The following is a 139,429-nucleotide window of genomic DNA, read 5'->3' as shown; positions in this document are numbered from 1 at the left end:
AATTCACCAGGTTGCATCCCTGGACCTTCTCTCTGACCGCAGCTAGGAAGCGGCTTCACGTTCAGGGCCCTGTGTGCTGACACGGGCGCTGGGATAATCCTGGGTGGTCTCCCCATCTCCAGGTCCTGAACTTAGTCATATTGGTGCCATCCCTTTTGCCATGTCAAGCAACAAACTCACAGGCTCTGGGGGTTAGAACAATGACGTCTTTGGGAGGGCCATTGTTCTGCCTACCGCAGCGGGGAGGAAAGTGGGGTGGGTAGCAGCCGACCTCTGGCTTTTCCTTTGGGGGCAGCCCTTGCCCTCAGCAGTCCCTGGAGCCCGGGAGCAGAGTCGGAGACCTCCATGGTCTCCAAAGTCTCTTCTGGCTTTAACGACTGGGCTGCAGAGTTCCGGGACCCTGTCACCTCTCCATCTCTCCATTTTCCCAACTGCACACTGGGGATAGCAGGTCTGTCTCCCTGATGGGCCTGTGCTGAGGTTAGAGGAAACAACTGTGCCAAGCGCTCAGCCTGGTGCTGGGCACGTGTCAGTGTCCGGCAGGTTTCAGCTCTTGTCATTATTAGGGTCCCTTCCCATTCTAACGTCTGGCTCCATCAACCCAATTCGAAATGTATCCACAGCGGACGGGATGAGAAACTGATGTTCCTGGGTCATTTAGCCACCACACTGAAATTTTTTAAAAGTTTCATTTATTTTACCTCAAAAACAAAGCATATTTTTGTGCCTCTAGGATAAGAAACTTTTTTGTTCTTTTGAGTAACTGGGAAAAGTGGAGAATATGGTGGGTCCCAGTGAGAAGGAAGAGGCTGGGCGATGGCAGGGGTCTGCTCACCCCAGCAGGCATTGTGAATGCTCTGGTGTTTATTCTGGAACCTGTAAACAGGGCTGAGGGTGCGGCTGTGAGACAGTTTACGAAACACAAACACCTGGGAGGTTTACCAAGTATCAGGCTTGAACTTTATAGCTTCTGGAAGAAGCACTATATTCCACATGACAATAAAAAATCTGGTCCTCTAAAGGTACACGGCCCTCACGTCACTTACGAAGCAGCTAATCCACAGGAATGTTCGCGGGAGGGGCGGCTACCGACTCCTCACAGTGGCTTCTCTGAGGTGGGGCCAATGGGCGCAGATGCCACTAACTGTCAGTGTCCTTGTCCTCCCGGATTTAGTCATTCCACATCAGGGGTTCTACCTAAACTCGAAATGTGGAAAAAGCCTTGTGCACAAAGATGCTAATTGCAGCTTTATTCGTGATAGTCCTCATGGAAAGCTCCTTAAACTATCCGTGTTAGAAGAAAGCCTTAGTAAATCATGGCACATCCGAATGATGGAACAGGAGGCAGCCCGTGCTTACGAGGAGCTTCAACTAACACGAGAAACTGCTAGGAGCATGTTAACCGAAAGGATAAAGATGTGGATACACATTTGCGTATGCGGTCTGATCTCTGTGTTCTCGGGAAATATCTCACTAAGTTACTCGTGCTGCATCCCAGATGTTTGGAGAATGGAAAAGGACTCCCCCTGCTTCTTACTACTGTTTTCCTCTATTTTCCATCTTTACAGTGAATGGACAGTGACGAGTTTGACCCCCTGGGTGTGGAGTCAGACCACCTGCGTTTGCACCTGCTGCCGACAGACCTGCTCCTCACCTCTCTGAATCCCAGTGTTTTCGTCTGTCACGGGGAGCAGGACTCGTTCCCAGCTTGCAGGTTGGCTGTGCGCACTCAGGAGATAACCTTGTGACGGGCTTGACACAGCACTTTGTACACACTGGGTGCTCCAGAGATTCCAAGTGAGATTGGTATTTTCAGGTGACAAAACTAACTCCAACAAAAGTAAAAACTTTACGAGAGGAATAAACAGTCAGCTCTTCTACTTTTAGTTCACTTAAAGTCTTATCTCGAAGGATTATTTAACAGGCTTTCTTGCTTCTAGTCCTTAATCACCTATGGTATTTCAGGAAACAGCTAAATGGTCAGTAGCTAAGAGCTTTTTGAATGAGAATACTCAGTTCTTCTATTTGGAGAAAGATCTAAGACCTCGGCTTTCTCTTCATCGGTGCACAACGCCTGTTCTTCTGCTTTCTTTAAGAGTCCACTCCCATCCCTCAACACTTTGGGGAGGTCTTCATAGGTGCTCATCTGTGTCTCCACCAACCATGTATTGGTTTGGCTGCACATTAAGGAAAACTGACCCGAGCAGTGGAAACAAGTGTATTAACGATTTATTGCTGCATGACAAACTGCCACACACGTAGTGGCTTAAAAGCACATGCATTTATTGTTTCACAGTTTCCTTAGGTCAGGAGTCCAGGCATGGCTGAGCCGTGTCTCTGCTCAGGGCCTCACAAAGCTGCAATGAAGGTGTCGGCTGGGCTGCGTTCTCATCTGGAGGCTCGGCTGGGGAGGAATCTCCTTCCAGGTTCACTCAGGTTGTGGCAGAATGTTTCCTTGCAGCTGTAGGACTAGGGACCCTGGCTTCTTGCTGACTGGAGGCCACCCTCATCTCCTAAAGGCTGCCCCCCAGACCTTGGAAGCCCCCTTCCTGCAATTTGCAGGGGCCACCTGCAGTTCCTTGCCAGGTGGACTTTTCCACCAGGGCCGCTCACTGTGTTAAGTCAGCGAGGACAGTCTCCAGAGCAAGTCTGCTGACAAGGTGAAGACTTACACAACGTAATGCAATCACAGGGCTGACAGCCCCTCGTCTTTGCCATATTCTGTTGGTTAGAACAAAGTCACAGGTCCCATTCATCTTCAAGGGGAATGGCTCCCACAAAGACGTGCCCACCAGTAGATGGGAGTCATGGGGGCCACCACCAAGTCTGCCCACCACAACAAGGAGGGGGGTTGTTTTCTCATGGTAGTAAGAAGCCCCAGTGCCGGGCATATAACAGCATCTCAATCAGTGTGGACTCCTGTCTCCTTCACCCCTTTTCCTGCCTTGCCTGCCTCTGGGTTGACCACTCTGAGCACGACAGCCTCCCGAGGGCCAGCACCCTGACCCGTGGGGGTGCTGCAAGTGGAGCTGGAGGAAAGTGGACGAGAGAGGAAGGGAAGAGCCTGGAGGAGCCCCGCCCGGGCACTGACAATGGCAGCACCCTTGTTTGCTCTGGGAGGAGCAGCCTGGAAACTTTTTATGAGATTCCAGAAGCAGCAAGGTCATCCATTTTATGGCCATCCCACTTCGTTTGTAAATCCAGCCTTTGAATGAGAATGTTTGGGCTCCTTGACAAGAGCAAGGGTGATGCTGGCTCCTTTGGAAGAGGGGACAATAAAATAAATAAAAGGTCTTCCATTCCCCACGGCTGCAAGGCACTCCCTATAACTTTAGACTCTCCAACAAAGAACAGCCCTGTGTCGGTGGACCTTCAGAGAGCAGAGTTGCAGGCTGCCCCCAGGCCGGGTGGGTGGCCCTGGGATGTGCTTTGTCAGCTCGGGTGGAGCAGCGTGCATTGGCTGTCGTGCCAATGTCTGGGGATGAGCTCCCGGTCGGCCTGTGTGCCATGATAAAGTCAAGGCAGGTGAGGAGAGCCCCGTCCTCACCAGCCTCTCTGTGTTCTTGTATATAAGAACCAGCTCCTTCAGGGACTCCTGGGCCTCTGTCTCTCATTGCTCACCGGCCCGTGGCTGGCTTTTACTGCCATTGACTATTGACTCGGCTGGGCTCAGGAAACGGGCAGCCCCCGTTGTCTGGCCAGCTGCCAGGGCCAGCTCCAACTGCAGCTGGCCATGGGGACAGGGCCACCCTCTCTTTGGGTTTCTTCTCTTTGGGCCACAAGGCACGAAGGCAGAGCAGCCTGCGTGTCTGCTTGTGGGGACTTGGGGAGAGCATGGCGAGGGGAGGCAGAAAGTGGGAGAGAGGCGGGAAGACATTTTTCATAAAGGGACAAAATTCTCCTTTAAAAGTACAATTCCTGACACCGAACACACTTTTAATAAATATTTGTTGAATGAAGAAATGAGTGATTTTATTCATTTAACTAATATTTATTGAATGCCAGTTGCCTAAGGTCTGATGACACAATGCAAAACTTGATAAGATTCATATTCTGCCCGGGGACCCCTGGCAGCTCAGCGTCCGTCCCCAAGGCCAGCAAATTGAAGCGGTGTTCCCTGAAGACATGGGAAGGCTCTAGAGCAACGACTCCCCTGTTGAGGAATTTAGGGGATCCCCTCCATGGAATGGCAGGTCCCTGCCAGATCTCCCTAAGAGGAAGCCTGCTGGTTGGTTCCAGACTCGCCAGGGTACACAGAGCTCCCCTGGTGATTGCCTTCTTTGCAAACATGGACAATTAGGCTTCTCAAGACAGGTGAACAACATTTGCAACATAAATGAATGAATGGTATTTCCACTTACTAAATTCCTGGCCTGTGAAAGTCTTGCTTTGGGACTGTCAGAGTTGGGGGCTCCTTGGGAGCCAGAGAGCTCATTTGCCTGTGAGACTCACAGAGCCTGAAAGATTTCAAAGTCGGGTTTTTTACATTGTCTAGAAATACGCAGACAGGCTTGAAAGAGGAAGATGTTCCATCTACATCTTTAAACTTATGTCGCGTGACTGAACCACAATGCCTGAATCATGGGGTGAATTAATATGTTACATAAATCCTGCAATTAATCTTTGAATAGCATAATTATATTGCTTGTATTTTTGAGCATTAAAAGTGTAACTTTGTTAAATATAAGCATGCAAATTTTTAAGGTGTTTTGACATGTTTTTTTAATTTGCTGTGAACCTCAAGGACTAGAAATGGCCTGGACAGCTGACTCGTCTGGGGTGGAGTCTGAGCGTACCCTGAAGCATCCTTGTACATTTGAAGCTGTTTCCTGGATGATTCTCTCTCACCATGGCATGTGAGTTTTACTAGTTTATCACTCAGAAGTCCTCGTATGTGAGGCCATGAGAAACCTTCATGTTGGACAGAGCTAACAATTTGGGCAACTTCATCAGCCTGCTGAGGAGAAAGCATTGGCTGCCTGCAGTATTCTCTTGGAGCAATTTCTACATGGTAAGAGAAGTCCTAGGTAGTAAAGACATGGAATTAAAGCTGTATTAAAATGTAGGAAACGAGACATCTGGGGGGTCAGAGAGGTGGTGGGTGGAGTAACAGTGCCTATCAGAAGCCCTGGCTCTTTCCTGAAACTTCCTGCCCGTCTACGCTGAAGGCCATCACTAAAGATTTCCAAGTGGACTTTTGCAGGCTTCCCCTTCATTACTGCCGGTCAGTTACAATCCTACCCATTGTCAAGGTCCATCTGAATGCTCCATTTTCTGTGAAGTTCTGCTTGAATGCCCAGTTAGAAGTAAACACTCTTTTCCCCACGTGCTCATAGTGCCCTTAATTAGTTCTTTCAATCTCTCTGTCTTTCCTATCTGTCTATTTATCTCTCCCTATTTGTTTATTTAATCTGTGCTTCACTCTCTGCTGGGCACTAGTATTTGTACCATGCTTCATAGTTCACACAGTGACTTCATGTGCATTTTCTCATTTAATTCTCAGCAACTCAATGACACTAAGAATAGAGACACAGAGGCCCAGAAACATGAGGTTGTCAGTAGATTGGCTTCATAAATTGTGACTACAAATCAGACAAAATTGTGTGAGAGATCTAAAATTCAGAAGCCGGTGAATGCAGGATTCTGTTAAGAGTTAGACAGGAAAGACATTCACAAAGCTTTGGATTCTATTGCATTAAAAAGTCTCTGACATTAGATGCAAGAGACATGTAGCGACCTCAAGAGCCAAAGAAAAAGCATGATGTAATCAAGAGATCAGGCAGAGCTGGACCTGCGGACATCTGTGAGGCAGAATCAGGGGTGGTGTATGACTTGGGTCCTGGGATGTGACCAGGCCCCTTTTGAAGTTACAGAATCATTGACATAACCTCTAGTTCAGCATGTCACATCAAGGTTACCAAAATCTCTGATTGCTAGTAATTCCAAGAATGCTGGGTGGCAACTCCCCATACTTCTTGGAATGATTTAATGGTTTTCTTAGTTTTTGTAGAAAACACCGCCCAGGAAGCCTGGATTTCCAAATCTCGTGTCCAGCCACAAGGCTCTGCACGAGGGGACTTCAGGGATGATGGCAGTCTTTCTCACTGGGCAGGCATCTTTCATTTCCTGGAAATTTTAGATTATAAGTACATGTTTAAAATAATCAAAACTATAGTAGAAATACTTTTGTATCAAGAAAGAGACAGGCTCTATTTGATATTTCTATATACTTGTAATGTTAAAGAAGATTTGGCCTGTTAAAATGATCTTCTTATAATTCTAATTTAAAATGTATGATTGACAAATTAAAGTGTAAATTCATGTCAACAACATTTATAATCATAATTTATTAGATTAACTATTTGGGAACATTTGTTGCTCAGACAATTGATGTGCTTAAAATGAAAATTGAGGGGCCGGCCCGGTGGCTCAGCAGTTTGGTTTGCACGTTCCACTTCTCGGCGGCCCTGGGTTCGCTGGTTCGGATCCCAGGGTGCGGACGTGGCACCAGTTGGCAAGCCTTGCTGTGGTAGGCGTCTCACATATAAAGTAGAGGAAGATGGGCACGGATGTTAGCTCAGGGCCAGTCTTCCTTAGCAAAAAGAGGAGGATTAGCAGCAGATGTTAGCTCAGGGCTAATCTTCCTAAAAAAAAAAAAAAAAAGAAAATTGAATTTCTAAGTGAGCTTAAGCTATTCGAAGGAATTCAATTACCTAAGTTTGCAAATGTAACCAAGCATTGGTTAAAGTCCCTTCGGAAGTGACTAAAACAAGTGGTGGTGAAAATTTGCTCCACTTATAAACAGAAAAATAAGATCTGTAAGCAGAGTGTAACACTCAAGGAGAAAGTATATTTTTAAATGCGTGTTTTTAGTAAATCGAGTATTAACTTAAAAATCCAAGATAAACTGCTCGATAGTCTTTTTGGTTCATGAACTCACTTTCAGGGTCAAAATAAGCTCAGAGATGACGTGTCGGAGATCACAGGGCTAGTCAGTGGCAAACCCCAGCGAGGGTCCAGCTCCTGTATCTTTCCCTGGAACTCTGCGGCCCTTCGAGGCTGCATTTTTAGCACCTCTTTTACAGCACCTGTAGTATTTTGCCCTGGATTTGGGCTATTTATCTGTGTCTTATTTTGACTACTTGCCTCTCTCCAGCTGCCAACAGCGTCAGACATGGGGTGGAGGTGGGGGGACCTCAATAAATGTGTCGGGTTCAAATGGTTCTAGGTCATAAACAGCCCTGAGAAAGGGCGGCTGGTGTGTGGGTGCACGGAGAGTGCTCTCTCTCTCTGACGTGCTTTCGTTCCAGGGGGTCTGAGAGCAGCCCTGGACTCCAGAGGGCCAAGCTTTGATGAAGGGGAGGTAAACCAGCTCCCTGCTGTCTGCCTTATTTTAAGGTTTAATTCTATGGATATCCTTCAATGTCTTCCCACCGTTCAAGATAAAGAACAAAATCCTTCCTATGCTTCATGAGACCCGTCTAGCCCCTGCCCACCTCTCTGGACCCCAGCTCCCCTTGCTCTGAGTATGTGACCTTCATTAGTTCTGTGGACAAACCAGGGTCTTCCCCAGATGAAGTCAGGTCTCTACACAGGACACTGTTATGGCTCCCTGAACTTTTCCTTCACAGCACTTGCTAGAGGTTGTGATTATATATTTTTATTTGTAGTTATTTATTTAATATCTTCCTCCTGTGGAAAGCCTTTAGCTCTGTGCACTTTGCCTGTTTTGCTCACCATTGTGCTTGGTGCATAGAAGGGGCTTAATAAATGTAGGCTTTTATTGTTGTTATCTATTTATTTATTTTGTTGAGGAAGACTGGCCCTGAGCTAACATCTGTGCCAATCCTCTTCCATTTTATATGTGGGTTGCCACCACAGCATGGCCAACGAGTGGCGTAGGTCCACGCTCGGGGTTCCAAACCTGCAAACCTGGGCTGCTGAAGCAGAGTGTGCCGAACTTAACCACTATGCCACGGAGCTGGCCTCTTTCATAATTGTTATCATTAGTACCTAATAAATGTCTGTTGTTGGGATGAACGAATGAATGAATGAATGAAGATGGGAAGATCGACTTCATGGTGATCTTTTACACTGGCCTGATCTCCACTCAGCCGGGAGGATTCTAGATGAAATCTTAGCAGACAGATAGGGGACATGATGTCTGAGATTCCTTCCAGGCCAGTGAGCCTTTTGCTCCAGGAAGGCTGTTTGTCACTCTGCTTTAGCTGTTGCTTTTATCATTCTCATGGGGAGCTCTGTGTGTGTGTGTGTGACAGGGAGGGACAGACAAAGAGACAGAGAGAGACACACACAGAAAGAGAGAGAGACAGGCAGAGGGACAGAGACGGCTAGGGAGAGAAGGAGATTGTGCCAGCGTGCGGGGTGATGGGAAATGACCGAGGGAGGCCTCTATAAACGACCTTCGTCTCCCTTCTGGCCTCATTCAAGCAAGTGAGATCTTATTTGTCAGGGAGTAGGCCAACTGAAAGATGTCAGGCCCCTGAGCATCAGTGAGTTTTGCATTTCCAAATGATGGGTTTATGGTTAAACTCCAATAACTCAAAAGCACCATCCGTGAAGAATGCCAGTTTCAACTGGTAATTCTTGTTCTCCTTAATCCCTTCCCCCTTTACTTTTTAATCTATGCCTCAAAAATCAGTCCAACCACAGCCATGGGTGGCAGTTTGATGAAATTTTCTGATGACATGGACGTGCTTACCTATGATGGTGAACCCATCCTGAAAATCGTAGGGAAAGACACCAAAGAGCATGAGGCTGGAAAGGCAGACATGGTCTCTAACAAAAGGTTGTGGGGTTGCTGCTTTCTTCCTCAGGGAGGCTGGAGTAACACTGACCTCTAGCTGGATGGAGAGAGCGAGTCCAGCTGGGCCTTCTACTCTGGTTGTTGGATGTTGGCTGATCTGAAATTAAAAGAATATTTAGAAATCTTTTCTTCCCTAAAAATGTTTCCTATGTTGCGCCTGACTTCTCTTTTACTCCTCGAATAATAGTATCGCATTTGTCTAGTATTCGCGATGTGCTAGGCATCATGGGTTCCTTGATTAGCTCTGATTAGTCCACATGACCCTGTGAGGTGTGTGTTATTGCACCCATTTTCCTGGCAGGAAAACTGAGGCTCCGAGAGCTGTGCAACTCGTCCAGCACATCCAGTTCTGAGGTGGCTGCACCAGTCTTCTCAATTGGTTTTGTCAACCCCACAGGCTGTCCTCCTTGTCCTGACTCTGAGTCTGGCCGAGCCCCGGGGAGGGATTGGTGTCTGGGCCTCCCCCTCCCTCGCAGGGGCCCTCTCTTGGGGAAGGTCTCTCAATCACTGTGCTTATTTGTTCTGCGTCTACCTTACTAATTCCTGTTTATATTCAGAAGCCAGGCTGAGTCTCCTTCCAGATATGTCAGTGCCTGTAAAAGCAACCAGCTGTCTCCCAGACCCTTCACTGTCGCGCTGATAACATCTTCGGTTTTGCAGACGGAGAGCTCAGCTTTAAGCCGTGGGGTGGCTGGTTAGCAATGAATCAAGGAGCTACCCAATAATGACCGAAGATGGAATTTGACGACCCGGGGCGGGGGGGGAGGGGGTGGGTGGAAATGTCTGAGAAAGCATAATTCAGGTTTCTGTTTATCTTTCTCTGTGTGTTTTTAAGATGCTCTAGTTGAGATTTTTCTGGTTGATGAATGAGTTTCAAGCTAGTTCTGTTAAAATAGGATTGAGGTCAGGATGTAGGAAAAGAGTTTCGTTCTTGCTTTGATGAAATGATGAGCTGAACATGTGGGTGGTGAGATGGGCACAAGAAGAGGAGGAGTTCTGAAAAAAAAAAAGCAATAAAATTTCGGTTCCTTTAAAAGTGACTTTGCTGATGTAAAGGACTGTTATTGCTTAGGTAATGGGGTGTTCCGGCTTTCCAGGGTGGGGAGTCTTCGGGCACGTATCTGGGTTGTCCTGTTGACGTGGTGAAGACTTTTCAGTGGCTTGCAAGCTGTGAGACGTTACCCTAATGGCCTTTTCCTGGATTGCCTCATTCAGACGGAAGCTTCCACAGCAGTTTGACATGCTCCTACTAAGGTAGTGTTTACCTGACTTCACAGTATCTTACTTTTTTTTTTAAACTCTCATAGTTATACAACTAATTACAAATAATCACATGTTCTTTTAGACATTTCCTATGAATAAAACACTTCTTTTGTTTAAAAAATTTTGATTATAATATGCAGACTACATTTTTTTTGAGTGTTTTTTTTCAAGAAGCTTAGCCCTGACCTAACATCTGCTGCCAATCCTCCTCTTTTTTTGCTGAGGAAGACTGGCCCTGAGCTAACATCCATGCCTATCTTCCTCCACTTTATGTGTGGGATGCCTGCCACAGCATGGCTTGACAAGCAGTGCTTAGGTCCACACCCGGGATCCAAACTGGTGAACCCCAGGCCGCCAAAGCAGAACATGCAAACTTAGCCACTGTGCCACTGGGCCGGCCCCTGCAGACTACATTTTTTATTTATCAACATAACATTGCCATCTTTCCAAGGCTGTAGACCCTTCTATTTCACTTACCCTTCACAGTCCCATTTTTACTGAGTACACACTCTCTCCATCGCTGGGCTACAGGCTAGATCCCATTGCGTTCTGTTGTATGAATGAGCCATAATTTAGAAAATGAATCTTTCATTGTTGGGAATTTTGATATTTTTATAACATTTTGATATTATAAACATTGCTGTGATAAACTTGCTTGTATATAAGGTTATTTCCAATAATAAATTTTCAGAAGTGGAACTGTCAGGTCAAGAGCAAGAACTCCACTTCTGAAAATATATGTTTAAACTTCTCTTTTGAAAATTTGTACTAATTTACATTTTATCCATGAGTGTGCGTTTCCCCCACACTGTAGCCTACATGTGGTGATTTCTTGATTTACTACTATGTAGCTGACAAAGTCGGAGACTTTAAATACTGTCCAGGAATCTCAATTTAATAGATGCTCATAGACAATAAGTGTGAGTGAGGAGTTCTGCAAACTGGCAAGAATACAAACTCTCTTAGGAGCAGCCTTTGTCTGTTAAGAACCACTGTAGAGTGGGAGGGTTGGACATGGAAGAGCAGAGTGTGTCTGGAGAAATGGCGGCCAGCTGGTGCGTCTGGAGCCAAGCACATGATGGGAGCTGAGACAGAGAAGGGAGAAGTGTGGGGCTCTTGAACCCTCTCCAAGGAGCAGGGCTGTTGTGTTGGCTGTGGATAGACACGAAGGCGTTTGAGGAGGAGAATGTTATCAGTAGATCTGATTTTTTGAAAGTCATCCTCGTTCTCTCTCCTCCCAGCCTCTCTCCCTTTTATCACCCTGCTGCTGCCTCCCTTGGGAAGTGACAGGAGAGGGCTCAGCGAGTGTGTGGTGGTTGTGTCTGCAAGCACCATTTACTTCCTAAAACTAAAGCTTGGGGATTGAGAGGGTTTTTCTTGTGTTGGTGTTAGTGTGAAAAACAAGGGCAGCGGAAGCATAAGACAGAGGGCCGGGCAGAAATGCTGATGACCTCATAATGCCAAATTAACAGCATATTCTGTTTTTTTTGCTTTGGGATCCCCGAAAAATGGAAACTGATTTTGGAAAAAATTTACTAGTTTAGCTTTTTTTTTAAAGACACATTTTCCTATTTGCATTTCAAATTCATCAGTCTAAAAAAATGTTAGATGAACAATCATAGTCTGACCCTATGTTTCAGGAAATTAAATATTATGCATTGCATTCTGGTTAAAAATAAATCGACACGACCTCTCAGTTCTGCAAAGGATGTTATATTTGAAAATTTAACAAGTTAGAGATGTGGATATTAGATAGAGAAGGGGCAGATCAAAGGAAAGAAAGGAGGGTGAGAGGTGAAGGAGAAACAAGGGAAATTGAAAGCTTGAGCATGGCTTTTCAAGCCCTTTTTCTAGAGCAAAGGCTCTTTTTCCCCATCTTTCTGCATAAGCTGTTAGAAACAAAATGAAAATTCTGGCAACCTCATAATGCTGTTAAACCTGGTGTCTGTATCTTTGTATCCCCTTCTTTGGGATCACGTAGAAGGAACACGAGAGCCATGAAACTGTGGCCTCTGACGTGACACGTGACCAGAGCAGGCCCATCTGAAACCAGGAGCCTGGCTCCTGATCTTTCAGTTCACAGGCAGATCTCCTCCCAAGCTCTGGAGAGGGACCACAGACAATAACAGATGTGGATGTGCTCGGGAAGGAAAAAAGAAAACTCCTTACAAACACAAACTTTTTAAAAGATTGTTGTTCTCTTTGGATTAATTTAGTGTTACAAATTGAGAGACACACAAATTCAGTGAATCAGTTTCCCTTGTCTGGACAGAAACCTACTGATGGCATATCACATCTCTTTCACATTGTCACCAGTATGGAACGAATCCCAAAGTAGTACGTGTTGCACCAGGGGCCCTGTGCAGTTGACAACTGGTTTTCCTTAATTATCTCTGTTTCCAATTCTTCTGGAGCTACAGAACAGACTTGTTTTGTTTCACATGTGTGCATTTTCCCTGGAATAACTGAAACCACGTTTATCTGTGACTCTTTTGGTACAGATAATTTTTAATAATTGGTCTTATAATCTCTTACACATTGACCAGGGGTTTTGTTGACTCTCTTGTTTTAAAAATGAATACTAATAAAAACAGAAGTGATGTAATTATTATATCAAAGAATTTCTGATATGGGTAGCATTGTATTTGGTCAATGACCTATAGTCTGCTAGCATAAATCTCTCATTTGTAGAAATGGAAGGGTCATTTTTTGCCTTCTGTTATTTTGCAAGTAATTCATTTATACAGATTTCCAGTACAAGTTAATTAGGGAACTTGAAGGAGTATCCATCTGATTTTCTCTGGGATCCTGCTTTAGACGTTTGAATCCCTGTACTATCGCTCCTTAAAAATGTTCAATAAAATTTCCCAAAGAGACCTACCTCTCCCCCGCATTTTTATCTCCCACGCTGTAAAGATGTTGTTTTCTATGTGTAGCTGGAAACTCCCCAACTTTCTTTAAATCCTGCTAGGTTTGGATGGGCCCAGATGTTCTATGAGGCTAATCTAGTGAGGGAAAGAATGTTAGGGGACCCGGGGCCATCGGCTCAGCCTCCAGGGGAGCCATCATAGGTCTTATCTGAGATGAAGGAGATCGATGATCCTGTCCTGGATGGAATTATTGATGGAGCGCTTGAGTTGCCCAAGCTGACCCTTTGGCCTTCAAATCTGGTGTAACGTGGAAAACCTCTCCCAGAGCCATCCTTCTTCGTGGCAGTGTCAGGAACCCTCTGTTTGAATATCTGACTTGCTTGGAGCTCTACAAGAGAGACAAGGCTTCCTCTGAGAGAGGTGATGTTTACCATCAGCAGGATGGAAGACTGACGCAAAGTCCCAGCTTATCTAAGACCCAGGGGCCAGGCCTTGAGATAACAACGCACCGTTTTAAAAGCATTTATGTCGAGAAAGAGGAATTTTGCAAGGCGCCAAAGCCTAGCCGCTGTGGCATGAACAGGATAAGGCTCAAAATTGAGTTGAGAAGATGTGGCGTGAAGGTCCGTATGGGGCTAATATTAAGGGAGAAATAAAGGTAACAGAAATGGCGCCAGGCTGGGTAAGTAGAGTCTTCTCTCTGTGGACTTTGCCAACTCCCGTGGTCTCTCGGGCTGGCACCTCTTCTTCCAACTCTGTCAAAGGAGATAAGTCGTTTCCTTGGTTCTGATTCAATTCGATTGACTGAAATTGAAGTTGTGAGCAAGGAAGCTAAAACCCAGAAGGATATTTTACAACTAAGCCCTGCACGCCCTCCAGTGGTAGAAAACCAACAACTCAGGTGAGAATGCAGAACTCTCAATTTTTGCCTGAACTAGATTTTGTAAAGTATTAGATATTTTTTCTTTTGCTCTCAACTGGATACTTTGGGCTCTATACGGACTTTAGAAAATGCTGGAAAGTTGCGAAGGACTGTTATGTAATGTTACTAATATGTAGAATGGCAGAGCTGAAATTAATCATAAAAATCATGTATCCAGATTTTCTTTACACCTAAGAAATGAAAGTTCGGAGAGACGGAAGGACAGGGCTGATGCTGTGGCCTCTAGCTTCTGGCTCCCAGCTCAGTGACTGATCTACTCTGTGTCTCGTCTTCCCTGTAGCAGTGGTGTTTGAATGCTTGCTGTGGGTATGGCACGGCGCTCAGCTTTGTTGGGGGTAATAATAACACTTATCGATTACTGAGTCTTACTTTTCACAGAACACTGTTCTAAGTGCTTCACAATTATTTCTTATTCTCACAACAACCTTATAAGATAGGCTTGTCCTTATTTTGCAGGTGAAGAAACTGAGGCTCAAAGTGACATTAAGGGAATTACAAAAAGAAGTAAGTGATATGTCCCTGCCCTCAAGCCATTTATAGCCTAGTTGGAAAAAAAAAAGCTTGTTCATCTTTGCAGGAAGGAAACATACATCTGTAATTAACTGTGGCTGGTTTGTCTAGGACACAGAGTTTTGGAGCTAGGACACGAAGGCCTGAGAAAGGAAGTGGGTTTTCTAAGTGGACTTCTTGGCACTCAATCCAGCACTGAAGGTCCAGGGTGTCAGGAGGTCTTGCCTCACATAGTCCCTCCTATGGAGCAGCACCTGCCCCCTAGAGCGTTCTACCCAATAGTCACGTCTGGGCTCAGGAGGAAAACATGTTTGAATAATCAGTCATCTCTGCTATGGGTAAGGAATAGGGAGCAGTTATTTGCCATAATCGCTCCAAATGAACTAAATTCTACAAAGCTTAAACATTCTGCAGCGTGGTCTGCGGGCACAGAAGCAAGGGCATCACTTGGGAGCTTTAAGGAAGTGCAGAAACTCAGGCCCCATCCAGACCTACGGAATGAGGCTCTCCACTGGGCCGAAAGCCTGGGGTAACCGGTGTGCCCAGGGAAGTTAGCAAAGTGTTGTTGTCGAGCTTGTTTGGGTATAGCTGTGACATTTCAGAGGACAGGCCTGCGTTCTGCTGCATGGTTCAGTGATGGGCTTACTTTTCCTCTTTTTTCCCCTTTTACTGATTTTATTTTTAAAGCATCAAATAGTAAAATTGACTTGTTTTCCATGTACAATTCTATGGATTGTAACACACGTGTAGATTTTGAACCAACATCACGGTCAGGATGCAATTCAGTCGCCTCAAAAACTCTCTCGTGCTGTCTAGTAAAGTTCTGTGACTGCATAGAAAAATGGTTATTTCTCATATAAATGTTGAGAGTCTAAAGTATTCTAGGAATATATCAATATATTCATGTCTATGCTCTTTCAAGTATGATACCGTGTATGAGGTCCCTTCCCAGATACTCTCAACCTGATTTCTTGTGTTACATTGTCATTTGGTATTTGCTGTACTTTGTAAAATGCTTATTCATAGTCCCTTTATTAGGCTAACATTCCTTTCTTTTTCTTTTTTTAAAATAACACTTTTAAAGGATGGTTTTCCTTAACTGTCTTTGCAAATCATGGTTTGGATGGAACCCTTAAGTACACACCTGACCTATGCCACCAGACCTTACAAAATGGCACAAAACTCAACAATTTCTTAAAAAAAAATGTGTTTGGAAACAAAGAGCTCTGAAGGCTCCTAGTAAGGAGGAAACCAACAGCAAGACTCGTAAACCTCCCCCTGGAACGTAATCTTCGCCGTCCTCCTCCCTCTTTATGTCTGCACGTCAGCTTCCCGCCCATCCTCTGTTGGGATCGCCAGCCCTGGGGAGGGAAGGAGCCAGGTCAGGGGTTGCTACTATCATTTTGCAGACGAGGAAGGTGAAGACTGGACAGCGAGGGGCGCGGGGAAAGGTGGCCCAGCTGGCTGGACTGGGAGCCAGAATTAGAACGCAGACCTTTGGCGTGTTCACAAAGACTTCATTAGATCTGTCGTGTTCCAAAAGACAGGAACTTTCTCTTTAATGGTGAAAACCAAAGTTTCTTCTATTCATGGTAATCTCCTAAAACTTCACGAGTACTTTGACAGTGATTCTGCCCCGTCAAGTAATGTTTTTGACTCTGGTCACACAGAATATCCTGGTTTGAGGATACTATTCATTTGCCGTTACGATCACACAGACATTTTTGTTTCCAGAGAGTAAAACTATAAAGACTGAGGCCGTTTTCTAGTTCAATTTCTAGAGCTTTCCAAGGATGGAGTCTATTACGAAGCAGGACTTTTTAGAAAATGAGACAGTTTTCTCTTCTCCCTTGGGACTGCCGTGCGATCTGGTAGCTGTCTCTTTACTCCCTTCTGGTCACGTTATGGGGACGTCTTCCATCCCAGGAAATAAGTGAGATTTCAGCGGAAGTGGCCATAATTTTAGTTTCTGTCTTCAGGGACGCACTATTGCGTTTGATCTGAAACGTGCGTACATTTGTAATTTGGGAGCCGATGTTTTTGAAGTCACAGAAACTGAAGCTGAGCGCCCCTTTGAGCTTGGTTAGGGTTTACTGAATGGGAGAAGCCAGCGGTTAGCCCCCCTACATAAAACTTGCTTCCTATCCTCTCAGCCACTTTTTTACCTGTCCCCATGACACGCCCTGCACTGCCCCCCAGCTAAGAACAGTGCCCAGATGCTGGGGGGGCGGGTCTCCTGCAGAAGAGCCTGCCGCCACCCCACGTTGCAGACGTCTCTCCAGGGTGAGCAACAGGCCCAGAATTCATTAATTAATGAGGGGATGGAGGCTGTGAACACAGCCGTCAGCTGCTGGCTCCGCAGCCCTGCCTGCATACGGCAAGTGAAGAAACGTCGGGTGGTAACACAGCCTCATTGTCCGGAGCCTCCTTAACCGAACCTGACAGCGGATCCTGGGCGGCAGAGCCAACAGCAACACGCCAGTCTCTCCAGAAGTACCCAGAGGCAGGGCTGCTTTTTGCCAACCTGCTGAAGGGAGAGTCTTGGAGAAGAGTGGGGATCGAGCAGTGACCTATTTACAAAAGGGCGTTTTCCACTCACTGAACACTTAGGTCTTTAGTGATTTCCCAGGGCAGGCTTCGTGTGGACTTTTTTCCCAGCTGTCTGTTCGTGGGTACTTATCCTTCACCCCAAACTGGGCCGTGCAATTTTCTTTCTGGCCGAGAGGCATTCATTCCTTTAGCAGACAAAGTTGTTTGCTGTATGAGAATGATAGCACCTTATTGCCGGGGGCCAGAGGCTACAAAATATTTCCGTATCTGTCTTTTCCTAAGAACTCCTTTAAGCCTCATCATTTCCAGTTTATAGAGGAAGAAGCCGAGGTTCAGAGAGGCAAGGTCATATGAGAAGCCAAGGACAGGGCTAAAACTTGAATGGACTCTTCAGTCTTCACGCCCTGCATTCTTTCCTCTCCCTCCTAGAAGCCCCACCAGGCCTTCTGAGAGACACAGGAGCTCATGATGAAGCCTGACTGTTGGCTGGGACTGTTGGAATCCCTCAGCGTAGCTCTGGAACCAAGGCCCGGCCGTACTGACTAGCACTTCCTGCGCCAGTGTTTGGGCTAACACTCAAATCTCGTTGACAGTGTATTCCGGTCGCAGCAAAAGGAAACGCATGAGGCAGCTTGTTTGTAGTTAAAAATGAGAGGAAAACAAGTGCACTCACGGGCAGGCCAAAGATGATGGTTGCTTTGATGAGTTCCTTCCTGCTCCTGGCAAAGTGGTTTTTGTTCATGCTTCAGAAGGCCCGCAAGACGCCCATTGCCCTGGAATTTCTTTCTTTCTTTCTTTCATTTTTTTTTTTTTTTTAAAGATTGGCACCTGACCTAAGAACTGTTGCCAATCTTTTCTTTTTTCTTCTTTTTCTCCCCAAAGCCCCCCAGGACGCAGTTGTCTATTCTAGTTGTGAGTGTCTCTGGTTGTGGCATGTGGGACGCTGCTCAGCATGGCTTGATGAGCGGTTCCATGTCCACGCCCAGGATCCGAACGGGCAAGACCCTGGGCCACTGAAGCAGAGCACGCAAACTTAACCACTCGGCCACGGGGCTGGCCCTGCCCTGGAATTTCTAATACTGGGTTCTTTAACGATTCCACTCCACCAATAGATATTGGTCAAGCATGACATATACATGTGTGTGTGTGGATATAAAAATGTGTGTGTGGATATATATAAAATTGTTCTGTGAAAACAAATGATGTTCTACATATAACATATGTTATTATAGTAATTATATACATTATAAGCTACAATTCTTCTGGTCAGGTTTCTTGGGACATTATTGGGCTCCCAAGTTATGGTTTACTACTGTGAATCTGTCGTTTGTAAAGTGCAATGGCTGAGGCTGAGAGGTATCGGAAATGACTAACCAGGCTCCCTGCTTCTGAGTGGCTTCGAGTCTTCTGGGAAAGACTGACCTGTTGCAAACAACTTTTTGGAACACGAGGCAGAATGAAGTAAGTGCTAGAACGGAGTGAAGAATTAAGTGCTATGTGAGCCAGAGGCGGGAGGACTCACTCTGGCAGGGTTAACGGGAGACTTCAGGTGGAGGAGGGGTGTGTGGCGGGCCTCGAAGGACAGTAGGATTTGGATAGATGAAAGCTGGGGACAGGCATTCTGGGCTCAGGGCCCGGAGGAGCCTAGGCTGGGGTGTCTGCAATGTTCTCTTCACCAGGGGATGACTGTAGGGCAGGGGCCTTGGACTGTCTGGGAGCAGAGGAAAGGGGCCAGGCCTAAAGAAGGAAGGCCACAGAGGTGTAAGGAGTCCAGCTGGGACTTTTAATGGTTTTATGTCCAGGGACTGAGAAGGCCGAGATCTACCCTACCAGTCATTTCTCCTCCTCGTTGATTTCCCACTGGGAATAGAATCAAGGTATAGCAGCTAAATGGGAATGTAATTGGTCCTAGGAGTACCCAGTAACCCTCTCTGTGGAGTTCAGGGGAAAGCACTGACTTTAGCTTAAAGACTAAGTTGGGCTTTAAATCTCATACAAACTGGACTCTCAATCTGTCTGACCTGCTCAGTTATAGAGAGGGAGGCAGGGGCCAGGATGTTTAACACGCAGACGGAGACACGCTTGGCTGCCTGGATGTATGCTTTCAGCCACATGGAGAAGGTAAAGGGATAGACACCCTTGTACCTTTAACACACAGCAATCTGACCCCAGAGAAAAATGTGACATGAAACACATTCTAGAATTTTGATCAATCAGATGAGTAATTCCTCCTCCCTTGAATGGTAAGGGAGGGACTAGGAAGGGGTGGTAGAAGTTTGCATGGCGTGAGTAAGGGGTGGAAGCACCCCCTCGTCTACAGGCTGTCGTGGGAAGTGAGTGAGCCTCCCTGAACGCAAACGACGCAGATTTCAGTTGGCAGAAAAAAATGCCCAGCAAACAGGTCCTAGAGAACAGGCAGGAACCGGTCAAGTTGATGGAGTTTGTGAGGCAGAAGAAGGTAGTTGGTCAAAGGACCAAGAGATGGACAGGAAGTGAGGAACAGAGCCAGACCAGGAGGAGAAGGAAGGCTTGGTTCTGCCAATGAGGCGAATGGAAGCAGTCTCGTCCACCTGTCCTCAACTCATTGCCATCAAATCCCTGGTGGCTTTCAGGCAATGGTGACCACAAGCAGCCAACTTGGTGGCCCTGCCGTGGGGGTGCGAGGGACGGTGTCTGTGGGGTGGGAAGTGGGGATGGGTGGGAGGCCCTGTGGACCTCCTCTCTCCGGCTCTAAGAAGAGCAGTTCTGCTGTGTTGCATACTCTTGTGCCAAGTAAGATATTGTTTTCTTAAAGAGGGATTTCAACGTTTTGAAATGTTTGAAAACTAGTGGTATGGCAGAAAATATTAGATTGGAATTCAGCAAACAAGAGTTTTAGTCCCGATTCTGCTATTTCAACTATATGTCCTTCAACAACAATAAAAGCTATAGTATTGACCATGATGACAACTCACTGGCAGTGTAGTAAGCTGTGTATTAGACAGGTGTGCAAGAAGTGCTGTGAGGGCACGATTTCGTTCTCACAACTCTGTGAGATAGGCGTATCACACCCCTTTGACAGATGGGGAACATGACACGCAAAAAGGTAACTTGCTCAAGGCGATGCACAAGTGGTGTGAGAGCCAGACTTCAAAGCCAGGCCTGTCTGATGGCGAGGACTGTGATCCTACAGTACGCACTCTGCTGCTCTCGGTGACTTTCCCTCCCGCCTCTAAGAGAGGTGAGTAAAGATCCTTGTCTATCCTCACAGAGTGTGGTCAGGAATCAAATCCATGAATGTTGTGAAAAAACACTGTGAGCTAAACGTGCTTTAAAAAGGAGGCAATTATTCCCCTATTCAGAGTCTGGTACTTGTAAATGTTTGTTAAATGAATACACACTTAATTGGGAATGCAATTTATCCATCTCTCTATCCATCTATCTCAACATTTATTTCTTTCATCTTAATTGTGTGTGTAAGAGTTGTTCTAAGCCACAGAAAAACACTCTTCTAGAATATCTTTTAGCAGAAGAGCTTTCTCCCCAAATTTGGTTGGTTTTAGAGGATCTAAAATGCTTGGCCTTGGGGTACACTTCATGAAAGGAATCATCAAGAAGCTCCCTCTTATTAGGCACACTGTATGTTAGAGGTGATGTGCCTGTTAGTTCACTTAATCCTCAGGTGTGGGCATTATTGTTTTTGATTTACAGGTGAGAGAACTTAAGCTTTAAGAGGTTGCGCAATTCGCTCAAATTTGTCCAGCTCAAAGTGCAATCGTGAAGCCTGAAGATATTGGATGCCTTGGAAGAGGAATACAGCCTTGGAGGAACAGCCTGGGGATGGCGTACTATGACCTTTCACTCCTTCCTAAGCCAAGAAAAGAAAGTGGGTCCAACCGGCTGTTAGAAAACCTTCCCCAAAGGTTTGGATAAACTGAGTGGTTTCAGGCGCCCTGTGACCCTGCAGGCAGGCTGCAATGTGGCTGTCCCCGCCATGGGGAGAGAGTCTTGTTTTCCTCCCCAGCAGAGCTGGGCTGGGGTTTCTGATAGTGTTTGACTTAGCAAGTCTCCGCATGAGCCGCTGATCTGGTGTTGGAACAAAGCAGCAGGGAGGGAGGCCCCGCGTGGATGAGTCAGGCGGAGACGAGGCCTCGTTTCTTGTTGAACGCTGTCCCCCTCCAGCTATGTGCTTTTCCCCAACAGCCAAGCTTGGTCCGCACAAGTCTGGGCTGCCCTCTCCCCACCAAGGCAAACCCTGTCAATAGCAGGAGAGAAAAAAAGGCCACGACTACACGTGAGAAGCTGTGCTTTCAGGGGAGGATCAAGAGCCCTTCACCTCGCCCAACACTGTTTGCATTTTGTAGAACAAACACTGGAGTTTAAGTTACATCCTCGAATTCAATATTTGGCATGGGATAATAATCGCTGGTGACTTCTCCACGTGGTGTAAGTACCTGTTAATTGCTTTGAGATAAAGTGACAGTTCCCGTCAGAGGATTTTAAGCGTTCATTTGCACTACCCCACCCTTTTTTAACTAGCGAGGAAACTGAGGCTCAGAGAAGTTAGGTGATCTGCCCAGGATTATACAGCTACCTGCAGAGTGGGCCGTTAGAACCCACAGCTCCTAGGTCGTGTTAGAATGCCTTTTCAACTATACCGGCCTTAATTCTGATTTTGTTGGTGTCAATATCCATTGAAATAAAGCTGTTTGTCTTGACTCAGCTTGAAAACACATTCTTAAGAAGTGATCTGCTGGTAACCAATCACATTTACTATTGCTAAGCATTCTGACTCGACTTACCAGCTTCCCTAAGGTTGTGGGTGAGGCTGCAGCTTCTGGAGTCGGCTGGGCTTTGTACCTCAGCTGCACCACTTATTAGCTCTATTGTCTTAAGAAAGCTGAACTCTTCGCACCCAGCTTCCCTTTTCATAAAGTGGGGATACTAATGACACCCAGCTAACAGGGTTACTACTAGGATTAAGTGAGACAACTGCTACACAGAGGTCAGAGCTGCGCCGGGCACATGGAAAAGGCCCAGGCCACGTCAGGTGTTGCTACTACAACGTGGGACCTGAAGAAATTTTAGTTTTGGCTGTGTCACTAACTGGCCTCTTACTCTCTGCCTCAGTTTCCTTATCTGAAGAGAAATTTTTATGGCTTCACCATTTGAAACTGCATGCGTTTATTTATATGCTGTGCAATGGAGACCCTTTTTCATGTGTTCCTTTATTCATTGCTAAATGAATATGTATTGCAGGCCAGCTGGGCCGGGTACCAGGTGAGCAAGACAGGGCCGTTCCCTGTTTTCAAGGAGTTACAGCCTGTGGGGGACACAGAACAGTACCCAAGCGCTTGGAGTCGAGGATGGTCATTGTTACGAGATGAAGGTATAGGGGGCCGTGGGGGTAGAGCGCGGGGCGACTCACATAGTCTGAGGGGAGTGGGGAGGTTCAGGAAGACTTCTTGGAGGTGATGATTAAGCCGAAACCCAGAGGGTGGGTAGGAGTTAACCAGGCAAAGAGAGGGAAAAGTGTTCTAGGAAGGGAGAGCAGAACCCAAGAAAGTCCAGCGACTGGAGACAGCAGGAGGGTAAAGGAGAGCTCCCTCGTTTCCTCTCCTTTGAGACACCGTTCAAGACGAGTCCTTACTTTACTTGTCACCGAGGAAGAGAAAACGTTGGCAGTTATACTGGCAGAGGGTTTTTTTTTTTTTATCACTTAGGGTTTTAATACCTTTTGAAAGAGCATTTTTTATTCTTAATTGGATGTATTTTATATATATATACATATTTATAGCACTCTATCAAATATAGCAAAATATAAATGTGTGTGATATAATTTGCTTTCAGTACTTTTGAAAGTTTTAGGGTCAGATTCTTCTGAAAGGCATTTTTGGTTCAGAGGCATGGACGTTAAGCTATTCCACACAATGTGGTCAAGGGCATCAGTGACAGTGTTTGTAAAGAATCCCAGGGGAATCCCAGGGAAAGCTACTGTGGCTGGGCTGTCAGGCTGGGGTGTAAGTGTGTGGGACTAGCCTGCTCTGACTCCCACTTGGGTAATGTCGCTAAACACCCCTGATTCACCACCTCCCCCAGCACCTCCCACAACATTTGGTACCCAGGGGTTAAAAGGGTGGCCACTACTGTTTCTGGGATTTTCTTCCAGGCTAACACCCATCCTGACAGTTTTGAAGCTGGTGCTTTTCATGTTTGCAGACATAGGCAGGAGCAATCAACTAACGACTGTCGCCTGCTCTACAGTGATTTTCAGATGAGTCCCAATCTCAGGTGTGTTCTGATGTGAAGAAAAGTGCGTCTCCAAGGATGACGAGACATGGCTGAAGCAGAGAGGGGGTGTGTGTGTGTGTGTTGTAGGGAGCAGGGTGAGCTGGGCAAGGGGTAGCCTGTGGTCAGATCAACCATCTTAAGGTGTTTCAACTTTATCCTAAAAGTGTTAGTTAAGCTAATAAGGAGGTCAAGCAGAACAATGATAACCTTTGCAGCTGGGTGCAGAATAGAGGGGGTGGGAGCGAGATGAAACCCGGCAGATCCAGGGAAGAGGCAGGCCGTGGAGGAATCTCGCTCTGGGGTTTCGTAATAAAAAGAGCAATGATGATCCTCACCATCTCGGGAGCCCTTGGGGGGCTTCAGCCATAAAGATTGCTGATCCAGGGCGATCGGCTCTCCTCCAAGTCCCGGGAAAATGTGGCGTCCCAGGAGAGATCAAACAGACAGATGCCCAACGCTTCACCTTGAATGAAAACCCCAGATAACTGAAACTTTTCCCTTTAAGAGCTAAATTCTCTTTTGAATGAAAATCTCTTAATTCAATACAAATTTGGATGCCTTCTTACACTGGGGCCTATTAAATATAATATAACCTTTTTTTCTTTACTGAGCATGATTAAGAGAATCAATATTCTTTGAATGAATAACAACAAAAAAGGTCAACATTAATTAATGAACTGGGCGGCAAAGCAATGAGTTCCAAAAGGCTATTGAGTTGTATAAAACAATTTTTGCCTGTACTTTTTTTAAATGATAATACCTGATACTTGTTTCTCACACTGTGGTTTCCAAAGGATGTTTGTGCCCATGATCTCATTTGATCCTCTGAGTCAAGTCATGTTCTCCTGGAAGCAGATGCTAAGATGAAATGAAAAGTGCAAGCGATCTACTGAGGGACACGCCTGTGAGAAGTAGAGAGGAGAGGGGACAGGAGCAGGCAGGGAGAGCTCCAGGACAACGCAGGTGTGACAGCCACAGGAGGACAAGAGGAGGCAGGAGACAGGTGGGTGGAGCCTCACACTGCAGTGTGGTGTGAGCAAGTCTCCTCAGAGGAGAGTGCTCCTTAGAGGAATCCTGGTTCTAGGTCACTGGCTAGAAGCAGCCTGAGGAGGGTGCAGCCCTGGCACGGATGCTCTCGCAGATGCCCCGAATGTGGCAGCTGGAGGCTGCTGCCAACTCTACTCCTCAGGCAGTTTTTCCTTTTTAAGGGAGTTATTGGCCCTAACTGTCATGGCTGCTGCACCCTGTGAAGTAGGCAGAGCAGGTATTTGAAAGAAGTTTCAGATCATTAAAAATGTTCAGTGTGATAGTGGCAGGTTCCCAGGCTTCATGGCTGTCATGTGAAGTGGCAGACAGTCCTCAGAGATGGCCACCGCCTATTCCTTCTGTGGTTGGTCTGTCTGCTCATCACCCGGAGGTGACTCTCTGGCTCCTCCCCTTGGACCGGGCTGGCCCTGGGCCATGTGTGTTGAGAGAGGGCGGCTGAGGCCTTTCTCTGCAGGCTTTCAGGGGACAGGCTGCTTGCCCTCTCTTCTCTCTCAGAAGCCAGACGTCGTGTAAGTAGTTGGACCATAACCTCATTCCAATCATGAGCAAACGTCAGATAGAACCAGACTGAGAGACATTCTACAAAATAACTGACAGTACTTGTCAAAAGCGTCAAGATAGCAAAGGACAAGGCTGAGTGCCTCAGAAGATCTGGTCTCATGGAGTGTGGCCGCGTCATCATGATACTCTACCTTGTGTCACTTCTGCTTTTCCAAGGACTAAGTGGATGTGTCTCTTCACAGACCGTAAGTCACATGAGTAGCCTAGCTGCAAAGGATTCTGGGAAATGTCGTTTCCCCCTCTTTCCAGCAGTTATCATACAGGAAGGCACGGGAGAAGGGTTTTTGAGCAGGTGTTGGGTAAACCAACTTGCAGCATCGCCACGGGATGCTGTGTCACCCATTCTTCATTTGACACATGCAAACAGGAGACTGGTGTCATACCATGGTTGTCATTTTTTTCCATTTCTGCCCAGGTTGTGAAACTATTACTAAATACTAAACATGGTAGCAATAGTAAAATCTAGAACTATAATAACAATACTCATCATCACCATAAAACCCAGAACTAAAGGAATACATGTAATATAGTATTAATAACAAGCCAAGTAGTACAGCTATACTAAAATTCAAAATCATGGTAATAAGACTCAATGCTAATAAAGTTCGATACTAGAATAAAACAAAATTCATCATTATAATGGCGATCAGACAATGTTCCTTAGTCTTTGAAGTCACTCCTTTCCTCTTAGTGGTTACAAACTTGGGTTCTGGAATCAGAGTGCCTGGCCCTGCCCTGCCCTTCTGGCATCAGGCGAGTTATAAACACCGCAGTTCTCAGTTTCTCATTATGGTTGAAGCTAATCTCCCTCAGTGAGCCGTTGTGAGAATTGAATGAGAAAAAGCAGGGAAGTATCTTGCCCACAGTGAGCACCCGGTGAACGTTAGGGTATAGCCAGAGCGGAACTGGAGGATGTGGCAATAAATCTCATGCTCTGCATCCCCGCAGACGGGAAGCCTGCCTCTGAAGTCTGGCCTTCTATGACGGATTTCCTGAGATCTTCCTATTTACCTATTTCCTGCTGGGTCACCAGTCACTGCTCAGAGGGCTGTGGCATCCATCTCCAGTAAGTAGATCCCTACTTACAAACATGGAGTTTGGAATCTGCATTCTGTCACAGAGCCACGAGGGCCTTTCTGGATCTTTGACTTTAGGGATTAGCCTTCCCTGGAGCTTGGGGTTCTGCTGATAACCCTCACTGCCCTTCCTTGGTTGTGATTTTACAGAGACAGGGCTTAAGAGTCAGTCACAGTTGGACTTAAATATGATCTTCATCTTATTAGCTGTGTGACCTTAGGCAAATTATTCACCTCTCTGAAGCTTGGTTTCGCATGTGAAATGGCATTAATAATACTTTTTCAAAAGGTTGTTGTGAAAAGCAATGGAGGGTGGTGTCTGGCACAGCTCTGAGCACACAGCTGGGACTTTGTATCTGATAGTCCACTCGCTCTCCACTGTCTGCTCTCTGCTCTGCCCCACAGCACCATTATTCTGGGTTCTAATAATGTGTGCATTGGGAGGAGCTGGAGGCTGGACCTCGAATTTGTTCTGATCTGGATATTGTTGTGATTCTTACTTTTGTTCAAAAAAAAAAAAAAGAAATTTAGCTTGTTCCCTTGTGTATTTTTTCTCCTAGAAGTGGAACTCAGCTAAAATTCTGGAGTGGAGAGTTCAGGCGAGCTGGGTTCTGCTTGAGGGGTTGGCCGTGTCCCTCTGGTGAGCCCGCTGACACAGGTCTCTTGCGTGGGCAGACACTTCACTTACTCTTCTTAATAAGTCAATGACTGCATCTTCCTCGGGCCCTAAGAGACTGGTTACAACCTCTGAGACTCTATAGTGAGTCTCAGGGTGACTGTGTAATCTTAGTATAATCTCAATATAATTATCATCACAGGGCTGGCATTTATTATTTTGACTGTAGGGCAGAAACAGAGATTGTAGGGCATTAGATGTAGGTTGAAGTCCTAGGCTGTGGGACACTTCGAAAATTATATCAGAGCCTCTCGGTGGCCCCAAAGGCTCAGGAACTTCCTCAGCTCTTGGGTGGCTGGACAGGGTCCCATGGATGGTTTCTTATGGCCACTGGTACCTACAATGTGCTGTACAAATGCTGTCCTTTTCTATCTGTGCCCTGACATGGCAAGCCTTGGGTTCCTCTTCTGTAAAATATCGATAACAACAGTATCTACCCCATTGGGTGCTGTAAGGATTAAAATAATATTTACAAAGTGTTTAGACCAGGACTTGTTGCATAGTAAGTAATATAAGTAAGCAATTATTGTTGTTAAGGATGTTGTGTAATGATTTTCTATAAAAGGGGGGATTCATGAATATTTATATTCTGCTTTGGGTAATAATCTAATAGTACGCTATTTTCTTGCTCCAATTGTTCCGGCTTTGGCCACTGGGAGCTCTTTCGGGTTGACCCCGGTTTCCCTTGGGCACGCCTCTATTCTTTTGTTGTTTGAGCACTTCCTTACTGTCTGGGGCTGCAAGATTCTCCAGACTCGCTCTGTATTCTCCCTGGCCCAGCGCTGGAACCGGCCATTCACCAAGGAGCCCTGATTTCTTTTAATGAAGAATGGGGTTGGAAACCAAGGGTGAGCCAGGTGACCTGAGTGAGCCACTGAATTTGGTCCAACCACTTCTGCTGTTAAGTTAATGTGTTAGATGAGACAGACCTGAGTTCGTCAGGAATGCCCCATAGGGCAGGGTATAGACAGCAGTGTCAAGCCAGGCTCCCTCACAGAAAGAGTGCTTACTGGAGCTTGAGTGTGCGGGAAGGGCCGCCTGCTGCGGGGCCTGTGGGAGAAATTGAGCACGTGTTCCTCAACAGGGTGAGGGAAGAGGATTCTGTGTCATCACTGCATCCTAGTGATTCCTGATTTGCTCAATGTTGCTTTAAGTCTTTCATTCTGTTCCAACTCTCTACTGCTGTGCAAAAACATCCTCCAAAGCTTAGTGGTTTAAAAGGACAATGATTTTATTCTCTCTCGGTTTCTGTGTGTTAGTGATTTGGGGACAAGCTCTGCTGGATGGTTTCGGTCCACTGGCGGCTGCAGGGAGAGCTGTAGGGGTCTGTAGCAGCTGGGGACTGGCCAGGGGTCTCTCTTTCTTGTATTACTCCTTCACATGGTCACCGGGCTTCTCCACGTGGTCTCTTCATGGAAACTGGTTTGGCCTCTTCATGGCATGGCGGCCTCTGAGCCCTTGGACTGCTCACACGGTGACTAAGGGCCCCAGCACAGGAATTTCAGTGGACAAGGCAGAGGCACCCTCACCCTTTCTGACCTAGCTTGGGAATTTACTTCTACTACATTCTCCTGTGCGATGTGAGCCACAGACCACCTAGCTTCAAGGAGAGGGCACACAGAGCCACGTCTCAATGGGCGGAGTACCAACGTCACATTTTAAGAGGAGTCTGTGGCATGAAAGACATTGTGTTGGTCATCTTTGGGAAAAAAATTCTGCTGCACGATCACCACAGCTATGCTGCCAAGATTTCTAGCATTTGAAAATGTGCCATAAACTCACAAAAGCTGAAGGCTGCTGCCCTGAAAGCGACAGGTCTTCACCTGGTGTCTTTCTGTATCTCTCCCTCTCTTTTCATACTCCCCTGCCTGCTTAGAGCTCCTTTCCCACCCACCAGCATTCATCTGCTTCCCATGTCATGTTGTCTGATTCTCCCTTGATGGCCATAAAGATTCCCTTTAAAAATACTGTTTGCTTTTAGTGTGGCCGAAAGGAGACAGACCACATAAAGGAAGCATGTAGATGGAGAGAAAAGACCCAAATGAATAATGGAAAACAGGAGTGAGAATGAACAATGATGGGGAAAACAGTCAGTGTCATCGCATGATTGTGACAGCACACGGAGGGGACTGGAAAACACCTAAGAGTGGAAGCACGGAAATATTAAAACTGAGGAACCTGCACGGGTGCTAAGAATTGCCATAGGCCTACTTTTTCATGTAATATGAACTTAGAGATCAGGGAGGGGTTTTGGGGACATCCTTAAGACGTCAAAATTGTGTGTCATGTTTGATATAAATGGGAGAAGAAGGTCCATGGCACTTATCGGAACTGCAGAGGGGTACGTGGCCAGAGAAGCTTTAAAATTCTCTGACAAAGAACGTCAGCTGCTTGGATGGCGGACTTGGTCAAAGGCACATGCTGGCAGGAGCAGGGAGCCCTGGTGGCCTGAGCCACTCGTTCAGGGCTGTGAACTGGGTGTGTCCTGGTTGACGTCTGCCTCGTTTTGGCCGCGTTCTGCTCCCCAGTCCTGTCAGGCTCCATGCTGTCCCTCCCCTGCGAGTCTGCGCACCTGCTTTTGTCTCACTGTCCATTCATTTGTTCTCACTCATTCATTCACCCTCCTGTTGTTCTTCCAATGGGTACATTCTGTCCCCACCTTTAGCAATTGTTGTTGTCCACTCTATTCCACAACTGGGCTCTTTCTCGGCACCCCCAACCCAACACTCACACACTACACACTGCACACACACAGAGCTTGGTTCCTTCTGGTCATTGGAAGCCATTTTCCTTTTATGTGCACTGACATAAACTGGATAGGAGATCGCCACGAATGGAGAGGGCATGGCAAAATCTAGAGGCTAAGAAATCTGCAGTTCTTGGCGACAGAAGGACAGGGTTCAGTGGATTCAAGAGGGAGGGACCCTGCTGGCAGCAAGAGGAAACTCTGATTTTCTACTTTCATAAAGTTTGTGCAAGGAAATAGTGTTTGTAGCAATGGCTGTGGCATAATTTCCAGCACAAACCACTAGATGGAGGTCCTGCCTAAAGAACACTCTGGAAGCCTCCAGCCCTCCGGTCAGCAAGTTTTCCTCCTCTAGGTGAAAATGTGAATTGGGGGCACCAGGTGAAAGCCCTGTCTGTTCAGCGGGCTCGGTAATCTTGTCTTGTTGTGGAGCACACTCCCTCTCGAACGGCGTCGGCAATGGTCCTACTGGGGGATTGCCCCCAATATGGGTCACTTGGTGCCCACGGTTCATTCCACTTAGACAGCTATAGGAATGTTTACTCTTTTCCTGTGAATGCCAGATGGCCAGCTCTGTCTTTTATTCTCCATTTCATGAGCTTTAAGTGCTGCTTCTGCTGTGAAGAGTTCTTTGTTCCTTGAAAGGAAACCTTGCAAACACAGGTAATTCTCCCAGTATGGGATTTTGAGTGCAAGCAAGGCAGTAAATAACCTCAGACAAATCTGAAGGCAGCTAACCTTTCTTGCTGAGGGTTGAGTTGAGTTTTTCTGACTGATACCATTTACCCCATAGCTGGGGAACCTGGGACAGACTTTATTTTTATTGCAAGGATTACTAGAAGCAAGTGTACATTTATTCTGCAAATAAAACTCCATTAATTTAAACATACTGTAGATCGATTTAATGAGCTATAAACTCACAAATATTTGACATTTTCTCCAACAAAAAGCTTGCACACTTGAGATTTATAAGTGAACTGACACTTCATATGGTTTTCCTGTTTCTCTTTTGCGTGTAAGAAAGAAACACCTTCACATTTGACAAAGAGTGACTTGTTTTCTAGCTTAGCCAGATGAAGAATTAGGTGACACTAGTGTTACTTTTGGGAAATCTTGATACTGAGTAGTCTCTGAGTCCCTCCTTGCTAGGCTGGCCAAGGTCAAGGTGGCCGAAAGAAATTGGGAGCTGAAGATGTTTCTGTCCAGGGTCCTCGGTGCTCAGTGAGGGTCCCGGCTGCCGTCTACCCCCTTTCCCCTGCGCCTCTTGAGTCCATAGCAGGGCCATGTTTGTCCCTTTGCTGCTTACACCACCCTTGGCCAAGACTGAGAAGAGAACAACACAACGGGTGAACATCCTCACCAAGTAAAGACATCCAAGGTTTTCCTCCAGGAATCAGGATCGGTTATGGAAACTAGTTTGGTTGCTTTTGGGGGTTGTAACTGGAAGGTCATATACAAGAGCTGTTATGTTTTTGCTAGAAAGGAGAAAACTAGTATGGAAGGAGTGAAGAAGAGAGGAAGATGGAGAGGAGGATGGGGGAGAAAGCTAGAGACATGAGGAGGAGGAAGCGGAAAATAAGGAGATGGGCGTGGAGATCTGGGAGGAGGGGGAGGAAAGATGGAAGAGAAGAGGGAAACAGACACAGAGGGAGACTCAGGAGCAGAGATCATACCACCCTGAGGGAGGAATTGTATAACCACGGTTTCTAAAGCTCTGAGTCATGGTTCCTCCCTCCCAAGATCAGTCTGACTTCTTTTTTTTTTTTTTTTTAAAGATTTTATTTTTTCCTTTTTCTCCCCAAAGCCCCCTGGTACATAGTTTTGTATTCTTCGTTGTGGGTTCCTCTAGTTGTGGCATGTGGGACGCTGCCTCAGCGTGGTCTGAAGAGCAGTGCCATGTCCGCGCCCAGGATTCGAACCAACGAAACACTGGGCCGCCTGCAGCGGAGCGTGCGAACTTAACCACTCGGCCATGGGGCCAGCCCCCAGTCTGACTTCTTGCTTAGCTTCTGTGAGATACAGCTGGGTTCTTCTTGAGTCAGTTGAATCGATTTTGCTCCTTGGCATTTTTTAAGCCCTAAACTACAGGTGCTGGCCTTGATCCTTCGTCCCGAGCTGCACAGAGCCTCTCCCTTGAGTCACCCCCTCAGGCCTTGCCCATACTATTCTTCTCCTTTGCCCCCATCCTCATGACAAGTCTGATCTCTTTGTGGCCTGAAGGCTGTGAGGCAGTCATGTGGGAGAGTTAGATGCAATCCTCCGGCAGTATGTTACCTCCTTCCAAATAACTCTGCTTTAAGCCAGGTGCTGGCTGACACTTTCTGTAAAGGTCTGATAGTGAACATTTTTGGCTCTGCAGGCATATATCTCTGCTGCAACTACTCATCTCTGCCACCATCAAGGAATGAGTGTGGCTGGGCTCCAGTGAAATTTATTTCCAAAAACAGGGGATAGGATTTGGCCCCTGGCTGCAGCTTGCAGACCTCTACTCTAGGCTCGCAGGGGTAATTTATTTGCTTCTTTAGATATTTTTTCCCCACCCCTCAAAAGAAGATTTGCCTCACTCTGTGATAAGCAAATCGTGATTTGCCTCATGAGTGTGAACTCGTGACTCTTTACCTCATGCTGCAAGCTCTGGAGGATGTGGGTCCTGTGACAGGGTTAATTTTCCAGCTCCTCCATCTGTCCACTGACGTGGTCTCTGTCCCTAGTCCCACTGGGGACCCGATAGTCTGCAAATGCTTCTCTGCCTCCTTGCATGCCCCTAATATTGGTGTTTCCTTGAGTTCTGCCCTAGGCCACCTTCTCTTTCTTTTCACCATCTACTGACACATGGTCGATGTTCAGCAATACTTGTTGAATAAAGACAGGACAATAGGACCACCTTGTTTTTAGAATCTGAGGTTCTTGTTGCGTTTATAAAGGTGAGCAGCTATGGTGTGATGGAAATGGTGCTGGACCTGAAGTCTGGAGACCCAGGTTTTTATTCCCGTCCTCCTGCTCATCAGCTGTGTGACCCTGGACAAGGAGTCTAATTCTGAATCTCCAGTTCCTCACCTGTTGTGTGGGGACAGTAATCAGAGTTGTTCTGAGAATTAATGGGCGGACTGTTCCTACCATAGTCCCAACGAAGATTTTCTAGACTTTTCCTCTTCTCAAGAGTCCTTCCCTTCAGTTAAAACAGTATTGCTGTTTCTCGAACATTCCTCATGCTGTCTTGGGGTCCGTTGAAGTCTCAGTGCTCATACCCACATAGCTAAGCTTGAGTAGAACTGACTTTCTTCAAGGCACAAGGTGAGTACCGTGCCTCCGGGCTGAGCTCAAGCACTTCCCTCATCTTCAATCTTGGCTGATCAGAAACGCATGCTGTTATCTCAGGCCGAAGTCCATTTCTCCCAGACTATGATGGGTTCCCTTACCATAGACCAAACATCCTACAAAAATACTATAAATGATGGAAAATGTTTTAAAAGTTGGTTTTAAGGCGTTGGATTGTTACTAAGCAGCCAGGACTCAAGGAGCCAAGATCCCAGAGAGAAAGGAAAGTCACGGGGTAGCCCAGCATTCTCAATTGCCTTTCTCCTCGAGGTGTTCGCTGATCTCTGAGCGGCCAGGTGGAAAGGTAGAGAAGGTAAGAGAAAGGTGCATTTAGGAGGATGAGGAGAGAAGCAGAGCTGCTGGCAGTCTCACAGGGTTGGGGAAGTGGTAGCAAGTGGAAATCAGGGCCCGGTGAGGACTAACTACTCCAAATAAAAGACAAAATCACAGGAGGAACTGAGGAGGAACGCTCAGGAATATTTTGACTTAGGGAACAGTCTTTTGGTGGGGCTCCTAATTTTACTTGGGTATGTTTATATTCTGGTCCACAATGGAATGCAAGCAAGAAGGCCTACAATTCTGTAGCATCTAAATTTGGGGACACATTCAAAAGAATCCTAGAGACAACCTTCTTGATAGCTGTTGCCTAGAATCAAAAAGTGTGTTTTGGGGCATATTTGGGCTGAATTTTTATACATTTAATCCAAAAATTATAGAAAATGCAACGTCCTCTATTTAGCAGATTTTGCTTTGAGCTTTCTAGGAACTTTAGCACCTGTAGAGAACGTATTTTTAAATTAAATATGTAACGGCCTACTGAGGAGTGTCAATTAAAGGTGTCATCAGTTTATTAATCATAAAATGCAACTTTGAAGTTTGCAGACAATTTTATTAAAAAATCCAAAATAAGATTATAAAAACAAAGTGTTCAGAAGCATACCAGTGACACAGTAGGAGACGCAGGTGTATGTTCCAAGATATTCTGCTCAGTTATCTTTTACAGTTCATGTCATCAGTTTAATGAAGCTTTAAAAATTGTTTAACGTACACAGACATATGTCATTTTAACATTTTAAAATGAATTAAAAATAGTTTAAAAATTAATCTATTCTATAGATCCAGTAATACAATAAACCCAATTTGTTGACCAGTAAATTAAGTATTAAAAAATAATCAGACCCACTTTTCCCAAGAAGGCCCCCATAACAGTGAGGCTCAGAAGTGCTCTTTGTGCACTCTGAACCCCCAGCAGTGGCCACGGGGGAGCGCACAGTCCCTCATCCAAACGCTCCTGATTCTAACCATTGTGGACCTTACGTCTCCGCAGGAGGGCGTGGAAGCCCCTAGTTCTTGGAGAGACTGTGGTGGATTTGGTTCCCTTCCCTGAGAGCAGACTGCTAGTAATTCTTACTAACAGCTCAGAAGCGACCCACAGAACAGACTAACTGGCAGGTCCCTGGAGGAGAGAACACTCCCCTTTTTGCGCTTGACCCTGGGTTCTGCCTGCAGACGACATCCTACGCTCTCCAGGTATAGAACTTAGCCAACCAGAAAAGATAGAACACGATGTCACTTGACCAGAAAATAAAAAAGAATGTGAAAGCAATTAAAATTAGAGTAACGACAGGCAGGATAACACAATAAAATCAAATGGAATCCTGGTAAGACCCTCATAAGAACGAAGATAAAGCAGTGTAAACAGTAACAAAAAGATGAAGAAGACCAAGGACAATGGAAATACAGTAAAAGAGTGAAAACAAAAGGAATAAAAGATTCAAAGAATAAGTCAAGCTAAAAAGAGATGGAAGTCAGTACAGGTTTAGGTTTATAGAAACTAAATCAATCAAAGAGCGTGTGGGCTCGGCGGCATGTGGGCTCGGCGGCATGTGGGCTTCTCTGTCTCATGTGAGAACAGTCTTGGCTGTACTGGCCAAGCCAGACCTGTAAATTCTAGAGGCCTGGCAGGACTCTGTGGGAGGAGCTCCAGGGCAAAGGGCCCGCAGCACTGAGTGGTGAACGCCGGAGTGGGGCTTAAATCCATTAACAGAAACCTTGGCTATTTAGGTCACAGATCACGGTGCAGTCGATGGTTCCTTAGAAAATCATCTGGCCCAATCTCCTTCCTATAGATATGTGAACTGAGGCCTGTGTTGAAGAAACAGGTCTAATTCCAGTGATGGGGTGGAGAAGTGTTGCCATAGGGAATGTTTCTTGGCAACACCATCTGATGAGAAGGCCTATTCAGTTAATGATCCCGTGATGGGTGCCTTCCTAAGCAATCCTTTTTCTTGTTCCTGAAATTTTGGAATGGACACAAGTGAGTGTGATGGTGGTCAGTTAGCTTTCTTGGAATCTATTCCCTAGGCCGTCTAGTTTGATTGTATTGAGCTGAGCTGCACAACTGAGATGCATCCAAGAACAGTGGCTTCTCATCTGGGACCCCGGGAGCCCTGCTGGCCCTGGTGAGTCAAGGTTGACGCGGAGGCTGGGAGTTGGGGAGGATAGTCCTGCAGAACCCTTGGCTGGCTTTGGTGGAGCAGCTGGAGAAAACTCCCTAAGGGGGAAGAAAGATGAGAGCAGCCCGCGATCCCGGGCTGGCCCCAGCTTCGCTCAGCCTCTCAGGTGGTGCCTGGGGAATCTCTGCACAGCTGCCTTTGGAAAAGGAGCCCCAAGCCCGGAGCAGGTGGTGCGGGTCAACTCATCTACGGTAATACCCAAAGGGCCTGCAGCCTCTTCAGTCATGCCCCTTCTAGACTGAGGGGCTGTACTGGTTTTCTATCACTGCTGTCACAAATGACCACAAATCTGGCAGCTTAACACAACACAAATGTTCTACCTTACAGTTCTGGAGGTCAGAAGTCTGACATGAATCTTGTGGGGCTGAAATCAAGGTGTTGGCAGTTCCTTCCAGAGGCCCTAGGGGAGAATACATTTCTTGCTTTTTCTAGCTTCTAGGGACCACCTGCATTCCTTGGCTCCTGGCTCCTTTCTCCATCTTCCATTAACCTTAGGTATCTTCACATTCCCCCAGCTCTCTCCCTGCCCCCTTTCTTTCAGACATCTACTTCCTACTCTCACTCTCCCGCATCACTCTTATAAGGGCCTTTGTGATTATACTGGGCCCACTTGGAGATTCCAGGATAATCTCCCCATCTCAAAATCCTCAGCTTGGGGCTGGCCCCGTGGCCGAGTGGTTGAGTTCGCGTGCTCCGCTGCCGAAGGCCCAGTGTTTTGTTGGTTCGAATCCTGGGTGCGGACATGGCACTGCTCATCAAGTCATGCTGAGGTGGCGTCCCACATGCCACAACTAGAAGGACTCACAACGAAGAATATACAACTATGTACTGGGGGGCTTTGGGGAGAAAAAGGAAAAAAAATAAAAAATCTTTAAAAAAAAATCCTCAGCTTAATCACGTCTGCAAAGTCCCGTTTGCCATGTAAGATAGACGCACAGATTCAGGGGACTAAGATGTGGACCTCTTTAGGGGCTGTTACTGAGCCTGCCAGAGGAGCTTTTCATCCCTGGTCTTTCCCGTAGATGGCACAGAGTCCTTGCAGAATCACTCACCCTGGAGATGTCTCTTCTTCAGCTCCTGGTCCTTACCACTCTTGGGGTGAGAGCTGAAGGCAAGTGTTGCCTTGTGGCCTCATTAAATGATGAATGATCAAGCCAGCTGCTTTAGGGCTAGCTTGGGACTCCACTTTCTGTTGGAATTCTCAGCAGGTTAGGCCTCTGATTCCTTAGGAAGAAGGGAGCTGAAGGTTGGGTGTAAAGTTTACAGTACCAGACATATTTATCGAACAAATGTATACTCGGTACTTATTGGGTACTGAACACTAGGCTGGGCAGCAGAACCTCATTGGTGAATAAGACTGAGTGCTCTCAGATTTTATTGATTTTGCTTATTTACTGTCTTCTCATGTGATAGACTCTAAGCTATATTAGAGCATAGATTTTGTCTTATTTGTACTAAACCCTTATGCACACCTTTTCAGGGGTGTTGGTAAATTCTCAATAAATATTTGCTGAATTAGGGGAAGATATGATCTTTGACGTCAGTGAGCTTATAGTTTAATATACTGAACTAGGGTTTGGAAAATTCTGACCGTTGGGCCAAATCTGGCCCACACTTGTGCTTGTAAATAAAGTTTTATTGGAACACTCATACCCGTTTGTTTACATATTGCCTCCAGCTGTTTTATGCTACAGTGGCAGAGTTGAGTGGCTGTGACCAGACTGCATAGGTTGCAATTTGGGGCTAAAATATTTACTATCTGGACCTTTATAGAAAAAGTTTGCCATTCCCTGGACTGACAAATAAATGGTACCTGTATCGAGTATAAGAAGATCTATGATAGGAAATATACTATCGGATGCCTTAGGAGCACAGGAGAGAGGCAACTCTTTGGTTACTCTTGGAGCTTCCTATGCTCCCAAAGTCATGTCTCTAGAGAGGCCCCGTGTGGTATTAGCCACCTGTGCGCAATAGTTATCGTGGAGAACCCATGTTCCAGCCTTCATGGGCCCTGCAGCTTTGCTGCTCTCCAGGCTCCTGCAAGAATCTTGGTTGAGGCGGGAACTCTAGTGTCTGGGATCTGGATTCCCTGGGGAGGCCATTCTGCCTTCCCTTCCCAGGTCTCTCCACCTTCCTGCTGTACTGTTGAGGTGTAGGGCTTGGATCCCCGCTGTTTGTAAACTTCTCCCTTTTCCCCAGTGTCCTATGGTTGTTCCCTATGACCTCCTCACGTCTCTCTTTCCCTTACTTTCCAGGATGTCGAATAGAATCTCACATCTTCAAAAGATTTAGACATTTACAAAATACTTGGCCTTCTAATTTTCTCCCATCAGGATCCCTAAGACAAGAAACTACAAAGCTTGGTACCTGGTTTGGAGTAGGCATTAGGTGGCAACTGAAATAACAAACAAAAATGGATATTTTAGGAAATTATCTTGGCTTGTTTGCATTGCTAAGCAGTTTGGACTATATCCTGAAAGCAATCAATTTTAAATAAGAGAATGGTTTTAAGAAAGGGAGTGACAGTATTAGCAATCAGGATGGTATTCCATATTTATCAACTGGTATACGCAATGACCGCTCAGCTGTAAATGCAGTGACCACTCAGGCTTAAACAACTGTTGCGACAGAATGGGTACGTAACAGCTGATGATCAGCTGGATCTGTGCCTTGCAAGTTGGTCTAGCTGTTGAGGGCAGGAAAAATGGGAGGTGTCCCCATGAGATTAGCAGGAGGCTAGGAGGAGAGGATTACATTAGTAGAAAAGAGATGTGGGTCCTCTACTTGGAAAGTGACAGTGGGAGTGGAGGGGAGGGTACAGAATCTAACTCTATTTTAGATGTAGAATCAAAGGGATTAGGTGACTGGAGGCTGAGATTGAGGGGGAAACATGGATTGCTCCTAGGTTATGGGCTGGGGCAATGGGGCGGATGGTGGAGCTCTTCACTGAGTGAGGAGACAGCATGGAGAAGCGGGTGTAGAGTATGTGGGAAGACGTAGAACTCACTTGGCTGGGAGTTGAAACTTCTGCCCCACCTCTGGAGTCTCTTAATTGCTTAGTCAATGGCTTAGGCACCCCAGGAAGGAGAATTCCCCTTAGCAGGAACGGTGAACATCTCTGCATCCAGGAAACCACGCTGTGTTGTGCAAGCCCAGCTCAGGGGGCTTGGAAGGGTGCATATTGTGATGGGGACATAAATGTTTGCTAAGTCACTTTCTGCTAGCTTTTCTGTATGTAGATATCTGTTAAATTTCAAACCCGCTAGTCCGATCTCTCTCTCCTCTGTTTTAGGTCCAGATAGTTCTATGTGGCATTTAACATCACATAAAATCACAAAAAATCCTTTCCCATTCTCATTCTATCAAGAGTTAGGTTTTCTTTTCCTTTTTTTTTTTTTTTTTAAAGATTGGCAGGTAGGCTAACAACTGTTGCCAATCTTTTTTTTTTTCTGCTTTATCTCCCCAAACACCCCCTGTACACAGTTGTATATCTTAGTGGCAGGTCCTTCTAGTTGTGGGATGTGGGACGCTGCCTCAACACGGCCTGACGAGCGGTGCCATGTCCGTGCCCAGGATCTGAACCCTGGGCCACCGCAGTGGAGCGCACGAACTTAACCACTCGGCCACGGAGCCGGCCCCTAGGTTTTCTTCATTTTTTTCCTTCAAAATAAGTTTTATAAAACTCATAAATTACAGCTCATGCTGGTTCCATTTCCTGTGACTCTACAGAGAGAGATTTCCTGACAGGACAATACAGATAAGGCTGTGGCAAAATTGACATTGGGCCTATATTTTTCCCCAAATACCATGAAGAAGTCCTCTCCCGTAAGAATCTGACAATAGTACAAGGTCATTTTAGGTTATCAAATTATAATCTGCCATAGAAGCAGAGGGCAAAGTATAAAACGTGTTTCAAACGACTTCTCTCTTTCCTCCCTCTCCCGCCCCCTCTTGTCTCTCTCTTCCTCCCCCTGCTCCTCCTCCGTCTCCCTTGCCTCTTCCCCTCTTAGTAAGCACCAATGACCATACAGTAGCCTGAACACCCTTCCCTGCCTAGGATTCCCAAAATAGAAAGTAAGGGATAGGTTAAGGGACACATTTATAAAGACTCAAGTGATGGAAACAGTTCAACACTTTTCCAAATAAAATTTAGTTTCTGATTCAGTCCAAATTCTTTTTCCTTTAAGTGTTTGGATCCAACTTAGGATTTCTTCATATGGTAAAATAAAATATCAAACAGCAAAATCTGTCTGGTGATTTAACCATATTGGAGCCTGCTGTTTTTGTCTTTCCCTTAGATCCACAGAGGAGGACAGGTGTACTGAACATGTCCATGTGCTTTTAGAAACAGTCTTTTAAACATTTTTTAAAAATAATAAACAATTTTTTTAGAGCAGTTTTAGGTTCACAGCAAAATGGAGGAGAAAGTACAGAGAATTCCCATCTTCTCTCTTACGTGTGGATGACCTCCCACACCACAGGTACATTTGTCACAATCCATGAACCTGCATGGCCGCGTCATTCTCACCCAGAGTCCGCAGTTGACATTGGGGCTCACTCTTGGTGCTGCACATTCCACGGGTTTTGACGTGTATAATGACATGTGTCCACCACCATAGGACACCGAAAACTTTCACTGCCCTAAAAATCCTCTTCCAGAAACACCTTCACAGATTCACCCAGAAACACTGTATTGCCAGTTATCTGGCATCCTGCAGCCCAGTCAAGTGGACACATAAAATTAACCATTGCAACAATATTTGCTTGAAATATTTATATGTATTTTAGAGACGTTAAGAAAGGAAACTTGTTTTTTAATTTACTCTGCTTTTACTATTTTGGATGCTTTTTGCTCATTCTTGAAGACCTGTGTTTACTATGCCATCAAATCCGTTCCATCTGAAGAAATTTCTTTAGCATTTCTGTTAGTGTGGGTTGGCTGGTAATGGATTCTGTTAGTTTATTTTATATAAATATCTTTTTATAACTTTTGTTCCTTGAAGGATGCGTTCATTGGACATAGAATTCCGGGTTGACAGTTTTCTTTCAACAATTTAAAGATGCTGTTCTGTTTTTTGGTTCCATAATTTTTGGCGGGCAGTTCATGGTTATTTGAATCCCTTTCTCCTGCATGTATTAAGGGTACCTCTGATTGCTCTTGCTTTCTCTTTCTGTTTGGTGTCATCAGGTGACTATTCTATGCTGCTGTGTGGCTCTATTCCTATGTCACCTGTTCAGTGTTTGCTGAGTGTCTTGAATTGTGAATCAGTGTATATGTCATTCCCTATCTTTGGGAATTTTTCTTTAAGTAGTTTTTTCTTCTCCATTTTCTCATTTCTTCTTTTGGACTAAAATTACCCATATGCTAGACATTTTGAGATTTTTCCACAAGTTGCTGAGGTTCTGGGCATTTTTTCCCCAATCTTTTTCTCTTCGTCAGATTTGATAATTTCTACTGATTTAATTTAAAACTTACCAAATATTTCCTTTGTTATTTCCATTACGATCATAACCCCATTCAGTGAATTTTATTGCAGATGTTATGGGTTCTAAAATTTCAGTCTGGTTCATCTTTAATTTTCTGTTTCTCTGCTGAGACTTCCTCTCTTGTGATTTGTTAAAACACTTTCCTTTATCTCATGAGCATGGCAGCTTCTTTAAAGTCATTGTCGAATAATCTCCAAATCTGGGTCATTTTGGGGTTGACTTCTGATGTTTGTCTGTCCCCTGAGAATGGCTCACGATGTCTGGTTCTAGACATTTTGAATAATTTGGGGTTGTATCCTGCACATTGGGAATTTATGTGTCAGGACTCTGGGTACAGACAGTGTGGACATCTTTGTTCTAGCAGGCAACTAACTTGGTTAAACTCAACCTGGAGAGTCTGCCTTAACGTCAGTGGAAGTTTAACTCTCAGATTAGTTCTTTTAGTTTTAGGTGGGTCATTTGAGTATATCCAGAACACATAGTTCAAGGTTCTTACCTATGATTTGAGGACCCCCTCCTTTAGATTTCTCACATCTGAGATTGCCCCTTTCTTTCTGGTGACTGTGGCTCCTTAGGCTTCCCTGCTCAGTTCCTCAAGCAAGCAGGAAGGAGGGCTTTCTGGCAGAGGGTTAGCCACCCCACATCATATCATGACCGCAGCTTGACCTCAGGTCAAAGGAGCAAAAATGGAAAAATTCATCCTATTCCAGTCTCTTCTCCCAAGTTTTGATATCCTTCAAAATTTGTCTGTCTCATTCACTCTCCAGAGACCTCAGGTCATTTTCTTTTTTTCCTTCTCTGTTTTCCCCAGTGTTTATAGTCATGTGTTAGAGGATCATTTTGTTAGGGGCTTACTCCACCATCCAGAAATGTCTCCTCCCTCTATTTGGACTACATCCTGCTTTTAATTTCTTTCCTCATGTACTTACTAACTCCTGCAGCAGGATCTGGGAACACCAAGATGCACAAGGCAGAGGAGTTGAAATATGGACTTTGGGATAGGAAGACTGAGTTTGTATAGTGACTCTCCACCTTAGTCACCCAATGACCTTGGGCAAGATTTTAACATCTGTTTCTTCACCTGTCAAGGAATAATTGAATAATGTGGAATGCTAAGCAGTGCCCTTACATCAGAGTATTCAGTTTATGCTAGTTTCTCTCACTTTGCGTCGCTTCACTAACTGGAGATTTATATATCAGATAAATATAATGCAAAGTGAAATAGCTTTTAACAGAGGGTTATACAGAGGAAAAATGAAGAAGTACCATCTCTCACACATGGAAAGACATGGGAGAGCTTCCTAGAGGAGATGATGTCCAAGCTGGGCCCTAGAGGATGAGTAGGAAGGACAGGCTCAAAAGCACAGAGGTTCCAGAGCATACGATGTAGCTGGGAGACTGGAAATTCTCATAGGTACAGTGAAGAGGTCATAAGGTGGTAAGAGTAGAAAATGTGGCTTGGGTGTTTCATTTAGGATTTTGGACTTCATCTTGGATGTAATAAAGAACCATCAGAAAATTTTCAAATAGGGAATTGACATGACTCTTAATTAGGAAATAGGCTTTTGTCAGAGTGAGACCAGTAGGTGGTGAGATTGGAAGTAGGGAGATCAGTTAGAAATTTCTTGTAGTAGCAACAGCTACCCTACATTGATTATTAAGCATAGTGTATTAATATAATCATAAAGGATTTGTATTAATCTCAAGTATTATTTGTGTTACTCATAAGTATAAGACACTGGGCTAGTTTTCAAGCATAGTATCATTTGTTTCTTGCATTATATTTAAAATATAATCTCTAGAGGCCAATATGGCTATCTTAGACTCATTTTCCAAATGAGGAAGTTTAGGCTCAGAAAAGCTAAATAACTTGCCCAAGATCACACAGCCAATAACAAACCAGGGTAAAGAACTGAGTCAAGTTCTGCTTGACTCTAACGGATTAGGTGAGAAAAGACGAGGGCGTGAATTAGGACAGAAGCAGGATGAATCTTTCCTTTTTTGTTTTTTGAATGAGATCTGGTGTTTTTAGTCTCAGAATCATTCTTCCTTTCAGGTAGGCATCAATATGTATATGCATTATATATATATATATGCATGTACACTCACATACATGCATATATTGTTTACATATGTAGATGGTGGTCACGAGGCATCATCCATAGATATAATCATAACACAATTTTATTTTTGAGTCTTATGTGGGGAGCTCATTCTTCCTCCACCCTGGATGAAAACACATTTGGGTCTTATGCCTTCTCCAGCCACTTCAAGTCACAAAATATCATCTCAGTGCACTAAGGCCATGTCAAGTCCCAAGCAATAATAAAAGCATCTGGATGTGATTTAGGGTTGAGGCTTTGGCCCTATTTCATTTTGGCTTTGCTTCAGGAAAAGGGAAGTGATTGCTTCTCTTCCTCTTTCCTCCTCTGGAACTTCTGCTCATCCTCCTTCGTCCCACTGCCTGGCCTTTCCGACCACTCTGGCTAGCGTATATTGTTCCCACCTCTGCCTCACCATTGATATCAGTCTTTTAAAAGTTTATTCCGATCTGATAGATAAAAATATCTCATTGTTTTTAATTTATAATTTCCTGATCATGAGTGAGTTAGAGCATCTTCTCATATATTTATTGGCCAATCACATCTCTTCTTCGATGAGTTACCTATTTGTGTGTAGAAGTTTTGCATTTTTGTGAGGTCCAATCTTTCCTTTATCGTCTAGGTTTTATCTCTTGTCTAGGAAGGTCTTCCAAACTCCATGATTATAAAATACTTCCCTCGAGTTCTTATTATGTTTTTATATTTTGTGCATTTATCTTAACTCTGTAATCTATCTGGCGTTTATTTTTGCATATAGGGTGAGGTGGGGGGATCTAAATTTAATGCTTTCAAAATGAATGGCCAATAATTTTCAATGCTATTTATTGGAAAGAATATCTTTTCCTCAATGATATAAAATGTCACTTTTATCATGAATAAAACGATAGGTTTGCTTCTGGACTCTATCTTATACCACAAATGTCTTCTCTTCTTGAGCCAAAACCATGGTTTCTGTGACTACGACCTGGTTTGCTCTGACAGCTGCTAGGGTGGAAGTCCCTTCTTCTTCTTCTTCTACTTTCTGTCCAATTTCTTGGCTATTCTTGTGCATTTTAACTTTTACGTGAATTTTAGAATTAGCTTGTCATAGTTCATAAATGATCCAGCTGGAATTATGGTTCTAATTCCTTTTTAGTACGAATTAATTAATTGGAACAGGACTGATATTTTTATAACAATGAACTTTTCCCCCCAGGACCTGTTCCTGAACAAACTTCCAGCCACTAGTTCAATATTGATTGATGATTTTTATCTGAATCCGTTATTGCTACGGCAGTATTTTTTTAACTCCGTTATTCCTTCTATGTTATAAATTGGCATTCTACTGAAAGGTCGAGATTTCCATTCACTTCCATCTATTTATTTGTAGTGGTATGGACTCAAGAATTATTCTTTATGCAATCTGTTGCCATGGTTATTTATTCGATGCTCAAATTGCCCCATATTTGGTCAGTGGAGCCCCTTCAAGCTGGCTATTATGTCCTCTGACATGACTGTGCTTCTTAAGGCACATCTTTCTTTCTGGTACAAGATATTCTAGCTTAACCTGTACTTTCTCTCTGAATCTGTAATTGTCCTCTTTTGATGGCTCTGGAGTCAACCGCTTTTCCTAGAATCCCTAATTCCTTTTAGTGGATAATGGCATTCAACTGTAAGATGTCAGCAGCCAATACTCTTGGTAACTGGGTAAATGGATGCCTTTTTCCTGAAGGGGGATATTGATGGTGGTCCATAGTGTCCATTATATATAGTAGAGTATGTTACAATGTTCCTCTTTGTGTCTTGTGGGTTTTTTTTTTTGTCTTGAATACTATTTTGACAGATTGCTGCCCCATTTTATTTTGTTTCATATCTTCTTCATACATATTTTTTCATCCTTTCTGTATTTTTCCTTTGAAGTGTTTTTGATAAATAACATTGTTAGATTAAAAGAATCGTCTAAAATTCCCCTTTGAGAGTCTCTTTCTTTTAATTTGTGAGCTTAATCTCTTTATGTTTATTGTAATTGCAGTTATATTTGGACTTATTTTTGCCATTCTATTACTTTTTAAAAAATTTACTATATTGTCTTTTTGTTTCTTTTTAATTTGTTCTCCCTAATGATGAATTCCCTAATTCATTCTTAGCTGAATTCATCCTGCTTTTATCTCATATATTATGCTCTTTATTTCAACTACTGTGTTTTTCATATCTATTATTTTCACTAATTCCTTTTATATGAATTTTTATTATTGCCTCATTTTACTACTGTCTTCTCTTATCTCCTTAAATATACATTTTTGTGTTTATTTTCTATTATTGGCTCATCTTTTCTGGCTGGTTCTGTAGTGGCTGCCTTTCTTTTATTTATTTATTTTTCTTAAAGATTGGCACCTGAGCTAACATCCTTTGCCAATCTTCTTTTTTTTTTTTTCTTATTCTTCTCCCCAAAGCCCTCCAGTACATAGTTGTATATTCTAGTAGGTCCCTCTGGTTGTGCTGTGTGGGATGCTGCCTCAGCATGGCCTGGTGAGCTGTGCTAGGTCCATGCTAAGGATCCGACCCAGTGAAACCTTGGGCCGCTGAAGCAGAGTGTGTGAACTTAACCACTTGACCATGGGGCCAGCCTTCAGCTGCCTTTCTTTCCTTTCTTTTATAGTGACCATATCCTCAGGCAAACACATTGCCCTAGGGGATAACAATTACTCTGGAAATGAGTATTAATGAAGGGCCAAAGGCCAGGCCCTAATCTCTGTCCTCCTCAGTGAGTTTGAGGAGAGGACAAGAGTGAGGCCTTGCACCACAGCACCACTGAGGATCATTCTTGTTTACTGCCCCTCCGCTGGGTAGCTTCTCTTTTAACTCTTAGAAAAACTAGCACGGTGAGGAGGCAATTCCTATAGTTGTAACATTGCTAATCCTGGGAGTTTGGGGAGTAAAAATGTAGGATCTGGGCAGCTGTACCCATTTCCAACAGCTCTTCACCTTGTGAAGGCTTTTGAGCTGCCTTGGTTTTACCTGGCTGATTCCTGCTGCTCTTGATATTGCTGTTGATTTGGGTGCTAAAGAGACAGACCACGACTTCCCCAAGGTAGCAAGCCTGAGACAAGAGGAAAATTTGCAAGATTGTCGCCAGTTTACCTTCTTGCTGCTTTTCGGACCGTCCTCAGCCCCACGCTGCATTCACCCGTTTCCTATCCAGCTCTGTCAAGATGGTCATCCTTCTCTCCAGGGCTTCTCACATTTTCTGGATGGTTCTGAGAATCCATATTTCTCTCTTATGTCTGCGTTTTCATCAGGTTTGACATTTGGCAGGGAGCCAACAGCAGCCCTGCTGATTTTCTCTTCAGACAAAAACCTTGTAAAAAATTTCCCTACGCTCAAACGGCTGTAAGTTTTATTTTATGACTTCTAGGTTTTCAACGCAGGTTGTACATGCAGCCTCCTAGGTTTATTTTCAAGATTTTATTCTTTTTAAAAACTTCGAGTCACTAATCCATCTATAATTTATTTTTGTAGAAGATATAAGATTGGGATAAGGAGGTGTCTGTTTTTATTTTTCCATAAGGATAGCCAGTTGTGTCATCATTATTTAACAAACAATTCATCCTTTTACTTCAGAATTGAACATCTATTTTTGTCATAAAATAAATTCTTTCACACAGTAGGTTTTATTCCTGGGTTCTCTATTCCATTTCACTGATCTGTTTGGCTATTTTAGTACCAATACCATAAGAAATGGATTAATGTGGCTTTGTACGTAAGCTCTCTAATCATTAATGGCTCAGCTAAAGTTACTCTCAGGACAGTTTTGTCACCAGAGTCCAGGGTCACCTGCTGGCTATGGCTTCCTACTTTAATTGGAAATCCTTGCTGAATGACTTTGTTTTTCTGTGCCAAAATGTAGAAGGAAAAATTTTCCAAAAATCAGCATTTGATGTAAGGGTCATCAAGTTTGGTCAGATTATTAGATAAGTAAATCATCCCTTTTCCTGTTTTTCTTTTTAAATGCCACATTGTTTTTTAAAGTTAGTTTAAAAGGCTACTTAGTTAGTGGTTGCTGTTAAAGGAAAGCAAACAGTTCTTAGACCATCTTATTTAAGAGGTTTTCCAGGTGGATCCTGGTTCAGTTTCTTCAGCAGATAATTCCAGTATGATGGCGTCTGATGGGGGCGTCTTCAAACTTGAGATCAGGTCTTCCTTTTGTTCCTGGAAGAGAAGGCACATTATTCATCAATTGTATCCAAGAAAAAGTGCAGAACTTTCCAGATATCATTAACTGCTAGCTTTCATGGGGGTTTCATCTTAATTCTGGTTAAATCCAATATTTCAAAGATGCTGCCTAAAATTTGAAAGCAAGTTGTATAGGGGGAAAAACAGAAACCACTAACTAAGTTTTCTTTTCCTGTACATATTTATATTCATTGCATCCTTTTTCCCATCTGGCCGTGCCCCACCACTGTTCCAAGAATGAGGTCTTTCTATGTATGACTTAACTCAAAACAGCTAGGATTGCAATTTTGCCCAAGTGTATTAAAAAGGAAATGCTGTGATTTATGCCTTAGAATGGAGCCACATATTTATCTGCATTGCATCTTTTGTACCCTGCTTCCCCCCCACCAGTTGAAGAATTGGGTTTCTCTGTGTATGACTTAACCCAGAGCAGCTAAGTGGTAAGATCTGTAATTTTGCATAAATGTATTAAAAGGGAAACCTTCTGATTTATGTCTTCGAATGTATAATGGACACTAAGCAGCTGGGTCAGCACACTGATATTTCTTGGAGAGAAACCATAGCAATATTTAGGTTCATCAAGCATCATTGACAGTGATATTTTCCATATGGCTTTCGGAGAATGTAAAACTTAGCTCAGAGCCATTGCTTACATCATACATAAATAAGCCAAAAGCACCCCTTCTGCACTCCTTGTTAATGTTTTCTCATTTTATTGATTTCAGCAATTTGGGAACATTTATAACCAGTGTCTTCCTGGCCACATCATAGTATGACCTTTGGAAATGCCACTTTCTCGAATAATAAAATGAAGGGAAAAATTTCCTCTCTTCTACCTACCAAATGGGACATTTGGATAATTTTCAAGAGAAAAAGATCTGCTCCCAAAAGTGACACTTTGCTTGTTTATTCAGCAACTATTCATTGAGTATCTCTTGGATCCTGGGTGTGCTGTGTATTGTGAATATAGCAATGCTCAGGGAGAAAAACCCTGGCTAGTTAATTATGCAGAAACCCTTCTATTACAATTACGTAAATGCGTCCAAGGAAACGCTCAGTTTATAAGAAGAGTGTGTGCTGGGCAAGTGGCTGTGGAAGAAGTATGACATCCTGGGGCTGACGGATAGTAAGAAGACCCTCTCTGGGACGCCGCTTATTGCTGCTGGTGCACCAAAGGAGAAGAGAGAGCAATCTTTGAGCGAGGAGAGAGAAGCAAGCGCAGACAACATGTGGCTGTTAAGAGCCCAGAGACCTTTTCGTCAGGACGCAGTGCTTCCTTCGGACCACGTGGTCAGAACACCGTTTCTTAAAGTGTGGTCCGTGTACCATCTACCTCAGAGACCCTGGGATGCTTGTTAAATCTGAAGGTTCCCAGACTCAGATCCACTGAATCCCAATGCGGGTGCATCAGGAGTCAGCATTCTGAACTAGCTCCCTGGCAATTTTTACACACTCGATGATTTGAGGACTTTTGCACTGATTTAGATTCTCGTGTATGAGACCCTCAAGTGACCTCTGCGCCCTTTCGCTTTTGTCTCTGAATCAAGTCTGGGATTACTTCACAGGGAACATAAAGGAAAGTCACCAGTCAGGCATTTGGAAGCAGCGAGGAGCCAACCTCATTCTAGGTGAAATTGAAATCTTCACAGTGTGGAAAAGTGGAAAGAGAACTGAACTGGAAACCGTAACTTTTGTTTGAGTTTGGCTCTGTCACTCACTATGTATGGCCATGGAAAGTAATTTCTCCTCTCTCGTTGTTTGCTTGTTCATAAAATGATAGCATTTTCCAAACTTCAGTCAACAGAGTACCACCTTCAAAATTGCATCACCTGTGCTGTTAGAAATATTTTTCTTTTAATAATTACTTGAGTTTAATTTGAAAAGGAGCTTTATATCATTACTATAAATGGAGAACCAATCATCACTTACTATAATTAGAAAGTCATACCTGTAAAATATACAACAATTAAAAAATTTAGGGGGCTGGCCCCAAGGTGCAGTGGTTAAGTTTGCACACTGTGCTTCAGCAGCCCGGGGTTCACATGCTTGCATCCTGGGTGCAGACCTACACACTGCTCATCAAGCCGTGCTGCGGCAGGTCCCACATACAAAAAAATAGAGGAAGATTGGCACAGATGTTAGCTCAGGGACAATCTTCCTCAAGCAAAAAGAGGAAGATTGGCAACAGATGTTAGCTCAGGACCAATCTTCCTCAGCAAAAAATAATAAAAAAAAAATTTTAATTTAAAAAGTTTATCCCTGAAGCTCTAATTATCAACTGTTAATGTATGATACTGTTATCATATTTTGGGAAACAGCAAATTAGATGCTATTTAAGACCATTTTCTTTTTTATAGATCTAAGTATTTATTGGAGTATCATGCAAATGGTTATTTCATTATTTCTGGGAGGAAAAAAAAGTCCAAATTCATGAAGCAATTTCTGAAAAATCAACCTTGGGTATTGTTAGGCAAAAATTCCATAATAAAAGCTATGAAAAAACAATGACCTTTTTTTCTCAAAAAGAAGAAAGCATTTAATGCTACTCAAATCTTTAATTAAATGCTTATATCAGATATACAGTATTAAAACAAGAAATATTTTCCCTAATTATATCTGCTGCTTTCATCTGTTTCTTTTTTCAAATCATTAAAACTAGAACAGAATTAGAAAAAATGTTACAGTGTTAGCAGAAATGAAATTCCAAATCTATTTACAGTTTACTTATTGTGCATCATTTTTTCCTACTTTATTGAGACATAATTGACGTCTAACAATGTGTAACTTTAAGGTGTACAGTCTGTTGACTTGATATACTTACGCGTTGCAATATGACCACCAGCACGCAATAACTACCCGAGTGCTAGCCAACACCTCCATCACCTCACATAGTTACCATTTCTTTTTGTGGTGAGAACATTTAAGATCTAATCTCTTAGCAACTTTCGAGTACACAGTACAGTAATCTGTGCTATAAAAGATTACAGTTCTGGCAGAAATGAAATTCCAAATCTATTCACACTATACTGATGGTGCCTCATTTTTCCCAGCCTTACTGAGATATAATTGACAGAAGTGGGGTTGCTGGATCATATGATAGCCCTATTTTTAGTTTTTTGAGGAAACTCTATATTATTTTCCACAATGTGTGTACCAATTTACATTCCCACCAAAGGTGCACAAGGGTGCTCCTTTCTCCACATCCTCACCAACACTTATTTCGCGTCTTTTTGATGACAGCCGTTCTAACAGGTGTGAGGTGATGTCTCATTGTGGGTTTGATTTGCATTTCCCTGATGATTAGTGATGTCGAGCACCTTTTCACGTAGCTGTTGGCCACTCGTATGTCTTCTCTGTAAAATGTCTATTCAGTTCCTCTGCCAATATTTTAATTGGATTTTTCTGTTGTTTTTATTGAGTTGTATGAGTTCTTTATATATTTTTGATATTAGACCCTTATCAGATATATGGTTCAGAGCACCTAAATATATTAAGCAGATACTAACAGGTTTGAAGGGAGAAATAGACAACAATATGATATTGGTAGCGGACTTCAGTACCCTGCTTTCAGCAATGGTTAGATCATTCAGACAGAAATCAACAAGGAAACCTTGGGCTTGAACCATATTTTAGGCCAAATGGACCTAACAGACATATATAGAACATGCCAGCCAATGGCAGCAGAGTGCACATCCACATGGGGCCAGAAGTGTTTCAGTCACCGGTGGGTTCCACAGCCGGTACTGACGTCTGTCTGCCTATCACTCCACGCACAGCTGGGCAAGACTCCTGCTGGGTCCCTTGGTCTCCCGCGCTAGGTCTCACATCTCCCACAGAGGTGCTTCTGTTCATGAATGAATGCTGAAGGTTTGGTGTTGAAGGGGGTGACAAAACGAGGGATGTCTTCTACCCCCATGATGCTGACCCCGCTCCTTGTTGTGCTTTCTGTAGGTTTCTGGGTGCTGGGGTAACTCCAACACTCCTGTCATGTCTGACTCTCGTTCTGATTCTTGCTCAGTCTTTTCAAACTGTGTGTCTTGCCTTTTCATATGCCTTGTAATTTTTGGTGGAAAGGTGGACGTGATGTTTGAGGTAAAAGGAACTGAGGACAATGGGTCTTTCATAATGTAGTGGTAAGATGTGCTGGAAGGGAAGTGTTGCAGAGTCTTGTGATTAAGACTCAATCTTTTGGCAAGCCTGTGCCCCTGGACTGTGAACCTCACAGGTACTTCTTTCCCCACCCACTCAGGGGAGACGGGCTGGCTGGAAGGGTCTGCAGTTGGGTATTTCCCTCCCCCCAGGTAGGTTGGGCTCTGAGACAACGGAGCAGATTAGGCTCCAGTGAAACAGTTTCTCCTGAGGGCTGGCTTTGTCAGGAACAGAATAATCTGGTACATTTCAAAACAACTCCTCTTCCCCTCCCCCTGCTGGAAGAACAGGGGGTTTTCCTGTGATATTCACTCTGAGAACCTGGTAGAGCTCCTGGGGGTAAAACTCACAAAAGTGTGGGGCCCCCTAGGACTGGGCCCCCGGGAGTTGTTTTCTCTCGGGCTTGTCCACACTGAGCCTCCAGCAATTCGCCGATTATAGTTCGGTTTTGCTACCCTGCTTCTGGTTCCTGTGGAGGCTTCTGCTCTGGTGTGTTGTGATTCTCTGTGTCTGCTTTTCTGTCTCCACAATTTTGGGGGCAGCAGTTTGCCCTTTGACCTCACTTAACTGATGGATCTAAGAAGAGCTCTTGATTTTTTTCAGTTTGTTCAGGATTTACTCTTTGCCGGGATGGAGCGAGGACTTCGAAGCTCCTAACATGCTGCTCCAGAAACTGGCAGTTCCCTGCTGAAATGTTTTGAATAGGTGAATGGACTGATCTTGGTAGAGAATGGGAAAGCTTTTAAGGCAGAAATTGGGTATGTGCATGGATAAAATGTGTTATTCAAGTGGAAGAGGGGAAAAAAATGAGGCCCTGCCTGGCACAGAAATGGAGACTTTTCTAGATGACCGAGATCCTAGGGATGTGACCTGGTTTCATCAAGGATGTGAGATGGAGAGTACTCAGAGAAACAACCACCAGCTCTACTCATTTATTCCACAAACATTTAGACACTGAGGAGACACAAATGAAGACATCTCTGCCTACAGAGTTCACAGTCTATCTGACATTGTTGGTTGACCACTCTGCTTCTAGACTCATGGCCTTCATTTAGTTGTTCAAGGGCACCATATTGCCTACCACATCGGAGCCCTTTCTGTTTGCTCTGCCTGGCACACTCTCCCTGCTTGCACACCTCCTCACCTAGAAGCATCTCTCCTATTTAGAGCAGACACTGGTGGTTGCCTACATCATCTAATCTTCATCTTCATCCTAATGTTTTAGTTATTCACTTCTTTACACAGCCATGAGCACCAGCGATAGAGACCACCTCCCCAGCCTAAGGACAGATCCTAACTCATTTAAGTTAACCACAGAAATCTCATTTCCTTTTGCCAGTAATTAGTTTAGGAGAGTATATTGGACACGATTTTGGTTGAAGAGGCATGAGAGGAAGCCTAAAGAAGAAATTCCAGGACAAGTTTCTCTACTTCTAAGAAAGAGACATAGGAAAAGACAATCTCTCTCTTCCTCCCCAGGTAGCCATGTCTGGATGTGATGCCTGAAGCTTCTGCAGCCGTTTTACCAGCTTGAGGATGAAGCACATACATGAAGGAAGACAGAACAAGAGAGCTATGGAGAGGCAGCACTGGGGATATATGATATGAGGATCCTGCCTTATTCCTGGACCTCATGTTTTGTTAGATAAAAAATTTTCTTATTGTTAGATTCAGAGTTTCTGTTAATTTAGGCCAAAAGTATCGTCACTGTATATCATTATTCATCAAACAGTTCAAAAGTCACTTCCTCAGGGGAGCCTTCCTTGAGCCCCATTGCCCACAGATTAGACCCGTCCTCTTCTTTGATGCTCTTGCAGCCTCCTGGACTTTCCCTCTATGGCCCTTACCACAATTCATAATAATTTATTTCTGTGATTATCTGATCAACGCCTGATATTCCCACCAGCTCTGTGACGGCCCTTGTCTGTCTTGCTCTGCTGTATTCCTAGAGCACTGACTGTGTCTGGCACACAGTGGGTGCTCATGAATATTGCTAGAATGGGTAGATTAACACATAAACCTGTATGGACGGCTCCATGGGAGAGAGGGGAGAGGCTGCTCCAGCCTGACTGGGAGAATCAGGGGCGGTTTCACGTTTAGGGGAAACTTAAGCAGAAATTGTGCAAGAGGAAGAGGAGGAGTTTTCTAGGCATAAAAGGTGGTAGGGAAGAGTATTCAAGACAGCCAGAAGGACGTGTGCAGAGACCCAGGGGTGCTCCGGGCCGTGGAGTCCAACCAGATCACGTTCTCATTACGAGAACTTTCGGTTCAAATCTATTCTCAAAATGATATTGAACGTAAAGAGGTATTTTTGTTTGTAAAATGTCTCCTGTTTCTTTGCTTAAATTCATGAACAGAGAAATTACCCTCAGTGTCACTCGGTTTCTCCATGGAATTCCTTCTTTTGCATAAATTCTCTCTACCGATATTCGCTCACCTTTAGTAGTTGCCCAGGGGGAGAAATAGAGACCAACGAAGACACCTTGTGACATGTCGTTCTGGTGACCTGTGGAGTTATTCCACTTAAACAGCCAAGCAGCTCATATTCTCCAAGTCAAATCAGAGAAATGGAAGGGACAGTGAGAGTCCACACTGCCAAATAGGGGTAAATTCTAATCCAAGTTACATCAGATCTGTTATGAGTTTGGGGGAAAGTCAAATCTTTAGACTCTTATATCCAGGAAACCTAATCATCTTCAGTCGGCACTGGCTGCCGTGGCCCATAATATGTCATGTCCTATATAACACCTCAGAAATTGTTGAAACTGCATCCAAGCCTGCTGTCCCTCCCCTCCAGGACAGACATAATTTTTTAACTGAGAAGGAAACAGCCAGGCCACAGGGCGCTGGCTTGCAATGCTGTCCTCTAGGGACAAAATGCATATTTAAGGGGTCTAGCTGACTTTGAATCTAAGCCACTGCTGATTCTTTATGTTCAAAGTGTAACTGATTCCACAAACTAGGCCAATGTTTTAGCTTATCAGTATGCCATGAGGCTTGTGACCTTGGTCACAATCACTGAACGTCTCCAGAACAACACGTGATGACTTCATCCTCCAGCTATATACTTCCCACATGGATTCCTCTGATCCAGATCTCTTTCCTGAGCTGCATGTGTTCATATATCCAACTGCCAAATGGACGAACTCTGGGGCAATTCAAGTTCAGTCTGTTCAGAAATGAATTCATTTTCTTGCCGACCAGCTTGCTTCCTCTATTGTGGCTTCTCTCCTTGTACATGGAATCACCATCAATCCTTTCTCCTAACTAGAAACCCAGGAGACATCCTAGACGTCTCCCTCATTCTCTACACGTGTCAAGTCCTCTAGATTTAGCCTCTGAGTATCTCTCCATTTCCGCTCCCTCTCCCAGCTTTCTAATTCAATCCTTCTTAATTTCCCATCTGGCTTCCTGCAGTAAATACATTTACAACCTCGTAAGTGGATTTATGGCCTCTAGTCTTGCTCATTTACAATTCCCTCCACGACGTAGCCAGATGGATCTTTAAAAAATGAATATCTGATCAAGGCACTTTATTGCTTAAAAACCTTTAAATGGCTCCTCATTGCTCTCAGGATAACATATTGACTCTTTAGTGCAACATACATTTCAACGTTTCACGACTTGGCCCCCTTCTCTGCCTCCAGCTTCGCATAGCTCTTCTCACCCTAATCCGTCCTCTCCCTCTACAACTTCTGCTATTATAACTCATAAGCGTTAACGTCTATTGAGTGCTTGCCCTCAGCTAGGGACTATGCTAAATGCTATACCTCAATGTTTTCTAGACTTCTCTGATGATGCATATCACCTGGGATCCTTGCTAAAAATGCGATTCCTGGTCCTTATCCCAGATCCATTGAATCATAATCTTCAGGGAATGAGTCTGGGAAATTGTACTTAAAAAAAAGAAAAACCCACAGGGGCCAGCTCAATGGTGTAGTGGTTAAGGTCAGTGTGCTCCGCCTTGGCAGCCAGGAGTCCACGGTTTGAATCCTGGGCATGGACCCACAACACTCATCAAGACATGCTGTGGCAGGTGTCCCACATACAAAATAGAGGAAGATGGGCACAGATGTTAGCTCAGGGCCCATCTTCCTCACCAAAAAAAAAAAAAAAAAAGAGAGAGAAGAAGAAGAAACCCACAGAAACACCATAGTGATTCTTGTCATCTGAGAAGTTTGGGAAAACACTGCTTTGCATGAAGCTGCATTTAATCCTCATAAAAACTTAGTGAGATAAGAAGTGTTACTAGTCCCATTTATAGGTTGAAAAACTGAGGCTTAAGGGAAGAAGTTAATTTTCCAAAGACACATAGTTAACTAACTGTCATTATTGTGATTTGAACCTAGGCATGCAATCCCAGAACTTACACCACTGCGATGTTCTACTCTCTCTCACTGGTAAGTCAACACATGCGCTGGGTTTACTCTCAAGTCTCTTCTTCTGCCCTTTGACTTGGAAACTCATTTTCCCATCTTTGCCTGAAAAACTATGATTACTGCTCATTCAACTCAGACTGAAGCGTCCCCAGTCTGGCTTGGCTGCCATCCTTTGAACCATTCTGTTAACATAACACATCACCATCTCTATCCTCATCTGCTCCCCTACAAGACCATAAGCAGGCACATCTCAAGTCCTCTGTGTCCTTAGTCTAGCAGAGTGCCCGACATACACCAGGCACGTGATAAATATCTGCCGAATGAATGAAGGCATAGTAAGTCACTGTAGATTGGCAAGTGCCTGGGGTTTAGATGCCATGAATGGGTGGAGCTAGGGTCACTCCACCAATTTATTTGTTTATAGGTATTGAATGCTGCCTCTTAGGATCAGGCCATGATGCTATTGAACTCACCCGATTTCATTTGAGGACTGTCTTAGGAGAGATGGAGTTGAGAACTCAACCCACTCCTTCTGAAGTTCAAAGGAATCGAACATGTGACAGACTGCAGTCACCCCGCTCAAGACCAGGTGATAGGAAACCACAGTGAAGGCCCAGAATGTGGCAGTGTTGTAAGGGACAGTGGAGTCTGGTCTGGCGGTGTAGACTCAATCCCAGACTTCAGAGAATCAGGGGGTGTGCTGACATGGGCTTAAGGCACTCTTGATCCAGATTCCTAGTGTGCGCACACGGGTACACTGCAAGCCTGAAGCAAAAGTTAAACGTGGATGGAGGTAACGTTTCTCTTGGTCTGAAGGCAACAGGTAGAGCTCTGCGGTGGTGGCATGAGGAAGACCTTTAAAATAGGAGGCATGGTTAGGTCTCAAAACGGGACTGAAAATCTAGGTCCTACCTGGATTTCAGCAAATGATAATGCTGAGACTCCCCTTTCTGCCAGGGCTAGGGAAGGGGCTGAGCTCAACAAGAGCGGGACTTCCATGATTAGCAGTGACACCGGTGTTCCACCACTGGGGACAGTATGTTAGCCATAGAGGAAGCCAAGACCAGAAGGGGAAGCTGTCCAGAGGTCAGCAGACATCGTGTCTGTCTATGAATGTTGCATGCATCTTGGCCCTGCCTTTCCCAGTTGTTAGCTGAAGGCAAGGAATAAAGAAAAGTGATTCACGCACAGGCGTAAGGTCTGCTGCAGCCCTGAGGAGTCCTTAACTGGGGCAGGAGAAACTTAGGGAGACTAGATGTTTCTCCTAATTTGGCACACGTGGGTTTGGTGTCATAATTTATGTATTAAAGGGCATGTTGAGGTCACCAGGTTGTTGACGTCCGGAAATTGGGGTAATAGAATTCTACAATAAAAGTGACTAAACGGAACTTTGAAAATATGAAGGCTTTTCTCAAGCATGTTAGACAGTCACATATAGTCATGACAAATGGGACCATATAGGCAACAGAGCAGAAACGTGTTTTCTTTGAGACAAGTTTCATTTGAAATACCAGCCTTATTTGAAACAAAAGCTTTATTTTAAAAAAGGCTGTATTTGAAGAATGATTTTATTGATACACAACTATTCTCAGGCATTCTGAAGACTCTTAAACGGGCAAAAAAAAATCAGACCAGACGTGCAACAGAACAGAAGGGATGTTTCATCGAGAAAGGAGAGAGCACGCTACAGCATCTGACCAGTTGGCATTGCATATGATTATGAAGAAAAGAAAACTCTCGTGAGAAAGGTGACACGTTCAATGGTAAAGAAATTAATATGTGAATGAACAGATCATGGTCTGTGAAGACAAATAACATTGCCATATCTTATGGAATACACCTGCTGGAGTCTTACTGAAATTACAGACGGGGATTCAGTTTCTGTTCTGGACGCTCTGCCTTAAGATGCGAAGCCTTGACATTACCACATCCCAGTCGGCATAAGCTCCTTCTAGGTGGCGGGATATCTCAGTTCCAGCTTCGTAGCTCCTTCGGCCGTGAAGTAAGCGCCAGTTATCAAAAGTAATAACATCACCTAGACAAAAGGTTATTGCAATGTGAATAACCATGTGTTTAGACGAACAGAGCTAGAAAATGCAAAATGCAAAATATTACTGTCACTTGGTTCACATCAAGAAATAGTACGGCTACTTCTTGACACACAGCTGCGCCTGTACTCTTTCACACAAATAGACGCCCTTTCGGCGTTCAAACTACACGGCCTGGCAGGCTCCTGTAGACACTTTTATAATTCTTACTTAAAAAACTATATCTGTGTAAAACTTTTGAATTTTTCTTTGTGGTGTTATTTATCGCTTAATTAGGATTATCTCTTTCAAGTTAAGCAGCTTCAATAATTGTAAGGATAGTGACATTCTTGGTTTGTCTTCTATGTGCCTAGTATTTTAGGTACATTATTTCTAAGCCTCAAAAAGATCCTGAAAAGAGAGTATTAGCTCATCTTTTCATACAGGAGAAAAGTGAGTCTCTGAGAAGTTAAGGGATTTGCCCCGAGCCACACGGCCTTTAACTGGCGGCTCTTGGATTCCAGCTCAGATTCGTTCGGTATTTTTTTCTCATGGTATTTCCATTTTCCATGTTGCTGCTCTTACAACCAACCTTCTGTGACTGCATAGCAGTGGGTTTATCTGATTTCTAGTATTACTCTCTTATGCCAAAGATCAATTAAAAGATTATTCACCAGTGAAAAGAATCTTCCACTTGGCCAAATTAATGGCAGAAAGAAATTCTGCTTTTTACTATATCCATCAAAAACCTTGAGTGTGATGTCATTTTACCAAGTAGAGATAGTCCAGAAAAACACAATGCTTTCTGCTCCTTCATTTCAAGTAGCTGGAACCCTTCGCTCCTTTTTTTCAGGTAGTGCTGCCTCTGCCAGATCAGATAAGCTAAATGAGTAAACATTACTCATGCATTTTAGAGTGAGAGTCATGAGGATGATCTTATTTGTGTACCAGGAGAGAAGAATTAAGTACAAGCTTCAGTTTGCATTGATTGGCTATCAGGATAGAAAATATACGTCATCGGTCTTGATATCAGACGTGAGATTTCATTTGGCCTATAGCTTGTCTTTCGTGTATTTATTCTTTTGGTTGGAAGTTATCAAATTTTGGGGTGCTTAGGGTTTACCTAGGAGCTTTATAAATATGAATATTTTAAGTCTGGAGAGTCAAGAGAGGTGGGGGTCAGGAGTCTGCTATTTAAGCAAACTGGCTGCTCACCACAATCCTGCTGTAAGTGTTCCACATGCCACACTTGAAAAAAAACTGCTCTAGGCATTGCTCTAAATGGTTAAGGTTGAAGAAAATCCACCTTTTTAGTTGTTTGAGAAAATGTGTTCACTGACCTGGATTCATCTTGAAAGTAAACTTGAATTCCTTACAGTTCATGAGGTCAACAAACTCCTTCAGAGCAGCATAGAAAGGCTGAACTCTTTCAACAGGTACGTCGAATAGCGTGTCTCTAGTTGCATTATTGAAGTTGATGCGAACCACTTGACCTTTATCATCTAATCTATTTTTTTAAAGAGAAAAAGTTAAAATGTATAAGTCATGAAATATCTATTTACATTTGTAAGGGTCAATTCGTCTTAGAAGATGTTTATGAAATAGGGTATTAAAGAACCCAAACACACGTTCAGAAGACATTAAGGTTATCTGCGGTACGAGGTACTCATTTGTTTTTCATTCATTCATTTAGCAAATATTTTTTGAAATCTTTCTACATAAGTTAATTTAAAATAAATATTACCGAGAGATTCCAGTTAAAAACTTTCTTATGTTTAGGGAAATGAATGCATTCTTTGTTCTTTAAGACAGTAGCTTTCACATATTAAGATATTTTTATGTTACAAGTTTATAGGTCAATCACTTTACATGTTTCATCTATTGGGGCTTCAAATATGACTTTATTGGGTGTATGATTGAAAAGATAGATCTATTCTTTAAAAGTTTGAAATACACTGTTCTGATTTTAATCCTTGGTTTACAGATGGGGAAATCCAGACAGAGAAAAGAAGAATCTAGCCTGAGGTACATTCTTTGTATCTTTCTTTATAGTACATATCTTAGTATATAGGCTTCTAGAAGACCCACACGGTATCTCATTTAATGTTATATTCCCAACACTTAACACAGAGCCTGGACATAACAGGCAGTTAATAAATAGTCATTGCATATGCAACTATCTGTAGTTTTTTCAGTGTTTGTGAGCGTACCAAGGTCTTTTTAGTAAGTTGGAGATTCTAATATTGTTATATCTATATCCTTTCTTAGAATGTGGATCATAATCATGACAGTGTAAGATAATACTGCTTTCAATGTAAGAAAAGATATCATTATTTCTGAATTTAAGCTAGGCTGGCTATAATTAACAAGGCATGAACATCATCTAGACACAGAGGCAAAAGGAAGAGAATAGCTTATTGGAAAGGTGGACCTTCAGCCAGTCCTAAAGCATCACCCAGCTTTACCTTTTCTTTAGCTAGAAACAAGGGCGATAGATGAAAACTGAAGGTGGGCAAGGATGGTAGTGAAGTGCCTAGAATTACTCCTGGGCCAGCTCAGGAGGTGGTAACGTGAACCAACAGCTGACTGGGATCCAGGCCTGATGAGTCAAACCAAATGGACTGTCTCATGTGCCCGGGTTTGTTTGGTGATGCTGATTTGGGGTCTGGATCACACTTAGCTGACCAATCAACAGAGTGAACCATTATCAACTAGTCAGGGTACAGGAGGAAGGATGCTATTGCCTGTGGTGGCAAACTGTGGCTACCCCAGTCCCTTTGTGCTTTGTGCCTCAGGTTACTAGTCAATCCTCTGGGCCAACAGCAAGTGTACAGTAATCTAAGAATGGGCGATTAGCTGCAACTCTGCATATCTGATGGTGACTGAAAACCATCTGCTGAACCCACATAGGGAAAGGGAAGTGACAGAAAGGAACAGGTTTTCAGAAAGGCTCTTAGACTCTTAAAACCTGAATTTACACAGATTAATAAAAATACAAATATGACTGAACACGCAATGAAGTGCCCTCCCCTGTCACCCCACCCTCTCCGTGTAGGTTGTGGCTTTATGAACAAAGAATCAAGGAAAACGTCGGCCAGCAGAAGAGACTGTGGACCTCCAGGTTTGAGTGACATGAAGGACAAAGGACACAGTGCTTGGCCTTTCAATGGCCCTGTTAGAGTTCACACTGCTGGATTCAGACCCTTTCAGTTTCTGAGCCCATTTTGCCTTTTAATCTTATTTTCAGGATTCTAGCCCCACTGCTGCTGACCCACTTTCCTTCTTCTCTCCCTGTATTGTTTTCTGTGCATGTAGCAATGACACCTTTTGTGACACCCTGTGTGTTACAGACAAGGACGTCAGGACTTCTTGGGGGTCTTCCATCCCAGCCACTCAGGCAATCCATCTTGTTTTCCACTGACACCATAACTCCTTGATGGGAATGGTCATGCTAGTCATGGGCTCTCTTAGAGTCCACGTGTGTATCCTCACATATTAGTGAAAGGAACTTTGTGATTCATTAATTTAAGGGAAATCAGAATTGTGTGTCCCATGGTACATTGTATTAATCCTTTCCAAGAGTTCACAGATACAGACAAAAATAACCAATTTTCTGTGTGCGTGTACACATGGCACAGTCTGTCTCCTTTCACCTGGTGTTCACTTTCTAGCTCAGAAGACAAGACACAAATTCATTATTTAGCATTCTCAGCAATGACATGAGGTGAAATAGGAAGCAAATTTAGTTATGAGGTCTAGAGAAGACATTATTCTGAGGATTGAAGAATGTTAGAGGAGAGGAGTGGTTGGCATCTTGAAGATCAACCTAAAATGCAAAATTGAATCTTAGTAAGCAGGAAATTCTGTGTGCAACAACAGAACGAAAGGAAGGTCCCAATGCAGGATTGTATGCTGAGGAAGGGTAAAACGCCCCCAAAGATGAGGAAGAACTGGCTATATATTAGCTATCCACAAAGGACAAGCGTTTAAACATAAACCAGCAACATGGTGACCGCAAAGCAGCCAAAGCCAAACGTCATCAGTAATGCCAACAAAAGATCTCAAGGAAAGGACTATAGAACCACCTCCTACAATCAGGAGTGATGCTGTAAACACCCCTCGTTCGTCACATATGTCTCACTGAGCAATGTGAGCTGTGATGGGACTTGTTGAATTTGTTGGGAGAAGGTCGCTATGGTGTTGTCTACCACCACACATTTTATGAGGATCTTAAATCTTGCAAATTGATTATGTTCCCTCCTTTCTCTGGTCTTTAGAAACTCAGTGCTGAAATTAAACTCTGTCACCAGTAAATGTGTTGGACTTTATGGAAGTTAAAGCTGGCTAAAATTTATTCTGCTCATTCTGAGCCACACACAGTGGCAGGGGCATCCATATGTCCTCTCTATAATTCCCACTTCAACTGTGTGTGGTAGGCATTAATATTACTGCCTTTTTACCGGCTCCCTTTTGACCATGGCTTAGCAAGCGTACATCTCTTGAGCAAGGTCGCACTGCTAACGAGCAAGGAGTTGTCGTCACGTGATTGAACTTGTAACCGCTAGGATGCACTGTTAGAGCTTAATCTCACCATTTTATTATTTCTGTCCTACTTTCTTTCTTTCTTTTTTTATTGTACTGCGTTGTAACTCTGCCAGCAGCCTTCAAGATCTTTTTGTACAAGACAGGTGTAAACCTCTTATAAGAGCTAAAAAATTTAGCCACAAGGAAAATCAAATTAACTCAAACACTCAGGAGACTGAGGCCCTCGATTAACCAAAAACCCTCTTTGTGTCAGCTCCTGTTGTTAAAAATATATTTTTAAGTGGATTGATGTTAACCGCTTGATATTCTCTAGGGATTTCCATGAGACCTTGAAAATGGCCAAATTCTGAAATTTAACTACAAAAAAATACTAACACCAAGTCTTGGTTCAGATGATGGATTTTCTGTTAATTTCACTCAAGAGCTAATTTTGTTTTGCCTCTGTTCGCTAGCCTTGCAGAATTTACAATCATATTCTACCACAACAAAATTGCAATTTGTCATAGGGTTTTAAGGTAACTTTTTATTTTTGAGGAAAGTTAGCCCTGAGTTAACATCTGCTACCAGTCCTCCTCTTTTTGCTGAGGAAGATTGGCTCTGAGCTAACATCTGTGCCCATCTTCCTCTGTTTTATATGTTGGGTGCCACCAAAGCATGGCTTGTTAAGTGGTGTATAGGGGGCCCGGGATCCGAACCTGCAAACCCTGGGCCGCCACAGCGGAGTGTGCAAACTTAACTGCTGTGCCACTGGACCAGCCCCTAAGGTAATTTTTAAATAGTTAAAAGTGTCATGTTAAAACTTGAATCTCAAGAGTTATTTCTTCTCTTTCCCACCTTGATGACTGACCTCAGAGAATGTCTCAGGTTTATTCTGAACTAGAATTTATTTTTGATGTCTGTCTTTCTCTCACACCCCTCATCCAATATGTCAGGAAAGTATGCTATTTCTACCTGCAAAATATATCTAAAAACAGACCCTTCTCCACACTGCCACTGCCACCCCTTGACGGCTCATGTTCCGGCACCTCGTCCCAGCCTGCTGTCTTGCGTTAGCTTCTTTCCTTGCTCTTCTCTGCTCTATTCAGCACAGCAGCCAGAGTGACCCATTTAAAATGCACATAAATCTATATAAAAATAAATGTCTCTCCTTTGGTAAAAATCTTGCAGCAGCTGCCTATTTCACTGAGAGGGAAGGCCAACGTTCTTACTCATGAACTCCCCCAATTTCACTTCCTCTCTTAACACCCTGCTCCACGCTGGCCTCCTTGCTGCCCCTTGAGCATACCAGATATGTTCTCAGGGCCTTCTTAGGACCCTTGCTCCAGCTGTTTCTGGAAACTGCTTCTCTTCTGGGAAAACTCCTTCAGTCCTTTAGGTTTTTGCTCAAACATCACCTACTCAGTAAGGCTCTTCCTCCCCACACTATTTAGTGATGCAAGTCTTGTCTCTCTAACGCTTCGGCTCCACAGAGTTCCTGTATCCTGACCTACTTTTCCTTTTCTCTTTGCACTTAAAAAATGTTTCAGCAGTCACTGTAATTGAGTCATTTGTTTTAAAATTTCAAATTCTTCCCTCCCCAGTTAGACTGGAAATTACATGAGGGTAGGGGTCTTTGTTTTGTCCACTGATGTCACCCAACCACCAAGGAGAGTGGCTAGCCTCAATACATATTTGTGGAATGAATGAATGAAGGCCATATGTGGATATAAGAAAGCTGAATTAGTATGCTGGGGATTTGCTTATTTACTAAATGAGTTTGCTTTCATATCATTTGGCTATTTCTCCTAAAAGAAGAATACAATTTCAACCTAAAATTGAAAGCGCTCAAAAAATCTTTAACTGAGGACTGATTAACTAAACCACATCCTTTGTGGCTTTTGTATGTAATTGGAAAAATTATGATAAAATAATGTTAAATGACAAATGATACAACACAAAATGTTCTACGAAGGGAGGATATGATTTTTGTTGGCATCATTTTGGGGAGACGTCCCTGTTTCATCCTCAGCCCATTGGTTCAGATGAGGCTGACCTTGCTCCAGAGATGAACACGTGACCCAGCAATGGCCAATCAGAATTCTCTGACTTCCTTGCCATGCTGATGCTCCAAGGATAGACTTGGACACATCCTGGGCAGTGAGTTGTAGCTATTGAGAAACATATGTTTTTTGTGTGCTGTGATTATCAGCTCTACGGACAATAAAAACTTGGAGCTTCTACTGATTATCTTTGAAAATGAAGCCAAAACAGAGGATGGCAAAGCTAAGAGGTGAAGAAAAAGGAGATCAGTTTCAGATGACATTATTTAACTCTTGGATCAACCCAATTTGAGTTAGATTCTTTCACTTCTGGCTGAAAGGATTGTGACTGGCACAATCACACTGATTATAACTATGTAGAGCTTATATTTTAAAAATGAAGTGTAAATGAAGTCTTAGTTACTTCTCTTACATTAAGAACAGAGATTTCATGGAAGTTTGCTAAATAATTTTTTATGGCGAAAATGTTCTTTTTTCTCTTTCACTCTAAAACTGGATTAGACAGTTAATAAAAAGTAAACCTCTGGAGTCAATTAAAGCTTTCTGCTGTTTAAGTTAATGAAATTTTGCATCAACTGTTTTATTGCTATGAGAAATTTATAAATGGTACTTACTCTATAATTTTGTGTTTGGACTGTACAGAGAAATCGCAGTAATCCACTCCAATGTCAGTAAAGTCTACAAAGGTGGAGGACAAAATCTGGAACGCACGGGGATTCTGTTCCTTGAGCTTCCGGCACACGTTGAATCCATCTACGATTTCTGATTCCCCCCCCGTGGCTGTCTGTTTTATGCAGTGCAGAAGCTGAACCTATAAAAAGAAATAGAGGAATATGTTTTAAAATGGTATGCACTTACATTTTTTGACACTGTGTTCAAGAAAGATTCAGAAAGATAAAAGCACTAAAGTCAAGAAAGCTTTTTTATCTGTCTTTTTTGTGTCAGCAGAGAAAAGGATTGGGGAGAAAAGGTGGTTATAATCAATACTTTATCGTTCATACACTGTCACAGCTGAAGACAGGGCACAGGCACCAGAATGCCTGATGAACCAAAGGCACAGATCACAGAGCTGGAGGGAACGGGCACTTCATGCTGGCTTGACGGAGGAGGCGGGACTTAATCCGGGCAAAGGAAGATGGATAAGATTTTGGATATGTGGCACAGAATGGAGAGAGCAAATCAAGTGGCAGTGAGAAAGTGTGCAAAATGCACACTTCACTGGGTGTAGCAAAGTCTGGCTGCAGTAGAAGTTCACAATTGGGAATAGTAGATCCAGCTGGAAAGGTAATTTGGGACTTCATCAGGGAGAGCCTTGAATGTCAGCTGAAGGATATTAGACTTTGTGCACAGAGGGCAATCGCTAAAGGCTTTTGAATATGGAAGCCGTGTAGTCGAGACAGAGTTGAAGAACATTAATCCAGTGGTGTTACAGAGGATAACTTCTTTTAAAGGGGAGAACTAGTGACAGTGACTACCTGGGAGTCTAAAAGGACAGGTCATGTGTGCGGATAAGAAGGGAATGAGGTTGGACAGGCCTCTGACGGGGAATAAACCAAGAGACACTGGGAATGAGAAACCAAAAGGATAATAAGTATTAGTTATTTTTACTAAGATTTAGGGAAAAATGTTTAACAGTACTTCATTTTGAAAAGCAAAACATGGTAAAATTTAAAAAGCATTCTTTTGAATGGAGTTTATCTGTTCTCCTGGATTATGTGACTCCTTCCGGTAAGTCAGCACGGGTGGGTGATTTTGAAGAGCTGACTTTAGACCCTGGTTTTCTGCTTAGAACTAGCACTATTCAACTGTGAAGACTTCATTCCTACTGAGTGAAATAAAAATAAAAACCAATGTATGACAGTTCTTACAGAAAGGAAGAGGCAACTATGATCGAATAGCCAGTCTAGGATATCAGTGAGTGGGGAGACGATCCATTTAGCTTGGTCAGCTCTGTAGATGGTCGGGAACAGTGATGTCCATCAGAACTTTCTGCGATGAGGGAAATGTTCTATGCTGCCCAGCACAGTAGCCACCAGTCCCACATGGCCATTGTGCATTTCAAATGTGGTCAGTGTGACTGAGGAGCTGAATTTTAAATTGTACTTTATCTTAATTAATTTAAATTAAAAGTTAAATAATCATTTGTGGCTGGTGACTACTATGTTGATAGCGCAGGTCTAGAACACAAATCCTGCCTCCTTCCCTCCCAAACCGGACAAGTTTTCTCAACATTTTGAATCTTATGCCTACTTGCTCTCAGATTAGGACTGTGCCATGCACGTGTATTAATTCCTCACCACAGTCCTTAGATTGGATACTTTCATCTCCATTTTATAGATGAAGAAACTGAGACCCAGAGGTGAAAAAACTGGCTGGCTGGTAAGAACTCATCTAAAACATGGTAAGACTGATATTCAAACCTTGGTCTATTTGCCTCAAAATCCTCATAGAGCGCGCTCCTTTCCTCTTGGGGGAAGCCGGCTTACAGGGCTCTCACTGTCACTATGGCGTGGTGTGTGTACGCGCTTTGTAAACCTAAGCTTCCATTTCAGGGCGAGGATGCCTTGTTTTCTGATGTTAGCAGAGAACTAGTCTAAATTAATTATTCAGTCTTTAAATTGGTGCCAGTTTTTTTCAAGTTCAAAAAAATATGTGCATAAGCTGACCAAGTCATTGTAGAAAATCATCTCCCCGCCAGGGCAATGAAGGGTGAAGCAGCATGATTAAAAAGAAGATGAAACGAAGATGTCAACCTCGGATTTACCAAACTCCGAGAGGCAAAACAGTAGCATAACTTCGTCTGTGGGGGAATCAGAGTGGTCTCTGAACCCTTTTAGACTTTACCACAATGAAGTCACAGAATATTTCAAATACAAATCTTTAAAAGAGATAACTGATGTCTTTTACATATGGCCAAGGCCAAGTAACAATCTCCTTTTTTATATTTATGTTTTAATGTAATCTTATGAAAGCAAAAAAGATGATGGAGCCAGACAACACTTTCACCACTAATTCAAAAGGCAAATACACGTCTGATGTGTATAAAACCCAATTTTATTTCACATAAGTCATTCAGAGCAGAAAATATTTTCTTTCTAAATGTTACTTTATGGCAGCACGTGACTTCTGGCTCAGACAAAGACAGTGAGTGAAGCAACATCTGGGTTTCATTAAAGATGTGTCCCCTTACCCCTGTCCCACGTGATCCATATTGATCAGCCTGAACCCCCAACAGCTAACTCATTCTCCAGATCATTTCATCTGTGCTGAAAAGAACACTGCTTTATGCTCTTTGTTACAAAAAAGCTCAAACTTTGGTTCAAAAGTCCCTACATAATTCAGAATGGAAACTTGAACAATAGCACAAACAGGTGCCTACATTTTAATCATTCTTCTAGTAGAATCTAGACGTTTCAGGAATCATCTTTTATCTAAAAATCTCCTACCAGGTCATTTAGCCTTGCATGTTTCATTTGTGGATGGAGATCCGTACGACTTTGTGGAATTTCTTTACCTCTTTTTTTTTTTGACTCTTTACAGACTTACTATTCTAAAGAGCATTTTCAGTTATATTATTTATACATGGGATAGTATTTAGGTTTTAAATGAATTGTCACAGTAGTAATTTAATCAGTGTCCATAAATTGACACATATGCATAACTGCACGCATAGGTTAACAATGGGTACAGGAACCGAATTTGGAAGTGTTTCAGTGGTTGTCCTCATTAAGTCATGACGCTTATTTTCTTTTTTAAATTCAATTTATTTAAGTTTATTAAATTTATTAAAAGCAGAAACAACACAAAACAGTTCACCCATTTCTCCTACACTTTTACTCCCTGCTTCTGGCAACTACCAGTCTGTTCACTGTATCTATGAACTCGGTTTATTTATTTACTTATTTTCTAAATTCCACATATAAGAGAGATCTTAAGGCATTTGGCTTTCTCTGTCTGACTCATTTCATTTAGTACAATGCCCTCAAGGTCCATCCATGTTGTTGCAAATGGAAAAATTTCATTCTTCTTTATGGCTGAATAATATTCCACTGCGTATATATACCACTTTTTTTATCTGTTCATCCATCAACGGACACTTAGGTTGTTTCCATATCTTGGCTATTGTAAATAATGCTGCAATGAATGTGGAGGTGCGTATATCTTTCTGAGTTAGTGTTTTTGTTCTCTTTGAATAAATACCCAGAAGTGGAACTGCTGGATCATAAGGTGATTCTATTTTTAATTTTTTAAGGAAACTTCATACTGTTTTCCACAGTGACTGCACCAATTTACACTCCCACAACAGTGTGTTAGGGTTCCCTTTTCTCCACATCCTCATGAACACTTGTTATTTCTAGTCTTTTGGGTAATAGCCATTCTAACAGGTGTGAGGTGATGGCTCATGGTGGCTTTGACGTGCACCTCCCTGATGATTAGTGACGTAGAGCATCTTCTCATGTAGTGTTGGTCTTTGCCTCTTTATAGCTATCTGTTAAGTCTCTATTACATGCCAGGCACTGGGTTAAGTCTTGAAATATAGAGAAATATAAGATTCAGTACGGGTATTTAAAGAGTTTTTAACGTATGACAATGTCGATAAATAATCATCACCTTATATAAATTACAGTAATTAGAAAGCCCAACTGAAGACCAGTATGGTGAGGTAAAAAACTAGATGGAGGCCTGGTTTCAAGTTCCCTATTAATCGAATGTCACCCTGTTAAAGTATTTAACCTTGCTGTGTGTCATTTCCTCATCCAACATAAAAAGACATGATCACTCCTGTCTACCTTAAAGGAATGTTAAGAGAGATCAAATAAGTAATATAAATAAAAGTGCTTTGAAAGAATATAAAATGCTGTGAAAATGTCAAGCTTTGTACTATACTTCAGGAATATTTATGATGTCATTTAATCACTTTTCCATAGGCTTTCAATTTTAACTCAGAGCCAAGACCTAAACTCACAACAAACAGCAGATAATTTAAAAATTCAAACAGAATTTTTAGTTCCTAGTCTAATTTTTTAAGCTTTATTCCTTCTAACTTCTCCAACCCATCTTTGGCAGATGAACTGAGCTGATTAATTTGGCTTTTAATCCCCAGGGTTTTAGAAAATTTCTGGACCACGTTTGGAACAAATCACATTGTATGTCTCTTCCTCCCAATCCCCACCCAAAAAGGTGACTATAGGGGTCACTTCACTGTCATCATTTAGTCCAAAGAAATCATGTGGTATTTTACAATCAGCAACATAATTTAAAACATGCGGAGTCAAGTGCTAGACCAGCTCAGTTACCACTGGCGAGGACAGTGGGTAACCAGGAGGGCGCCGAGAAGACGTCCACATGATGGAAAAAACAGACTAATTTTGATTTGGGACTATTTCACCTGCATTAACTAGAGAACTGCTCAAAATTTACACTTCCGTTTACCTCTGAAGGTATAGATTTCTATGTGGCTTTTGATTTAGTCCCATTTAGCTCTAAAAATAGGAACAAAATATCTTTTCAAAGATAATTTCCTGACCATTTATTTCTTGGTTCAGCAAATGATTCTTTTGTAAAAATATGGCTGGTTTAGTAAAATGACAATTTTGTAATAATATGGTGGAAGGGGGTTCTCCCGAGAATTCTCCTGGAGGATTTGTGGCTCCATGATGAGCATTTCCCTCTTTGATGAGGAATCTGATGGATGGGAAAGTAGGTGGTTTCCAAAAACAGCCAAGGTTATCTGCTCCTTGCATTCCCACCCTTTGTAGCACACCTTGGCTGCTTTTCCCATAAAAGGTGGTGTTTACTTCCTTACCTTCTGAATCTGGGCTAAACTCATGACTTGCTTTGACCAATAAAACATGGCAGAAGGGGCATCGTTCTGATTACTAACCTAGGTCTCAAGAGGCCTTGTATGTTTTGGCTTGTTCTCTGGAAATTCTGCCAGCTGCTAGGTGCACAAGCCTGGGCTAGCCTGCTGGAGGATGACAGGTCAAGTGGAGCAGAAACAAGCCATCTTAGCTGAAGTCCACCTAGGTCAACCAGTCCCTAGCCAACTCAGCCCAGCTGAACACAGCACAAATGGTAAAAACACGTGCTAACAACACGGCTATGTGTGTACTTTTTAAGCCATTAAGTTGGGGAGTGGGTTTTTATGCAGACGGAGCTAGCTGATAGGAGTCAGAGTCATGTGATTTTGTGGGAAAAACCCTACATTGTGTTCCCTGGTTTCATTTTCTCTTTTAACTTTCACGGAAATGGTAAATGTGCAAAAAGACCTCAAGATGCCCTGCTATGGTAAAAATTTGTTTTGGCAAAGTAAAAAGTGCCAACAGTTATTTCTAGAAAGAAACAAAGAAATGTTTAGAAAGAAACCATGAAAATCTCTTCCTTGAGAATGTGAAGCTATTCAGGATTGAGGTGCAGACGTTTCTGTGTTCGGAGAAGGAAGATCTACATAAAATTCGCTAATGAAACATATAATCTTCTAGACTCAAAATACAGGAGGATATTGGTCCTTGGCCTGCCTTGTGGAAAATATGCTGAGGCTCACCTTACCCCAGGTGGATGATGGAGGGCTGGATAATCAGTGTGAAAGCTTAGCTTCCCCGTTGTGTAGGCCACATTGTTTGCGTCAATTTTGTCTTGCACTTGCCAAGTATGTCTGTAAAATACAAGAAACATATGTTTAAACGGGCTGTCACTAAGCCAGAGGAAACGTGTTAGAATAAACTTGATACAAGGGGGAAATGGAAATTTTTCATTTTATGAAATAGTTACCATAATGACTATGAGCCAGGAAGAGAGTTTGACCTTTCTTTGTCCAAAGTAACCATTTTCAGAATCAGCTATGCTCATTTCTCTTCTCTCCGAAAAAGAGTACATTTACACATTAGTTTATCCTACAGAGTTTATAAAGAGGTGTATATGGGATTGTAGTTTATGTTTTTTATTATTTTATTGTATTTTAAAAAAGTGATTTATTGGGGCTGGCCCCGTGGCCGAGTGGTTAAGTTCATGCTCTTTATTTTGGCGGCCCAGGGTTTTGCCAGTTCAAATCCTGGGTGCGGACATGGCACCGCTCATCAAGCCATGCTGAGGTGGCATCCCACGTGCCACAACCAGATGGGCCCACGACTAAAAACACACAACTATGTAGCAGGGAGCTTTGGGAGAAAAAGGAAAAATAAATTCTTTAAAAAAAAAGTGATTTATTAAGGTGAAATTCACATAAGATGAACCATTTTAAAGTGAATAATTCAGCGCTATTCAGTACATTCACAATGTTGGTAACCACTACCTCTATCTATTTAGTTTCAAAACATTTCCATCACTCCAAACTAAAACCTCAGCACGTGTGAGTCCTCTAACTTTGTTCTTCTTTTTCAGTATCGTTTTGGCTCTTTAGAGCCCTTTGCAATTTCACGTGAATTTGAGGATTGGCTTTTCCATTTCTACAAAAAGGCCGCTGGGATTTGGCATCGAATCTGTAGACCACTTTGGGTAGGAGTGACGTCTTAATATTAAGTCTGCCAATCCGTGAACACAGGATGTCCTTCTATTTATTAGGTCTTCTTTAATTTCTTTCAGCAGTGTTTTGTAGTTTTCATTTTACAAGTCTTCACCTCCTTGGTTAAATTTATTCCTCGGTATTTTATTCTTCTGGATGCTGTTATAAACGGAATTGTTTTCTTAATTTCCTTTTCAGATTGTTCATTGCTAGTATGTATAAATACACCTGACTTTTGTGTATTGATTTTGTATCCTGCAACTTTGCTGACTTCATTTATTAGCTCTAGTAGCTTTTTTGGTGCATTCTATGGGTTTTCTATACATAGAATCATGCCCTCTGTGAATAGAGAGAGATTTATTTTTTCCTTTCTTATTTGGACGCCTTTATTTCTATTTCTTGCCTAATTGCTCTGGCTGGAACTTCCAGTACAACGTTGAATAGCAGCAGTGAAAACCAGCATTCCTGTCTTCCTGATCTTAGGGGGAACTTCGTGAATTTTTTAATTACACTCTTGTAATTATTATTCAGAGGAAGAAATAAAACTTTAAGCTCATACATATGCCCCATCTCAGTCACAATTCCCTTCTTTCTTCTCCAAGGTGACCATGACCATGGCTTCTATATTTACCATGTTTTTGCATTTCTCTATCTTTTTACCACTGAATATGCAGCCTTAGACACTGCATTTAATCTTGCCCATTAAAAACAACTTATATCTTCTAAGTCTCTTAACCTACAAGTATCACCTCTAGACTGTTCGTCTTCTTAGAATTTATTTTTTGAAGAACTTAGGGAATTGGACTGTGGACTTCTTCACAGCCTGGACTTCGCCGATTGCATACTAGTGTGTAGTTCTACATGTTTTCTTGTCTTCTGTGTTTCTGGAAAATTGGCAGCTGAATTCAGAGGTTTGGACAAACTCTATTTTCTCTCTTTGGCAAAACTATAGATGACATTATGTTCTTTTATTACAAGACACAGAATGTCTAGATGTCTTTCTTTTTGTGATGTTTCTACACGTTCACGCTCAATGGCTAGATCCACTAATTCACTGGGGGTTCTGCATAGTGAAATGCCACATTAATAATTTGTTTTTTACTTATCCATTGGAATACTTTTAAAAAGATCCGCTTTCTGTCATCTACTATTTGGTTACCCCATATAATAGCTTACAGAGAGATGCTGAGATAAATGCTTGATCCTTTATTTACTATTTTGCAAAGCAAAGGATTAGTTTTCTACCACTCCAAGATGAATGATTAGTTTTTAGAGAAATAACATTATTGATGAAAATTATTAAAACTCAATATAGGTAATGGTTTCACAACATTGTCAATGTACTAAAGGTCACAGAACTGTACACTTGAAAATGGTGACTTTTATGTTATGTCAATCTTACTTCCATTACCAAAAAAAAAAAAAGCTTAGCTTAAAAGTTAGAAAAAGTTAATTAAAAAAGTACTAGGGATTCCTTGCAATGCTGTGGCAAGAAAAAATCTGTCACTCAGATTTTGTAAGGCTTTTCTCTCTGAGACAATGGGTAATTGGAAGGAAGCTGTGTTTCCTAATAAACCAAAGCTAGAGTGAAAAAATGTCACTAGATATGCATGTCATTTGATTGCTGTTACAATGTCTGTGTTTTAATTTATGTTCAAGTTCATCAGATCATTTTTCAATAATTATATATTGACCGCTGATTCTATTCCAGGCATTGTTTTAGCATTAGAGATACAGCAGAGAACGAACAAGACAAACACGTAGTTAGTGAGTCCAATCTCAGGCAGAGAGAAGTGCTGTAAGGGAAAGAAAGCGAGGGAACCGGTGAGGGCTTGGGGCCAGGAGAACACCCAGGCAGAGATGATGCCGTAGGAAGTGCTCTAGAAAGCTGGGATTTCTCATAGAAACCTGAATAAAATATAAATTTCTGGGAGATGTACTTTAGGCAGGGGAATTGAGGTGAAAAGGTAGGCTTTCTTCCCCATTCTCTGGGATGGAGGATGAAACTAGCTATTTCACTTTGTTTTTTGCACATTTAAATTTAGGATGGAAAGCCTGGTATGCATTTCACTAAAAGTTAAAGAGCCATCCATATGTGGCCATGAACTGGAAAGAGAGCCCGTGAAAGGAGAAGGGAAGCACATAAAGCTGCTGCAACTCATTTCAAGTATGAGTCAGGCCATCTATTATACTGCAGTGACTGTAGCCAAGAAATACATGTTCTCTATGAGGTTCATGTCACTCCATGGGCCATATATAATACAGATTCAGACAACTGTCAACATGAGCATTCCAAGAATAATCAACACGTAGGAAGGGATTTAAAGAGACAAAAAGTAATTTCATCAAGTTGTCGAATATATAATATCTTCTGACTAAGAAGATGGTGCTGTTGACACTGTCAGTAGGAAAAGACTGCATTTAGATTTTCTTTTCAGGAATGATGATGGTTTTTCATTGATCCCTGGACATTCTTTTTCCTGGTTCGTCCTCTGATCCAGGGTAAACTAACTGGGTTTTGCTGCAGCCAAGAGCTGGCTAAGATTCAAGGTGCAAGCTGTAGCTGGGGAACAGATCTTTTCTTTGTTTGACATTAACTGGCTTCTACAGGGATGTGGCCTGTGACTTGGCTTCATCAGAGCAGCTCTCTGACCCTCTGAGCTAGCTGGCAGGGGATGATAAACATTTTTTAGCCCTAAAGTGTCTTAGGCACGGTATGGGATATGCAGCCTAAAAGTCTATGCTTACACATCATGATAATCCAGGGAACGAGCTGGCCAATTTTAATCATAAAACATTCTCCTAATAGTTATAGCATAAGTCTGGAAAAATCCTAGAAATGTCATTTGGTTTACCATTCTATCTCCCTATAGAAAGGAATCACGCCAAGAAGGCTGCTGCTGATTCTCTATGACTCTAAGCTTTCAGCTATCCTTCTCAAGTCCAAATCTCAAATAAAATACAGCAGAAATAAATGCAAATGAGATCTGTTGGCCTCTGCAGAAACTATGTTTTGAAAGCCCACTTGTGGAGCCTTAGTGAGATGAGGAAGTATTTACACACACTTCTCATTAGAGACATATTCTAATGTTGTTCTAAGTAAGGCAGCAAGTCAAGCAGAGTATCGAGAACTGTCACGACTGAGCAGAGGTGCAGAACCAGATTCTTCTCGAACTGGAGAGGCTGGCTCAGCACAGCATCCTAATGCAATGGGATAGACTTGCTTGGTATCGTGCTAGGGCAGGTAATTGAAACTGTACAAATAATCCTGCTTTTGCCAAAGATGCTATTTTAAACAAACCTAAGTATTTCTACTGAGCTATTCATGTCCTTCTCAACATTTAACTGGCAATTTCTCTTATACACATATTTTTACTTATGGATTTTATCAAAAGCTCCTGTAGATTCAAATCCTCACTCGTAGAGAATATTTTATGGGTTCGGTTTGGATGCTAATTCACTAGATTCGCCCAAATCTAGATGGCCAGTCACAGATATTCATGATATTTCATGATATCAATAGCGTCTTGTGACAAATCTGAATCCATCAGTGTTTATGGAATGTTTAAATATTGTTTTTGCCAGATTTGTTCTTTATACTCTTGGTGATAGATTTTATGCTCTTTCAGTTAGTGGCTCACACTTGGAAAATCATGCTGGATTGATCTGTAATCTCTTTCTATTTTGAAGTTCTACTTTACGTAAAGACATTCCACAACTGCAGCCTGGATTTGTTATCTCCAGCAGCTACACTGTCTGATCTGCTGCAAACTCTCCTCATCAGATTACGGGAGAATGCCTGCTTTTGAATATCATTACTAGCCTTACTGGATCCAATATATGATGTGCTAGCTAAACTACACAAAAAATTTTATAGTTAACCTCCAAAAGAATATTATATTGAATACTATTTCTAACTATAGTTGTGACAACCTCCACATATGACTTCCCAGAGGCCATCACTCACCAGAGCTCCCGATACTTATTTTTCCATTATCACTTGTTAGACACACACAATGGGCCAGGAGCTGAGGATGCAGAGTGAACAGAATAGACATGTACTTGCACCTCGTGGAACTTACAGTCTATGGGGAAGGCAAAGCGGTGTGACTTATCTTCCAAAGCGAAAGTACGGGATGTTAGAGAAAAGAAGTGAAGCTTAAAAGGAGACCTGAAGATCGAGAAGGATTTACCTAGAAGGGTAAAGGTCACTGCAGGCGGAAGAATAGCACATGAGAAGGCCCAGTGGAGGGACAGAACATGGCCTATCAGAAGCCGTGAGAGAAGCCCAATCTGGGCTGGAGCAGGCGAGCTTGCTCTATGGCTAGTCTTGGCTTCCCTTCAAATTCTGGCTTCCCTTCAAATTCCTGCTTCACTTACTGTCCTCTAAAGCCTTGCAAAAATATCTCATCACATTAGGGAACTGAGTTAATACATATTCTTTATCTCATAGCATTTAACCCACTGCCAAAAACATTTGTTGAATGAAGACACGGACCTATAATAGTAAACTATGTTTGTTTCCTGATTTTTCTGTTAACTTGAGTCCTGGCCTAAGCTATACATTTTAGGTATATTTAAATCATGAATACTTTAGCTGTCAATCATTGTCATCTTATTTCCAGGGGAAGTGCTACAGTTATGTGCTGACAATGCCCGGCAAAATTGCTAGAATTGTGTTTTAAAAAGCCATTATCCTCTCAAGTCTACTAGAATTGTAGATACTCATTTACATTGCATTCATTCCCGAAAATGAAAAATTTCATACCATTTTTTGGTAAGAATTAATATCCCCAAACACAAACTAGAAAGACCAAAGTAATCGCACTGATATCTAGCATTGTTCTTACTCGGTCCACTACACTAATATGGAACCTCCATGAGACATAAGGGTATGAAGCAAACCAGGAGGATTCTGGGATGATGGTGGTGACACTGTTTTTAATCTCCCTGAATGCTCCCTGAACGACATCTAGAGTGCAAACCTAAAAACTCAGGGACTACATCTAATCAAAATTAGGTGACAAGATATGTCCGTGAACCCCCAAAATGAGTGACTATAGAGATAGACCTTCCAAAGCCATAACACGTGGTATCAGCAACTGTGCAGGAGGAAGCAGAGGGGAGCAAGTACGTGCCTGCTGGAGCTGGAAAGTTCCCAGATCACTAACAGATGCTCACTGGGAAGTGCGGTGGGGCAGTTGAGAAAGGCAGTTAAACCCGGGAGGGGATTTTCACATTCCTGTATGGCTGAGTACAAGAGGTCTATAGTAAGGGATTGGAATAGTTTGAGCCCTGTGGACTCTCAAAACTTACCAGACAAACTCCCTTCCATAATAAAGCTTCCTTCTGAGAAAAAGACTCCAAATTGAGCATGATAGGGACAAGGGAAAAAGAAGGTCTGGTTGAAAGTGAAGGAGAGGAAGCAGGAGGTCCTAGAATGTCACCAGCCATAGTTTTGAAACGCAGCATAAAACCATAAGTTACAAAAGGTTTCTGAATCATATCTCCTTTTAATAGTTAAGAAAAAAAATTTCACATAAAAATCTGCAACATAAAATGATTAAGGTTTAGTCTCATAAAGTTATTTTCAGAAAAAAAGAAAATGAATAGCAAAAGAACACACCCACAGACATTACATTCCAGAAGGATGTGGCCCCGAAAGATGAAGAATATTCTATCTTTTCAACTTCCAACTTCTCTTTCCTATTTTGAGCTACTTCTAATGAACCCAAAGACTTTAATTAAATGATACAATATATGAACGAATAACTTACATCAGAATAAGATACTCAAAAATTGGGTGATATATTCAGGAAAGAAAAGTCATTAAAAATGAAGATGAAACTAGAGAATGCAAGATTTCATAAGTGTTACAGATAATGCTTTTAGATAACTGGAAGATAAAAGGGAAAAATTTAAATATCAAAAAAATCAGGAAATAAGAAAGATTTGAGAGAAAGTCACAAATTAAGAGGATAGGCAAAGAAGATTTAATGTATGTATAATAGAAGTTATCAAAAGAAGAAACCCAGATTAAAGAACAGAACAAATACTAAAAGTGCCAATTAAAACATTTTTTTGAAATAAAAAAAAAATTTGAAAGTGTACAGTGAAAGACCAAACAACATACTCCCTGAAAAGTTGCCCCAGAATAACCAACACCAAGACAGCCTGTAAAATTCCTGGTCTTTAAAGACAAAAATCTTTGGCATCCAGGTAAAAGTACCAAATTACTTTAAGGAGAAAACAATTAGATTACCAATGGAACTATGTGACATATTAAAGATGCTGTGATCCAAGAATTTTATATTTAGCCAGCTGATTTTCAAGTACAAAAGTCTTAAACTGCTATCAACATGCAAAAATTCAGAGCATATTGTTCCCTTGAGTCCTTGCGGAGGAATTTACAGGAGAACAGGTTTCAGACAACCAAAATGAATAGATACATTGACACAGTGCTGGTGCTAAGTAGTAAACTTATATTTACTAATAGAACTAATTATAGGGGAGAAAAGAGGATATCAAAAAACTGAAAAGTTGGGAACCCAAACTGTAGTGCTAAGGGATACACACTTGTGGGATAATACTTTGAACCAGGAAAATAAGGTAGTGAATACCACGAAATTCTGGAGAGATGTTACACTGGGGAGGAAAGAGAGCTTTGTGATTGGTGGGATATGTGCATGGGTTCTGGAGTGGCTGGCAATGTTCCATTTCTTGACCTGGATGGTGATTAAGAGTGTTTGTCCTACAAGAACTCATTTTAGCTGCACATTTGTTTTGTGTGATTTCTCTGTATCTATGTTATATTTTACCATGAGAAGTGCTTTTTTTTCCATTTATTTTTAAATGTTAATAATACTCCCAATAATAAAAATAAAGGCAGGTAGTGATAGAAAGATGACAACTACTTCTAAAAACATAAAGAAAAAAGTTATAGCAATTTGTTCCAAACAAAGTCCCAAAGACTTTCACCATGCAAAACTAAGAATGCAGTGCATTACAAAATAATAATAATTTATGAGAATTCCCCATTAAACATGTTCAGTAGTTTTTTTGGGGTGGGAAGCCAAATTGTGCTTAATTTATTTCATCAGAACAGGAATTGGATGCTAGTTTAGATTTTTAATGTGAAAGATGAAAATATAAACATTATCTTCTCTTGTGGCAAGCTATCTGATTCTTTGTCAATTGTCATTTTCCCTTTGCATAAACAGTTGGTTATAATTTGAGCTTAATCAAGGGGGAGGTAATGAATATTCTGGTGCTGTCATTATAGTTGGGTTGGAGGAATTTCCATATAATCCTGTGAAATCAATTACTCCCTTGCGTCGGAGCTATAAATATGAGTATAAGCCATGTTTGACAAGAGCCGTCAAATGTTGACAACAGTCAATAGCTATGATGGCCTTAGGAACGATGGGGAAATGTCAGACAACAACACGCTGCCACAGTAGCATGGGGTGAAGGGAAGACTGCAGACTGTTGGGTCCAGTAAATCTGGGTTTGCAGCGTGATTCTTCTGCCTCAGTTTCTTTACCTTTAAATGGGGATAATGATTCTTATCAGAATTGTGAAGATTTGAGAGAATGACTATAAAGCCCTGAGTTCATACTTAGCACACAAAAGGTCTTGGATAGAGAACTATTTTCTCCCATCCTAATGATAACAGCTGCCTGTCCTGGCTCCACAGAGAGCAGCCGAGGAGACATTGGGGTCGGCGGGCTGGTGGAGAAGCAACAGACTTCTTAGGGTTTCATAAATTTCCTCAAGGGATTTCTAGAGGAGCATGAGACACAGAAATTATTTTTCCTTTCATTCACGAGATGACCTCAGACTCAAGTGGTTTTGTTGGCAGTAACTTTAATTACTGCGAAAGCTAATATTACAAAGGGAACCCCAGGGACTGGATGCTGGCTGATAACATAAGCCAGGGTTCATCATGGCCCAAAGAACATGGCTTGTTACTCTGCTCAGGAAACCCTAATACTCACAAGAATACACATTTTCAAGGTCCCCCCGCCCACCCTATCAAACACTATGGTCAGTCCTAAATCTAAAACAACTCATTAAGAAATCCCAGTGTGATGTTTTACAAAGTAGAATGGAATTACAACTAAATTCAGAACCCAGACAAGTTTTCTTTGTTTTCTTCCCAAGTCTGAATTGCTCCTAGGTTGATTTTTTTCATAAATCAGAAGCCATTTTTATTCAAGAAGTGCTGTGCGGTTTCTCAAGCAATTTCTTGGCCAGAAACTTCAACGAAACGGGTAAACTTGTTTTTCTTTCCCTGTTCAGTCCCCACACTTCACAAACATTTTCTGGTAACATGTATATCAAGCAAGTAGCTGTTTCAAAGTCAGATTTGGAGGCAGTGCTAATGGTAAAAGCAATTTCTAAGGGGCCAGATGCCAAGGAATAATAGTATTTTTCACTCATACACTCTCAATCTCTAATACAATCTAATGTGTGAAATGCTGCTGGGCTGGCTTACAGAAATGAGAGCCGAAATCCAGGGAATGCTGGAAAGAACATATACTTGCACTCCCCAGGGGCCATTTCAATATTCTTAATTCTTAACTGGCCTGGCTGGTGTATTTGACAAACAGCCCACTAGAAACGTTTTCTGTTTGACATTATTTTATTCATCCAATGAAGCCTGCAAGCAAGGCACTCAGGCAGATGCAAAACTGGGCAGTAGTAGTAGCATTTTACGTTTTTCCAGCAAATTTTCATCCAAAGACCTCAAAGGGCATGATGGGTACTAAAACACACCCATAGAAAGAGAGAAGGCAGTCCTCAGTAAAGAACCACAGAGATCTGGGAAATTACATGAAAATTCAGATCCACTTCTCACCTCCAAAGAGCTGGTGGTACAGCTGGGATTAAACTCTCTTCCCCTGTTGGTCCTGTGGGCAGCTCTCTGGGCAGGAGCGCAGTACAGACGCTCTGGGCACCGGGTTCTCAATTCTCTCCTAAACTCTTTGTAACGAAGAGTTCCACGCTATTTATCTAGATTTTTTCCACTACAATTTGTGGGCTTAGAAGCATTATTCAGCGATTATACAGCTTCCAATGCTTGTCTCCACAGGACAAAATTTGACTACCACCAAGATCCATACGTTTATTTTCTTTTAGCCCTTTTCCTCACTGTCTCTCACCATCTTTATTTTATTTTTGCTGTTACTGTTTCAGAAAAGTATATTTTTTTCATTTTCACCTCATTATTTTTATTAGTGTAATTCTTGCTACAGATATTAATGCAACTTGCTTGTGCCAGCAAATAAAATATTCTTAGAAAGAAGAAAACCTGAGCTTCTTGGCTCTAGTCTAGAAAGAAGGCAGTCTTGCCAGCTGAGGTTGAAATTTGTATTCTCTTCTGCTTGACTTTCTGATGAAGAAACATCACTCAGCGTTGCCCATGAGATTAATTTTCTAAGGAGTGATAAATGTTGATAATGCTGAGAGGATTTTTGATGTCTTGACCAAATGCAAGTTCCCAATATCTTAGCATATATTCTCTTTCATTAAAATTTCCTGGGGGATAACGGTGTGCTATGTGAGGCACTGGGCTAGTACTAAAGTCACCATCCTGGTTAGGCCACCATTTCTGCCTGCAAGGAGCTCGATAAGACGGTGGCAATGGCAATGAGATACGCATGCCTTATTTTCAAAGGTTATCCTGACTAGTAGGTACAAGCAGGATAACTAGTTAATACACAATGCTAGTGCTAAACATTAAAAAAAAATATGTCACTGAATTTTCCTGCCCCTCCTGACCTCTGAGTCACACACACACACACACACACACACACACAAATGAGCTCATATAAATAATAATCTCCTAGCCAGTTTATTTAGTTGTCCAACTAATCAGAAAAGGAATTCTCAGGGTATGGTTTTGCCTTTTTATGGAAGACCATCTGAATTTCTCAGTGTTGTCTTATAATTATGGTCTCAAAAGACCACGACCAGTAAATATTACCATGACCCAGCAACCAAACAGCGGTGCAGAGGTGGCCATTTTCTTTCATACTTCATGCATTACCAGCAAACGTAGAATCTTCTTCAGAAAATAGAAACTGCCTTACTAGACGTAATGAATATGTGGGAGAGGGGAGAATTTCCACCTCTCTTTCTGGATGGGCCATTCGGAATGCAACACTGGCTCCTTTGGGTGAGCAGTAAAATAGTTACGTGGCTGTGTTGTAATGCCTGGGCTTGGGGGTGAAGTGCTGGTGGTGATCTCACAGAGCAGAGGCTGGGAGGGGGCCCTCTTCCCCAGAGCTGCAGAGGCTGCCAGATCAAGGGAGGATGCAGCAGGGGTGGGGGTTGCCAGGGAGGAGGAAAGAGGTTAGCGGGTCAAGTGAGAAGGGCAGGAAAGGCCAAAACGCAGCCAAAAACAGAAGAGGCCCCGGGTTGGGTAGTCGGCAGGCAGACTAAAGCTGGGAGATGGAAAAGCAAGGGAGATGCATGCAGGAAAGAAGGAGCTGAGTACGCAGGGAGGGAAGTGACCCTGAACCACAACTGAGAAAGGGGCTCCCGTGGCTGTCCCGGATTGGCTCTCTCTGGTGGATAAAATGCCGTGGGTCTGAGCTGGATTTGCTTGAGGATGGGGAGGACGCACTGCATGGCACACGTAGTCTTAATTAAATATATATTGATTAAGGCCACACCTATTTGCACAATGGTAGCCTGTGTAAATTTTGAGCAGTCTGGCTTCATTTTCTCTGGCGGTCATATTGTTAGCTGGCTATGGCCCTCTCTTGACCATGCTGTCACTGTGTGGAGAGCATCACCCTTCAGTTATGCACTAACTTTTCACTACTGTTGGCATATACTGACTGTCATGTTCCCTCATTTCCAATACCAAAAGTCCAGTGTTACTTTTCGGTTTATTCCTTGGTTTTATGGAATTTTTATTGGTCCACACTATTTAGATGAAGTCAACCCAAGTATTTACACATTCGCCCATAGACAACAATCACCAAAGATAGTTCTCCGTAAAGTAGAAACCTAAATCTGGTTCAGGACAAAATGCCTAGCGGGCTGCCTCGCACAGAGCAGTGTTGAAGGAATGGTTGTTGCATAACTGAGTAAAACCACGATCCCACGGATAAAGACATTCTGTTTGATAGACAGCAACTGTATTTTCTTTCAGATTTGCTCTGTGGGGGGCATTCTTGAAAACATCCTAATGTGGTACAATAGTTGAAGACGGCAGTGTACAAGGTAGAATAAAGTTTACAAGGGCTATTTCCCACTGGGTTAATGATGTGATAAAATTCAGATAACTTCTTCAATAAACAAATGACGCAGAAAGACATTTTTATGGATTTTGTAGGGGGAGGGGTTCAGAGATATGAGATGAGGCTTTTGGCCACACTCTGTAAAAACTACGTCACTCCATACCAAAGGCTGAAATCCTCCCGGAAAGGTTGCCTTTTTACATACTGCTCTGCGTGCATATATCTTTGACAAAATTGACAATAGGAGTTTCATCAACTCTTACTCTTTTCTTCCAGAAAAGCTTTCACCAGCAAGGCATGATTGCATGAAAAAATATTGCCTAGATGAGGTACCAACAAAATAATGACAAGCATCTGAGAAAATACAGATGTGGAAAACGATGTGTACTTTTGTCCTCAAAGCTATTCCCATTTTGATTTAGTAGCTGAACATAATTTTATGATTATGAAATGCCCTAATGATTATTGCATTCATCTGCTGCTTTATAGTCCTTCAAAAACATCTAGGTGTGCATTTATTCATTGCACGCTTATTCCTTGCCTGCCATATACCAAGATTGCACAAAATGCTATAATCAACTGTTTTTGTTTATCTAACCAACTGTTTAACAGTGGAGATGACAGCCAAGAACCAAAAGTAGATACTATAATTCTCAATGTAGACCCATGCAATTCAAATTCTCCAAACGAATAACTTGTTTGAATGGAAAAGTGCTAGGTGGGGATTAGTTTCCCTTGGGAGGCATGTTTAAAGCAGCACCAAGCTATTATTCTTTTTGGCATCTAACTGAGCAAGAGCGGAAGCCAGGCTTCTTGAAAAATCTACACCGAAAGAAAAGTTTCCTTTTAACCTTCCCCGCTTTCCTTTCTCTACCCCTCTCCTGTTTTTGGCGGTCCCTCTTCCCCATTATTTATGGCCTTCATTTATTCATTCCACTCACTCACTCACCAACCAATTATTTTGAAACCAGAGCAAGGCACTTTGCCAGTGGAGAAACACAGATATGAACGAGAGGGACCCTGTTGAAGGCAGCTACTGGTTCTGCTGTGAAGATAAGTCGTGTCCAGGCGTTAGCACAGTACAAAGAGGTGCATGATAAATGCCATCCAGTGGACGGGACGGTGAGGTGTCAGAGGACGTAAGGCACCTGAGTTCTACACCAGTTGAGACCTGATGGCTCTTGAACTACCCCTTCCTCTCAACCAGAGCTGGGCAGCCTTCACTGCACACGGGAATCACCTGCAGAGTTTTTCGAAGTCAGTCCTGATACTCAGGCTAAATGCAAGTCTCTGGAGATGGGACCCGGATGCCAGTAACTTTTAGATTAGCTATTCCAGTGTGCAGGCTAGGTTGAGAAGCATTGTTCTAAATATCCCTTTTTCTTCTAAATTTCATGTTACCAAAATTTTAATATCACTTCTCCACGTTACTGTGGAAAGGAGCGGAAAAGGAAAATAACATCAGGGAAAAGATTCACTTTTCTCTTTCCTTAACAAACAAAAACGAAAAACTAAATAAACAGACAAATAAAAACAAAGCAACAACAGAAAAACTGTTCTCTTTTGGAAGTTCTTGAGGTAGGGAATTCAAAATTCCCAAGGGAAAGGAGAGATCTTGGCAGTCAGTGGTGGCAGCTGCAGTGGTTTAGCTGGAGAGACTCAGGGAAGAGCTGTGATCCTCTGAGGAAGGCGAGACCAGGCAGGTTAAACCTCCTGGTTAGATGCCGGGGTACCGGACAAAGGAAATGGAATAGGGGGAGGAGGAGGTCTGGTTTGTTTTGACAACAAACCTTTAGTATTTATTCCAATAAATTTCACAATATTAAATCAGTGGCCAAATTATTAAGCCTTTTAAGGACTTGACAAAACAAAACACAAGTCATAAATCAGGACAAAGATCTGACCCTTAATGTGATGGATGGGGATGGCAGTTGGGGAATTATAACAACAAGCCCCCAAATTTGGCCACTGTTACAAGTTGTGAAATGTGCTGGCATAGATACAAAAAGTCTGTTGTCAGCAAATAAAATGAAGTAAAATCATGTAGAAGAGATTTAGTTGAAGTTTCCTGTTCCCCCCCAGTGCCCGAAAGCATCTTCTCCGTGTTCCTCCTTCTGATCACTGAGAGCGAGGGGATGAGGAAGCCCATGGATGAGACAGACCCAGATTCCAGATTTTGCTACCTGTGGGAACTCGAGTTACAGCCAGTTCTCTGGGCTTCAGATTCCTTATCAGTGAATGGGGGGATAACATCTGTTTCAGAAAGTTGTGAAAATTAAATAAAGAACAAACAATACAGTTAAGGCTCTTAAGAATTTCAAGACTTTTCCTCATTTTTTCCTTTATGTATTGTTCCTGCTGTAATCTCGAAGGCAGTTTAAATTCTGGCAGACATAAGGGAGATAAAAATTTTGTACAACACAAATTTGCCAATGGGGAAAGTAAGTTCTTGGGGTGGGGTGGGGTGGGGGCTGGGTGGTCCGAGCCTAAACATGATGGGGTCTTCTGCCATGAATAAATTTGTTCAAATCATTGGGGGCAAGTGACTGGCCATTTTCGATCCTCTGTTTATCTAGACACAGGTCTTCCTCTGGATTAGGGGTGGCAAGCTCAGAGGCTAGTAGGGCCCTGCAGGCCTGAGGTGGGGGTGAGGGCGGGATCTGTGGAACACAGAGAATATTCTCTCTCTCTTCCAGGGGCAGCCTCTACTTACATCCAGCAGGCAGTTGGCATGAGGGATTTAGGGTCAATTGTTGCCAGATCTGATTTTTCAACAAAAGTGAGATCCATATTTGTCATAAAATCTTCCAGTTTTTAAGCGTTGTCGACTAATTCTATCTTCTTTCAGCATCAGGTGGGCCAAACAAAACACATCTGAATGTAGCCTGTGTGTCACAAGTTTGCAACCTTTGGATTTTGAAGGTCCTTTTCACCTCCAATGCCCTCTGCTCTATGAGCCTGAGAATAATTGTATCCATCTTGCATGAGAGGCCCACCTTGAGGACTAGAAATACAGTCATACCCTCTGCTTCCAAATAAGTGTTTCCTGTTGTTAATGTTTCATTATCCATAATTGATGTTACCCCCAGGCAACTCTTATGCAAACAGCCTCTTATTCCAAAGTTCAAATCAATTATATTTCCTGTTACTTGCTAAAGTGCACAGACTTTATTTTCTGCATGTTAGTTTTATCTTTTTTAAGGCAATTGGTGGCTGGTTTCAATTCCCCAGGGCCCAACTTCACTTTGCACCAACTCTTGGGAGGTAAATCTTTCATGAGCTTTAGCATTTGTAAAGCTGAGTATGTTATAAACGTCTTGGAGAAACACAATCTTCCATCCCATCTCTTATCAACTGAGTTGTGTAACCCCAAATTCATATGATGAAGCCCTAACCCTCAATGTGACTATATTTGGGGAAGGGGCCTTTAAGGAGGTAATTAAGGTTAAATGAAGTCATGAGGGTGGGGCCCTGATCCAATAGGACTGCTGTCCTTATAAGAAGAGGAAGGGATACCAGGAGCGTGGGTATGCAGAGGAGAGGCCCTGTGAGGGCACAGTGAGAAAGCGGCCATCTGCAAGCCAGGAAGAGCTCTCACCAGAAACCACACCTGCCAGCACCTTGATCTTGGACTTCTGGCCTTCAAAACTGTGGGGAAATGAATTTCAGTTGTCTAAGCCCCCCAGGCTACAGGATTCTGTTGTGGCAGCCCAAGCAGACTGATGCATCACCTAAAACTAGCCTGTCATCCTGTCATTTGTGTCTGATGCCTTTCAGCTTTTAGGCTCCTTAAAAATTCCAGTCATCCTCAGAGAAATCCCACTTTTAACTCATCTTCCCATCTGACTTCCTGCTCAAGATGTTAGAGAAATTTCTGTATCTCCAATCAAAGGAATCCCCCTTCTGGGAAGTAAATGCAACTGTGTAGATAATGACAAAATACAAACTATTTGGTGACTCACCCATAAAATGTGAGATAAAGGAAACCAATTCTTTTCCCAAGTTTTAGAATTTCTCCTCGCTTGTCAGCTGCTCCCGTGAGTCGCACTATGCCTACTTTCTTGAGGCTCGAGAGCCAGTTGTATGCATGCTCATCATTTCTTAAAACGTCTTCAAAATCCAGCGTCGGGAGCTGGAGCTCCGAGCCCCAGTGCTGACATTCTGGGAATTAAGGAAAAGAAGAAACCAGATGGAATGACATCGTTTTTACGTACAATGAGAACCTCAGAGATGGGACGAACTCATTGAAGCTGACCTTTGATTTATCACAGAATTTACTAAATTTCAGTCATATTGGAAATGCCCAAGTTACCAACATTTCTTCCCTGGAGCCAAAACAGTCTACTTCCTGCCTACACCTGAGCCTGACCTGCGACAGGTATTCACTGCATGATGTTTGTCGAGAGAATGTTGTTCAGCTTACAGATGGCTCTTGACCTGTGTATTCTTAGGGCTTCTCTCCCTTGACGCTGCTTAGAAATAACACCGAAACGCTGTGTATTTTAACAGCCAAGTTATATTGCTCAACTCCAAACAGATGGTAAAATCAGAATGGTGGACTAGATCAGCATATGCCTATTCCTGGGGATGGGGGGGTGTTTGTGGTGGTGGGTACAGCTCCTTCTTTCTCTTATTTCACCTCATAAGAAGCTTTCTCTGGGGTCAGATTGTTCTTTGGAATCAGCAAAAGCCGTCTATGGGGAAGAAAAGATGAAAGATGTGGTCCTGGGATGCATGGACCCTTTGGTGACAATGCCATGGGAGATAACGTCAGTGCCTTCCTCAGTTCTTGGATGCCTCATGACTAAATGCTCATAAAAATGTTTCCTTGAGAAAACAGAAAGGAAAACAAATGTAAAAAATAATTTGCTGCTAAGCCAGGCTCCCCCAAAGGAGGTGGAACACAGAGGAAATGTAATTTTGCCAAGGAAAATAACTCTGATATTAATAACTGCATTCAGGAAAGACCCAACTCTAGCTAACCCATTTCATTCCTTCATTTTTTGGGACAGAATTTGCCCTAGAAAGGCAACCCTTCCTAACAACTGACAGAGTGAGATCTTACGCTCCCCATACCATCCTGAGCGACGCCCCACTTTTCAAACCGGGGAATGTAACGTTATGGAAAACAACCCCAAAGCTGCCATTTAAGAATGAGGAATGGGTCGGGTTCCCCTGTAGTAGCTGTAGACTGGAAATCATTCCCTCTTGGGTGTCAACATGGCTGTTTCTGTAGAAGCAGGGATTCCTTAGGAGTCAGACAGGGGCTGTGGTGGTAAGAAGACCCGTGCAGGTGCTGGAACCCTCTTCCTGCTCTCTCACCAGCTGGTTGCATAAGGACACTCGCAGAGGTGAGTGGGGCTGCGTGGGAAGAGCTAATCAGACTACAAATGCACATATCGCCAAAGTTTCTGGGTGATTAAGCATAACAGCTTGCACAACGAGGCAAAATTTCCAAGGCCGAAATTGCAAACTGTCAATTAGGCCTCTGTAGTGGCTGCATTAATTCTTTCGGGCTAGGTGAATGTTCTTTAGTAGTGAATACATTCCACAAGCCCAAGTGATTTATTGTACCTTCTCAGGAAGTCAAGATTATATTCAGCCACTGGATCCTAATTTCTCATTTTAACTCTTCTCTCTCTGTGGGACTAATCAGAACTGAAAAAATCTATAGCCTCTCCTGCTCCTTTTTTTTTTTGGTGTTGCTTAGTAAGTGCTTGCTACGTTTGAGAGGACCTTAGAATTTAATGTTAAACAAGCCACCTTGGCAAAGGGAAGCAGTTCAGCACACCTTATGCCAGAGCAAATGGCTAAACAGTTAACAGACAATGAAGTGTGAAGGTTTTAGGTTAAAATTATAATTTTTTGGGGGGGCGGGAATGGTGTAAAATACTTGTTCTTGGTATTCCTTGATTATATCAGCTGTCCAAAAATTATTTGCTGGTTTATTTTTTCAACAAGCCTAATATTTTACCATGTCGCAAGTCACTGTGATAGGCAGTAGATTTTAAGGAGCTCGCAGTCTATGGCAGAATTGGCCTTGGGTGCTGACAGCTAAAACACAGTCTGATAGATGCCAGAGTTGAAGTCCATTCAGGATACTATGAGGTATCAGATCTTCTATTCTTTTTCTAATGCCCCTCTGAGACATGAGCTACTCTTTCTCTTGCATGGTGGTTATCCAGGTCTGCCCCTCATGTCTCGACTATTTCTTGCCAAATCAAGCTGGATTGGTTTCATGTGAAAGAGCCTCTTTTCTGCGAGGCAAGCCACCCGGCTGTGTTTTCAATATTGCGTGATGTGGTTCGCCTTGCCACTCCCGTTTGTCACTCCCGTTTGCTCTTTGCATTTGAAGTCTCCAGATTGTAGTACTTGATACTGATCAAAAAGGTCTGCATAAAGAAGGTGGTAAAGGTCACACAGATTGTTTATTGGCTGCCTAACTAGAAAAATCATTTGGCTTCTAGTTAGGAGAAAAATTTTCTGGGCAAAATATCAGCGTTAAGATCATAACTAACAAATCACTATCTCCTCTTTTCAAAGCTTACACCTCAGTAGACTACATCCAGAAACAAAAAACACTGAAAACAATTTTAAGCTTATTGAGCCCCAAGTGAAAATTACAGGCCCAAAGAGAATCAGAGGTGGATGTGATATTAGAGACTCACCTGGCATTTTCACATCGGCTTCAGGATTTCCCATCTCCTTCAGTTCTTATTATTGAATAAAAAACTTGTCTAAACCACAGCTGGGGATTCTCCCAGGTCTTAGGCACTGTGGTGATCTGGCCAAGGCCATGTTTTTTTTTTTTTTAAGGATTGGCACCTGGGCTAACAACTGATGCCAATCTTTTTTTTTTTTTCTGCTTTATCTCCCCAACCCCGCCCCTGTACACAGTTGCATATCTTAGTTGCAGGTCCTTCTAGTTGTGGGATGTGGGACGCCACCTCAACGTGGCCTGACGAGCGGTGCCATGTCCGCACCCAGGATCCGGACCCTGGGCCGCCGCAGCGGAGCGCGCGAACTTAACCACTCGGCCACAGAGCCGCAAGGCCGTGTTTTTATTGCTGTGTAGACTGTTAGATGGATTGGCTGTTGTCTACATGCCCATCTGTAGCAAATGTTGTCTTTATTACAAAGATTAAGTAACTCACTGATGAACCTTTGTTATAATATTTAGAAGAAAAATCTTATATCCTATTGAGGGCAAACCAGCCTGGAGAAATAGTATGCTCTAGACCACAATATTGTCAAACTGAACTTTCTGAGACGATGGAAATACTCTGTGTCTGCGAGTCCAGTACCATAGCTGCTAGCAACATGCGGCTGCTGAGACTCGGGGCGTGGCCAGCGGAACTGACGAACTAAATGTTTTACTTCATTTAATTTTAACTCATTTTGACTTAAATTTAAATAGCCACACATAACTAGTAGTGTATGAAACAGGACACGAATAAAGAACACGGAGGCAGAGAGGCCTGGGTGTGAATCGCTGTCCTGCCTCTTACCAGCTAGTTTCTTGGTCTCCTCTCTGAGCCTTCCTCTCTTAATTTGTAAAATAGGTGCAATTATGTTCACCTTGCAGGTTATTTGTTGACCATGCAAGGAGATTATGCGAGGAGCTAGTATACTGCTTGCAGACAGTAGACCAGTAATAATATAGCAACAGCTAATATTTGCTGACACTTTCTAGGTGTCAGGCACAGTGCTAGGTGCTTTCCATATATTGTTTCTTTTAAGGGCCACAATAAACATGTGTGACAGATGCCTCCAGGGTTCCCGTATCATCGAGAAGGGAACAGAGACCCGAGGCATGCAGCTCACGGTTTGCTGAGCTGGTTCATCACATCTCGGCCACTGATTCCAAAGTCTGTAATTTTAACAACTACACATACAATAAACATTTGAGGCCTTGAAATACTGCTGTTACATGCATTTTTACGTCCTATGTCTGAAATGCCTGTAGTATTCTGTCCCTTATACAGGAAATCTACCAGATAAAAGAGAAGGCAGGGCAAGTTACAATTAGGAACACGCTGTCTGAACTCGTTCAAGATAAGCGTTGGCTCGGCGTCAGGACTGTAAATGTAGGAGAAACATTACGACGAAGTTTCAGTGCACAGCACTACAGCAACACGGCTGTTCGCCTTTTGTGAAATGAACCAAGGCTTAAAAATTAAAATGGCTAGTTTCTCTTCTTTAATCTATGGCAGGACATTTCAGTGATCCACGACCGTTTGGTTTTACTTAAGGCCATTGTCACTTTCCAGAGAGTTTTGGTGACTGTGTGGCAGGGAAATAAAATAAATAGAGGTTGAAAAAACATTTTCAGAAGATGTAAATGTTTGAAAACTTTGAGTTTGTATTTTGACTACTTTGTGGATTCAAGAAAGATCTACTTAGGGCACACACTACATACATGTATATTTATAGCATGTTCTAGTGAATTTTTCTTTCTACGTGAGTCATCTTCCCACTATAGAATAACACACATACCTCTTTGTTTGAAAAACAGAATGAGCTATATTCTTTCAATAAATACGTTACTCTTTACATGTGTACAATTAACCATTTTCACACAGAGTCTCCAGTATATCTCAGGCTGTCCATATTATAGACCGCATAGTCTATACTATAAATAATCTCAAATTTACAGGATTTTACTATCAGAGGGTGGTTACAATGCCTTTTAAGTTCTGCAGAGTTTACAATTTTCCAACTACAGCTCTCCTTTTGGTGTGCCCTAGCAGGAGCTTTGCAAAAATCAGTGATCAAGGGCACAGCCCATCACAGAAACTGTGTCCTAACGTGAGCCACTCACACACTTGGTTACGCCAAGTGTGACTTTCAGAGTTGTGACTGACCAGTTTCCAACTTCAGCATAACATCCCGAATATAAAATACTCTAATTTTCAGGGAGAAATAAACGACATTTCAATAAGTCCCCAGTAAAATCATTCTACGATATCTGCACAGAAACTTTAACAGTGGAAAAGTAATTTAAAAGCATTTTCCCAGTCTCTTCCAGCGGCAAAACATAACTACCGGGGGCCCAAAAGAAAACACATTTGACCAGAGTAAATCATTTGTCAGGTGAATACATTAAAAGAAAATTTAAATCTCACACTTGGGTCTGGATACATAAACAGTATGGAAAATGACGGAATATTTAAGGCATGAACCACCCTTTCTAATTTAACTTACGGCCTTACTAATAAATACTTCCTTGAACATGTGCTTCACACATCATAAAATTTATGAACAGGCTACATGCTGGCTTTCAAGGAACCATTTGTACAAGGTTTCCTTTTCAGGGTTAAGCATCACATTCCTGGATCCTGAGATGTATTTCAAAAAAGGAAAAGACACAAAGAAGCTCTTTAGTGAAGGATTGGTGAGTGCAATGTTGCAGTCATCAATGTTGCAATGTGTTATTTCAATAGTGTAGGACTTCTGTCCACCTGCACTGAACTCTGCTGTTGGCTCTGAAATAGCAATGGGAGGTGCTGAGGACTGGCCAGTCTCTTACTATCTTTTCATGTAAACGCCTGCAGGGGCCCAGCCAAAACCAAAATCTGAACCCTAGCAAAGGAGAGGCACTTGGGGAGAAATAAGGCCTTGATGGCCTCCTCTGCGCTAAGGGGACCTGCTCTCTTGGATATTCCTTTACTTCTTGTCTAGTGAACTCAACATGTCTTTCAAGATTCTGGTCACTTGTCCTCTCTTAGACTGAGATCTTCCCGAAGCTGACCCTGAGATGAGAGGATTTGAACAGAAGCAGTTTCTGAAGGAGGCGCCCCTGGAAGCAATCACAGGAGTGGGGGACGAAAGCCTCTGGGAGGCGTTTTAATGAACCGGTGACTGACTGCTTTTGGCAGCAGGGGCTCAGCACAGGCAGCGCTGTAGACTATACTTCAGAGTTGTCCCACCCAGGGGCAAGGAAGCTGAGATGCATAGGCCGCCCACGCCCCCCTTGGTGGTTGAGGGCTGCTTCTCTGGGTGTTCCACCCTGTGTGTTGGCCAAGTGTGCTCCCTCAGGGAGAGAACGTCCTCCAGCGGCGTGGCAGTCTTGCAATAGGAAGCTGCTGGCACATATGGGAGGATGGCTGAGGGGCTCTGGTGGGGCACCGACAGCCTCTGCAATGCCTTCCTTCAGGATCTGCGAGAGTGGGTTAGACGGCTGTCCTCTGGTCCCCCAGCACCCGTACACACCTCAGTCACAGTGATCAGTCACATTATGTGAAATGATCTTTCTCTTATTCAACACATACTTGTTGAAAGCCTTGCTATGCAAAAGAGATCACATTAGTAAAGAAAAATAGATGTGATGACTGCCCTCATGAAGGAAAAAAGTGAATAAACAGGGAGCAAACAAATAAATACACAAAAGTAAACATTGTAGCAAGTGCTATGGGGGTAACAAATGGGGTGTATTGACCAACAATTACTGGGAGTGGCATGGGGAACCTATTTAGACGTGGCAGTTAAGAAAGGTCTAGCTGAAGAGATGCTATTTAAGCCAAATCCTGAGGGAAGAGAGAAGCCAGTCATGCAAAGGGCAGGGAGAAGGGTGTCCAGGTGGGAGGGACAGTAGCAAGAGGGGGATCTCTTATTTGTTGGAGAAACTCAAAGTCACCCAGGCTCAAAGCCATGAGGCAAAGAGCAGGTGTAGCAGATGAAGCGGAAAAGTAAGCTACAGAGGGTCAGCAGGGCCTGCTCTCTCTCTTCCACTGGACTGAAGTTCCTTGCAAACCATGGAAATCGTGTCAATTATCTTTATTTCCTCACCAACACTGCCCCCTTTCTCTTCCTTTCCCCAGTATATAGCCCAGGGTTGACATCAGTAGATTTTCAGAAAACTAATGTGTTCTGTTTCCTAAACAAATCTTTGCTTACTTCCTAATGACTAGAGACTAGGAGCAACCCCTGGAACAAGAGATTGTGTCTGAGCATACTTTGTATTCTGAAAGATGGAAAAATCCATAAAACCTTTTCTCTTAAAGTGATAATCCCACCAAACCCAAAAGGTCTCCCTGAGAATGTGTAAAAGATGTTTTTAAACAAGTTTAAGTTGCTTGAAAAGAAGGAAACACACTTTCATTTTGGACTGCTAGGTACCGGGTATATTCTATATGCTCAGCCCCATGACGAGAGTGAAGATCTGTAGAGTTGGAGAAAATAAGAACACATGAAATGGTGAAGCGGAACTAAATGGCGGTGTGTGATGAATATTGAAAAAATAAGAGTTAACATTTATTGGGCACTTATGATTCCAGGCACTCTTCTGAGCACTTTATAGGGATTAATTCATGTAATCCTCACGACAACCCCATAACAGAGGTTCTATTATTGTTTCCATTTTATAGATGAGGAGACAGGCACAAGGGTCTCAGATAATTTGTGCAACATCACAGCTAATACATGTCACAGCTGGGACACCCACTAAAACAACTTGACTCCAGATTTTCAGAAAAAACATTGTATGTTGAAGGAAAACAAGCACCAAAGGATGTCAGGAAGGGAGATGATTATCTTAGACTTCCTTAGAGTTGGCAGGGCAAACAGAAGATTCAGTTTTCCCTCTGTCCTTGCTGTGACTCTCCCAGGTGACACCCTTGAAAAGTTTATAGAACACCCTCTTCATCACTCTCAACTACCCGGCACACATCTCCCTGTGAAGCAGCCCCTACTGTTTAAGAGGCTTCTTTCCTAAGTCCAGGACCAGGTGGCTTCTCTGGAGAATTCTACCAAACATTCAAAGAAGATTTAACACCCATCGTCCTCAAACTATTCCAAAAAATTTAAGAAGACAGAATGCTTCCTAACTCATTCTATGAGGCCAACATTACCCTGATACCAATACCAGGCAAGAACAGCACAAAGAAAGAAAATTACAGTCTAATATCGCTGATGAACACAGATACAAAAATCCTCAACAAAATACTAGCAAACAAAATACAGTAAAATATTAAAAGGATCATACATCATGATCAAGTGGGATTTATTCCAGGGACACAGGGATGGTTTAACAGCCACAAATCAATGTAATACATCAGATTAACAAAATGAGCAATAAAAATCACATGATCGTCTCAACAGATGCAGAGAAAGCATTTGACAAGATCCAATATCCATTTATGATAAAAACTCTAAATAAAATGGGCATAGAAGGAAAGCACCTCAACATAATAAAGACCATATTTGACAAACCCACAGCCAACGTCATACTCAATGGTGAAAAAATGAAAGCCATTCCTCTGAGAACAGGAAGAACAAAAGGGCGCCCACTCTCACCACTCCTACTCAACATAGTACTGGAGGTTTTGGCCAGAGCAATTAGGCAAGAAAAAGAAATAAAAGGAATCCAAATTGGAAAGGAAGAAATGAAACTCTTGCTGTTTCCAGATGACATGATTCTATATATAGAAACCTCAAAAGAATCCATCAGAAAACTATTAGAAATAATCAACAACTATAGCAAAGTTGCAGGGTACAAAATCAACGTACAAAAATCAGTTGCATTTTTATACACTAACAATGAACTAGGAGAAGGAGAAGTCAAGAATACAAATTTACAATCGCAATAAAAAGAGTAAAATACGTAGGAATAAACCTAACCAAAGAGGTGAAATAACTGTACACTGAAAACTCTAAGACATTATTGAAAGAAATTGCAGAAGACACAAAGAAAGAGCAAGATATTCCATGCTCATGGGTAGGAAGAATCAAGATAGATAAAATGTCCACACTACCTAAAGCAATCTACAGATTCAGTGCGATCCCAATCAGAATCCCAATGACATTCTTCACAGCAATAGGACAAAGAATCCTAAAATTTATGTGGAACAACAAAAGACCTCAAATAGCCAAAACAATCCTGAGAAAAAAGAACAAAGCTGGAGACATCACAATCCTTGACTTCAAAATATACTACAAGACTGTAGTAATCAAAATAGCATGGTACCGGCAGAAAAACAGACACACAGATCAATGGAACAGAAGTGAAAGCCCAGAAAGAAAACTACAAACAAAACAAAAAGACAACCCACCAAGTGGGAGAAAATATTTGCGAATCATATACCTGACTAGGGGTTAATTTCCAAAATATGTAAAGAACTCACACAACTCAACAACAAAAAAACAACCCAATCAAAAAATGGGGAGAGGATATGAACAGACATTTTTCCAAAGAAGATACCCAGATGGCCAACAGGCACATGAAAAGATGTTCAACATCACTAATTATTAAGGAGATGCAAATCAAAACTGCAATGAGATACCACCTTACACAGGTCACAATGGCTATAATTACCAAGACAAAAAATAACAAACATTGGAGAGGATGTGGAGAAAAGGGAAGCCTCACGCACTGCTAGTGGGAATGCAAACTGTTGCAGCCACCATGGAAAACAGCATAGAGATTTCTCAAAAAATTAAAAATAGAAATACCATATGATCTAGCTATCCCACTACTGGGTATTTACCCAAAGAACTTGAAATCAATAATCCAAAGAGATTTATGCACCTCAATGTTCACTACAGCATTATTCATAATAGTGAAGATGTGGAAGAAACCCAAGTGCCCTTCTACAGATGAATGGATAAAGAAGACGTGGTATATATATATATATATATATACATAATGGAATACTACTCACTCATAAAAAAGACAAAATCGTCCTATTTGCAACAACATGGATGGTCCTTGAAGGTATGATATTAGGTGAAATAAGCCAGACAGAGAAAGAGAAATACATGATTTCACTCACATGTGGAAGATAAACACATGGATAAAGAGAACGGATCATTGGTTACCAGAAGGGAAGTGGGCTGGAGGTGGGTGAAAGGGGGAAAAGGGCACATATGTACATTGAGAGATAAAAATTAGACTATTGGTGGTGAGCGCAATGCAGTCTATACAGAAACATAAATAATAACATACACCCAAAATTACACAATGTTATAAACCAATATGATCTCAATAAAATAATTGAAAAAAAAAAAGAGGGTTATATCTTAACCCTCCAGTTGTCACAAGCTTCTTCCTTATGCTGAGGCACAATCGACCTTTGTTACCTTTCTTTTAGGCCCAATTCTGTGCTCCAGAATCACACAGAATGTGGCAGTCTTGGAGACATGTGTAAAGACAGCTACTGTCCTAAGTTTTTCTTTCCAAGGCTGAATAGCCTCTTTCCTGCCCGTATTTTCTCAAGCCCTGCGCTGCCCTCTCTGCTCTCCTTCGGATGATGTGTTGAATTTGCTGATGCCCCAGAACAGCACTGGTGTCTTAATCAGACATAACGCTACAGGTGTGGTCTGGCCCACGCCTGCACGGTGGGTTTGCTACTACATTTTTATTCATGCAGCCCAAATCTAATTAATCTTTTTTGGCAGTCTCAACTCTGTTGACTCATATTAACTTTTCAGTCAACTGAAACGTGTAAGAATTGCCTGTCAGCCAAGCCTTCATTTCCGAAGCCGGTTCACTGAGACCGTATTAAGCACATATAGAGGTGAGGATGCAGGTCCAATTTGATAGGGACATTGTGTCAAAGTTAATAACTCGAGGTGTGAAGGTGACAGGTCTGGATTCACAACTGAATTCTGATACTTCCCCCCGCATGACCTTCAGAAAGTAGTACATTCTCTCAGCTGGGTTTCTTCATCTGGAAAATACAGGATGGAAACAACCTGCAGGCTTGTTGTGAAATTTAGATGAGATGATATCTGTCAAGAACTTAATGCGGCGCACCTGATTAAACCAGCACTTGAACCAGAGCAGCTGAGCGTGGCTGGAGGCAAACACAGCGTGACGAGCACCTTGTTGCACGCCCGCTAATCGCCAGTTAACTCCCACACTCCCCTTGCTGACTGGGTCTCACGCTCTGTCCTCAAACCTCCCACAGCTCCTTCTCCTACTCGTGCTCAGCTGACCACCTTGTTTCTTATTTCAGTGAAAAAATAGAAGGACTCAGAAGAGAACTGCCATACACTCCCACCACCGCACCTCCCAGCCTGCCTGTGTCCGTGTCCTTATCACCACTGACGTAGTGTAGATACATTTCTAACTTTATTGATCTCTTTCTCCACCAAAACATAAACTCCTCCGGGACACACTCTTTCTCTGTTTTGTTCAGCACTGTATCCCCAGCACTTAGAACAGTGCCTGGCACACAGCAGACACTCAGTAAGTATTTGCTGAATAAATTCATAGTGCATGGCGTATGCCCGGTAGATGATATCTGTTACTAATGTAGGTTATTTTCCTAGATTCCAACCGTTTAGCGGGGAAGACAGTCAAATACACAGAGACTGACTATTCAGGGCAGTAATTGCAGTGAGACAGAGAAAGGAGCCCACACAAATTGCTGTGACCACATAGGAGAGGGGAAGAATGAGAGAATGCTGTTTACTAGAGCAGATGCTCTTCAGTCAAACCTTGGCTCTGTTACTTCTTGTCTCTTTGATTTTGGACTGGTTACTTAATTCTATCAGCCTCACTTTCCTCATGTGTAAAATGGTTATAATAATAAATAGTGCTGCCTTTGTGATGTTGTTGCTAGGATTAAACAGAGCAATAAATATTCAGCACTGAGCTCAGTGCCTGGCAGAAAGCAATGCTTTAAAAAACATGAGGAAGGAAGGTTGGCGAAGGAGCAGCAGAGGAGCTGGAGGAGGAAGAGGCCAGTGCAGACAGAGAGCTGCTGGTGGACGTGTGAGATGTGGAGGGATTCTGGGTTGTTTTGATAACAGACACATGCCAGAAATTTCTCCCCACACTGGATGTGTAGTATGAGAGATAAAGAGGAGTTAAGGATGATCCTGCTGCCGGAGAGATGGACTTGCCATCGGCTAAGATGGGAAAGTGTGTGAAGCAGGACATCTAAGACCGTCCGCCTCCATCAGAGGGTTCATCTTTACTCTCCGGTTTTCCTCATTTTTCTTATTGCTTCAAGTAAATCATTTTATAAATCCTCTTTTAGGTTGTCCATTATACATTTTGCTTGATAATTTATTGTGGGCTAGAAACTTCCATCATGCCCTATTGAACTCAGAGCTCAGAGACTTCTTCCTCCTTGCAGGAGCACACTGATTTATTGCCCTTCTTGGGATTATCTGCTTTTATGTGGTCATGAGATTGGACCTCTCTGGGCTCTGGAGTGTTTTTCATCCAAGTGTCTAGCTTGTACCTGGAATCTAACATAGTGCTGGTGGCTGGTATTTTCACCTGTCGTGATCCTTAACTAACAAACTAAGAGGGAGGCCACTTGCACCCCGCTTTGCTGATCACCTCAGCTTCAGCAAGCATTTCTAAGTCACTGATTAGAATTCGCTTCATAGTTGACCAGGCTTGTCACTGCCTTCCTTAATTTTATTTAAAGGAAACCAGCTGCGAGGCAGGTAAAATTTTGGCCCAGACTTCAAACCAATGTCTGAATGACTAAAATCCTGTTCATGGCAGTAATTCACCTCTGTGCAACTCTCGTGTTTTCAGTCAGGAATATCACATGATTATTCTCCGTGTGAGGGGAGCTCGAGCATAAGCCAGGCTGTCGTCTCTTTCCTTCTGTCCTCACCACGTGCTCTTCACTGTGCCTCTGCTCCCATGTTCATGGCTCTCTAAATAGCAGGAAAAGGGAGAGGGGCAGGATCTGACAGGCTTTGAGCACCCCCAGAGGGCCAGGCACTGTGCTAAGCGTGGCGCTTACATTTTTCCATTTCTTCTTCCCCAAAGCTGAGAGGCACTGCCTCCTTTACATATGGAAAAAGTCAGGCTCAGATCATTTATGAAAAAGAGCCAGGTTCACAGAGCAGAGTCAAAGCCAGCTCTCCTTTCACAACACGATGCTGTGTCACAGGCGAGGAGCTTTCCGGACAGGCCGCACTCCTCCACTTTCTCTCCCAGCAAATTCCAACAAAATTTTTTTGCAAAAATGTATATGCATCCATCGTCATATCACAGTGTTACTAGTGAATTATGTCTATTTCCTGGGCTTACTTTCTTCCTTGTCTGTATTTTGTAGCTTGGCTTAGACAGAAATATAACTATAGGGTGGAATTATTGGTAAAGGGCTGCACTGGGATGTGAGTTGGACCTTGCAGGATGGATAGGAGAAGTTTGGCCAGACAGAGAGAATAGAATAAGTGATCTAAGAAAAGGCAGAGCTTGGACGAAAGTAGGAATCCGCCTGCTTGTGGAGGGGGCCCCAGACTGTGGGATGAGTGGGAAGCCCAGTGAAGACTTGGGCCATTGTCACTGTGCAGAGAGACACCAGAGCAAGGGGCAAGAGAGATGATGGTGAGCATCAGGAAGATTACCCCACAGAGTGTGCAAGCTGTGCGTGAACCGAGGCCATGCTATTTCAGCACTCTAGACGTGAGATGGTAAAAGGCTCCAACTAGGTTGTTGGCAAGAGGGACAACCTGTGCAATCTCTTCCCCCATAACCTGTCGAATACTGGTCTTCTCTGGGCAAACAGGCAAGGCACACGGAAGCTTGACAGCCAGTGGGAGACGAGGAGGAGGATTTCACTAATGGGACTCACTCTGCATATCTTTTTAAACTGACGTACTGTTTAAGAAGGTCAAGAAGCCGCTCAGAGCTGTTCTCTATATTTATTTACAACTACTCTCAAGGAGACCTTGTGAAATGAAGTGAGTTAATACGTCATGTGCGACATTGCTCTTCATCCAACATGGTCCTACTCAGGAAGGTAAGCAGATACTATCTTTATCGTGCACATAAAGAATTTGGGGGCATAGAAGGGTTATGTAAGTTACTCAAATCACAGACTTAGCAAAGCTTAGGGCCAAGAGCACTCTTACTTTCAGTGCTATACTGCTCTTCTGATTAAGAGAGAAGTTACAGATTGAGAAAAACACAGAATTTCAAGAAAAAGAATATATCAAGTTAGAGAATTCCTTGAATGGGGTAGAGTTTAAACATTATTTATGGAATTTGCTCAGCTGGAAATAAGGCAAATCAACAGAATGTATAAATAACAAAATCAAAATTTGTTTAAAAATAAATTTTTTTTTCTACAGGCTTATAAAAATTGTTTTTAATTAAAAATCATCAATGTTTTCCATGAGCCTATTTGAAAGTTTGGGACTGGAATTTAAAAGGAGAAATTTAAGTATGATGAAGACATTTACATGCCCAAAACTAAAGCTGTGTAGTTCTATGTTCGGCCATCTTGAAGAAGCCAAGCGGAACCAGAAGTGAAAAGTAATAATTTTTTAATCAGTTGTCCTCTTTTTTTGGCTGGTGAATCCCCTGATGTGTAGGCACTAACAAAAATCGCAGGCTAAATTTATAACTTATATGTAGGTTTGGTAAAAATGAAGCCAGCATATACAGCAATCCAACCTTACTTTTTGAAATGGCCACACTTTGGAATTTTCTAAATTTATAAATTCTAAATTTGCAGTCCAACTGCCAATGTTATAAAACTCACTCCTGGGCTGCAAGAAAAATAAGCCTAGTCTGTTAGAAATGGAAGTTTTTCACTCATTGAAGGAAGCTCTTTCTGCTTTTACCCCATTTGAAAAAAAAATAGAAAAGAAATAAATTTACTTTAGTGTAACTACAGAAAATTACTTTCCAAGAGTAAAACAAGTGAGTATATTTTCCCTAATTTTCGATGTGGCAAGTACACTGAAAAAAATATGAAAAGGCTACAATAATTCTTTTTTGAAGTAGATTTGCTTTAGGTTCTCAAAAATATACTCAGATTTTTTCAAGGCCTTTAAAGACACCAGCTTTTCAAAGTTCTGTTTAGCACTATCATTAGATGATGCTCTGTTACTTTGTTTGATGAAGTTGTTAAGTAATACAAATGATTTTTAAAAAAGAATATAATTAATGTCTCTTACCTAAGAGTTTTTTTAAAGTAACAGATGTAGTATACAGTCTTTTAAAAAAAATTTCTATAATGTATCCAGTCGTAAATTAGACTTATCTTTAATATTTTTCTTTGAGTATGTGGTTATAAGTTTACCAAGTACAATGCAGAAATTGAGTGGGGTAATAAATGATATGTAATTCAGAAAAGAGTAAGACACATCAGAAGACATCAACATGGCACAGAAGAAAAATGAAGCAAAAAACACATTCATAAACTCACAGGCATTTAAGATACCTGCATTCATTTCATAGAAACCCTAAAGACATTTCTCTGAAAGCGAACAGGTCCGTTTCACATACGATAGGCAAAACAGAACAGAGGCTTGCTTCTGAAACACATGGAGACTGTGAGCTTTTCTCCCACCTGTGCATCAGAGTGGGAGCCTGGCTGAGCTCAGGGAAGGAATCTTTACTGTGTGTTTCCTGGGAAGGGAAAACATTTGGGTACATGATGTGGCAGCTTGACTGCCCTGCCCCAGCTGTTTCGACGGAGCTGTTCTGAAGCCATTTGACCTGGCAGCCCTGATACAGCTGGGACGTTCTAAGGCAGCATGAAAAAAACAACAAACTCCCGGCCCAATTTATAATGACCAATTAATCAGTGAAACAAACCCCCTCACTCCATCCCTGACCTGCACTGCAGACTCCCACCTCTGGGAGTTCAAGAATGGGTGAGGGATGGGGCAAGGCTTAGCGACAGGGGTGAAATATCGCGTGGGAGTTAGGCATATTGACTGTGTACATTACTTGCTAATTAAAAAAAAAAAACAGTAATTTTTGCTTTTTGACAAATCTCTGTAAAAACGGCCTCTGTGCCAAACTGGTTCTGTTCTGTGCCCCATAACAAAATCTTCATCTTCAAGTAAACATATGGCCCTCTGCAAGAAAAGGGGAGCTCTATTTTTTCTTGCCATGTGTAGGATACAGAGACTTAGCTGGCCCTGACAGTCACTGGGTCACAAGAGTTTTCGCTCCCTCTTGTGATATGTTCCTTTTGAAACAAAGGAGGGGGTATAGCCATGGACGGAAGTGTGGTATATCTGATTAGCAGACGTGAAGACTTGCTCTGCTATAAGGGGGGCATATCGAAGTGAGAGGAGATGTTCTTTTCTGACTGTGTGATGTTCTCAGTCCCTGGATTGTTGAGAAAACTGAGCTGACTGCTTCCATGGAAAAAAGGTTTTCTTCAAATTACAACCTTTTAAACCTCAATTTGCAATAACAAATATTACTAAAGTCAGAGAATAATATACAAATATGTCAGTACCAATTCAAAGAGAGAGAGAGGAAGACAAGCATCCATTCTGATATTGAGTGTTAATAAAAAGAACAATATTTAGGTTCACATATATAGGATCATATTGTGTACTGATTTTTCTCCCATTTTTCTCCTATTAATTATATTATGGAAATTTTGCACCTTGAAGTTAGTCACAAAAATGAGTGTATAATTATATCAATTTCACATCAAATGGAAGTTAAAATACAATTCCATTAAAAAATCTTTATATTTCCAATGTTTTATTAAAGTCTTCGATTTTTATCTTTATGTTGGAAATGTTCACATGCTAGTCTTTAACAGTCGAGTTTTAGGTTGGTAGATATTAGAGAACAGGGCTAGTAACTTTGTGTCCTACAGATCAATATACATTTCTCTTGAAGACAACTTCTACCCCCATCTTCTTTGCTACTTCCCTAGTTTAAGCTCTTAGTGTCTGTTGCAGGACCATTTCTAGGCTACGCTATGGTCACCCTGCTCCCAGCCACTCTCCACGCCAGCCAGTCCATCCAACACAGATGACCATGACCAAGACCTTTCCACAACACAGAGCCAATCACTTCACTCTCTTTTGTAAAATAAATACAAACCAAGAACCAAAGGGGTGCACTGGAGGAGGGGAGAATGCAATAAGAGAAAAACGAAACTAAGGAGACATTCACACATTTGTAGGCATTTGAGAAATTATACGCATTTGTTCAAAATCAGAAAGACACACTTTGAAAATGTAAAATGCATTCTAAAAAAAATAAAGCAATCTTCTTAAATGCATAATGATCTTGCACTCATTCCCCTGGCCTTAGAGCCTCAGCCTGGGAACTATGGGCAGGACCATCCCTGAGCTCCATGTAAGGGAAGCTTCCTGGCCTGAGCGCGTAGGCCTGAGCCTCTGAGTGGGGCACGTCAGCCACTTCCCGGTTTGTCCCCCTCCTTCTTCTCTGTTGCCTAGCCATTTTAACCTCACCAGTGTTAAACCACCTGCAGCTTCCCAAAGCCCCCTGCTATTTTAGACTGCTATGACTTTCTACCAGCGTTTCTCTCTGTCAAGAGTTTCCTTACTTTCTATCTTTGCCTGACAAACTGATTCTTCAAAACCCAGCTCAAGCATTACCTCCCTTCTAAGGACCATTTCCTTGTTTCCTCAGACTCCTTCCTCCACGTTATAATTAACCTTCTAGGCAGGCTTTAATAGACTTAAACTAATGTAGTGTGCTTATTTGTTTTCATGGCTAATGTCCCGTCCTAGACTTGATAAATCCTTGAGGACAGAATCCATGTCTTTCTTTTTTTTTAAAGATTTTATTTTTTTCCCTTTTTCTCCCCAAAGCCCCCCCGGTACATAGTTGTGTATTCTTCGTTGTGGGTCCTTCTAGTTGTGGCACGTGGGACGCTGCCTCAGCGTGGCTTGATGAGCAGTGCCATGTCCGCGCCCAGGACTCGAACCGACGAAACACTGGGCCGCCTGCAGTGGAGCGCTCGAACTTAACCACTCGGCCACGGGGCCAGCCCCATCTATGTCTTTCTTTAACTTGGTATTTTCTTACAGTTTCCAGCACAAAATGGGTGCTCACTATATGTGCAACTGAATAGAAATTTATGAGGGAATGATTAATGCCCATGTCTTCCTTCCAGCTGTGACCATCCTGTGACAAGAGTTTTTTCTGGTTGATTACCCTTTGTCCTTTCATTTCTGAGTTCAACATCTGGTGCCAAGCAAAGATCCAGGGAAAGTGGCCTGCATCTTGACATCAGGCTTTAAAAGGCTTTCCTTTCTCTCAGGAAAGAGCAGATGAGGAAGCATTGCCACTGAGGACTAAAAACAAAATCCTTTCACAAATGTAACTGAGCTTGTTTACATATCCTGGAGAATAAATGTTTGAAAATATGCAATGGCAGTGAAAGAAGGTATCAAATTCCACAGGCAAACAGCCAGAGAAACAATATTCCAAAAGTGGCCCATTAATCTCTTCTTTAACCCACCAACTGCACAGCTTGAGAATATATTTTAAAAATCTGATCTTGTTTTAAACCACTAAAATATTTTCCAGCGTCTAAATAGCAGCCAGTTCTCCTCATGTTATTCATGCTTGCAGCCTGGGAGTGTGACCAGTTTTTTCCACTACTTAACTGAGTGTAGTATCATTTCCATTTTGCTACTGCCTGATAGTACTGAGAAACGTAAGCTATAAAACTGTGCTCGTCAAGAAATGTTAATGGAGAGAGGTGGCCATATCCTTTTACAATGCTTAAAAGCTTAAGCTGTAATACTAAAAACCTGGTTTTTATTCCCTGAAATAATGAAAAGAAGAAATTGAAGGAAATTAAAGTAAAATCCAACAGGATTACAAAATTAGAGCAGAGTTAAGGAAAAATATTTTGAGGACCAGGAGAAATCTAAAATAAATAAAAAATACATTTGTGATACTGCTCTATGACCCAGACAATTGCCACTCAGCCACATAATTGGAGACTCCTTTAAGAATCTAGCAATGCGCTCACTGGGGGAAGGCAGGGAAAACATCTCCCCTGGATACCCACCTGGATCCCGCCAGTTAGCTGGCGAGATAAAGAGGAAAATGGATTCCAGTGGTTTAGACAGAAAGCACTGGGGCAAAACCGTGTCAGCTATCAGAATGGTGAGAGTAAGAGAATGGTTCTTGGCGAGACTGACCTATGCTTGGACAGGAAGGGGACAATATCATATTCTATTGACAGCTGTAGGACACACTGAACCTGTGTGGTTCAAGCTGATTAAACAGTAACATCTCCACACCCAGTAAACTGCTGTATGTCTAGCATTTAAAACGGTGGAGAGTTACTACACATGTTTGAGAATTTCAGATTTGAAAGAAGCAAGGCAAATCTCTATCTTGGTGTATGACCCAGAATTCCCAGGAGAGGTTTTACAAAATTCAACAAGGCTGGTCAGTTGCTCAAATGGACAGTGGTCCAGTATGTCTGGTTCAGGGAAACTTGCCTTGTTAGTGTGATTGTAGAAGTCAGGATTCGAGCAAATAAGTAAGAACCGTCATGTTTTTTAGAATCTACATTTGACCCAGCTAATCTTATGTTACAAATCTTCAAACTGCACAGGGAGAGAATTAATACTTTCCACTTCTCCCCAGCACCTCTGCTTGAGCTCTGTTATCGTGTGTCTCCTAAAGGTGATATTTAAAAAATAACTTTCTACTTCTATTGAGTAGTCATTTTTATTTTGTCTCTCAGCTCAAGAATTAAACTCTTCTTTTCCCGCTGAATCCATGTATTGCAGATTTTATGAACATTTTAGAGGTCTCTGGTTCCCTAGAGATTCATATAAACTCTCCCCAAGCAAATGTGCTTGTGTGCACACACACACACGCACACACACACTCATGCACTCTCAATGCTGTGTATATCATTTCATGGGGTTCAGGGATCACATAATTTTATCTGTGGATACCAGGTTAGGAATTCCTGCCTATTGATTCGGTGTTGTTCTGGGCTTAGATAAAATCATTAAGAAGGGCCAGTCTGCCTCTGGTTCAACCTAATTTTTGCAGTGAACGCTTATGGAGTATCTGCCAAGTGCCAGGTTTCATTTCAGAGGACAAGGATATATGTTTGATGGGCTTATTTCTTTCTCTCTCTTTAGAATGTCTAGAACTGCTCTGTATTTCTTTTCATCTCCACTCAAATGATCGGTCCTGGTAAATCATTAAACATTACACATAAATTACAATATTTTAACCAAAGCACAAGGGTTTGAATTTGCTTCTGAGCAAATTTCTTACCATATGTTTTAAAAGACATTGAAGACCATAACTGCAAAGTTACCTGGCAAAAACAATTCTCTTTGGAGATTTTCTCTGGCTTGCCGGGAAAAGCATCTTTTCTTCAGCCAATCAGCTTCAAATTCACTGTAATGCTCATTTGGCCACGTGATATGCACCTTATAATACAGAAAGTGAATATCATCCGTATGCATATTATACTTTCACACTTCAGTTCTCGACCGTTGCTGCTTCTGAATGTGGTTTAAAATAATCAGGGAATCCAATTAGCCCCTGCGTTTGTTTCCCCCCTTATGTACACACAGGTGTCGAATAACTTTTTGGACAAGAAGGAAACTGAAAGCCAAGAGGATCCATCTGAGGTCTGAGGCCCCTTATATTTCACACAAGAAAGAAAATCTGACTAGATCTGAAATTCCTATTCTAGGTCCTTAAAACCTGATGTCCCCATACTTTCTGTGATGACTTGGAGTTAGCCATCAATTAAGACTCCTGACAGGAGTATCAGAAATAGTAATGATGATGATAAGGCGGATAATAATAATAAAAACAACACCATTTTGAGTGTATACTGCATAACAAGCCCTAAAAACATGACTGATTTAGTCCTCACACAGCTCTGGGGAGAAGGCACACCTAATGCTCACACTTTGCAGGTGAGGAATGGAGGAGTGAATACCTCTTCCTGGGGCACACAGCCTGCAAGCAGTCCCTGGGCGTAAAGTCCTCAAGTTGAGACAAAGACAAGAGTGGGGAGAGGATGGCCTTGCTCTTCTGATAACTACCCTAGCAAATTCAGAAGAAAGTAACACAGGGCAGAGGGCACATCTGGTTGTGGTTTTGAGAGTCACACTTTTTGAGGGCTCGCCGTCCGCCAGGCACCATGTTAAACCACGTTGTACCCACAGGATCTCGCTGACTCCTCACATCATCCCTTTGAACAAGTTCTGTTAGTAGTTCTACTTGACAGATGAGTGAACGGAGGCCCAGAGCATTCCTTTTATTATAGAAATAGTTTGATGGTGTCTCCAGGGCTGCCACTCAGTGAAGGAATGTTGAACAACACTGTATATTTTATTAAAAATAGTGGTAATAATAATAAAAATAGTAATAATAATAGCAGAAGTGTCCATCTACTGAGCATGCTTACTTTGCACCAAGTACTATATACACATGGTTATGTATACAATCAAATGAAAAATCATCATTATTTAAGTTATTGGACACCAGCCCCTATATTTGACTTTGGAGAGGAGGGAGAGATTCTTTAGAGAGCCTTACCTTTTTTCTGTCAAACTTCAAGGCTTTGATACCAATATTCACATCCAGAGCTTCCACGAGAAGCTTGCGCGCTTTCGCAGAGTCCAGGTAGCAGTCCGGGCACTGGCAGTTGTCTCTCAGCCACACGGCGGGGTAGAGAGACTCCCCGCCATCGTCCCAGAGGACTTGCATCAGGTGAGCCCCGTCCAGCACCTCTGCCTTCTGGATGGCACAGTGCATGTTTCTGGTCCTCGCAGGTAAATCTTGTCCGCTACCTGCCACGACAAGCCAGTGTTAAGAGAGTCTTAGGCAGACGGGCCTGACCTTGACCTCTCAGAGTGGGAACCATTCACTTGGACTCTGGCCTCTGCTATTTGCTGAGCGGCCACTTTGCGTCTGATTTATCAGCGCGGGGACCTTTGCTCTGGGGAGAGTATTTCCAAGGCTGTAAACAGCAACACAGCGACTGAGAGTCAATAAGAAATGTGCTGCATCAGGCTCCAGACCCATGGAATTCCTCGTCTTTCTCAAAGAAAGTTTAGATAATAAGTTCAGACCGATGACAGAAGCACTTCCATAATCATGCTTGGGTGAAAGCTCTGGAATTTCTTAAGGGAGAAAAATGCTCCACAATTGGAAGTCTGACAATCGCACCTGTGCTGTTTTAGCTGGGGCCGGATTGCGCATGCGTGTTGAGAAGAAAGGGCTCCCCTCCCACAGTGGCCCTGTTCCGACGCGGGGATGCTAACGCGGTTTGCTCGGTTCAGAGGTCCTGCGGTCCCGGGCACTGCGCTCTGCTGGTCCGCCCTGCGCCGCTTCACTGCGCAGCACACCTGCTCCGCGCGGCATAACCGTACCTGCGCTCCGAAGGGAACCCGGCCGGCTCCTCCTCCCAGCTTTTCCGTTTTCATAGAGTGCCTTGATATTTCAGTTAGCTTACTCTAAGCCTTTCCTGAGTGCTTTTATGAACTTCACTTTACTTGCGAATAGGTGACTTTTTATTAAGAAATCCACGAAATGTGAGGACATGCTATATTTATAGGACAGGAGATCAAGTGTAAGAGAGGCCCCAAAGTGTTGGGACCAGGCACCTCGGTGTGGATTCCGATTCCACTAATGGCTGTCAGTTTGACCTTCAGAAATCGTGTCAAGGTTGTAAATCTTACTTTCTTCCTATATTATTTTCCAGGGCTCTGAACTTATATGGAAGAAGCAGAACTTCTTAACTTCTTCCATAAGATGATCAGCTCATAATTAATAGAAGGTGACATGTGACAACGGAAACAAGACCTCATTGTGTTGGGGTGAAGGGGAGGCAGGCATGCATGCACGTGCACGCCCCCCCCCCCCCCCCCCCCACACACACACGCACAGTGACTGCTGACAAATTCCTTCTTGGTACCCGGCCCCGCGATCAATGTGCAGGGTTCAGTGACGAGCAAGACGAAACAGCTCCCCATCTTTCTTGAACTTACAGATGGGAAGACTTTATACTTCGCTACAGTAACTTGAAAAAATACTTTACACAACATTAAACAGCTTTTCGGTGATTGTTTTGCATAAACTTGCTCAAATCATTAGCTTGGATGATTGGAGTCAGGGTGTGAAGCCGAGTTAAGACAAAAAAGACGGCTTTCTCCTTTTAGCTCAACCACACTAGAGGTATCTACTGATGAAAGGAGAAATACAATTCCCTGGGCCTCATGCTTATTTCTATTTGGGAACTCCTATCCTTTTTAAAAATAATTTATATAGCAATGGGGGAGCGCTATTACCTAAAAAATATCACCCAAAATGTCATTTTGTTCAAAGCTGGGGTTCAGCTCCAGGATGCAAGTAGGCGCCCTCGGGCAGGGCGCAGGTCAGGCTGTCTGCGAGGGGGACGCTCAGCCCTCCTGATAGGAGAGGGGCAGCTGCCCGGGTTTCTCCGATCGTAGTTTCAAAGGACAGTCATGGGTGTGGTACGTGGGGGATGATATAACCAGGTCCCTAAATAGCATATGATGCACAAGGCCTAAGAGGAGAAAGGCAGCACATTTTTATCTCAGTCAGAGGTTGGCAAGCATTTTCTGTAAAAGGGCAGGTTGTACCTATTTTAGGCTTTGCAAGCTACACACAGGCCCTGTCACATACTCTTGTTTTATTTTTTTTAACCTTATAAGAATGTAAAAACTATCCTCACCTTCTGGCTCCACGAAAGCAGGCTATGAGCCATGCCTAGTCCCTCGGCAGTAGCTTGCCTGTCCTGGATCAAGTTGTCTAAGGCATGCTGTGTGACAGTGGAACACAATCATACCTAAATACAGAAGAGTGGTCTCCTATTCCTCCACATGTGTGAGCTTATCGCTGAAACACATGCTAAGGAGCTTCTGTGCCTGCTGCCCTGGAGGCCACAGAGATCATGATGAAGTTCCAGACCTCAGCAAAAGCGAGGTAATTGTGAAAGTGAACCAAGAATAAGGCTGGGCACAAACTGCCTTGGTAGCTGCCCGAGAGACTCCAGGGACCGCCTTAGAGAAGATGGCTATTTGAAGAAGTCTTAAAGGATGTGATCAATGCTGCTGAGTGCATATCTATCCATCTTATTTTCCTTCCTCGCTAATACAACATTGACTTCTTCAGAGCAATCACGTGACTAGTAAACAGCTATATCTCCCAGCTTTACTTGTAGCTGAGATTAGGATGTGATATAATTCTGGTGAGTGAAATATATTTGGAAGTTGCTGGATGGGGAAATTTTTGAAAAGGAGATAGTCTTAGCTGCCACATGATATTTTGCCTTTTCTTTTCTGCCTGCTTGGTAAAGTAGAGGTGGTCCTGGTGATGGAGCAGTCATTTTGCAACCATGAGGCAACAAGCAGAAGGATAAACTCTAAAAGAAGCCAGGCCTCCCCGTGGTTCCATGAAATCACACTGCCAGTATTGGACAGTTGTGTCGGGACGTTTTTACATGAGAAGAGTAAGCCCCTTATCTAAACCTCTATTTGCCAGCTCATCTGGATACAGACAGGTTGGATCACAAGAAGAAGAGGTTGTGAAAGGTCATTCCAAGGAGAGGGGGCAAAATGAGCCAAGTAACTAAGCTTTGAATGCATGGAGTTTGAATGATAGAAAATATTTGGTTTGGCTGGAGCAAAAGGCTATGGGGGAGAAGACTGAGAGAGAAATTAAAAGGCATGTTGAGACCAGATCGGGAGCACCCTGCATAGCAAGATAAGGAGTTAGACTTTGCTTTGTTATAAATGGGATACTTTTAATTTTTATTTTATGAAGGAGATTAAAAAGAAAGATGATACTGACAGTGTGTATGGGCTATGGGAAGCAGGTAAAAGGACTACAATTAGAGACACTGTTTGGAGTTTTTTGTAGCAATCTAGTTGAGAAGAACAGTGGGAGTGGAAGTGTAGAGGGAAAGGTGGGAGGATGGGGTGAGTGAGCAATGCTGCAAAGACGGATCTGAAATGTCCCTCAGTTTGTGTCCTCATGAGAAATTTCTGTTACCTTCGGCTCCTTTGTTAAAGCCAGTTTTGTGAAAGAGAATGCCTTTGCTCCCTGTTTTTACAGAAAACCAATTATTTTATGAGATTGCTTAAAAAGAGCAATTACTATAATCTATTAAAAATGGTCAGGAAATGCCATTCGGAATGCAGTTGCTCATGTGAAGCCCCCTGTGGGAATGTGGACGTGTTCCCCAGGCGTGCAGTTCAACCAAGTTTTCTTCTTAGTACGAGGCTATGCTTTTTCAGTGGGTGGCAGGCAGACATAGGAATCAGGAAGATTCTGGTGTTATAGCAAATAAGTATCAGTGTGGATGATGGACAGCCCACAGGCAAAACAGAAGCGGAAAAAATTATATACACTGTATCCCATTTTGTTTATCTTGTTATTCTTGCTGGTACTTGACTTGATCTATTTATAAACTGATGCATTATTCACTTGCCAAAACTACTTGCCAAGAATCACAGGCAAAAGATGCCTCAAAATATCAACACACACTAAATAGACATATGAAGCTCGAAAGCTTGTCTTTGTTATGCTGAGAACACATCTACCTTTTAAAATACATTTCACATATTGGTCCTGGCCTGATTTTTCAAATCAATACGGGATGATTTATCCCACAGTGCTAGTCCTTCGCTCATTGTGGACATAATCCTGTGTCCCCTTCGTTCTCTCTCTGCCCTAAGTCTGCTCAGTGTTCTGACTGCTCTTCCTAAGATGTGAGCTCTGGATACTGCACATTTCAGAACACATGGTTACCTTCCAGTTTACAAGTAACTTTCAAAATGTGGGCTCGGAATTATACAAGATACCATAGATATAATATTTCTGGGATTAAAAAAACAGAAAAATGAGCACCTTATATGAGGGAAGAGTAAAGAATATCTAGAAGGTTTTTGATTTTCAATTTTCTTTTTTTACCTTGAGAGTTTGGAAGAATAGTCGTACCTACTTGTGGGATCTTATGAAATAGCAACTGGTCTGGTTCTAAAATCAGAACATTGGTCTTAATTACATTGATGGTAAGGTTACAGTAATAGAAATAATAGTAGAAGAGGTAGTGATAGTAAGAGCTTACATCTACCTAATGCCTTCTTCATGCCACTCACTGTTCTAACTGCCTCAGACACAGTGACTCACTGAATCTTCATTATAACCCAATGAAAAATCTACTGCAATTACCCAAACAAGCAGCAGAAGAAAGAGGCTAGGGAAGGTCAGCATACAGATGATAGGAGGATCCATCTTAAGTTCTGCAAGGGAGCAGGACAATGAAGAAAAAAGAAATCCTTCTCATTTATTTTTATCATCAAATTCCGTATGTGTAGATGTATATTCTAAACTCAACTCATTTTCAATAATGTGTTCTTTAACGGGGTTGAAACTGTTTTGGTTGAGAGAAGTTTTATAAATCTTGATATTTGATGCATTGATTCTTAATTGATCAAACAACTGATACATTGTTTGATGGGTGCGTTTCCACCACTGTAAACACTGTTCCTGTACTTCACGATGGCGCTGTGCCTATGTCCCACTTTCTGTTGAAGTGGCCACACCTACGGACGTCTACACCAACAAACACTAATTACCTTCCAACCTGCCATTTTAAGCTTTCCATCTCTCTCTTTTTTTCCCTTCCTCTACCTTGCAGATTTGAACTGAAGATGGAAAAGTACGTTTCCAGCTATTAAGGCAACCCAACTCCTGTTCCCAACCTGCCTGGCCAAATGGATATCTTGAGGAAGGTGTTCCAAGACAGGTGGTGATGTCAGGACCTGGCCCATGGGAGGCTGCCCCAGGCCGCTGAGAGAGTGTGGAAGAACTGGAAAGCCTGGGTGCTGCTGAAGTTAAACTGTCTGGGTGTCTATGAGGGAAGCTGGCGGCTTGTTTCTACTCTTCACAATCCCTTTCTCAGCTTTATGACAAATGTGAATGGAATCCAAACCAAACCACGGAGAAACAGGATAAGAGCTTCCCTCTTCAACTTTTCTTGGTTTATTTAAAGCTCTATTGGGGCAAATGTGATAAAAATTACAAAAGAAAAATATCAAGGATCATTAGTATTTGAAAGCAAATTCTTTCTGAAAATTTATAGGCTTGTACATGAGTGTGATTTGTTAAATGTGTTTTCCGATTTAGCCCGCCTGACTGGTTAAAATTGAGTCCTGTTGAAGTGTCATAGCCATTCCGTTATTTGATAAACTATAGTGCTTCTCTGAAAAAAAGAAAAAAAGAAAAAGAAAAAATAAATACTCCTGGCCATCTATATGTACACACATTGTCAGTGGGAACTTTTTGCTTAATTAAAAAGCACATGTAAATGAAAATGTTTATTTACTTTACACTAATTATTTGGCTTCTCCTTAGTCACAAGTATAACTTAGTTTATGAAATATCAGATTGCTTTTGGTGGGAGGGGGTAGTTTTGCCTGTCCTGAAAAGCAGACCCTGGATTCGGGGGAATTCCTGTCTAATGGGATCAATTTCTTTTAATTTAATCCTGTGACTTGATGTGTGTGTGTCTGTGTGTGTGTGTGTGTTTCCTTCCTAGGTCACTCACCGTCCTTCTCCCCCTCGGAGTTATGGAAGTTTGCGTAGAACTCCTGTTTGGCACAACTAAATCGTTTGTTTTAGAATTATTCTGCTTCAGTGGTGAATGTAGTTTGGTTTTTGTCTTTTTAAAAATTTTATACATTCAAGTTTTGTCAGCTGGTTTCTTCAGCACTGTTTGGAAAATCAAGAAAGTTGCTCTGAAAGTTAAGTTTACGCATTGATCTTGGAAATGAGAAGAACTCAGAACTAGAACTCTCAGAGCTAGGCAGAAATGAACTGCAATATCCCTGGGTTCAGTGCACTCACCTGGTGTGCAAGGAAAATGGAAGCTGCAAGATGGTGGAGTGACCTGGCCAAAGCCCACACTGCTGGGTAGTGGGGGAGGCTGCCCCAAACCTATGTCTGCCAGTTCAGTGCACACATATAAAGTGAATATTTTCTAGTTCTAACAAAAGAGAGTACAAAAATTCCTCAAATGCTAATTACAATAAATTTGAATTATAGGTTTTGGGTGACATTCTTAGAAATTTGATGTAGAGACTTCATAGTTACTATATATTAAAATTGATAGAGATTAATACTATACACCTGAGAAGGCTTAGTCATCTACTGGATTACTCATCCTTCAAAATGAAAGGCTGTCATTTCTTAACTCTTTTTTGTAATGGAAGACAAGAATAGAGTGGACTTATGTTATAAAACAGCAGCACCTGTTGATTTCTGTCTTCTTTTCCTAGGTAAGCCATCAGATCTGCCTCATACAGCAGGATTCTCTACTGCGTTTGACCTCTTGCTTCTAGGTGGCAGGATGAGAAAATAATCAAAATGCAAGAAACATGCAAATTTTGTAGTATGTGTGCGAGGTCTATGTATAAAACCACTTATTTGGCACTTGTGATGTCCTAGCCACTCTGCTCGTGCTTTCTATTGTGCTAATTATATTTAATCTTCCAGAAAACCCTATGAGACTGATGCCATCACTTCCATTTTCCAGATTATCTTGAGCCTGGAGAGGTGAAGTAACTGACTTGAAAGCAGAGAAAACAGGCATCTTGTCCAGAATATAGTACTACGTCCTGAGAATCTACGGCTGAATAATTTTCTATGCAATAATTTCAGTTTACCAAAAATGTGCTATTAAAATAGCAGCTAAATCTCAAGATTGTTGGTAGTTAGTTGACTTCACCATCTGACGTTTCATCGTCGGAGGGAGAGGACAAGAAGAAGTTTTCCAGACATTACACCATAAGGGCTTAAAAAAATTACTATTCTTTTCTATTTCAACTTTTAAATCATAAAGCTCAATTAATTTCCACTTGGTATGGTAGGGTTGGCCAGACTGTATTTGTAGTGTCTCAACTTTAATATCGTTTGAATACATACGCACTCTACTCATTACCCTTGCAACCCAAGGATCTTCAACTTAGAGGTTTTTCTTTTTTTTTTTAACTTGATTTAATAAGGGGCTGTGCTACTTAATAATTCATGAATATATTCTCATGTGAACAATGAATTCTATAAAACCATTTAAAAAACAGTCTAATCTCTTGAATAGTTTCCCCATCCTGTCTGCTATCTCGTTTAAAGTATCACATTTTGTCAAATACTTTCTTCCTAAATTATAAAAGGGAAAACTTGACTTCACTCCGATGGAATTGCCACATTCAGATTGGAACTCAAATGATCAAGGCATTTGTTTACTGAGGTGAGGCAGAGTACTGGGCCTAGATTTTAAGATTTCTAAATCTTCGAACCAGAACTTATATTCATCATGAGAAATCCTACATTTTTAACAAAATCAATTCAAAACACCTGTCATATCTCTTCCTGCGCTACATTCAGGGAGCAGAACAATTAAAGGGTGTGCATGGCCTTAACGGACCAGTATTCTGGTCAGTTCTGAAGGAGCCTGGTCCTTTCAGTTTGGGGCTAAACCAAGGGCCAGGGTGTATTGGATTGGGTTGTGGATTATTCAGGGAATATTTCCAGAAGCCAGCCAGAACCCTCCTCCCCCACCACCCAGGCTGCTTCTTAGACAATATCCTCTCTGTCTTCCCTGTATGCTTTCTGGATCAGCTTAGGGACTACCAAGTAATTTGACTACTAGACTAAGCCAAACATAATTGGGGAAGGGAAGCTGCCAAGAAGGAATCAGATCCACTGCATTCCAAAATCAGGCCTATTCCACAAGCCTGATGGGCCAACCCCTTCGCAGCCCACATGGCTGTAAGACACATGTGCCTGGGTTTCCAATTGGATGCTCCCACCACCCCAATCCAGAGACTGGAATCCACAAGCTCGTCAAATAAGGGAAAGTTGAGATCCGTCATACCTGTTCTCAGATGTGCTTTAGGCGCCGAACCACGCAAAATAGACCAAGGAAAGAAAATGGCTTTGATCCTAAATGTCCTTTGGGGAGGCAGCCTCCTGGTGCCCGTCACATCCCAGATCCATCTGCCCCCGTTTCCCTAAGTAGTGCTAGTACTTGGAAGCCTTTCTTTCTGCTCCTGGCAGCTCTGCTGCAGCCCTGCCCCCAGACACAGCTGAGGTTTGCAAATGAGGAAGGATGTCCCAATCTGAAGGTGTAGCCACTCCTGAAGGGAGCTTGGAGGTTAAAAAAAAAGAAGAAAGAAAGTAAAGAAAAGTAAAGAGCTTTTATGGCCCAGAGGAGAAGCAGTTAGGAAGAGAAAAAACTTTTAAGTACTACAAGTGCCTGGAGCCACGAAACCCCATGACTCTGCAAAGCTTTACCTTAGTGCAGACTCTTTCCTGGTAGAAGGAGCAGCAGTTCTGCTTGTCTCCTCTCCTGTCCCTGAGCCAGCAGCAGCAGCAGAAGCAAGGGCAGGGGCTCTCCCTCTCCCGTCCCACTGTTCACAGCCACAGCTCTTTTACTGCAAAACTCACTTGGAGAAAACGCATTGAGATGAGCGTTTAACAGGCATGACCTACTGGCTCCCACCGGAGCAGAGCTGAGGTGGTAACTTCTTGCCCGTAGAATATTCTGTATGAGCCTCTTTGGCAGGAGCTTGCCTAGTTGTCAGGGGCTGGTAGGAAGGTTGGGATGGGGCCCCTGGGTGCGATGCCCTCCTTTCTCTGCAGCTTTGGCCGGAGTGAACGGAAGCTGCGAGAGAGTATGGGGCTTTTCTGAAGGCATCGGCTTGCCCAGTCACTTGACCCACAACACACAGCCCTCAGGGTGACAAAAGGGAAAGGCCAGGGTGGGCCGTGTGCCAGGGCCCGGGAGCCTGGCTGCCGGGCATTCCCCCGGGGAGTGCCCAGTGCAGGGGCAGGGCTGGTGCATGAGTCTCGAATCCTCATTCCTAACAGGGTCCAGATCCTCCTAAAAGAAAGTCTGCGGGTGGCAACTAAAACCCAGGAAAGAAACTCATGGGCCCCCTGGCCTCCTCCCACCCACACCAGCCTTCCCAGGAAGACACTGAAGTGGCCTCTGCCTGCAGCTTGTTGGTTCTTGTCCCCAGGACTCTCACAGCTGTGAGGCTCTGAGGTTGGAGCAGAGGAGCTAAGGCAGAGAGAGAGATGCAAGACAGTTCTTGCCTGGACAGCTCCCCCTTCCAGACCTGCAGCGGGCCCACCCTCCGTGAGGCCCGTCAGCTCCTTTCAAGGTTAAGTTTAAACCACATCCCTTCACCTGTGGTCCCCTCCTCTATCTTCCACCTTCCTCCCCCCAAGTCCCCAGGTCAAATTACTGACACCCAGCATCCAGTGACAATAACAGCCGGTTTTGTTTCCCATGCGTGGGGACGGGTGTGTGTATGCAGGATGCCCTCATAAATGTTTCAGGCATTTTAAACCCCCAGTAACTGGGGTTATAGGTATGCCAGAAGCAGTCAGTTATTTCTATTTAAGACATTCAGAGAACATAGCAGCAGTACACTCAACTAATTTTTATTTCACACTTTGTGCTTTAGTAACAATTACTGGAACACCTTAGGCAAATTCCGCTCCAATTTCAAGAAAGTTGTTGAAAACAATGTATTGCATGTATGTGGTTTCTAATAGAAGAGTGAAACAAAACAAAACAAGAACAACAAACAAAGCTGTCAATAGTTGAAGCTTAAAAACCTGCACATAAAGAATTGATTCCCACATTGAAAACAAACAAGCAGCAGACACACAAATCCTGCTCTTGACTGTAAGTAGCCTCTTGAAGACTCTGGGCTCTCTGCCATCCGTTAACCCTTCCCAGGCTTTGGTGTGCTATGGCACTCTGCCTCTCAGGGCACTGTCCTGGAAGCAGCAAATGACAGTGATATTCTGGACTCCAGGTGCAGCCAAGGAGACCATCGAGGTTCGTGAACCACAGAAGGCATCGGTACCAGAGCCAGAAAAGTTGATGCCCTGACCATGTGTTTCTTTTTTTGGATTAAAAAAAAGTTTATTCTTAAAATTAATTCCGTGTTAAGTAAAGCTGATGTGTTAGACATTAGAAACACATTGAAACTCAGCTTTCATTTTAAAAAGAAATAAATGATGCCCTCTTTCGTGGTGAACATGCACTCATGAAAGATGCCCTGGATTACCCGAGAGACTTCTTCAGTGTGGTCCAGGCAGCAGATCTGATGAAGACCGAGCAAGATCTCGCTCTAAGGCGTGAAGTTGGGTGGCGTTTCCAGAGGAGGGTGCCACTGGAGCCTGGTGACTCCAGGGACAGTCTATTTATATAGTATGTTTAGCATATGGTGATGCTCAGGGGGTCGTCCTGGGCTTAAGAATGTATTTAGATGGAAGGATTATTTACCTTCAGTGAAATCTAGTACCTATGGAAAGATCTGCTGCTTACACCATTTCCTATTTTGAAGAAGGAAAAATAGTAGGATTTACAAACGACAGTCGATAGATAGTTGTACTCTTTTTGTTTAGATTTTGGTAATTTCACAAAGGTTTATAGAATACACAGAAAAGTGTTTTAATGATGTTAAAAAGACTACAATTTATATATACCACTATATTAAGAAGAAAACCAAAATGGCCCATAATCCCTCTGCTCTCTTATTATTGTGAAAAATATAGAAAGATATTAAATGAAAAGTAAGTCTTTCTCCTCCCTCTTTTGAATTCTTTTTCCCAAAGGTAATTACTGTTAGTAATTTTTGGGGGCCTAAACTGAAGTATTTACTAGATATATGTGCAATCCAGTGGTGTGTTGGTATGCACTGAACAACAAGCTCTCTGTGCCCACGTGTTTCAAATTCTCAGGTAAATAATGAAAGTGCCATTATTACCCATGGTGGCTGGACCCGTGAGCAAAGGGCAAGCCTGGTCCAGAATTTGCAAAAGCATTCAGTGGGTATAGAAAGAGCACCTGTCTTGAGTGGGAAGCTGGCCTGAGTCCTTCCCATAGCAAACACTGTGACAATAAAGAAATATGAGTAATCACTTTGCTAACAAAAATCAGTAGCCAAGCTCTGAATTTTTAGTCATTTGGTCTCCAAGAACTTAGTCATTTCTGAGTAAATAATAAGCTGTCAATAAATGGTAATTATTAATATTACTTTACTTGGGCTGAAAAGAGAGGTGGTAATATAGCCAATTTTACCTTGAAAATAATTTGTTTCAAACATTTAATATTTAAACTATTATGTCTCTTCTTGGTGGAACATGCACTCCCTGAGGGCTCTGGAGCTTCTGCGTTCTGGGCCTTTCTTAGAACAAGCAGTAGAGGCCCCCACCCTGAGCCCTGCATTTTAGGGGCTCCACTCTGGCCATCTGCCATCTGTACCACCCCATGGGTGATTTATCTATGGGACCAAGGCACCCCCCGGAGCCTGCACCATCCCTCCATTCTGGATGATGCTCCACGAGCCCAGACCCTGAAATTTCAGACCTGCAAAGACTTGTATCTGCTTCTAGGGTGTGTGCATGTCCTCTTCCCTTCCTCCAAGACACTGAGGTTGTACTGCATCCCTGGTTTGTACAACCCTAGGCCCAAGAGGTGGTCCAGGGGCAGCTCTACATGTGTGTGTGATGTGTAGATATGTGAAGCTTAGAGGTGTCTTCTGGACTGTTCACGGGTCTCCCTCCCAGTGCAGGATGAAGCATGGATGGCATGAGAAGTGGAGAGAGCTGTGGACCTCAGGCTACAGGCTGGGGGCTGCAGTCCAGGGACTGGTTCTCCCTTCCCTGCTGAATTCTGGCGTGGAACAACAAGGAATCTGGGAATTCTAAATTCAGACTTGCCTTCTAGGTCATCGTGAAATATATTTTTCAAGGTTGGGGGATAGAACATATTTTATTCAACAGTCTGGTTGTTATAAGCAGTGGTGTGCTAGTAAATGTTTAACAAGAGGCTCTCTGAAAAAACAACAACAACTGTCCAATTTATAGCTTTTGCCGTTTGCTGTGGTGTGAACGCTCCTGCTGTGGGTAAATTTCAAGCTACTAGTGCAACATTAGTGATTGTGAATTTGGGCAGAGATGCATATGCTTGGCTTTCCTGAGCTGACAACAGCTGGATCCAGCACACTGCTGTTTATAATTTTAAATCTTTAGATGTGATATAGGGGCCTCAATTTATACTCTCATTCTTGGCCCCCTCTAATGTTAATGATGTACATAGAAAAGTGCATAGAAAAGTGCTGGTATGTAATAGACCCTTAATAATACTTCTTGAATAAAAGGCCCTATTTGTTGCATGACTTTAGGCAAGCGATTCATCTAGAAATTAATCTGTACTTTATGGAGTTCTTGACCAAATGATACAGTTCATGTGAAAGCTAGAGCACAGTTCTTGGCGTCTTATATACAATCAATAAATGTTGTTGAAAGAATGGATAACAGACAGTCAATAAATTTTAGCATCTTTTTTATTATCATATTTGGGAAAAATTCAAGTTCTTAGTTTAAGCCATTCTTAGGTATTTGTACTTTTCTGCAGTTGTCTCCAGGTCAAGACAAATGCCCATTTCTTTTAACATTTTTCCTGGAGGACCCTTGGTGATAGACATCTCATTTTTGTTCAGTTCCCAAGGGAACAGTGCTCACACAATGTTACTCCTTTTAGAAAGTCTGGTAAAATTCCATTTGGCTGCAAATCTGTTATCTGAGCCTAGGAGAGGAAAGGCTGCGTTTCATGCTCCAACTTTGGTTTCAGCTGTATTTTATATCCTGGGAGAGTGGAGACAAAAAGGGCTTTGAATTAATACTTGCTATTTAGCCATTCCATATGTTGCCCTCAGTGAGGAATGCATTGAGTTTTCAAGAAGAACACGTGAGAGATAAGGAAGTATAAAAATTCAGCCGTGGCATTCTCCTTCTCATTTGCTTGGCTAATTGAATAAAGCTTAGTGATGAGTGATCATTTCTACTTGAGATAGTTGTCACCCACAAACATATTCCATTGGTTGCTAATTGATACACTTAGTTATTTATAGGCACTGTTTTTTCTCAGTAATTTCTAATAGCAGTTATGTTACTTCTCATGAGGATGTGTTCTTCCTCCCAAAGTATTTCAATGTTGTTACCTTGTGCTCAGTGAGCCACTTTTTCCCTCCTCAATATTTTTTCAGCACTTAGATAGAAATTTTTTTTCTTCAAAGTGCTTTAAATAGCTTTTTGTTTTACCTATCAATTCCTATGAAAAAGTTGTGTAGTTGAGATCCGTTTCTATAAACTCAAAGCTCTAGGAAAGAAATCTCTTGTAAAGATAGCAAAGATCTTGCCTGAGAATCTTCCTTTATACTATGAAAAGACAGTTCTTCCTCTAAAAGAGCCCCAAAAGGAGTAACCTGTGATCAGATCACTAAAGTGTTGAAAACTCACCTGAACAGGCTGCTGGGTGAAAACAGAGATTCACCAATCCGGACATAAACTTAATGCCAGAGCTCAGGAAAATCAGCAGTAAATGTGGAAGTAGAAGTAGAAGTTTGGAAGAGACTTAGACCTCTTCTGATCCAACCACCGTATTTCATAGATGGTGAGTCTGCAACACTTCCAGACTGAAGGGAACCAAATGTCATCCAAGGACACCCTAGAGATTTTTATTTTTATACTGGTGAGAATGGGTTGGCTTCTGGCGCATAAATAAATGACTGCAGAAGCTCAGTGGCTTAAGACAACTGAGGGGTATTTCTCACACACATGACTGCCCATCATGTATGTGCAGTGGGGTCTACTCCATGAGCTCAGGGATCAAGACTGATGAAGTCTCTACTACCTGGAACATCACTCTAGGGGAGGAAGACATTTCCTCTACCCTCTCTGGATTCTTCTGGCTGGAGAACGAATTAAATTCACATGAGACAGAATAACAGGAGCAAATTAAACAAAGCTTTATAACATGTATACATGGGAGAGGCCCAGGCAACCTCAGCAACTTGCCAAAATGGCTGAAGCCACCACCTTAAATATCCTCCTCAGCTAAAGACAAAGGAGGATGTTGGCGGTGGGGGGAGTCAGTTACAGGAGGTTATCAGAGAAGTACAGTAAAAAAGATGCAGATTTAAGTCCTTGCCTTTGGCATTGATAAGAGTTTCTAGAGATAAGGTCATCCCCCCTTCTTCCTGGTACAGAGAGGGAGACACCTTTACAGATGGAGATTTCCTTTACAGTGTAAATGTCTCTTAACAAAGGGCAAGCAAATTCCACCGCTCAGAGTTGCCTTCCTGTCTGCAGTTTATTAAAAGTAACCAACCCCAAACAATCCTCATGCCAAAGAGGCATATCTTGGGGTGGCCAATTTCAGGCCCCCACATCACCAAATGCTGTGGTGCAGGGAAAGCAAGCATGGCTAATCATGCCTGGAATTTAAAGATCCCATCTTGAAGTGTCACATATCACTTCCACTCATTTCCTTAGTCAAGCCAGTCAATGTCATGGGCCTCTTCAAGGAGTAGGGAACTGCACTCCAACCATGTTACTGACAGGAGGGAACTGGAATATTTTTGAACGGTCCCAATGTCTGCAGATTCTCATCACTCCTGCAGTCATTCACAATGTTCAATGTGTGAATTCACAGATATAGAGAGTTAATATGAATATACTAAGGCACAATAAGACCTTAAAAAATAAGATGTTTTGAGAATGGAATTCTAGAGAATGCAATATTCTAGAAAATTATCATGGAATTGAGTGACTGAAAAGTTTCGTCCGTATTTCATCTGGCTGAATTAGTAAGACCCAAGCAGTTACAGGATGAATAATGTTCAGATATCTGAGGAAAGAATCAGCCAGAAGGTGAAGAAACATTAAAAACCAGGAGTTAGAAGAGGAAAGCTGACAGCATCTCTCCAGCTCCAAGGATTTGTCAGGCAGATGGACGCGTTCACGTCTGAGAACACACACCCAGTGATGTTTCAGAACCACAAATAGTTCCCCTTGCTCACCAAGCCGTTTTTACATCAAACTTGGCTTCCATGGATTTTTTTTCTTAGAGAGAAAGACTGAACTTCTCAGGCTAATATGAATATTTGACATTTGAAAATTAAGAGTTCTTATTCTAATTCAACAAATTAGACTCCAGTTTATATGCATCAGTTTGGACATTGCAAGGCAGCCTCACTAAGTTTTATCAACTCTGGGAGACTGACATTTTCTAGGTCTGCATGGCCGATCTTGATCGTGGTAAATTCCCTCAAGAAACGCTAGTGGATAAGACCTTCTCCTCACCAGTCAGGTAACCTTCTGGCAATATCTGACCTCCTGTCTCAACCATCTCTCACCCTCCAAAAGACAGTTCTTGCCTCCTCCATTGGTAACATTATCTTCAAGGTACGATGTGAAGGGTGCTAGTTACCTCTTCTTCTGGGTATGACCCCTTCTCTGCCCAAAGAAAGCACACCAGTGGTAGGTGTCCTATTGATTCAAGGCACAGCATCTCCTCCTTAAGATGTAGTCTCTTCCTGAGACCTTTTCAAATGTAAAAGTCCTTTGAGAGAAGCATTACTTTGTCACTAATGTTTACTAAGTGTTTCTTATGGAGCAGACGCTTTACTCAGTGTTTTCTGCCCTATTTTGTTTGATATTCATGAAACCCAGTGAGGTAGATGCTATCATTCCTACTTTACAGATGAGGAAACTGAAGCTCAGAGAAGTTCAGTACGTTGCCCAAGTTTACTAAGTTCGTAATTAGCAAGTCTGGGATTCAAATGCATTTCTGATTCAAAATCTGAGCTCCTATCACTATGGAGCAGTGAAGAGAGGAAAGTGACTGCAAGACTCATTTATTCTTTTCTTCAAGAAGTGTGTTTAAGAGCCCACTGTGAACTCCATAGACACTCCTCAAGGAGCTACTCTTCCATTGAGCAACATAGACCATAAGTAAAACGTTAATGAGATAATTTCAGTTGGAGGTTAAGTGCATGAACATTTTCGGCAAGCCAGCAATCAAATTACTTCAAGAAAGTAACAGATAATTCTGTTTGCTGATTTGTTGTTTAACAAATGAATTGCTCTCCGGGCAGTTGGAATACCTCAACAAAAGACTTAAACATATGCCTGGGCAAGTAGATTTAGGATTAGACAGTATTCTGTGGAAGATGAATTTAGAATGTGACTGGAAGAAAATATATCCTTTACTGAAATCTCTTCAAGAACATGGCCCGTTGTGTGCAATTTGTGGGCAAACTTGCATTTGGGAAAGTATATTAATGTCTTTTGCTCACTTGAAACTAGATCCTAAATCTCACATTCCTTTCTTATCCAGATGTATTTACAATGCTTTTTATTTGTTCTAGCTTTACAGGGTTCTATAACATTCTTTGTTTTTCTTTCATGATTATTTTTCCAATTAGCTCACAAGGCTCTGATCCTACTTTGGGCATAAAGCAGGTAACCTCTTACTCACGGGATGATTTGAACAGCGCGAGAAAAGAGCTAACCCACTGTTCATGTAAAGCACTTGGGAGACAAGGATTTGTGGCTTCATTGTTTGTCTAGCCAAATCTCAATTCTTCAAAATTTTCTGTTTTTTTCCTGCTTTAGAGAATATGTCATCTTGAGTATCAAAAGCCACTAAAAAAATGCTTCATCCAGACATGTGTACTTGATTTGCAAATGTGGGAGTGAATGTTAATTTCGAGATGCTTTTAGATGGATAAATTGGAGGTATAAAAACATCTTAATGGAAAAGTTGTTTTACTCTTCTACTAAATTACCTAAAAGAGTTAGGCTGGCCCATTAATGGCTTTAAAAAAATTGGTAAACACAGAACTCTGAGACTGAAAGTCTCTTGAAATACCAATAAAAATGTGGAACTCGTTTGTTTTATAGTATATTAGCATTACTTAGCTACGTTCGTGAGCCCGGTCACGGGCATATGTCACACATGAGATTTAAAAAATTTTATCCCTCTGTAATTAATGAGGATTACTATTATTGACTGCCTTATCCATAAATGATATTTAAAATATATTTTTATTTGTAACTTACCATATTTGATATATTACTAAGTTAAATAACATTAATGATAAATGTCAGGTACACAAGAATTGTGACATACCACATGAATATACTAATTTATTATTTCCAAGTGAGGTTGCAAATAAAAGGAATCATTAAGGGAACATTATGGCTGCATAATTCTGGGTGATGAAGATCTTTGTTTTATATTTAAAGAAACATTTTTATCTGTATCTGTTTCTTTTATTGTAAAATCTTACATGACCATAAAATTTTTAACAATGCAGAACTATGTAAAGTACACAACTAAATTTCTCTCCTTAACCCCTGTCCCCAAACAAATTTGTCAGAGAGAATCATGGGAAAAGTTGGAGAATATCTTTCTGGATTTTTGATGTTTGTATAGACTTACATAAAGGTATGCCTACACACACACCCACTTCTACATGAGGCCTGTGTAGGTTCATGTCTACACAAGCAATGAGATCATATTATATGTAGTTCACAACTTACTTTTTCACTTCTATTCTAGAAACCTTTCCATGTGTGCATATCTACTAATAGTTACTATTTTCAACCACTGATATTAAAACAATGAGATTCTGTTTTTTATTTTCAGTTTGGTAAAATTAGAAAAGATTGTTAAGGCCTATCTTTAGGAGGAGCAGGATAAACAGGTCCTCTTATATCTAGTAGGTGGGAACGTAAATAGTGACAATATGAACGGTTACTGCAGCTTCCAGGGAATTTAGGCAATATATAGCAGAGTTTTAATGTGCGATGCCTTTGGCCCAGAAATTCCTCTTCTAGTTTTCTAGCTCCTAGAAATAATTTCTCATATGCACAGCGATATATGCAAAGACCTGCTCATTGCAGTGCTCTCTGAATCTAAAAATTTGAAAAGGTAAGCAACCTAATACCTATCAATACAGTGGAATGGCTAAACTAACTCTTATCCATTTACTTCTCACATTGTGACAGTTGGCTGGGCTCCAGCTGTTCTAGACTGGGCTTGACTGTAGTTCATGAGTTGTGCTCACGTGCTCTCCACGTGTCTCCCATCCTCTTTGGCACAGTGACTACCTGAGGCATGTTCTTCTTGTGCTGAGAAGCAGGAGTGCAAAAGGGCCAGCCAATCCACATGAGTGCTGTTGAAGTCCTTGCTTATGTCAGGTCTGCCAACATCCCACATGCCAAAGCAAGTCCCATAGCTGAGCCCAACACGAATGGGCAGGATTCATGCCATTCTCCTCCAGTCAATGGAGGAGGTCAAGGCAGAGGGAGCAACCATTTGCAAATAATCTAATGACATCTAATAATCTAAACTGTTTTAGACAGGTTCTACAGTTTTCCAGTAAATTTTAGGGACAAAGAAGTACAATCCGATCTTGTCGAATTTAAAGCTTCATTGTCATACTCAATTTACTGCTTATATCCTACTCTTCTGCATTGAACTTCAGCTTGACCCAGTGCTGGGGCACCTGCAAAGATCTCTCTCTTCCTTTTCTTGGTCTCTCTAGTATGGAGCAAGATGGACTAGGACAATGTCTCTAACATAGCAGGTCTCGGCAGTTCTGTGTCTCAAGTTCGGCACTTGGCAGTCTCTGTGTCTCTGGCTAAGACTGACTGGCTGCTGCTGCCCCTGTGTGGAAACATGCACACGCTGGCTCTGTTATGAGATGCAAGAGGGCCCTTCGAGATTTCCTCACTGCCTAGTTTTCTAATAAGAGAGTCTTTCTAGCAGAACTTTCTTGAACGCGTTCAGCTTGTGCTGTTGGCAGTTTATCTCACTGCTTCTTGATGCTCTCGCTGTCTCACTGGGTGCCCAGCCCTCTTGGCCTCTTGGGTGTGTTACCAGCAAGATATTTCCTGCTCAACCACCTTTTGCAACATCCACTTAACCTCGAAAATTTCACACACCTTTGTCAAGTCTCCCCATCGATACTCTTATCTCCATGCTCCCTGCGTCTCTCTCTTGTCCCTTTCCCTTGCTTAAATAGGCAGATCAGCATGTGTATCACCCAAGCAAAGATCCAACCAGGGAATGAGGGGGCAATTCCATGCTGCTGCAGGACCCCGCAGGCTCTCAAGTTGTTCTTGGAGGGCCCTGCTCACTTGATTTGGGGTGAAGTTTGGGGGCATCTTTCCCTTCTTCACAGGAAGCTGGAGTTGGGAAGGAGGTACAGCACTCTCCCTCAGGTCGATGGCTCCCTACTCCTACACACCTCTGGCTCTCTTTCTTTCTCTTTATTTAGGCTGGAGGTTGTGGTGGGGAGGGAGAGGAAGATAATTCAGGTAGCTAAGAAAGGTTGGGTTTGGAAGACCCAAGCCTACTGCTTCTAAATGAGCGTGGCAGAGTCTGGCTCACCTTTGTTTCTTGCCCTTTTTAAAATATGGGCTACAGTTGGCCCTTGGTATCCGTGGGTTCTGCATCTGTGGATTCGGCCGACTGTGGTTGGAAAGGCCCACAGGGGTTGTGTCTGTACTGAATATGCACAGACCTTTTTTCTTGTCCTTATTCCTTAAACAATACAGTATAACAACTATTTAAATAGCATTTACATTGCATTAGATATTATCTAGAGATGATTTAAAGTATATGGGAGGATGTGCATAGGTTAAATGAAAATACTACACCATTTTATATAGGGGACTCGAGCATCTGTTGATTTTGGTATGGGGGAGAGGTCCTGGAACAAATCCCCTGGGAATCTTGAGGCGTGACTGTACTTGTCACTTCTTTGTCATCAGCATTGTGTCCTAAGTGTCAGTTCTAAGGAAATGGGGAAAATTCCATTCAATTTCATATTACTTGGTGTATGTGAAACTGGGATTTCCAGTCAAGAGCAGCCATGCTACTAGGGAAATTGGTATGCCCGCAGGATGTAACTTGCATGCCCTGGAAAGATCCTGTCTTAGTTAAAATGCCCATTCTTAAAATTCTAAAATGATGGGAGCCTAGGGATAAGCATTGTTTGCACAAGGCTTAAACCAAGAGAATACCTTCATCTCTTCTATTATCAGTTCAACTGTCTGGCACCCCATGTCCCAGTGGACCACAATTGGGTGGATAACTGGAGCCATCCTGAGATTCAAGGTGCAAGGATGTCACTTATGCTCAGCATACATAGTACCAGCTGTAGCCTTCCCAGTAGGAACACTAATCAATATATCCAAATCATTCTTTTCGACACACTGTGAATAACGTTATTGACTCTGAGTTAGAATTCTGGCTGCTTATTGCGATGGGGAAGAATGAGGGTCTTGGAATCACAGAGATCTGCATTCTAATCCTGATCTTCTACTTCCCAGCTGTGTGACGTCAGGCAGTCAAACCCTCTAAGTTCAGTGACTTCATCTGAAAATTGGGAATTCTAATAAACACTTGATGAAATCATTGTAGTTAAGTGATATTAATGCATATAAAGCTCTTGGCACACAGTATGTGCTTAATAAATGGTCACTAATATCTAGAAAAGTGTGAAAGCAGATAACTGATGGAGTTAGTATGACATGTATATGCTTGGCCAGAGAACAGCTGCTGCTGTCTCCTGATAACTTAGTCACACTCAGCAGAAAGTTTTAATTCTGTTTGAAAAAACCCTCCCTTGAGGAAAAAGTCTTCATTTTGAAGAAACTACATATAATATTGATTATTCTTGAATGTATTAGACTCTAATTGACTATTTACCAAAATCAAAAATAAAGAAAAGAAAAATGCTATATTTTGTGAAGCAAGACTGAGGAAAGGTGGTCTTGGATGACAACCAACATGTACTGATTTTCAACAGTATGATTGTTCCCATTTTTCACTATTTCTCTGCATCCGTTCCAATGCTCGCGCGTGCACACACACACACACACACTCCATCAGTCAGCGTAGTGTCTCCTCTGCAGTTACCGACTGAAGGATGGCCAGCTCTTGTGTATAATGTGGTCGTTTAGTGGGCATCCATGGATTCAAGCTTAATGAGGACCACCTTACACAGCTTTTCTTGGGATACGTGTTTTATGTTCCAGCGACATGAGTACATTGGTCCAGGGAGCATATGTGCTCTAGCATCACAGAACTTGTTGCTCATGGCCTGCCGTTGTGTGATATTCCAAAGCCATTTTTGATCTTTGGCCTTTATCTTCACAGGAAGTAAACTGTTACATTGGAAAGAGCATGAGATTTGGAGCCCGTGGTGAAAGTCACCATCTGTCCGCTCAGATTCACTCTTCCCACATTTCCTGGACTCACTCATAGTTAAGTATGCTCATGTGACTTCATTTTCTACAATGCAGTTTGAGTAGGAATCATGTGTGTCATTCTAAACTTTGCCTGTACAGCTCTTGCAGTGTGTTCTTCCATGTTCTTTCCTACGCACGATGACAAGGGTCTAGAAGGTTATGGAGTCACAAGATGGAAGACGTTTAGGCCACTGGGTGTCCACGTGGAGGAGAGCTACTCCACTGACTCAGCTGATGCTCCTGGGACCCTTACGTGAATGAGAAGTAAACTGCTATTGTGTTAAGCCCCGGAGAGTTTGGGGGCTAGTGTCACTGCAGCTTAATCAAACTAATACATCATCAGATAGACTCAGGTCCAAATCTGATATTTAACTTTTGATAGATACCTAGTGTTGGGCTATTTACTTATCCTCTCTGAGTCTGTTATTTCGTGCGAAATGTGGATACAAAAATAGCCACATTGCAAATTATCCTCACTAGCTCATGAGTGGTCACACCTGTTTTGTTGTTTTTCTATTTGTTCACAATTATTTATTTATTTTCAATAATGCAACAAACACTTGAACATTCACCACCCAATATAAGAACTAGAATATTGCTTGAAAGTCCTCTTCATCCACCCCATTAGGGGGTAGGTCACAGTTATCTAGCATGGCCAGATGTCGGACTATAGAAGAAGATCCTGGTTCTCGGGTTGTGGGCTTTTAATCAGGATGATTAAGGACACTCCAGCTTCTCTCCTGATGTGATCAGAGTCCAGAGTAAAATGGCAAAGTGACATGGCAAAGTTTTTGGTCCAGCCCCATCCTGCTTGTTGAAGCTTCTTAGTAGAGGTTACCAGAATTTCCACATGACATGAGTATTTGTGTTTGCAGAAGCACCAGTCCATCATGGGGCACAATCAGGGTGCTGGGGCCTGTGCCCTGAGATTAACTGGAACTGATTTCAGTGACTGACCAGTGCTGGTTTCCATGGAGCTTTGCAAGAGGTCAGCTCCTCCCCCGGGAGGTCAGCCTTCCGTGCACTGGTCTTGGAAAGTTCGTCCTTACCTCTCAGTCCTATTCATCTAAATTCTCTCCAACATTTGGAAATTGTCAAACACTATTATTATCATTTTTATTATTTACCAATCAAAAGGGTCTAAAATGGTATCTTATATTGTAATTTGTATTTTCCAGAATCTGATGAAACAGAATCTTTCCTTGTACGTGTGCTGGCCATATGCGTTTCCTTTACCTCCAAGTGCTTGCTCAAGTCTGCGATCTTCGTTATTGTGTGATTTGTCCTTTCCTTATGACTTCCAAAAGTTCTTTATATATCGTTATTAATCTTTTATTGGTTAAAAATATTTCGAAAATACCTTCTTCCAGTTCATAACACGTATTTTCATTTTCTTTAATGTGTCTTCTGATTAGCAAGTGGTCTTAATTTTAATATAGTTAAATTCATCAATTTTTTCACTTACATTGGCACATTTTGTGTTTTAAGAATTCCTTTTCTATCTTAAGGTCAGAAAGAAATTCACCTATATTTTCCACTAAAATATTTACTTTCAACATTTAGGTCTTTAATCCGTCTGGAATTAATTTTTGTGGGGCAGGCAGAAATCCAATTTTATTTTTTCCTATATGGATAACTAATTTGTGATGGTCTTTGTATTACATCATATGTAATTTCTGGAATTTGAGTTTGACATTCTGCCTGGGTTAAACTCATGCATGGTACAGATTGGACCACACTGTTTCCTCCCTTAGACACTCAGAGTCACCTCATCATTATCTAACTGGGTGGCGAGGAGGTTCTCTCCTCACCAATGCTAGCTTTTTGGTTTGTTTTTTTAGCGAAGCCAATTGAACTTTGTTTCTTATATTTTTCTTAGTGGCAAAATTAGCTAATTTGCTTTGCTCTAAGCCATTTCTCTTAAAGAAGTTCTCTCAGAGTGATTTTCCTGGACCGGTCCATATATTATTGCCCCCCAAACCCCCCTTCCTGATTATAATCAGTGACTGAAGATGAAGCCTGTGTACCTTGAGTGTCTCGTCTCCCTCAGTGGAGGTTTCATCCAGGACATTCAAGGGTCATTTTGAAGGAAGTACAGGTTTGAGTGTTCTGCAAAGTTGGGGAAGGATAGGCTGGGTCAGGAGGGAAGAGCTGCTGAGGTGGCGGTGTCTGCATGGCACATGCATGGCCAGTAGAAGTGTGCGGTGGTGTTTAGCCAGTTCTTTGGCCTTGTTGATGGAATCCAGATCTCTGTGGTTAGCAAGAACTGCTGGTTTCCAACAACAGTTCTCCCCAGGGAGAGAGAGGTTCACTGTCAGGAACAAGCCAAAATACTACTTGACAAATTGGCATATAGTCTTGTTTTGGTAAACTTTTGAACTATGTAAATACTTGCCATTTTTTTTTAAATCAAAGTCTTTTCTTATTATTTAAAAATGTATCTTATTGAATAAGTTGCTTAAGAAGAAGACTTCTCAAGAAACATCTTCAATCTCTCATTTTTATTTAATAGACTTTTGCACAAATGCCAAATAGAATTGATCTAACACTGCAGAAGGGAGGTATGATAGAAACCCAGTAACACGGAGAGAAAACATTTTGTTTTTCTGAGCTTCAGAAGGAAAAAATCCAATCCACGCTATTGTCTGCAATTCCTGTTCAGCATACATTCCTCCATCTGATTCTGCAAACCAATGTTGCTGTTGGGTCAGAGTCTGTGGTTAAACCAACAGCCTGAACTAACACTGCTGTCTGCGGCAGCCACTTCACGATGACACGCCACCTACAACACAGGCAGCTGCTCTGGAACAGCATTTCGCTTGCAGATCCGTGCCAGAACTCCTAGTAACATAGTGCGACACATAATTTGTCTAAGAAGTGTTTAAATAAGGAGTTGCTGAAATCTTATCTGTCAAGATTCCAGAATGTAATCTTGTGAGCACAGTTTTCTGAACGGTGGTGAAATATTCTAGTTTCATAGTTGCTACGGGTCTGAGAGGAGCCCGTTCAATTCATTTCAATTCAATTCAGTTCCACTATACTTGCTGAATATCTGACACACAAGAGGTGGATCATAGGAACTTTACTGAGCACCCATCACGTGCCCGGCACTGTGCTGGGGGTGGGGATGAAAAGCCATTTTTGCTGCTTTCACGAAGAGACTAAACATCTTGGCAGCAAGCAATGAAAATCCCTCTGACCACTTTAAGCAAATAGATTTAGTGGAAGGATTTCAGGGGGTCATAGAACCATGGAATTATTTAATCTTGTCATTTACAACGCCCATATAAGCGAATAACCAGACAAGCAAATTTCATTCAACTGCTAATGATTTCAATGTACACTTGTCATTGTACATTTGTCCTTATTTCCACACATTCATTTTTGTAAGACATATGACAAAATAAACATCAAGTTCACAGAAACAGTTCTGATTATATACATCCTTGTTTATGTCTTTTAGAAACTAGATAAAAAATTGGAAAAAACTTGGGTAATGGTGTATAAGTATTATTATCTGTGAAACAATCTAAGTGATATTATTGAAGAACTAATGAGTAGGGGACATGTTATAGAAAATTAGCCTTTTATTGTTTTCCTGTGTGAAGAATCTGTTGATTTGTACTATAGACCGAGCTTTTACATTTGGTTTATCTCAGAGCTCATGAAATGGTTAGATATGAACAACTGAATAATGTGTTGAAATAGTCAATAGCTGGAGTTTGTCATTCTGACAAATCCCATAGCTGACAATGGGGCTGTGTTAGAGAAATCTGATTTCCAGTGCAAGAGGATTACCAAGCCAAGGCTTCCAACTCAAGCTATGTATTGAAAATTTCCTCAAATGCAATAAAAGCTTTATAACATAAAAAAGAAGATAGTAGGGAGACAAGACTTAGCAATGATAGAAACCAATATATAACATAATATAATATACACTATATAATTTATTATAATAAATTTTATACAATAAAGTGTATAAATTATTATATAATATATATAGTATATTATATAATGCATTATATATTATATACTTTATACTTATTATGTATACGTATGTATATAAAATACGTATATCAATCCAGAGGCCCAGAATGCAGGAAGCGTGGACCGTTTGGCAAATAGCTCCAGCAGGAACCAGCATCCTGTGTGTTGATCATACTGTAGTGACTGCCACTCTGTCCTTCCCTGTGATACAAATGACTGGCCTGCAAAGCCCAGAAGCATCTGATTGGTGGCCATCTGGTCATAGAACTACGCTGGCTGAACCAGAGTCTGATCTGTAGTTGGAGGCGGGTATCTGCAAGCCAGGAATTACCTTTCTACTAATTTCAAATACAATGGGGGGAAGGTAATTACCTCCAAAGAAATTGGGGGACTGTTGAGAAGAGGGATGGCACTGGGACCTGCTTACTGCAGGCAAGATGGACATTGTCACGCTGCATAGAAATGAAGGAGGACCCAAAAGGGGCCACTGAATTCAGAGATGAATTAGAAGGCCATTATTGTGGGTGGTAAATGGGGTAACAATGAAGTGCCCTCTAAGAACATGCAGAAAGTGAAATAAGATGGCCGCAGGAGAGTTAAACTATAAAATGAACTCTAGGTTTGATAGGTCAGAGAGAGGCAAAGCTACATAAAAGAGACGAAGTGCCCTCCAGGCCAGTAAGACAGGACTGGAACCTGACCGAAGGCATTAGTTTATCTAAAGAGAGAATGTGTCATTCAGAAGGGATGCTGGCCAGCAAAGGAGGTGCAGAGAGACACAAGCCAGAGAACAGAGTGTCCTGATTAGATGGTCTAAACATCCATTTCTCACAGGCAGATGCATCCTTATCCTGGAAGCAGACACACTGGTGTCATTAAACATTCCAGTCACCAGAGTGGACTGCAAGAGATCCAGTTCCTCGGCCACCAAGGTAGCTTCTGATAAATCGGCTTCCATGTGGCTTCCCTACAGACAGAGAATGTGCAATGGAAAGAGATTGTCCAATAGGTCCAATTCTGTTTTCTAACACATCCCCTGGTTTATATATCCAAATCAGCACAAGGCACCATCCCAAATACAATCAACTCTGAAAAACTGCTAAGGCCAAGTTTATGGGTAATTTTTGAGAAATGAATCTCAATGAAGAGATGGTGGGAAGAAGCCAGACTGCAGGGGGCTGAAGCAGGAAAGTGTCTTCATAATGACACCCCTTTAAACTTGGGTAGAGTCTTAGAGTTTACAGAGCACTTTCACTTACTAATGTAATAATTCTCATTCCACTATTTTGTGAGGGAAGTAAGGATTTCAAAACCTGCTTGAAAGTGGGGATGCTGGCATTTAGAGGTTATATGATTTACAGGTGAGAAGTGGCGGAGAGAACGGTTTCTTCTACTGTTCCAGGGTTTCCCATTGGTCTCCACTATCCATAATTTCTTAAGCATTGTGCTGATCACCATGGGATTGCAAAAGGTGAGGGAGACACTGTTCTGCCCTTCAGAGAGCAGACAGGGCTACAAAGCTACACATTTACACAGTTCATTTTGTATTTAAGCTTTAAGAAGGAACAATTCAGTCATTCGCTAATTCAGTAGAAGCACCAGAACTCTAATGGAGAATAGGTGAACATGATCTCTGCCCTCAGCTACCTTTAACATCTGGAAGGTATTGGGTGTCTGCTTTCTGTTTGATTCAAGGGCCGGGGGCTTGGAACTCCAAATTATTGAATGGCTATGATGGTGCACAGTCCCAGGGACTTTATATGCATTATTTCACAAAATCCTCTCAACCACTTTACAAGGGAACTTTGCTAAATCAAAATCTTTCTTTTCTTTCTTTCTTTTTTTTTTTTTTGGTGAGAAAGATTGGCCCTGAGCTAACGTCTATGCCAATCTTCCTCTATTTTGTATCTGGGATGCCACCACAGCATGGCTTGATGAGTGGTGTGTAGGTCCGTGCCTGAGATCTGAACCCATGAACTCCAGGCCACTGAAGTGGAGCCTGTGAACTTAACCACTATACCACCGGGCCGGTCCCTAAATCAAGATCTTTTGAGGGGACTCTCAGCTCACTCATAATTTACTTTCCCTAGATAAACTTTAAACTCCATGAAGGCAGCAGCTTCCTGTCTTGCCAACTGCTATAGTCTCAGAACCTAGCACAGAAGGTGCACCATGATATTTTTTGAATCAAACTAAAAGAACTTGTCCTTTAGAGATAAATGGTTAATAATGTTCCTAAATTCTAGAGATTGTAATTAGTGGATCAGATTCAAACAAAGGTCCAAATGAACCCAGAGTCTGCGTTTACTTGTTGATCTGTATCCTGTTGTCTCTCTCTATACCAAGGGATAGTAATCTTCTGTTCAAATACATCTCAGAGTTTCATACCTATGAATTCCCATTCCTTTCATGTTAACAGTTTCCCCATCATTCTGTTAAAACAGCCAAAGCGAAGCTTTAAACAAAGATCACAACAATGATTTAAAGAAAAATTTAAAAACAGAAACCCCAGATGCAAATATATATATATTTATAGATATGTATGCATACATATCTTTATATATGTATATCTACTTACATATGTATATGTTTATATTTATCTATATAAATATTTGTGCATAGATGTGTATGTGTACATATGCATGTATGTTTATACATATTTATTGTATGTGTGTGTGTATAACCATTTATAAAATACATAAAAATATAAGGAAGAAAATAGAATTATTTAATTCTCCCCCGTAAGTATTTTACACACACATCAAAACTGATACCAGCTTCATTATTTCTGAACTTTCCATTTTTCTTCTTTTCTCTTTCTGATCTTCCTTTTCTTTTCTTCACTTTTTGGCTTTAAGGGAAAGGTCTTGGCTGCGTCCTCACTGCCTCGCTCATGGTCTGGAACACTATGCTCTCAGCGCTCAGCTTCGGGGTCGCTGAACTGCATGGCCCTTCTGCTTTCCTCTTTCCCGGCCCGGAAATATTTTGCAGGAAGGAGAACAAAGATCTTTCCGTGTTTCTCTTTCAGACTCCCTCCTTGAAGAACTCCTTCTCTTTCTTTCTCTATGTGAAGAAATTCACAAAGGGAGTCCGTGCTAAGGAAACACAACACATAAAAATTTTCCTCACATTTAGAAAGAGGTATTTCTTCAAATTGAGAAAGAAGAATTTTCCCTTTAATGTTGATTTCTAGCAGAGGAATAGAGCAGACTCCATGCTTTCTTTTCTTGAGCAATTTTTGTAAAATTAATTCTCTTGTAATTCAGAGGATTCCTTATCTACTTAATCAATTAGTATCTGCATCCTCATAAGGCTGCTCTAAAAATATTCTGAAAAAAGTTCTGGGCTCTGCCATCACAGAAAGTTTAAAGTGATAACGTCACTTGTAAAAGAACGGTTGATTGAAGAGTAGCTAGAAAGAAGTTAGTTCCTCCGCTACCCTCCTCCTGGACACGACATGAAGATTTTACCAAAGTAAGGCCTTCTCCTCCCTGACTTCCCTCCCCAGGTCCAATCCCCTTATTACAAACTGTTCTAGCCACATCTGCTTCTCAGTTATCTCAGTGATCCTAGTTGTAACTATCCATCTATCCACTTAACCTGCAAGTATTTAGTGAGCTTTCTGCTCTGTGTCAGGCATTGTTCTAGGCACGAGGGTACAGCAGGAAACAGGACAGACAAGGTCTCTGCTCTCACAGGTTTTCTCCTGTTGGGGAGATAGACAACAGAAAAGTAAACACAATAACTTTAGGTAGTGATAAAAGCTAGAAAGAAAGTAAAACAGGGTAATGTAACAGCAAAAGAATGTGGTAGAGGTCTACCTTATATATGATGTATTTTAGCTGTCTATTGCTGTATAGCAAATGACCTCCATACTTTGTGGCTTAGACAATAACAATTTAAATTTCTCATAATTCTTTGGGTTGACTGGGTTCGACTGAGTGGTTTTCCTGTTCCAGGTTGTGACAAGAGGTGACTCAGGTGGCTGCATTCCGATAGGCAGTCAGGAGACCCTGGCATGTCCAACATTGCCCCTCACCTTCCTGGGTCTCTCTCCTCATAGGCCCTTCATTCTGTAGACTGGCCTAATGTTCTTCATACCTTGGCGGCTAGCTTCCAAGGAGCAAGGGTGGAAGCTGCTAAGTTTTAAAATTTGGGTCCAGAACTGGTATAGTGTCACTTCCACTGCAGTCTGCTGGTCAAAGCAAGCCACAAGGCCAACCAGATTCAAGGGGAGGGAAGTAAATGCCACCGTCTGATGAACAAAGTAGCAAAGACTTGGGGCTGCCTCTAATTCATCAGACAGTACATGATGATTTGCTTACTGACTCTTTTCACTAGACGTAAAGCTGTAAGGAAGCAGAAATAATATTGTTGCTCACTATTGTTACACTAGTGTCTAGCATTGCTAGCAAAAACGAAAGATAATGCCAATAAATGTCGGAGAATGATGAGGAGAGCAAATACTTGGTTCACATGTTACCTCCTCCCTATCTTGTAATCATGAAAGGCATTGCTAATGGGTCATAGGATTCTCTCTTCTTGAACTTTGATAAGACTTCAGTATCCTGCTTGACACAGTGATCCAGGTAGTGTTCACCAGCCAAAGTCGCTATGCATTATATCACCATCAGCAGGAGCCCCAGAGAAGGCTTTAGGAATGTAGAATGAGCTGAGCTTGGAAAGATATGTAACATTTGGAAAGGCAGGAAAAAGGGACTAAGGCCTTCACTGGCCTATCTTGTTTCCTTAGAGGAATTAGAATAATGTGTTCCCTCTTGGCAGATGAATAAACAACAAACAATAAACAGGGGCCGGCCCCGTGGCAGAGTGGTTAAGTTCATGCACTCCGCTTCTGCGGCCCAGGGTTTCGTCGGTTTGGATCCTGGGCGCAGATCTAGCACTGTTCACCAGGCCATGCTGAGGCGGTGTCCCACATAGCAGAACTAGAAAGATCAACAACTAGAATATACAACTATGTACTGGGGAGCTTTGGGGAGAAGAAGAGATGCAAAAAAGAGAGAAGATGGGCAACAGATGTTAGCTCAGGTGCTAATCTTAAAAAAAAAAAACAAAAAAACAAAAAACAAAAAGGCAACGCTCCCCTTCCTGGTGCGTGTATCACCTTGGGTTTGTGAACAGACAGTAATTTGCGTGTGAAGAAAAAGGAGCCCCTGTCTCCAGGCATACACACTCCAGGCAAATACACTCCTGGTCCAGGGAAGTGGCTTGACCCAATGCTTTGATGGATTGCACAAACTTCCCAGGAGTATACGATGACTTTGAGAGGGTATTTGGATATGAGTAATCACAGGGAGACATAAATGAAGGTTATGCTTGAGTTCTTCATTTCAACTCTAGAGCTCCTTTTCCTTATAAGCAATGGTCTCTCAGGTTGAAGACTCATACTTACAATCCTCTATTTTAGGACCAGTTGATTTTACCCTGTGACCAGCTGGGTTTTCATGATGACTAGCAGGCATCCAACAATGATTATGCTTCCTCCATGTCAAAACCACCAAGAGGAAAATGAAAGCACCAGTCAACCAGATGTTTTGTCTGCATGATGCCAAACTATTAATTAGACGAATTCAACACCCCTCATCCCCTTTAATTGTCTTGCCAAAGTGTAGAGGAAGCCCTAATCAATGAAAAGACCAGAAATCCAGGCTTTTTGTCTGTTGAAGCCAAGGAGATAAAATTAGCCTGTTGATA

At 42.4% G+C, this 139,429-nt stretch overlaps 1 protein-coding gene and 1 long non-coding RNA gene across 5 annotated transcripts; one reads left to right on the top strand and one right to left on the bottom strand.

Annotated features, from left to right (window-relative positions):
- The first annotated feature begins 18,430 nt into the window (after positions 1-18,430).
- On the top strand, positions 18,431-56,878 carry LOC123278913 (uncharacterized). The gene is made up of 6 exons (XR_011495964.1): positions 18,431-20,183; positions 20,654-21,388; positions 22,202-22,331; positions 23,112-25,026; positions 47,700-51,828; positions 52,603-56,878. It is a non-coding gene; the product is annotated as an uncharacterized lncRNA (long non-coding RNA).
- Positions 56,879-57,018: 140 nt separating this feature from the next.
- On the bottom strand, positions 57,019-117,302 carry BBOX1 (gamma-butyrobetaine hydroxylase 1). Of its 4 annotated transcripts, none has more exons than XM_014831458.3 (9): positions 117,044-117,258; positions 116,472-116,743; positions 108,107-108,360; positions 106,869-106,983; positions 86,829-87,027; positions 70,663-70,768; positions 64,728-64,924; positions 58,870-59,036; positions 57,019-57,537 (listed from the first exon to the last, which is right to left on the bottom strand). In XM_014831458.3, exons 3-9 carry the CDS (start codon positions 108,323-108,325, stop codon positions 57,377-57,379), a joined length of 1,164 nt encoding a protein of 387 aa, XP_014686944.2. In that variant the 5' UTR covers positions 108,326-108,360; positions 116,472-116,743; positions 117,044-117,258; the 3' UTR covers positions 57,019-57,376. The 4 variants fall into 4 exon arrangements, with proteins under 4 accessions (XP_014686944.2, XP_070347474.1, XP_014686946.2 ...); XM_070491373.1 differs by lacking the exon at positions 117,044-117,258 and adding an exon at positions 116,891-117,032; XM_014831460.3 differs by lacking the exon at positions 116,472-116,743 and having other exon boundaries at positions 116,891-117,302.
- Between the last annotated feature and the right edge of the window lie 22,127 nt (positions 117,303-139,429).

Source organism: Equus asinus, chromosome 20 (genome assembly GCF_041296235.1).
Source record: "Equus asinus isolate D_3611 breed Donkey chromosome 20, EquAss-T2T_v2, whole genome shotgun sequence".
In the NCBI taxonomy this organism is placed as follows: Eukaryota; Metazoa; Chordata; class Mammalia; order Perissodactyla; family Equidae; genus Equus; species Equus asinus.
This window is presented reverse-complemented; position numbering and strand designations above follow the sequence as displayed.

Excerpts from the sequence above, each read along its gene's own strand:
- BBOX1 (XM_014831460.3), bottom strand. The coding sequence starts at position 108,325 with ATGCACTGTGCCATCCAGAAGGCAGAGGTGCTGGACGGGGCTCACCTG. Across the intron at positions 64,925-70,662 it reads CCCTCCATCATCCACCTGGG|GTTCAGCTTCTGCACTGCAT; the intron begins GTAAGGTGAGCC and ends TTCTTTTTATAG. Across the intron at positions 59,037-64,727 it reads TCCAAACACAAAATTATAGA|ATTAGATGATAAAGGTCAAG; the intron begins GTAAGTACCATT and ends TTAAAAAAATAG.